General features: G+C 43.4%; 1 protein-coding gene and 1 long non-coding RNA gene across 3 annotated transcripts; one reads left to right on the plus strand and one right to left on the minus strand.

Annotated features, from left to right (window-relative positions):
- The first annotated feature begins 14281 nt into the window (after window positions 1-14281).
- TMEM278 (transmembrane protein 278) lies at window positions 14282-110959 on the plus strand. The gene is made up of 2 exons (XM_075604795.1): window positions 14282-15386; window positions 107459-110959. Exons 1-2 carry the CDS (start codon window positions 15117-15119, stop codon window positions 107726-107728), a joined length of 540 nt encoding a protein of 179 aa, XP_075460910.1. The 5' UTR covers window positions 14282-15116; the 3' UTR covers window positions 107729-110959.
- On the minus strand, window positions 103698-120903 carry LOC142497261 (uncharacterized). Of its 2 annotated transcripts, none has more exons than XR_012802216.1 (5): window positions 118157-120903; window positions 107362-107637; window positions 106199-106320; window positions 105674-105774; window positions 103698-104091 (listed from the first exon to the last, which is right to left on the minus strand). It is a non-coding gene; the product is annotated as an uncharacterized LOC142497261 (long non-coding RNA). The 2 variants fall into 2 exon arrangements; XR_012802215.1 differs by having other exon boundaries at window positions 118099-120903.
- Between the last annotated feature and the right edge of the window lie 5615 nt (window positions 120904-126518).

The following is a 126518-nucleotide window of genomic DNA, read 5'->3' on the forward strand; positions in this document are numbered from 1 at the left end:
CAAAAACCCTCCACAGCAAAGCAAATAGCAAATGGAAATATTACTGTATGCTCATTTGCATGTCTTAGCAGGTCTGCAACCCCGCCTTTCACCATTATCACCCAGCACACCGCACTTCCACTGCAGCAAGGGATTCTGGGAAATGACATGCAAATGAGCACAGGTGGCACTGTGTGCTCATTTGCATGTCATTTCCCAGAATCCCTTGCTGCAGTGGAAGTGCTGTGTGCTGGGTGATAATGGTGAAAGGCGGGGTTGCAGACCTGCTATGACATGCAAGTGAGCATACAGTAATATTTCCATTATATATATATATATATATATATATATATATATGTGTAGCCAAGTCTCCCCGGAGTATCAGCATCCCCCTCATCTCCCTACTGATCGTGGGTGCCGCCGAGTCCAATGGCGGCCCCGTCGGGCGATACGGGAGGTGAGGGCGGCCAGGTCCCGGCTCGGGGGTTGCTGGGGACTTCACGGGAAGCCCGGCACTCTCGGAGCCGGGCGGTTAGAGCGCCGCCATTGAGCGTTAGCTCGCGCATGCGCAGTGGTCGCGCGAGTGTAGGGCCGGAGCGGGGAGTAGCGCGTTGCCCCCTAGTGCAGGCCGGTTGCCGGGGACGCGATCAGGCCATCGCTAAGGCCGCGATCGCGTTGCTACGGGCCCGGCGGCTAGCAAAGAGTGCGCCGTCAGTCCTTAGTGATCGCGCATGCGCAGAAGTTACCCCAGAGCCAGGGAGAAGTAGCGCGAGGGGGAGGATAGCAGTGAGAGAGTCAAGGCAGCCCCCTATTGCTCGCGCATGCGCAGGAAAGAGTCAGAAAAGCCCGCGAAGCCCTAGCCAGATAGGGAAGGCTCTAGGCAGGGACTACAGATCCCAGGAGCCTCTGCGCGCCCCACGTGATGCCAGGGAGCCAATAGGGCTTAGGATCCACAAGCAGGCAAGTGGATACATTTGGCGGGCTTGGAGCACACTAGGCAGTCAGAGACCGGAGCAGCCCAGGGAAGGAGGTAGGATACAGGAGTCAGGGACTCCCTGTATTAGGCCAGCACCCCCAGGGCCCGAGGTAGTTAAGTACTCCCATTACAGGAGTGTTGCCAGGGACTGCCCTAGGTTAAGCGACCCTGTCACTCAGGGTTACAAGTTGGAGTCAGGGAGCTGTGAGGGAAGGAAGGGTGCGGGGAGCGAGTGCAGCTCCTACCCCATAGGTACTCACGCTCCAGGTAGGCCCCAACTCCCCACTAGGTTAGTGGGTAAGCGCGCAGGGAGGCCCAAGATAGGGACGCTGCCCTTAGTGCGTAGTGTGCTGTCGTGTCAGGGTCACGGCTGGCATTGCTGTGAGGCCTGACAAGATCGCAGGGTGTTAGTGTGCAGCGAGTTGCTGTACACATCCAGTAGGTTGCAGCGCGTTACATAAAGTGCTGGAATGACTCGAAGCAGTTAGTCAGGACTACGAAGGTTAGTGCAGGGTAAGAGTAGAACAGGGAACCGTTAGGGGAGCGAGGCAGGCTATTAACTCCTTAGGTCCCAGATAGGTTCTCACCCCCAGTTGTGGTACTACAGGGACAGGCCCTAGGTTAGGTGTCCTGTCACGTTAGTGCCAAGTGTTAGTTAGGGACACAGCGGCTGCTGCTGTTCCTGTGAAGCGGGTGGACCCACGTTGGGGTCCACAGAGACGATTCCAGAGTGGGACCGCCCTGGCGGTCCACGTGCCCGGAGTTCGGTTGGAGGATCAGAAGGAGGCATAGCCCGACTGATCCTTTGTGAAGTGTCGCTTACCCGAGCACCGGAGTGCTCGGCAGGTATCTGATACATAAGTGCACCACCGGGCCCTTAGCTTAAATAGTGACTGCGCAGTCACCCATTGACTCTCTGCAGGAGTGCGGGACATTGGGTGGGGTTCTTTGGACACTGGGTGCGATCAACTGGTGTTGGGGAATCATTCTGCGAGACGTCACGGTTAGTGTCTCCTCTATAGAGGGACACAGGTTATATTATGCATGTGGTGTGTTATTCTTGCATGTAGTAAATTCATTAGTTATTATAACTCACTGTCTATGTGATTATTGTGTTTGTCCTGCGAGGAACCACTCCCCCTCTGGTGGGAGCCATCGCAGGTGGAGGCGCTGCACCGAATGTAAGTGGTTGTCCATAGTATAATTGCCCCAGGTTCCCCGTGGCGGAAGCTCAGCCCTCCTGTGAGCCAACAGGTTATGCACCACACTGAGTAACAGTATATGTTCCTGCACCCACACAGTATAATCTGCGATTGGGGGGGGGGAAACCCGTTACATATATATATATATATATATATATATATATATATATATATATATATATATATACATACACATACACACGTATGTAAACATGCATATACACATACATTTAAATTGCGAATGTTCCTCACGATCAAGGACTCCTGTGGTTTTTCATGCTCTCATAAAGCAACACTTTCAGTAAAACTGGAACCTTAGCAGTGCAGATGGAATTGCATATTTGGTTACGGACGGTTAATTTTATCATTATCTGGATGCATTAGCAAGGTTATAAGTATGCTGCAGAGTCTATGTTTGAAAAGGCATCATTAATCTATTGAAAACACGCGTAATAAACAGTTGCTTGAAATTAATTCTTGTGCTCTGATGCTGCTGCTACTACCATATTGGCCCGAATACAGCACGGCCTCGCACATAATACGACCGTTTTGACGTTTTTGAAGGTGTTCTACATGAAAAATAAAAGTGTTAAGCTGCACATATAATACGAGTACAGTTTTCGGAAGGACATTTTTAGGAAAAAGTAGCACTACGGCCAATACGGTACTTTCTTCATGAGCTGTGTTGTTTCTAAAGACATAGTGAATTAATTTATTAATGTCTCCTAGGTGCGACAATACTGGCACAGAAACAGCACCGCGTTAGACAAATACATTACATTGTTTTTAATGTGATACCTTTTCTTTGACAATTCCAGTGCTGACTGTGCACCAATATTGAAGCCAGAAGATCAATAGTAGGTGCATTCTATAACAAGGGAACTGGGATAATGAGGACAGTTTACAAAACAACCAGCAGCCCGAGTTAATCACATTATTACTGTCAGTTGGCACGGTGCCTATGCCTGGCACTGGGAGGCAAAGTCTTTTCACTGTACTGCTAGTCCCATTGCCACTATGCCACACAATAAAAATTAAAAAAAACAGTATGTGCAGTGACTTCTGTCTATTGGTGACCAAGAGATCCCGAACAACACTTTCTCCAGAAGAGCAACTGGAAAAAGCAAAGATCTAGCATGGGCAATAACTGTTTAATAATAGGGATTTCGACTGACTGTGATGAATCTCATAGCATGGAGAAACTCAATAACATGTTGGATCGTCTAGACCCAGGATGCGCAAATTGGGGGCGCAAGATTTTTCTCAGGTGGCGCGGCGGTCACAGAGGCCCCGCACTCTTCCCCAAGGCATTTAAATGAAATGCCGGGGAGCGTGCGAGGCCTTTGCAACTCCACTTACCGAGCTTCAGAGGCTTGGTGTGACACATCGCCATGACAACGCGGCATAATTTGATGCCCATCGCCAGGGCCATGTGGTGTCAAATGACGCTGCGGGGTCATGTGACATCATTTGACGCTGGCAAAAAAGGTAAAGTGGGTTTGAGCACTGGGGGGAGCAGGCTTGAGGGCACAGCTCCAACAGTTTGCGCACCCCTGGTCTAGAGATACCATTACTAAATTATCCATCCAGAGGGAGGGGTAAATTCTAAATACTCCAAGGCCAATTATTTGGGCTGGTTATGGACAAAAATCCTAATTGGTCAATTGAGTTTTTCATCGGAAATTTCAAACGGCCGCCTTGGAGTATATAGAATTTATTCCAAAACTGTTGAACAAGGAAACAGGCACTAACACTGTGGCCTCACCGTCATTTTCCAAAATGTTATGAATAATACACTTGTATATCACAGATAGAGTTTGAAACATTTTAAATAATTTGTCAATGAAAACCTCCATTTACAATAACATTTTGAATTGATAAGTCAGCTATTGTTTTGTTTCTTTTTCCTACCAATTCTATAAATATGGCTGCAAAATCACTGTTCATGTGGCTGCAAATTTAAAGTGGGGTTTTTGATGGTAACCTGGCTCCTGTTGTGCCTTAGTGCATTTAACCTCCAATAAACATTAACAGCTGATAGATGAGAAGCTCTTCTAACCAAAAGCCTTCCTACCTCTATCAGATTCATACTCCCTACAGTGCTTCACTGCTTTGCTATAAATGCAATGCAGTGTATTGTTAGCACTTCTCTAGTGATAGTTAAAAGCTCCTTAAAATTCCTGTGCGTGCATTGAATTGCACCTGCAACCACCTACATCACACTCTCTTCTGTAAAAGCACTGCCTTCCTTCTTTGTGAGTGCTACTAACATTTTAATGTCTGAATAGGGTTTTAATGTCACCCTTTGAAAAATGTTGCAGGTTCTAGATCTATTAAAACCAACTCACATATAAAGCGAAAGCCAGCAACAAAAAAAACCCAGAAGACCATATATAGCTCTCCTGGTGATAAGAGCTTGCTTCGCATATACAATTTATTGTTTGCAATATTTTCGTTTCATGTGTATAAAGGTTACTGAAACCCTATAGCTGTACTTAATCTATTTACAAATCAATTTTCTTCACTACCATTACCAGAAAGTGATAACATTTTCTTCCAACTGTGATATTTCTACTGTACATACAATTATGTTCTCACTCGGGCAACTGAACACATTTAAAAATGTTGGGCTGTGGAATGAAGCAGAGGTTAATAAAGACGCTCTGTGGGTGTAAAAAAAAAAAAGAAGGGTAATTAATGAATCAATTCACTGGCAGTTGAATCTGCAAGGCATGGCTGTATATGTTTTTAGAAAAAGTACATATTAAATTATAGGAGTTATAAACTACTTCCCGGCACAGCAGGCTTCATGGTATCAGTAAGAGATGTGTGCAGAGGTTCATTTAATGGAGACTGATTAGGGTGAAATTATATCTTGGCTTTATTGAGCCTGTTCCTTTATCCAGGCAAAAGGTGCAAAAACAACAAAATAACAAACCCTATCTCTTTGTAAGGGCTAACTTACTTCCCCAGACCCTCTCTGCAGGACTGGAGGAATAATCCCATTACCAGCATATCACCCCAAAGTCTCAGGGGGTACCTTAAGCAGGTGGCCCTCCATGTCAGTATCTGGCAGGTTCCTGGGTCCTCTGTGTCCAAGAAATATAGTTGTCTTGGTGTCTTGATCTCAGCTCAAGACAGTATCTGTGTGCAGGCTTCTCTGCTTTCCTGTGTCAGCCCAATTGTGAACTCAGGAATCTCTCTCCTGTTTCTCACATCAGGCTTTTCTCAAGGGTCCTAATCAGCCAGGTGGAGTCTGGTTGATTGCCTGTTTGCAATTAACCAGCATGCTGCTGGATTTAGAGGCAGTTTCTCTCAAACGGTGATAAGTCCCTGTTACAGTATCAAATAGGTTAAAGTGACAATATGCCCTCTACGCTGTTTTAATGAGAGACTCTTATAACACATCTTCCCCCCCTGCAGCAGTGAAGAGAGGTTACATAGTTACAGTACATAGTAGATGAGGTTGAAAAAAGACATACAGATGCAGCGGCCATTATTCGAATAAATCACGGTGCAGTTTTCATGTGCGCTGCTGTACTCCACGTGGCGTTAATGCCGCCAATCGCCCCAGGTACACGCGTTTATTGCGGTTGCTTTGTTTGAATTTCATGGACTGTGTGCAATTAAATGCAATGAAATGAATGAATTGTAATGTGTACAGTACTGTGCTACTGTGTCAATTTCAGGTGTTTAAAAGCCAGAACACTAAAATGCCATTTTCTGCACTCGCGTCTAAAGGCAGTACGGTTAGAAGAAATGGTGCGCCATCACATGGGTATTCCGAGGTATACACCATGTGAAGTGTTTCAATAACGGCCGCTGCATCTGTATGTCCATCAAGGTCAACGTACAACATGCTAAATTTAGAGGATAGATACTTTATCTTATATTGATGCAGCAGAGCCCCCTTCTTACCTCCAATGCGGAGGGTGGGGGAGGGACGAAGCTGCTGAAGCTCTGCGACGGACTGCATACTATATACTTAATCTCGGAAGCTGCACATCCATCCAGCCACACCAGGAGTCGTGAGTAATCATTGGTTTTTGTAACAGGGGTATCCTCCAATGAGATTGATGGTGGGGGCTTTTCTTGCTTCCTACTACCCGTCTTCAGGGGGTCTGTACCCATAATTGCTGGCTATATTACCAATACGTCTTATTAATCTTGATATTATTCTCATTGGATGGTGGTTTTGGTGTTATTGGATATTCTACCTGGCATTGAGCGCTCCTCACACTCCAATCTATCTATACTTAATATGAAATAGAGAGCATAGAACACAGTTCCATATAGCGGTGCTACTAATGACTTGGGTAACCAATAAGTGAAAGAAATAAGTTAAATAAACTTGCTTGAAGAATCACAATAATACCAAACTACAGGGGATGAATGAATGCTGGTATGGCCAGGGTAAAAACTCATTGAAGGGAGGTATACATCAGTGTCCTGGTAGGTGGTACAGATGGGTACTTACTAGTATTCCCTCCTACTGTCTCTGTACGTTCTCCCTACCTACCAATTAGATTGTAAGCTCCTCGGAGCAGGGACTCCTTCCTTAATGTTACTTTTACAGTATGTCTGAAGCACTTATTCCCATGATCTGTTATTTATATTTGTTATTTATATGACATGTATTACTACTGTGAAGCGCTATGTACATTTTATGGCGCTATACAAATAAAGACATACATACATACATACATGGGGAATGTATCACCACTCCTCTGTATATACTCCTGTGTGGACAGCCTCCCTAGAGTATATTGATCCCTGTGTGTACAGTCCCAGCAAAGTCCCACATACATATGAGCCACAACGAAATGGGATTACTCACATGTGGTCGTTGGTGTATTTCCCCTTTTGGCGTGCATCACGTGGTGTAGTAGATTGATGATCCCAGGAGGAGAAGGATGAATGAGCACAGCCGTGCAATGAACAAGGCAGAATCGGGGCTACAGCAAGGTACTTAATGAAAAAATCCTTTAGTGATCGACAGACATTATACTTAATATGAAGTTTGGATTTTGAGCCTGTGAACCTGCCCATCCTTATCAATTATATTTTCATTTGGTCAAAATTGTATTCTCTTCAATACTCTCTGCCGTGGCAGTTTATTAATTGTATACAAATGATCTGAGGCATGTGTTTTATGGAGATGATCTTTCATTCCCAGTGCAACAATGAAGAGCAATTTATACTTGTTAATGCTTTTTCGAGCGAAGTAGGAGCCGGTGTTCAATGTGCAACCCAGCGTAGATAGCAAAGCAACAACTTTCTGTGAACAATTGAACAATGTAATCGGATTTCTTAAACTAACCATGCTAAAAGCAAAAATTGCCATCTTTTATTTATTAGGGGCCTCTTAATGGGAGAGTGATTGTTAATCAAGTGGTTTTTTTTTACACTTAGCCCATCCTATCTTTATCAGAGAACCGCTAAAGATAAGGGGAGGGGGAGAGAGGGAGCTCTGGCTGTTCAAACTCTTGTTGAACGCACAGTGACAGCAGACATAAGCCAGAGAAAATCAAACCCCTTTCAAGTCTCAGCTCATGTTTGCCAATTAAATTGAACACATTATTTAAAATGGCTTAGATTAACACCCTAAACATATCACTGCCATAAGGACACTTTGGCTCTTGGAGGGATTGCCTCTCGATCTTAGAGCCCGCGATGTCACTTCCCCTACCCCCTAAAGATATACTTAAATAAAACACACAATAACAGTCTGGAGGTATAAACAGCCACGGCTTTCACTAAATACAACATCAAAAGAACGTCAACTCCCAAAACCCTGCCAGAGCGCTCTACCAACCAGTAAGGCCAATGGCACAAAAGTTGTGGCCACCACCCGCGAAGCCAGGCACCGAACAGCCCTGGCCTATCCACTGAATCATAATCAGGTGTGAGAATTAGCCTCAGGTACCCACCTCCCAGTGAGCCCTGCCCACTCAACAGTAAGTACCACCGCAAGGCAATCCTGTACTACCGGAGCCCCGTCTGACAAGCTTAATACACATTTAACAGATACAATCGCCACCACCCGGGCTATTTAACTGCTTTTAAATTAGCCCTGGAGCCTCCAGACCCGCAAGGCAATCGGACGGCTGGTATCTTAGCAAGGCAGTGGTGTAGCAAAACCTCCTCCTTTCTACACTCACCAGCATCATCATCCTCCGTCAACACCTGCTGAACTGATTACCCACCCCTGAGATTGCCCTTCTGTAAGCATCTGGCAACTGAGTGGACACCACTAGACAATGAACACTCCTGCTGAAATCTGCACGCACTGAAAATGCACAGGCCTTCGTTAAAGTCCCAGCAATAACCTTATTTTACTGCTGACTGCCGGTCCGGAGGCCGATGTGAGCCGGACTGGTTGGGAGCTAAAACTAAAGGATGCTTTAGATGTGGTAAATATATAATATGTGAGTATATAGATAAAGATAATAAAAGCTTTACTTCCAGAGTCACAGGGAAACAATATGGAATGACGTATTTCTCCAATTGTCTAACCACCTACTGTATGTAGTCTATACTGTATGTTGCAGTGCCCATGCGGCACCCAAAATATAGGCCGGACCAAAAAAGCCTTTAAAATGAGAATACAAGAACAGATTAGGAACATTAAAATAGGATTTCCTCTACATAGTGTGTCACAACATTTTCCCACTCATCATAATTGTAATCCCGGCAGGTCTAAAAGTAAAAGTGATTGAACATGCAATATTGGGAATAAGAGGCGGAGATAGATTAAGCCAACTAGCTAGGAGAATTTTTTTCTAGATCTATCAAATGAAAAGCATGTACCCCTCAGTTTTATATGATGATATTGACTTCATTCCTTTCATTAGAGACTAACACTATTCCTTTAGATATGTGTTGCCATGTTTTCATTTTGGCTACTAATCTGCCCTGCCAAACACATAAGCCCTGGTACTAGTGCAGGCAGTGTTAGGATCAATCCCCTGCAGTAAACAGCTCCTTTGAGTGACAAGGAGAGGTGGGACTAGGGTCTGTGTTCTGCTCAATCGGGTTCAGACCTGGGACCCTCCCCCGTGGTACTTAAGGGGCTGCACAGCCAAATTTAGTGGGCTAGTTCTCTCCCATGAGAGAGCGTGATTGCTGGGAGTGTGAAGTCAGGGCTCTGACTACATTCCACCCCGTCCCTCAGGGGAGAGGGACAGCTACCCTGAGGGAAGAGCAGAGGATACTCTGGAGGCCTCAAGCCTCTGGGTTGATTCCAGGGACCATCCGGTGGAAGTAATATAATCAAATCAGTTTTATGCTGTATTCTGTGTTTGAAGAATAAAGTTCCAGTTCTTTTATATACCCTTCCTGAGACTGCAATTAATCAGGGGGTAGCAGAAGTTAGTTCTCCTGCAGGGATTGCCTCCAGCACTCCTGGAGCCTGCAAGAGATGTAGGCGCCACACCAGTGACAGAGAACCAACCATCACCCCAAAAGCCTGTCCTGTCTTCCCCACTAACAACGGCGGAACCTCAGAGCTTCTATGAACCAGCAGGTAACCAGCACATGACACCCTGTAATAGTGTAATCTCCCAGAGGGTGGGGGAAGACCTCTTACATATGTTATGCACACTTAGATGAGTATTTAAGGTTCTGCATTTAATGATTGTCTAGTCCATCAGAGACATTGATATTTATAGAATCTCCATGTGTTACTCATTTCGACTGCCTAACTTATTCCTTCCTCCCCTTTCTAAATGAGCATCCTCTCTCACAGAATTGGGGTATATTTTCCTCGCCCCCCCCTCCCTTTTTCTTTGTCAGTTTCTTTCTCTCAAAATGATCTGTGCCATATAGGGAAGTAGTTATTATACACATCTCTATATTAAGATATTTTAAGTTTTCACTTTTTCATTAGTTATTAAATTGTGGTTGCTGCTTATTATATTATATTGTATTGATTGTATATATTTTTGCTTATATTAATGTTTATTGTAGGGATGCGATACCTTATTAATTTGGAGTCTATACACAAGCACACGTGTAAATCACCTATAAAGTGAGGGAAGACCCTTGTTTGACCCTTTATATTAGAGTACAGTGACTATATTCAAGTTTTTTCTATATAGAGTTAAAAGACCTTGGCTTGTTGGTGTGACTCCAATTATATGGAATCTGTAGCTATATTTTATGTAGTTTTATTTTATTTTGTCTGCTTTGGGTGATTTATTATTCAGTATGAATATCTCTTGTAAAAAGTTTTACATACCACAGTAACACAAGATTGGCGTAAAGCAGATGTGGTGCCTATTTTTAAAAAGTGAGCTAGATCAGAACCAGGGAATTACAGACCTGTAAGCCTAACATCAATAGTGGGGAAACACTTGAAGATTTAGTATGGGATAATATTCATGAATACCTAATGGATAACAAAATTATTAGTAAAAGTCAGCATGGATTTATGAAGGCTAGGTCGTGCCAAACTAACCTTTTTCGTTCATTTGAGGAGGTAAGTAGGAATTTAGACTAGGGTAATGCAGTTGATGTGGTTTACTTAGATTTTGCAAGGGCTTTTGAAATGGTTCCACACAAGAGGTTAGTGTACAAAATAAAAGAAATTGGATTCGGTAAAAATATTTGCACCTGGATTGAAAACTAGTTGAAAGATAGAGAGTTGTCATAAATGGTATCTTTTCAGGTTGGGCTAAAGTAAGGATCGGTACTGGGACCCTGCTTTTTAACTTGTTTATTAATGACCTTGAGGTTGGTATAGACAGCAAAGTCTCCATCTTTGTTGATGACACTAAATTGTGTAAGACAGTAGAACCAGAGCAGGATGTTATTTTGTAATCTTCCATCAACAGCAAGCATACAAGGATCAAATATTTTGATCCTTGCACGCTTGCTGTTGATGGAAGATACTCTTCCTGGTATCCACACGGAACTGCACAACGTCTGCAGAGTTCGACATTGACATTTGCATCCCAGCTGAGGGTGCCTCAGGTCAGTAGACGCCTGTGTTTGTGAGGCACGGGGATATAGCGACCTTCTATACCAGCAACCATATTCCCACATGGAGGTATTTTGAAAACTCCCCTCGCTGTGTGAAGCTCTGGAGATGGACGCGCCTGACAGAGCCCACACTTGAGGATATTGGTAGACACTGGAGCATCATGATTGCGGTGATATATGACTGAAATAACGTTATTACTGTAACGGTACTACTGACTCACTGTATATATTGCGATTCTAGTAAAAGGTTTAATGAATTATTGTGCGTTCCTGCGCTTTTCTCTTTTTTTCTTGTATGTAGGCGTTGAGCTACCTGAGATCGGCTGCGAACCTTGTCACTCACTTGACACTTGAGGTTTGGGACCCCATATCCTTATATTGACACTTTGGTATTTACACTATTTGTTTTGGACTTGCTACTGATTTTCATATTGTTTCTATGTGCTGCATACTGTATATCAGTGTTTTTCAACCAGGGTTCCTTGGAACCCCAGGGTTCCCCGGACGTCCATAAAGGGTTCCTTGCAATTTTCTGGTTATTTGAAAATTGTATCAAATACAGAAGAATTTACCATGCATCTGAGTTCCCAATAGGATGGTTGGGGGTTCCTCAGAATTTCACTTAGGGTTCTTTAACCAAAAAAGGTTGGAAACCACTGCTGTATATGTTTGTTAATTAGTTAGCCCCTTGTAACATTTTTGTGACACTTTTTAATGCACTGAGTTTTTTCACATAATAGAGTGTTTGATAGTGGTTTCGATTATAACACATTTTCTTTAATGTAACACCTTGGATGGCATATTTATACACATCCTTATACATTTTTATTCATACTCACTTAGCGCACAGATAATTTATTTGTCTACTTAATAAATATAGGCACACTTCTGAGTATGTAGAACTCACATTTTTTCAACCCTGTTAACTTGTGGTCAGATCTGCAATGAGGCAATCTACACCAAGCAGCGAAAGGGTTTAATAACTGCATGGTCTGGTAAAACCTTGGGGAGCAGAGCAGAACACAAATACAATTGTATGAGATTGCATTGATTGTAATCTGCTCCTTAGAGAATCTCAGTTATTGTTTAGAAATATTCCCTATCTGATTCCACCTTCCAACCTTCATTGTCAAACAGTCGTGTCTTTAGCGCATGGGAATGAAAGAAAAAAGAAAGCTTGCTAAAGGAAGAAAGTGATAGTATATTGAAAAAAAGATGTCGGTATTCCCAAGCCAGTGTCTTCAAATGGTATTCGTTTAAGTCGTATTGAAATCAGTCTTCATGAATAATCAGTCCTCTGATAGAACCATGGAAATAGAAAAAAAAATAGAGAAGGAAAAAAATCTCTGGACATAGCGGAATATTGCCTTTATATTGCCTTTATATTGCCTTTATATTGCCTTTATATTGCCTTTATATTTATGGAAATTGAAGAGTTAACTAATTCCACGCACTCACAGTTAAAACATTGTTTTAAATATGAGTGTGATGGAATTAGGTTAACTTTTGAATAGTACTTATGGTGGAGGACATACTGTACTGTCCCTTAGGCTAGGTCTTTAGTGGGTGCGACGGAGTGCGTTGCACACTGTATGTACGGCCCTCTATAGGGCCGGCCCCAGTAGCTGCCTGCGCACCCCGGCACAGTGCACAATGTTCGACCACATTTGGCGTGGGAGTGCTGGCCACATCACGGCGGCGGTTCAGCCAACGAGGGTGAATAAGCCGCATGATGTCATTGGCGCGCCCCCGCCATGCCCCCCCATCGTGTGCTGCCTGGAGTCCACCAGGTCGCACTGCTGCCAGGAACGAGCGCCACCACGCACCCCGCCGTGCGTGGGGAAAGTGAGAATATTTTGTTTGATTGTTTGCCACTTTTATATTAAATCACATTGTATTTTATAGTGCTATATTTTTGCATTAGAAATTTGCACTTCGTTATTGTGATAATATCACAAGATATTTCACTACACGGATTCACGCACATATCAAATTTGACTGATTATTTATATATTACATAGAGCAGCAGTGCGCAAAGTGGGGGCACTGGGTTTACAGAGGCCCCGCGCACTTTCCGAAGTCATTTAAATTAATGCCGGGAGAGCTGCAAGGCCTCTGTAAACTTCTCTTTACCTTGATTCAGACGGCTGCTGGTGACGCAGCTGGGTCATGTGACGTCACTTTGCCACATCATGACGCTAGGACGTCTGAGTCAAGGTAAGCAGGGGGGGGGGGGGGCGCGAGGAGAGGGGGACAGCCGGCAGGGGGGCGCAGGGGAAAAAGATTGTGCTCCCCTGACATAGAGCACTGTTTTGATACATAATATCTTTTTGTTAGTGCTGGTCTTTCATAATCACTTTCCAATCTTCAGTGAAAGCAATCTATAAAAGCACTGTGCAGCTTTCTATTGTACAGCACACTAAATAATTGCAGTATTTTGAGTTATAAAGATGCGTAATCTTCAGATAATTGCTGTGCACAATAGCTCCAGCATTGTATTTAGGTCATAGTTGGTAACCCTTTTAGGTCTTGCAAGACATTATTCTAGAATGATGTGTACTTTACACAATCATTACTGATACAACTGTCCATCAGAAAGGAAACCCCATTTCTGCATTAATTGTTCCTTCAATAATTGGTACAGAAGGCAAGTATACAGAAGCTATACCTGCAATATTGCTGCAAGAACGGGGCCCCCAGAATTGAAATCTAAGAGCCAATGTTGATACCTGTCATACAGTTTTGCAATAGACAAAGGAAGAATCAAAATACAATCATTACCCTAATAACCTTTTTGTGTGAACTGGAGGATGGGAAGGAAATGTGAATCGGTCAAAATTAAATTGGGGCCAATCATTCTGTATCTGTGCTCCAAATCCTGGATCAAATGTTACCCCCAAGAATTTAAAGCTTCCATCACAAACTATGGGCAACCACAGGTGATAAACAACTATTACGTGGTTAAAATGTACAGTCCTGTATAATCTCTCTGACAATTAAATTGTTACAATCCCAGATGTGCAGCTAATAGGGGATTAAAGCCCATCGACCGACATGGCTTCTCCTATAACATTTGTGTGTAGATATTTGCCTGGCTAGTGTCATCTTTGATTTCTTTCCTCTGCTCCATTTGTGGCACAACCAATCAAACTTCCACACCTCTCACACACATCTAAGCTCTCTTGATGGGAAACGCTCTGCTTCAATACGTCCTGACTGGGATGTGTGACAAAAGTCAAATTTGGTGTGAGAGTAATGACATTATGTTTCCTAACCTGGAATAACGTGTTGATGGAGTGAGACCCAGGTGTAGCTCTGCTTACTGCATGCTAAGTGGAGAAGCAGATGCAGTGCCAGTAGCAGCAGCAGATTGGCGAGAGGGGGAAGAGAGTTGCTTGAAGCAGGCTCACAAAGCCAAGGCTGTGAACAGCGAAGCATCGTCATTGTGAGACTGAAGCAGCGTGTTGCTAACAGGGGTGCCTTGCACTCTTTGTGTGAGGGCTCCCTTTAGATAAAGGCTGCTCTGACAAATCAAACCACATTCCTCCACCTTTCCTTTGGAAAGACAGCTGTGAGAACCTCACATGGACAGCTTGCATGCAAGGAAGTTGCACTAAGAAACTCATAGTTGTGAAAGTAAATGCGAAAAGCCTCTTAGAAATAGGAGCGAAACCTTTAGCCTGGTGAAATCCAACTCAAAAATGTGTAAGTGAGAAACTGCATCCTTGTGCGCACCCAGATTCTGCAAGGGCATTTCAATCTCATCCTCAATCCAAGTTTCTGAAACCTGATCCTTGGTCAAGAAAGAGGGGGAAAGAAGATTGCCAGAACCCGGACTGTAGGACAAACTCAGTATCTGCACTTTGTGTTAGTGGTGTACATTGACGTGCAAAGAGCTTAAAGAAGACAACGCAAAAAGACCAGAAGAGCATATATATCTTTCAAGAAGGCTTTAGGAGCAAAGGCTACTGCTAAATATGTCTGACCAAGAGATTGAGGACTTTGATGTGGACAGTATGTCGGACACCTCTCTGATGATTCCAGGCCTCCCTCCATATAACATGGAGGATCAGCTCCTACCCATGGAGTCTCGAAGCAGATGGGGGTGCTGGATTTGGACCCTGTTTGTTTCTGGCTCTAACTTTGTGGCTTTTCTAGTTAACCTCATTATCCTGGCTGTCATTTTCTCCATTGTTCTGACACCGACCATCGTGGTGGTCTATTTCGGGTTTAAATGCCACTCTAGGGTAAGTACCTTTTAAACAGCTCCTCAATGCCCAATCCAGACAGGCATCATTCACCATACACCAAACAGAATCACAAAAGCACTTTATAGAGAAACTTGCATGAGTGCAACCATATCTCCCTTGCAACTCCTGGCAGCACATTTCTTGAACCCTGGTCTAAGCAGAAGACTAAATGATGTGAATACATTTAGCACATAACGATAAAATAACTTGAACCAAGGGCTTTGAGGGGTCACCTGCATATTAACCAAGTCAGTGCCAGAAGTAGGGCAAACTTGGCATAGAGATCGACAGATTATTGTCATTGAAAGTTTGCAGGATGCTTTACAGTACATATCCATATCTGAAAAGCTGCAGTTTATGGGAAATATGCTTCCACTAATATCTCACATACTCCCCACCACAAAAAAGATGTAGTCTGCATTGCATAATGAATTGCATTGTGTAAAAAAAAACATATTTTTCTTATTGCATTCATTTAAAACACTTGAAGGGACCTGTGAGGTTTTGGAAATTCTATATACTCTTTTACATCAATGAAGGATTTTGTGGTTGGTTCAAAAAAAGATATCACAACCTGCAAGGAATCTTGCATCAGTTTAAAATAACATATCATTTTGTGATTCAAGGTTGGTGAAGAACAACATGTCCATTGTTCAGATACAACATCGGGTTTTAACTGTAGCTAGAAGGTCCATCGGAAACCAAAGAGGTTAATTGATGTAACAAAAAGGATCTATCTCTTGCCGAATGCGAAGCTATGAGATAATCCAGGATGATTTCAAACATCAGACCAGAGTATCTCCTTATTAAGGGGTTTGTTATTTGAATAGAGAATAACTCTTATGCAGACTGGAGAAATCTGCTATTTTATGAGTTTTCATTGTATAATAGTACCGAACATCTCTATTAATACTGAGCCTTCAAACAGCGATTTATGTAAACAGAACACACAGATCCCTGCACATCTGCCTTTAAAAAAAATGTTTACTTCAGTCGTTTAGCCCAAGGTAGCAAAATACAAGTGAGTCCTGGAAATGGTTAATTATGGGTAACTTGTTATTTGCCATTGCCTGCAATGTTTTTTAACTATCCCATTTTTCAAATAGAAGAAATGTTGACAGTGGTGTCGAAACGATGTGTATTCACATTATGAACAAAGTATTGCTTTCTTTTTGCACTGTTTACTTATCAAAGCATTCATGCATATTAAGGCAATAAGAACACTGCATTCCATCACGTAATATTGGCCTCTCTCTATTAGGTAATAGCCAATGAACTCCTGAAAATCTTGGTCACTTTCCATCCTAGTATCTCCTGACATTCCAGGCAGGTGATAAACCAATACATTGGCATATACATCCTCCATAAGCATAGGGGTTAAATCTGGCTGAAATGGGAAAGGATTTCACAATGTTCACTACAGCTATTGAAAGGCTGCTGGATTTTAAACTAATCTTTTTTGTATGTAAGATCTCCAAATATACATATATCTTGTTTAAAGCAATTGCCGTATTCTTGTGCTATATTGTTTACACATTGATTACCTCAAACTGTACAGTACATTATCAGTAGACTCCTAAAAATACTGTTCTGGACCTCTTATTATTTATCTATCTTGAGACGCTCCATGATCTTTAATATGCCAGTAAATCAATGTAATGGGGCACAGAGTGACAACTATTAGATTTAATACAGGAATCTATTACATGAGAAACATTAAAAAGATGTTGATGGCAAAGGTGCTATGACTTCCAATGGGCTCCAAGTCATCATGTCAAGTTAAACCTTTCCAGGTTTTTCAACTCCTTGAGTTTGGATTCATAACCATTCCTATAATCCACAGGAATGGAAATTACACACAGGATACAGATCAAGCTGTACACCTGATGACCTGAAGTCAAGTGGTAGTCTCAAGTAAAGCATTACTGTAGAGTGTGGGGAGGTATTTTTTTATATAGTTACCTCCATTGCTATTTTAACATTGTGGAATGGCTAAAAAAAAACAACAGCAGGTATTTGCTTGATGTGGCAAATATTTCACTATGTAAACAGGTGCAACTATAGTGCTTTGCCTTGTGTTTCCCTTCCACGTTCAGATTCAAAGCTCTTTTGAAAAGGGGCCACTTTATCTATTGACTCGAAATATGGTAACTTCATCCCTGTCATTCTTGCAACTCCTAAACCAATATCACATGGCTAACTATACAGTGACCGTGATCCTCACGACGTAGCTCACATGTGTAGCTTGTGATATTTTGTAATAAAAATACTGGAATAAAATGACATTTGATGTGATCACACAAAAGCTGTGCGAAATTTCCGCCCAAGGTCGTGAGCCAGGCAAATGGAGCCTTTTTTTCATTGGTGATAAAACCATGACCTAGTCGGAGTACGCAAGTGAACGCCAATGATTCAGCAAATCTGCATTCTAATTCCGCCTAATATGCTAATTGGTTTAAGCTAATTTGGGAAGTTCTCCAAAATCACTAGATTAGCTGAATGCTGCTACTATAAATAGGGCCCATCCACATGTTTCACTCACTGTCTGGTGATATCTCGCTAAAAGCTTGTGAAAATAGCAACATCTAAGACTCATTTTGTAACATTAGCCCTTTGAGGCTTGGCAAAATGTTTAGCAAAGAAGCGAAATTGGAGGTGGAAAAAAAAACGTAGAAAATGTTGCGACTCCATTTTGGAAAATTTTGCACATCTCTAGTCATAAATAGCCATTAGAAACATGATATATGGCCATTTAATCCAAATACAAGAACAGGCGAGAGCAGGAAAAGAGGAAGGTGCATTTCCCAGATACATACTGATGCTTACTCAAATTTAAAGCAGCAGTTTAAGCTGCCATTTAAAAAAAAAAATTCCATTCAATATGTGCATCAATATAATCTGCACACTGACAAGTAATAAGCTAAATTGTCGATTGATCTGTTCACCTGTGATCAGTTGGCAAAGATTCGGCTTGGGTGTTCACTAAATCACTGTTAGTGCTGCACAAGAGGACCGAAGATGCAAAGTTCAGTGTGGAAGATCATGGGACCAGACAGGCACTAGATACAATTGGTGCACTGCTAGAGAGAGGGCAAAAGGGGTGTGCCAGAGCATGTCTCAGAAGAGGAAGGGGATGTGACTTTGTAAATGGTTGCTATAGAAACAAATATACTTGCTACATTAGAATACATTAAAAATGTCTTCAATTTTTTTTTTTGCAAATGCTACAAGTATTTTCTTATAGTACAGAACTGATTTATTAAAAAAACACACACATGTAGGATATTGCTTAAACTGCAGCTTTAAATCCTTTGCATCATAGTGGGCAATAGGAAGCCAAACCGGATGGCATTGCAGCTTCCTATTGGCCCACGCAATGCTGCAGATTTAAACTGCCATTTTTTTTGCCGGAGGATACGGGGGGACTTCTCCTTTAACAAGTGTTTTATTCTACTATTTTTTTGCAAAATATCCCAAGAGCTCTAAATACCTTTTAACAGTCCTTGCACAAGTCAGAAACCATTGACATATTCTCTGTGACACTGAATTCTGAAATAGAGCTTTATGTATGGAATGAGGATTACACACAGATAATTTACCTGCAAGTGTGATGGGAGAATTAAGTGAATTGTACCTTAGATTCAAGGGATGTAATTTTCATGAAAGTTCACTTGCTGCATAACTGGTGCAGTACAGTACAATAAATATTGCCAGGTTTAAAACAAACAAACAAACAAACAAACAAACAGACAGACAGACAAACAAACAAAAATCTCTTTGCTTCCAGTGAGTTGTTTTTTGTAGGAAACTCTCTATAATTGTATTTTTTTATTTTTATTTATTCATAAAATGTTTTACCAGGAAGTAATACATTGAGAGTTACCTCTCGTTTTCAAATATGTCCTGGGCAACTGATAACACTGGATATGCAGTACAGATGTTTTGATAAATGACCTGCAATATTCCTAAATCCATCAATCAATAATCCTGTACAACAACCAAGTATCTGTATCTAGTAATTTTATAGCCTTTAGCAGTGGAAGGGACAGGGTCACAACTCAAACGTGAATTTACCACTAAAAAAGCCAGCCATTAAATCAAACAAGGGGTTAATAAATATCAATTGACAAATGACCCCATTCTGCTCATGGTTCACTTTTTCCAAAAACTCTCCTTTAGCCAGTCAACGCCTGCTTGTTAAATGGATAATAAACCTCTTCGTTTTATGTAATTCCGTAAAACGTGAAAGAGTTAGAGCATGATAAATCCTTGCACTGAAGATCTTACATCGTAATTAGGCATCTGAAGGGGAAGTGACATGCCCATGCATAGCTGCCAAAGTGCCCAGAGCTTTCCCAGGGCCTTTTCCAGTGTTGCTCTCATTGACAGCACTTTGTAATCAAGGAATATACTGTATACTCGCAAACTAATTCCCTCTGCTATTTCTTTTTCTGCCAGAGGACTGAAAGCAGAATACTAGAGCTCACCTCTCCTTTCATTCACTGTCCACATTCGTCATTACTTTTTCTTCATGTGCAGTGAACTGAATACAAGGGCTTCTCTCACCCTAAACTACTTCTTTCCAATGACATCTCCTTGACCTTCAATTAACTGAATAAAATAAGCTCTTCCCACCTTCCATTCATTCCCTTTCAGTCATGACCTGCCTTTAACCTATCATTCCTTTCAACTATTGCATCGGAAGTTTGGGGAGCGCAGGCATCACATATGTGAAATGAAGCAGATAAATACTACATAGTGTAATATGCTTCAAAAGGTATTAAATTCTAGGAGTGCAGCAAAATGGGGACTCACAATATCAAAGATAAGAAACAGCATGTCTCACAATAAATGTGGCTCTGATTAACCAATCTTGGTTTCTCTGGTAGTACCAGATGGTGGTGGTCTGGGTGTGATGTCTCCTCAATAAAAAAGAAATGATGCCTTAGTGCAACAATGTATGCAATTTCAAGTGTGTATTAAACAAATGGTACCACACTTACATATATCATACACAGCATAGACACATAAAACTAAAGATGGGTGGCTTCCGACAACCTCACCGCTCCAGCTGTTAGTCTCTCTATCCGCCAAGCTCCCGCTGTGCGTCCCGTCACTCCCGGTGGTGGATATGAAGACAGATGTTGTCTTGACAGCCTACTCCACAGACTCTACACGTTTCACTTGGCACAGCTTCTTCAGGAGTCATATTTGCTGTGTCCCGAAAGTACATATATAACGCCCTAACTGGACCCTGATTGGTTCTTGAATGGCTCTGAGCTATCTGATTGGGTGAATCCTAATAGGCTTAAAACAGACTGGGGGATGTACTAACATGAGATGTAAACATGGTATACAATGACTAACAACTATCTAGAATCAATACTAAATCTTAAAACCCTTTAATACATATATAAACAATCTAATATATAAAAAAATACATGTTATACAATGATATAAAATGGCAGAGATAGAATTTTATAAAAAAATTATATCATAAAATGTGTAAGGGAAGAAAGGGGAGATAAAAGAGATAAAAGATAAGATATCAGTAATATAATAATACATAACCACAATTCTAAATATATACTATTAATTGACAAGATTAGGCACAAATATAGGATTTAAATACACACACGTTAAAAATGAGGAAAAAACATATAATATAATAATATATATATTAACATTAATTAAAATCTAAATAAAAGTACCAATATCTATATCCACATTTAACCCTCCTGGATTCAAGGTTTTGAGACAATGAATCCAAAATGTTTATCTGGCCAAATCAAGGGAACGATTACCCCCTCTCCAATATGGAGGATAATATGTTATATTCCATTATTTGTAAGGTATTTTGGATTAGATTGGTGTGATCCTAAACATTTTAATACACACCACCAATCTAACCCAAAAGACCTTACATATAAGGGAATAGAACATATTATCCCTCATTGGAGAGGGGGTAATCGTTCCCTTGATTTGGCTAAAAGAGAAACATTTTGGATTCACCGTCTCACAACCATGAATCCAGGAGGGCTAAATGTGGATATAGATATTGGTGCATTTATTTAGATTTTTTATTAATGTTATTATATATATTATATGTTTTTTCATCATTTTTAACATGTGTATTTATATCCTATATTAGTGCCTTATCTTGTCAATTAATAGTATATTTTTAGAATTGTGGTTATTTATTATTGTATTACTGATATCTTCTCTTTTATCTCCCTTTCTTCCCTTATACCTTTTATGACGAGTTTATTATTAAGCCTTAGTTATTTTAGAGATCGCCCACTATTTTCTATTGTATATCTTATATTGATATCTCCTTATTAATTTTTAGATTTGTTGCCTTTCATGTATTGGGTCTCTTTTTCATATTTTTTTATAAAATTCTATCTCCGCGATTTTATATCATTATTGTATAACTTGTATTTTTTTATATATTAGATTGTTTATATATGTATTAAAGGTTTTTAAGATTTATTATTGATTCTAGATACAGTAGTTGTTAGTCATTGTATACCATGTTTAATCTCATGTTAGTACATCCCCCAGTCTGTTTTAAGCCTATTAGGATTCACCCAATTAGATATCTCAGAACCATCCAAGAACAATCAGAGTCCATTTAGGTCTATATAAATGTATTTTCAAGACGCAGGAAATATGACTCCTGAAGAAGCTGTGCCAAGTGAAGTGTAGAGTCTGTGGAGTAGGCTGTCAAGACAACCTCAGTCTTTATATCAGATTACTGCCCGTTCCTCTCCCTGATATTGTAATACCGAATATACTGGAAGTGACGGGACCCGCCACCGGAAGTGACGGGATGCACAGTGGGAGCTCGGCGGATAGAGAGACTAACAGCTTGAGCTGTGAGATTGTCAGAAGCCACCCATCTTTAGTTTTATGTGTCTATGCTGTGTATGATATATGTAAGTGTGGTACCATTTGTTTAATACACACTTGAAATTGCATATATTGTTGCAATATGTCATCATTTCTGTTTTATTGAGGAAACCTCACACCCAGACCACCACCATCTGGTACTACCAGAGAAGCCAAGATTGGTTAATCAGAGCCACATTTATTGTGGGACATGCTGTTTCTTATCTGAGATATTGTGAGTCCCCATTTTGCTGCACTCCTAGAATTTAATACCTTTGGAAGCATATTACACTATGTGGTATGTCTCTGCTTCATTTCACATATGGTGATACCTGCGCTCCCCAAAGCTTCCGATACATCTGTACAGAAGTAAAACCTGGACCTCTCTTCATTGGGTTGAGCTGTGATTTTTTCACTTTGTGATCCTTTGCACATGCACTTTATATATTACATTTATTAGTGCACATTATAAACACTGTTTAGTGATTTAATATTTTTACTTATTTATCACGTTACTTACACTCTGTATAGGAGTGCCTAAGCACTTTTTTGTCATTGTCACTTTCACTATTGCAGCAGAAAACGGCAATCGAATGTATTCATATATTATAAAAACGATATAGGCTTTATTGTTCATTCTTAAAACATATTTTCAGAATTCAAAAACAAGGTTTAGGAACATAATTCTCTTTAATTTCCCAATATAAAAAATATAATTTTATATTATGCTATTGTATCTGATGTTCTAAATATACTACATCTATTTGTGCCTTATAAAGAAATCACGATGATACTATAAATATCATATAACTTTATAGGTAGGGTTGCCAGGAGGCTTCTCCAAAAATTCTGAACACAATGGTGAAAGGTGCGACGTGCTCGAGACATACACATCCACACACACACACACCCCCCTCTCCTCCATCTGCTCTATGCTGTTTCCTCCTCTCCTTGGCCCCACCCCTATAGATCCTGACACCTCCTGATTGGTGCCATTAACCAGCAACTAGTCAGAATGAAGGAAAGTACCCGGCTCTCTTCCTCTCCGGTGAAAGCCTGTGGCCCTCTGTCAGGAATCCACTCCAGGGTTTGGCTGGAGCCCATCCATCCAGAGCTTTGCAGGTTCCAGACAAACTATTCCCTGCTTCTGCAATCACCTGCCTCCTGCTGCCTCCTGTGCAGCTCTGGCCTGATTGGCCGCCTGTGCTATTTAGTGCCTGATCCGCCCTCAGGAAGTTGCTGGACATAGTCTTTGCAATCCAAGTTGCAAGTAACTGTGCATGTCACAGACTCTGTGTTTGACCTGCTGGGCTCCTTGTGCCTTGTATCCTGCTTCCAGTCCCCGGCATCCCAAGGCCTTCTTGCATAGCAGCCCTGGCGCTGCTTTCCCTGTTCCTGGCAGACTTCGCCTTCGCTGCAGCGGCTACGGTGGTTTCCCCAGCGTTTCCTGTGGCGTGTCTGCACCTCTGGTTCCTGCTTCCTCCAAGTGGAGTGTACTCCTGGCCTTTTCCTGATGCACTGCAGCACCTTCGCTGAAGCATCTCCGCTGCAGTGACTTCTCTCAAGGTTCTAGCCTCCTGTGCTGATGTACCTTCACCCAAGATTTCCTGTTGATGACCTCGGCTTGTTTCCTCGACCACCGCTCCTGTGCCGCCTGCCTTGACCCCTGCCTGGATAACGTTAACCCTACTTTCTCCAATCCTGACCTGGCTTTGTCTGATTATGGAATCCGCACTCCGGATCTGACTCCGTGGCTTAAGATCGGTGTTTATACATCCCCACCTCAGCCCCACGGTCCGGTACCAGTTTGTGGCAAGCACGTGCGTTACACCCTCAAAGCCGGTCAGGTCACTATGTCCAGAGAGGTAATACCGGACACATACATATCCGGTATTCCCTCTTTTTTTACTGGACAGAGTATCCAAATAAGGATAGTCTAGTTCAATACTGTACACCTGGCCACCCTATGGGTTATGTCATTATTTTTGTTTAAAGCTATAGATACTACATTTTCTAGAGTTAGATTACAATTGGTTAGTTTTGTCCAATGGATCCAATTTTCAGTATCTATTGGTAACCACAACCTTGCTGCTATTTTAGTATCTGGGTTTTCTGATACAATAGCTTTCTGAAATTTATTTTAATCTTTTTTATTATTATTATAATTATTATTTACCATGTCCCCCTCCACCTCCTGAAGGTAAAACTAGATTACCCACTCGCTGATCTCTGTCTAGTTTTGTTGTTGACAACACTAGAACGGACACGCTGAAATTAGTCTTCTTACAAATTATCGTCACTTCTTCATCTAATTAGTAGTTTGGAGTACTTCTGGTCAGACTAGTGTCACTAATTATTCTCTCCACTGCTGTAGGAGCTTGGAAAATAGTGTTGCAAATCCAATGAAGGAAACAATCAATGAGTGTGTACATGAGTAGCAAGCAGCACGTAGCACTTGTACAGTAGGTGGTTACGAAGGGTAGAAATCCTGATGAATTACCTTGGCTACATCTCCCTTCATTGTAATAATTCATTCTCTGACTCCACTCTGACCAACACAATTTTGCAGTTAGTCCAGTATATTTCCCTTGATTATATATAAAGCTACCAAATGTCAGTTTTCAAATGTATGTGCAGAAGCACAGATACTGTAGGTCAAATACAGACCACGTCAAAAGCTTCTCTTTTAAATAAAGTATCACAGATTACATTTTTAGATCCGATCCGTATTTACTCAGCAATATTTTGCTGCCATGTACAAATCTGTCTTGGCTGAGCCTTCAATCTAGAAAGTATCTACAGTATTCTGTGGTATCTATTCTGTAGTTATAGTGTCTATGAGCTCTGTGTCCATTCCTTTACCTCTGTACAATAACAAACACTATGCAATTAGAGACATGGGTATGATTTGGGGGCAAATTGAAATCAAGTATATATTGTGCATTTTGTGACTCATGATTTAATCAGGAATTCTGAAAAATTGCGAGAGAAAAAAATGTTTGTCTCTGTTTCGCACCAGATCTCAGACTCAATGTACTGGGTTTTTTTTGTAGATAAAAAGGAGCAATTCAAGCTGTTTTTTTCTTCTGCATTTTTTAAAATACAGGATTGAAGCAGGGTGTCTCCGGAACTGAACCCCATTCATTTCAGCTCAGGGGACCCCCTGCTTCCAGAGATAGAAACCTCCAAAGGGGGTGCCATATCTCCTGCAGTTTTCTGCAGTTTAAAGCTCCTGCATCACATGAGCCAATAGGAAGCAGCACCGGGTGACGTCACGGCTTCCTATTGGCCTGCAGGGTGTGGCAGCTTTGAAAATCAGCCATTATGTGAACCCTGGAGTGGCTACCAGCACTTACTATGAAGGTAAGTACCTCTGGAAGCAGGGGGTCCCCGGAACTAAAAGGAATGGGGTTCAGCTCTGGAGCCCCCCTGCTTCAATGCTGTATAAATAAAATGGAAAACAAAAAAATGGCTTGTATTGCCTCTTTAAGTAGGATGACCAGATTTACAAAAGTAAAAACAGGGACACATTAAAAAAAATATTTAGAAAAAAAATGACATCATCAACTACGCTTTGTTTCTTTATGTCTCTCTGCCCCTCTCACACACAGCCTATTCTCTCCCCCCCCCATCCCTCCATTCATGTTCCCCTCCCATCCCGGTCCCGTTCCCCTCCCCATCCCTCCACTCTCGTTCCACCCTTCCCATTGTGTCTCTCTCCCCATTCTCTGTCTCTCTCTCCCCCCCATTCTCTGTGTCTCTCTCTCTCCCATTCTCTGTATATCAATCTCCCCCATTCTATGTGTGTATCTCTCCCATTCTCTGTGTCTCTCCCCCATTCTCTGTGTGTCTCTCCCCCATTCTCTGTGTTTCTCTCTCTCCCCCATTCTCTGTGTCTCTCTCTCCCCAATTCTCTGTGTCTCTCTCTCCCCCATTCTCTGTGTCTCTCTCTCCCCCATTCTCTGTGTCTCTCTCCCCCATTCTCTGTGTGTGTCTCTCTCCCCCATTCACTGTGTCTCTCTCTCCCCCATTCTCTGTGTCTCTCTCTCTCCCCATGCTGTCTCTCTCCCCCCATGCTGTGAGTGTCTCTGACTCTCTCTCCCCATGTTGTGTCTCTCTCTCTCACCCTCCATGCTCTGTCTCTCTCTCCCCATGCTGTGTGTGTGCATCTCTCTCTCCCCATGATGCGTGTGTCTCTCTTTCCCCATGCTGTATGTCTCTCCATGCTGTGTGTGTGTCTCTCCCCAAGCTGTCTGTGTTTCTCTCTCTCCCCATGCTGTGTGTGTTTCTCTCTCTCCCCATGCTGTTTGTGTGTCTTTCCCCATGCTGTGCGTCTCTCTTTCCCCATGCGGTGTGTGTGTGTCTCTCTCCCTATTCTGTGTTTCTGTCTATATATATATATATATATATATATATATATATATATATATTCTCCTAAGCACTATGGTGCCGTGGTTTACGCAGCGCGTTGTCAAGGCAACACAGGATGCGACCTAATGGCACTCCAAGTGGCCACCAGCAGCAAGAGCATGTGCACTGCTTGTTGCTTCCTTCCACACAGCTGATCAAATGACGGCTGTTATGCGACTCCTGACATGATGGGATTGATCATGGGACTAATTAGCTATCCTGATTGCTGTCACTGGGTGGGGGTTTAGGTATATAAATATCAGAGGAGAACAGTTTGTGGTGTCCATGAATAATAATCCTGTAATCCAGAGAATCCAAAGTTACAGATGGGGCAAATTCCCGAAGGTAGGGAGTGGGATGCAGTATGACCCCCCCCCACACCCTTTTCCTCATTGGGATAGCCCCTCCATTAATACAGTAGGTAAATGCAAAGGGTTACTCACATAACTTCACCATGAAAATCTTCCGGGTGCAGCCACATCAAAGTCCAGAAAATTTCCGAAAGAAGAAGGAGATCAGCGCACAGCACTAGAGAGACAGCTGCATTAAATAGCGGAGGGTGTAACCACTCCTACGCGTTTTGTGTGAGTGCACTTTGTCAAGGAGGTTTAAGTATGGGCCTGAGGGGTTAAGTATAGGCCTGGGGGGGTTATGTATAGGCCTGGGAGTGTTTGAGGGGTAAAGTACAGTATGGGACTTAAATGAATTACAGTACCTCTCTTCAACCGGTCTGCGGTGGTGGCCTTCGATCGGCCCATGCGGTGAGACTTCAACCGGCCGGCGCTTCAACCGGCCAGGGGGAGCCATCAAGCGGCCCACATTGGGGGCCTTCAATCAGCCCGCGGGGCGAGGCTTCAACAGGCCCACGCTTCAACCAGCCGGGTTTGGGAGGGGGGCCTTCAACTGACCAGGGGGTGGAGAGCCTTCAACTGGCAGACGGTGGGGGTTTTGGAGAGGAGATGGAAGGCACATGGGGGGCTTGCAGCCTGCTGTACCAGGCAGCAACAGAAGAGGAACAAGAATGCCAGGGGGGGGGAGGGGGGTTGGACGGTCCACTTCGTTAGGGCCGGGGTGGTTTTGGAGGGGGGAGGGAAGGGGTTTCGGAGAGGAGATGGAAGACACGTGGGGGGCCTGCAGCCTGCTGTACAGGGCAGCAGCAGAGGAGGAACAAGGAAGGTAGGGTTGCCAGGTGTCCAGCTTTGAACCGGACAGCCCGGTATTTTGCCCCTACATCCGGTATAAAATGAAAGGTAATACCGGACATGTATGTGTCCGGTATTACCTCTCTCCGAACGCAGGGTGGCTGCGGTGGGGCCGGCAGATGGTCAGAGCAGTTGTTGCCATGCCCAGCTGAAACCCCCCCATACATACATATATATATATATATATATATATATATATATATACATATATATATATACATATATACCGGTATACACATACATGTCCAGTATTACCTGTAATTTTTTACTGGACAGAGTGTCCAAATACATGACAATCCAGTCCAATACCGGACACCTGGCAACCCCCCCTCCCCCGCCATGTCTCACTTCCCACCCTCTCTGCCCACTCATTCACTCTCCCCCTCCTCTCTCCCTCGCACAACCCCGCTCCTCATTCAATTCCTTAGCGGACACATACTCTCAATCCCCCCCACATACACACTCAATTCCCCTTCACAAAGACACACACACACTCATTCACCCCTCAACACCCACACAATTGCTCCCACACACTCACTCCACCCCCCCACACACACAACCCATGCACACCCTCAATCCCAACACACAGAAACTGAATCACAACACACAACCATACACTCTCAATCACAAAACACACACTCAGGGCCATCTTAACAACATTAGGGGCCCCCGGGCAAAGCAGTGCACAGGGCCCTGCCTACACAATCACTCACATGAATAAAAATGTAAATTAACGATAAAATAAACTTATATTTACAGTGAAACTGTTTAGTTAATATCCCCTGAATATCTAGTTTACAATTTATTCTGACATCTTACTGTTACAGTGTTATTCATAAAACAATCTTTTATATAACTTTTACAATACCTCACAAGAGAAACATCACTTTGCAAGCTATAACTGCAGTACAGTCACTCCCAGCCTCCCACACGCTCACTAGCAGCAGCAGGCACTGGAAGTGCTGCACTGCTAGGCTGCGAGCGGTTGTGACGCGAGTCGGGGTGCCGGGCGGGCGGAGAGCGGGCGGAGAGCGGGCGGAGAGCGGGCGGAGAGCGGGCGGAGAGCGGTTGGAGAGCGGGTGGAGAGCGAGCGGAGCCGGGGTGCCGGGCGGAGAGCGGGTGGAGAGCGGGTGGAGAGCGAGCGGAGCCGGGGTGCCGGGCGGGAGGAGAGTGAGCCGTCCTAGCTAGACAACGGAGAGTTTACATTTTTAGCATTGGTGGGCACGCATGAGCCGGGCGTGTTGGGCCCCCCTATGCTGTGGGGCCCCCGGGCAACTGCCCAGCGTGCCCATACATTAAGACGGCCCTGCACACACTCAATCACAACACACACCCACACACATAAACAACACACAAACTCCATCATAACACACACTCAATCATAACACATACTCAATCACAACACACACACATATATAAAACAGAAACCAGGGGAAAGTGTTAACTTGTATTTACAGGGTTCCCAGGATACTAGGCAGTTTACATCCTATTTAGGCCAGCAGATATATAGCCTGGGGTAAATGTGCTCCATTCCACAGCTGCACAGTTGCTGAAATTGGTGGATGGAAAATCCAGGCCAGAGTTAACTGTTGCTCTCTCTGGTTTCTCTCACCTGCTCTGCTAATTGGGAAAGTAGGTATTTAAGGCTGATTTCCTGCTGTCTCTCTCCAAGAGCCTGGAGTCAGCTGCTGTTACCAGAAAAAAAGGGGGAATCCTCCGTTTAGTTAGTGCTCAGTTGATCAGGACTTTATTTTGTATTTCATTTAAAGTGTTGTTGTCCCACTGACTGGGACTAATAAAGCAAGCAGAAGCCTGAGGAACCCAACATTGTGGTGCGTGTCCTCTATCTAGTTACTCTGAAAGACCATGTTATAGCGAGCCGGGACAGATAGCAGGGCAACCTGAGGGAGCCATTTATCACAATATATATATAAACATTTATAGGAACAAAGTCTGCAGCACTCGCTCAGTAATAGTAAATGGTAACAATTATTCCATCAGCAATACAAAAATGTTAAAAATGGGCGATGTTTGAGACAATCAAGTTGGTTGTCAAGCTCCTCCAAGCTTGAGGACTTGATTGTCTGAAATGTCGCCCGTTTTTCACATTTTTGTATTGCTGATGGTATAAATTGTTACCATTTACTATTACTGAGCGAGTGCTGCAGACTTTGTTCCTATAGATGTGCACCTTTTTGGAAGCTAAGTTTCGCTTGATATACCTTCGCACTAGAAGTTGAAGACTATGTCTACCTTGGATGGGAATCTTTTGTATGAAAATGGAATGTAGCTCATTTAGAAGAAACAAAACAATCTTTTCAAGGGAACCTTCCACTGTGCCTCAGGAGGAAGGTTTTTGACCAGTGTATTCTGCCCGTGCTCACGTATGGATGTGAAACTTGGACTCTAAATGTTAAAATAATTCAGAAGCTTCAGACAACTCAAATAAGTATGGAGAGATGTATGCTGGGTAATACCCAAAAGACAGAAGAAAAAAAAGAATGAATGAGTTCTAAACCAAACATAATCACATGGGTGAAGAAATTAAAATGGCAGTGGGCCTGACAGATCGCATGAAATAATTAGGCAGTTTGTCAGCATTAATATTTAATGGCACTCGTTCACTTCATGTGTGTGCATAATCAGGGCCGCCGAAATGGGGAGAGCCGGAACAACGGTCTCGGGCACAGTGGCTATTGGGGGCCCGGCTGTCGGTCCTCCCATTTATTATTTATTTATTTATAAAATATTTTACCAGGAAGTAATACATTGAGAGTTACCTCTCGTTTTCAAGTATGTCCTGGGCACAGAGTCACCGGCTCTCCCCCAGCTGCCGCCTCCCTCACTGTCCTACACTTCTGATGTCAGCACACACTGGGCCTCCCTCTCATGCCGCTGCGCGCCAGAAGCTGAGCCCAGCTTTCTTCCAGTGTGTGCCGACGTCAGAGAGGCCCAGCGTGCAACAGCATCAGAAGCTCAGTGAGAGAGAGTCAGTGAGGGAGGCCCGCAGCTGGGAGAGAGCTGGGACCGGCGACGACAACGGAAGCACTGGCAGCCGGGCAAAGCAGTTGGGGGAGAGCCGGGGCAGCAGATGCCTGAGACCATGCCCAAGGTAAGTCTGTATTTTATGTGTTTTTAGGGGTTAGGGGTCTATTTTATATGTATTTGGGGGTGTTTTTTTTTTTAACTGAAACTTCTTTAGTGGCATCTAGTAAATTCTCATAGGACTAAATAACCTTTATGGAGAAGAAAATGTGTAATGGATGTGACGTAATTGGATGTTGTTGGCCGTGCATGCGCAGAATGGTCCGTCGCTAAGCTTTCTGCACTGAAGTATGCGTACTGGAAGTGATGTAATTGGATGGTGTTCCCAGCGCATGCGCAGAAACGGCTTTCGCTACATGCGCATGCGCAGAAACGGCTTTCGCCGCATGCGCATAAGTATCAGGTGCTGCTGCGCATGCCTACAAACGTCTGTCAATAATTGCGCATGCGCAGAAACAGCAGACACTGGCCAGCACGGTCTGGGCATGCGCAGAACCATCCAAAAATAGCAGTGCATGCGCAGAAACAACCATAGTCACCTGCTTATGCGTACAAATGTCCATCAGCACTCGCGCATGCGTAGAAGCCCTTTTCCATAGATGTGGCCGGCCCCGCTACGGCACATCACCACCAGAGCCAAAGGAACAGCAACGCTACTCCCCTCTGTAGTGGCCTGTCCTTGCCTCTCCTCAACTGCCTTAATTTGTACAGTACTTCTACTCTATTGGAGGCAGGTGCAGCAGCAAGAATGAAACCAGTGCCACCATGATGAGGCACTTTCATCTGGTGGGTGTACAGTTGCCTCACATTCAGACTCTGACTCTGGTGGTGGCTGCTATTCAGACACTGGCTTAAACAATGATGAGATTGAGAGATAAACCTCCACCAGTGTGTGCAGCTCCTACCCCTCCTCAGCAAACAAACTGAAGGTGCTGAGCTTAGGAAAAAGGTTTCAGGAGTGAGCCTTTTGCCACAGTCCACCTGCCTCTCAATTCTCCCCTCATTCTCTCATCTCCTTACACTTCTCCCCTGCTTCTTCTCAATAACAAAACAATAAAGTACAAGCAATGTAAAAAAAGACTGGGTGTGTGCCGAGCACGTGCGTTCTAGTTGAAACTTCTTTGTGTGTTGTCACTGAAATTTTACTGGTGTCTGTGCTCTCTCCAGAGAAATCAAATTTGCCATCAAAACTAGTAGGTCTGGTATCAATAGGAAACCTCAACGTCACCTGTGCAATCTAACTCATTTAAAAAATCCAGGAAGTAACACTGGTAATAAGTGTCTCACGAACCAGGTAGTAATAAGTATCTCATGAACCACGAAAATAGCATGTTTCAGCCAAGGAGGACATTTTGGTTTCCATGCTATAATAAAAGGGGGAATAGGTAGGCAGCACTGCTGCATTAATGGTTGTTTGTATTGTATTGTATTGTATTGTATGTCTTTATTTATATAGCGCCATTAATGTACATAGCGCTTCGCAGTAGTAATACACGTGGTAATCATATAAATAACAAATAATATAAATAACAGATCATGGGAATAAGTGCTTTAGACATAAAAGTAACATTAAGGAAGAGGAGTCCCTGCCCCGAGGAGCTTACAGTCTAATTGGTAGGTAGGGAGAACGTACAGAGACAGTAGGAGGGAGTTCTGGTAAGTGCATCTGCAGGAGGCCAAGCTTTATGTATCGTGTTCAGAATATCCACAGTGCTACTCATATGCTTCTTTAAGCAAGTGTGTCTTAAGTTGGGTCTTAAAGGTGGATAGAGAGGGTGCTAGTCGGGTACTGAGGGGAAGGGCATTCCAGAGGTGTGGGCAGTCAGTGAAAAAGGTTTAAGGCTTAGATACAAAGGGGGTAGAAAGAAAACATTGTTTTAAATAGGTTCATTGTTCTGGGTTGTTCTGCACCGGGAATAATTGATCCCTTTGGTTAACTGTACATCGGAGTCACCTTAAACAATGTGATGGCTGACCATTCAAATACTAGGTCATTATTTATTCATCCAGAAATGTGCTAATCTGACATAAAATGCTGGACAGACCTTTCTCATCTTATTCATGATATAATATTTATTAGGCTAGGGAAAAAACAGGGTCCTCATCTAATTATAACATGTAGAATCTACTGTAGAATCTGTCTGTAATTCTGATGCTGCCTTATGGTCCCCACCTAAATCTAATTACTGATTTGGTCTTTGGAGCTATTGACGTGTTGTCCTCCAAAACGTCAATATTTAAAGTTGATTACATTACAAGGGCTTTTGTGCGCAAAACATTTTTTTTTTTTTTTTAAACTATGGTTAGGATGTGGGAGGGATTATTATAGATTGCTAGGGGTATATAAAAGAGGGGCTTCAAGATTCATACTCAATTGAGGTATACCTAGACGTTCCCTGGCTACTGGCAGAACTATGACAATCCCTTGTGGGCAGGGCTATTGAATGTATGAGCTGACTGACAGGGCAGTCAATATGCAATGCATAAAAAAATTCCCCATGGATGAGTATGGATGAGGCCATACAGTAAATGTCTAACTTATGCTAAAAGGAAAGATCTTCTTAAACCACTTTTCTTTAGCTGTTTTTATCTTCACTCTGTGACTCCTCATTCTTTCACTTAGCTCCTCAAAGATGAAACTCTTGTGTGCAGCTGAAGATATTGTACAATGCGTAAACAAAGTAAGCAAATGCAAAGGGCTCTTAATACAGAGGGTGTTCTTATTTTTCCAGTGCAAATTGTAATTATTTTAGTATGCATGTGTTATAGATTATATTCTTTATGTTTTATTTAAGTCAACCGGAAATAAAGAACCCCTAAAAATATTTGTATTCCTATGTTTGTGTTAGACATGTGTGTAAAGTATTTCCATGCCACATACTCAATGCTCTAAGCAAAAGTAATGGTAATGGCATGGTGATTTATTCCTGCTGTTGGCCAATAGTGTCTTTGATGTCTTACCTTAGATGAGGAGTACATTAATTATCATGCAGTGCATAAAAGCATCAGCTTCCATTTGAATGCCTGTGCCAGATACTCTGCAATATACAAAAAGCAGTTTAAAGCAAACAATAAAGCATGGGTCTTATGCATGCTTAGATCAAATTTGATATGAGTTCTAAGATCTTTTATATTGAGTGCAATTTGACATAGGAAACTGGGGTCTGGTTGGATTATGAGGCACCGCAAAAGTGTATTGGAGTCACTTGTCAACAGAACGTTACTTTTTTTTCTGTATTGATGTGAGGCTGTCATGAGACTGGTAATTAACTGAGGCCCTTGGGTTGAAGTGACCTTCTCATCAATCTGACGGTCACACAATCATTTAACCAAGTGTACTATTCAGTTCTATACAGATCTGTGCAGTCACTAATTAGCATTCACAGATATGTAATCTTCAATCCGCAAGATCCTAAACTGACTTATATATGTCATTGGCTATGCACCATGTAGCCACTGTAATTCTTCTCTTGATGGTGCTCAGTTCTGGCTTTTTCTCCTCTTGTCACCTAGGCCAAGGTGACAAGATGAGCTCCATTTTTCCATTCAAATACAAATAGCATCTGCAGACAGCGTATGAAGTTTAATGATCCTGTGGGTATAGAGTAACACTACTTTTTATATTTACAGGTCTGGAGAGTACTATTTAATTATTATTATTTTTTTTTACAATTTATTTAAACCAGGCAAAGCACCATTTATGTGTTTCAGTCCCATGTGAGCACTGTCTATAGATTCCAATCTGGTGGGCTGTGTGCAAGAAGGAAGCATTCTCAGCCACTGCCACTATGTTATTGGTTTTCAATCTTTGTTTGGTTAAGGAACCCCAGAATTCGATTTTGAAATTCTGGGGAACACGAACCCTCGACCCCCGTCTCCCGCCCCCACCCCATCGCCTCTGTCTCACTCTCCCCACACACTCTCCCCCTTACGCTCCCTCTCCCTCCTTACACACACACACACACACACACACACACACACACACACACACACACACACACACACACACACACACACACACACACACACACACACACACACACTCCCCCCTCACTTATACACACACACACACACACACACACACACACACACACACACACACACACACACACACACACACACACACACACTCACTTACACACATACACACACTCTCACTTACACACACACCCCCTTACACACACACACACACACACACACACACACACACACACACACACACACACACACACACACACACACACACACACACACACACACACACTCTCTCCTCTCTGACTTACACACACACACACCCTCTCACTTACACACAAACACCCTTTCACTTACACACACCCTTTCACTTACACACACCCTTTCACTTACACACACACACACACACACACACACACACACACACACACACACACACACACACACACACACACACACACACACACACACACACACACACACACACACACACAACACTCCCCTCTCACTTACACACACACACACACACACACACACTCTCCCACTTACACACATACTCTCCGAATTAGTGCCGCCACGCGTGGGACAGCATGGGCGAGTTGTCCCAGCTCTCCCCCCCTTGGTGACCGCGGAACCCCTAAGGGGTGCTTGTGGAACCCTGGGGTTTCTGTGGAAACCCAGTTAAAATCACTGGCCCATGTTATACTTGGAGTACTGTATGATTCAGTAGAGATTATGGCAGAGCAGTGTTAGTATGTGGAGAGTTTGAACCACTGCTGACTGTGCTCTGCCTGTGCTTTATTGTAATGGGTTGATGAGCAGGGAAGTGTGGGCAGGTGGAAGAGTATTGTTTTGGAAATACAAAGAAAAACAAATTATGAGTTGCAATAAAAAAAAGTAAAATCAGCCAAGTATAAGCTTTCAGACTTTCAAAGTAATGGGCCAAATTATTTAAACCAGGCAAAGCACCATTTATGTGTTTCAGTCCCATGTGAGCACTGTCTATAGATTCCAATCTGGTGGGCTGTGTGCAAGAAGGAAGCATTCTCAGCCACTGCCACTATGTTATTGGTTTTCAATCTTTGTTTGGTTAAGGAACCCCAGAATTCGATTTTGAAATTCTGGGGAACACGAACCCTCGACCCCCGTCTCCCGCCCCCACCCCATCGCCTCTGTCTCACTCTCCCCACACACTCTCCCCCTTACGCTCCCTCTCCCTCCTTACACACACACACACACACACACACACACACACACACACACACACACACACACACACACACACACACACACACACACACACACACACACACACACACACTCCCCCCTCACTTATACACACACACACACACACACACACACACACACACACACACACACACACACACACACACACACACACACACACACACACACACACACACACACACACACTCACTTACACACATACACACACTCTCACTTACACACACACCCCCTTACACACACACACACACACACACACACACACACACACACACACACACACACACACACACACACACACACACACACACACACACACACACACACACACACACACACACACTCTCTCCTCTCTGACTTACACACACACACACCCTCTCACTTACACACAAACACCCTTTCACTTACACACACCCTTTCACTTACACACACCCTTTCACTTACACACACACACACACACACACACACACACACACACACACACACACACACACACACACACACACACACACACACACACACACACACACACACACACACACACACACAAACACACACTCCCCTCTCACTTACACACACACACACACACACTCTCCCACTTACACACATACTCTCCGAATTAGTGCCGCCACGCGTGGGACAGCATGGGCGAGTTGTCCCAGCTCTCCCCCCTTGGTGACCGCGGAACCCCTAAGGGGTGCTTGTGGAACCCTGGGGTTTCTGTGGAAACCCAGTTAAAATCACTGGCCCATGTTATACTTGGAGTACTGTATGATTCAGTAGAGATTATGGCAGAGCAGTGTTAGTATGTGGAGAGTTTGAACCACTGCTGACTGTGCTCTGCCTGTGCTTTATTGTAATGGGTTGATGAGCAGGGAAGTGTGGGCAGGTGGAAGAGTATTGTTTTGGAAATACAAAGAAAAACAAATTATGAGTTGCAATAAAAAAAAGTAAAATCAGCCAAGTATAAGCTTTCAGACTTTCAAAGTAATGGGCCAAATTGTACATGATCCAATGTTCTATTATTTGTGCAGGTGTAACAGTTTGCAAAACCTTAATATTAAGTAACTATGTCCTTTGTGTTTTTGCAGTTCCTGTGCCCAGTCCCCAACCTTTACTTCGTGCAGTTTCCTACCTATATTTCTTCTGCCCAATATTTATCTCTAATATGCAGTTGTCCCATTAACAATATGTCCCATCCTCCTTGTATTGGTTCTTTCTCTCTACTCTTCAGTTGAGCATGTCTGAATAATTGTTAACCCCCATAAGATGATGGTCTTTATAGAGGTTGGATATGTGCAGTCTCGCACTAGATGACCAGATATATTTCTCCTATTTTGCTATACCTTTCAATATTGGTTCTTCTTCACAATTATTACTGTTATTGACAATTGTTACACACAGGGCCAACAGAATTTTTGGGGCCCAGGATAAACTTGAAGAATGGGGCCCCTGCAAATATTACGACATAATCACATTCGGATAACTTTGCCCCTGCATGTCTCTCCTTTTCCCCCTAGTGTCTCTCTCACACCCATTATGTCATTCCATCTTTTCCCCTCCTCTCGTATTCCTCTTCTTTCCCTCCTCTCCTCCCCCCCAGCATGTCTCTCTCCTCACCGCCGCATGCCTTTTGCTCTCCTCTTTCCCCCCCACCCCAAAATGTCTTTCTCCCCCGACCCCCCAGCATGTTTGCCTCCCTATTCCCCATCATGTCTCTCTCTCTTCCCTCCCAGCATGTGTTTCTCTCCCCTAGCATGTCTCCCTCCTCTACCTCCCAACTTGTATCTCTCCTCTCCCCCATCAGCTCTCTATCGCCCCTCATCTCTCTATCGAAGCCTCCCCAGAATGTCTCTCTTCACAGCCTGTCGTTCTCTCTCCCCCCCAGCCTGTCTCTCTCTTCTCTATCCTCCCTCCCCAGCCTGTCTCACACTCCTCTCCCCAGTACCTTACATTTATAAGAGAACAAGAATAAACAAAAGAACACTGTATTTTGGAGTGCTCCCTTTGTTCCCTTTCTGCTTACATTTATTGGGCTTGATAGATAGTTTTTGTTTTGTACATGAAACACTAAAGAAACATGAAAGAGTGTCTAGAGGGAGAGATGTGTGAACAGCGATGTTTTTCTAAACCTGTGCACTGAGCCTTATTAGATAACCTTTTTTTGTGATGATTGGTTGTATTGTTCTTGCTGAAATAAAGCTGCTCTTTCCTGAGCTATTTGCTGAGAATTCAGACCTAAACCACTTACTTATAGAGAAGCATCAGTAAACGGTTGTATGCAGCAGTTTTGGGGGGTTTATAAATCAACGTCTCTGGGGCAAATAGATAGCACCAAATTTATCAAAGAGAAGGAACACCATTGAAATCAATGGGATGTTTTTCCTTAAAAAAAACATCTGGTGCACTGGGGCTACCAGGCAGGTCCAATTCAATTCAAAACAAAGGATTGCCTGCTGCCCTGAAGAGGTGGGAGGAGTGGTTCAAAGTGCTATTGCTGGAGCCAGTTCCAATTGCGAGGTTTACTGGATTAACCGAGCACTATCATTGGGCTGGCAAGCTTGTGCAGGATCCTGGAGCTTCTTGTGTTGCTTCACCAGCAGACCCTAGACTGGCGGGCTTTAGAGAAGGTGCTATCTGGGCCTTGGGATGTATGAGTGAGACTCACTGAGGCTGATGGCCAATGAGTACGTGTGTGTGCTGGCTGTAATCATCAGGGAACCTGGCCACACTGTTTTGTTGTGGACACGAACGTTTGAACATGGTCCTATGTGTTGGGCAGACCCTTCCCTACTAACCCTCCATGGCTGTCACCCTGTGCTCCTCCCTCCCCCATATTGCGGTCACCCTGAGATTTTTTACAAATGAAAATATAGGAGTATCAAGCAACAAGAAGCTCACGTGAATGAGTGAAGCTGACAAGTTTACAACTCTTTCCCTTCTAGTCTTTTGTATGATTTATATTGCCATAAAATAGATGAGCAGCAGCTCAGGAATGGTATGTGCAGGCAGTGAGTTAAAAACAAAATCTTAAAAGCATAAAATAAAATAGATGTACGTGCTACTCTGGAACAGGCTAAAAACACCATGAGGCATAAAATAAAGCTTCTGGAAGAAGGAGAGGGATAACATTAGAGAAAAATAAGGGTAAAGGAACCATTGGATTGATAAACACCCGTTATTTAGAGTACACATTAACAAAAATAAACCAGAATAGTCAAATCTTTACCTTAGGCATTAATATATTTGGTTCAAACAGCCAATTATACAATTATATTGCTAAGTAACTTGATATTTCAAATATCTGTGATACACTCCAAGCCCCTATGAGCTATGATATACCGTTATATATCCTGTTAAATAGAAACAATGTGCCTAAGAAATATACCGTTATATATCCTGTTAAATAGAAACAATGTGCTTAAGAGATATACAGTATAAGCCACAATATGAACCACTGGGGGAACTCCCCATCTGATTGGGTCTTAGGTGGACACCTGTTCCTATTGGTGAACAGATGAATGCACCTACCTTCACATACTATATTTAAGTAACGCAACGGATCAGTACCTTAGACTCCTCCCACCTGAAGAAGCGTGGTTACACGTGAAACGCGAGTCATTGGACGTTGAGTCTGACGTCACAGGAGTTCGACATCTCAGCCTTACTGTGAAAAAGAAAAAATGTGCACAAGCGCTAAAGACTAAAACACCAGTGTGACAATTGCAAAATATATATATATAAAGGCTGCCTAGTAATACTGTCAGTACTGACAGAGAAAGTGAAAGTGAAAACAAAGAAAAACCTGGCGCCAAAAGTTAATTGGATAATCCTGTACTCCTCAGGGGATCAGCACACTTTCTTGACAGGCCATATAGGGGAAAAAACACAAACAGACACAGATCATAGTGCAACACTGTAGGGTTAAAACAGGTCTACACTAATACACACACTGCACATATAACATAGAGACTCCTAGTGACTATAAAAACTATTTATTAAATAAAAAGAACTATGCCATAAATGGTTTGGACAAATGAGAACACCGCTGGTCATCCAGATATGAAAAATCAGAGCCCTACTTACAAGCAGCAAGGCAAATACAGGCAATGCAACAAAGAGTCTTCCGGCTGCTGCTGATGTCTTTGCAGAGATGTGATTCCTGCTGCACCGTGACTCTCGTGCTGACTCTCCCTCCAGGGGTTAACAGGAACAGTGGCAGTGTTGGAGGCCTGCTTGTGGGGCCCACAAGCAGGCCTCCAACACTGCCACTGTTCCTGTTAACCCCTGGAGGGAGAGTCAGCACGAGAGTCACGGTGCAGCAGGAATCACATCTCTGCAAAGACATCAGCAGCAGCCGGAAGACTCTTTGTTGCATTGCCTGTATTTGCCTTGCTGCTTGTAAGTAGGGCTCTGATTTTTCATATCTGGATGACCAGCGGTGTTCTCATTTGTCCAAACCATTTATGGCATAGTTCTTTTTATTTAATAAATAGTTTTTATAGTCACTAGGAGTCTCTATGTTATATGTGCAGTGTGTGTATTAGTGTAGACCTGTTTTAACCCTACAGTGTTGCACTATGATCTGTGTCTGTTTGTGTTTTTTCCCCTATATGGCCGATCTCAGCCTTACTACCACGGCTCGTATATAGGTGATATTTATCACTTTCTGATGGGTCCGCCGTGACCATAGAATTGTATATTCTGCCCGAGTGTACGGGTCCGAATATGACCACAGGGTGATATATTCTGTCCTTGCACATGGGTCCGCCGTGACCATTAATGACTATTCAGCAGGAAACTATGCTAATGTAGATTCTATTGCACGTATGTAACATAGGGATATACATTGTTCTTGCATATGGTTGCTGTGACTACAGGGTGATACACTCTGCCCTTGCTGATGGATCCGCAGAGATCACTAAAGAATATATAGCAGGAAAACACGCTATTTTAGATTTTAATGCATTTATGTAACACAGCCCGCAACCATTGCATTGGTAACATCTGAATAGGTTACATCTGTTGCTACTATCATAGCCTACACTCTACTCTAGAGATGTAAAATAGATCACAATGTTACTTAATGTCTATGTGATACATTTCATAAACATTACCAAATGATACTTAGTTAAAAACATCCTGGGCTAAACGACAGAGGTACGCAGATGTCAATATACTATACATAGTGAGAACTAATAGACCTTCCTTATCTGTAACGATATATTACCCCACAGCATTGGAGGGAGATATTGCCATAATATAATTTGATATGTTACAGGGTCTAGGGAGTATACATTAGTATACACCACATATCACTATATAGTATGCTCTGTGCATTAACTATACTGCCCATCTATAGCAGTGAACCTGTGTTACAGCGGCAATAAAATATGATAAAAGATGCTTCAATAGAGAGCACCTAAAGGCGCACATGTGGAACTAATTTCACATATTTGCAACAATATACCACCCCATCGTGACTTTGGGTATCTTGTATAAAAGGATATACCTCGGTTTATCAATCCACATATTGGGATTTAGCATTTGTACACCCACTTAACCCAAAGATGTCAGAGTAGACATACAGTATCATATACAATTAATACCAGACACACATATTAATGTGGACACTACATGTCTAGTAATTTACATCAATAGAGTCTCCTGTCTACTACTAACTCCTTTATGAGGTTCTTTTAAAACAATTACACTGTAAATAATTTCACTGAGTCACATTATATAGTTGATGTAATACAATGTTATTGTTTTATTTTTAGCAAGTATACTGATCCTACTGTATGTCAATAGACAGCCATTGCAGCACATTACGTCTGCCGGACCACAGTTGTCCTCTGTATATATTTAGGTACTAAACAGTGAGTGCAAATGAATGAAGGATCTTCTGTATCCCCTTGGATCAATTCTGCGTGTAAGTAACTTGATAGCAAAATGGTTTTCTGAGCCCCTTTTACCACCACTAGGCGATAGATATAGTGAAGGATATCCAACAGAAATGTTAGAATATCCACAAGAAATCCATAAGAGCAGAGATGAGATAATATCTAAGGTGTTATATGTAACTCCTCTTTATTACCCTTAGATATGCAACAACTAGGGTGGGGGCCTGAGTCCATCATATGTATATTTAGATAGGAACACAATAAAACAGTTCAGTGGCCCTCTGATTGGAGGACCTCAGACAACACTGGTGAATTATAAGTAACCCCCTTAGTGCTCTCATTTGCATTTACTGTACACAGTATGTTTTAGAATCTGGATCAGGCAATGGAATCATATGTCAGACGTGTAGATTCACTCTACAGTGCTGTATGTCTTTAAAAGCTGGAAGCTAGCCTTTCTTCCACCAATAGGGCAACTAGTAGAATTGGAGATGGTGCATTAGCATACAGTAGTACAGTATAAAGGCCCATATTTACATATTTACTTACTTCATAAGTCACCTTCTGGGACTGAACGACTGAAAGGTGTCCTGTGGCATAGCACCGCTTAGTAAGTATGGGCCATAGCAAATTGCAAGGGGAGATTAGTAAATTTGCGAAAATTTGCTAAATTTTCTTCAAATTTTGGAAATAATTAGAAAACAATTGTGAATCTGGTGCATGTTTTTAAAATGTTTTTTTTTTAAATTTGAGAATTTGCATGAACATAGGTATCAATTCATTCAATATGCTATGAAACCACCTCCCAGTGCAAAGAAGCTCTATTTAAAAAGAAATGGGACTAGCATCCTCTCCAGCACAGACAAGCAACTTCACAGCATAATGAATAAAGGCCAAAGGAAAAAAGAGGAAGAATTAAGAACAGTCATTTATCAAAGGGGCTTTTGTTGACATTTCTGCCACATTTACGCAGAAAGATATAAAGCTTTGTTTCAAAGGTTCAGCTTGGCTTGATTCTAAAGCCTCCTGACAGAGGTGCAGATTTAATCCTAGAATGCTTTAGAATATTGAAAGATAAATAACATTCCAGCCAGTGTCTATTTCTAGGTAAGCTTTTATTTGATCTTTTCAGTGTTTAATTTATATTAGTGGACTCTGTCCAATGCGATTATACCATATTCTTTAGTTACAGTAAAAAAAACATCTAAAAAATTAGTATAGAGGTGCAGGGCTGAGGGGTAATGTGTTATATTTTAGATCTAGGGTGCTAATTGATTAGTAAAATATGAATGTTTTGTTTATTACTTGCTAGACATCATGGTTAGTTTTAGTGGATTTTGTACTATATATTTTATTTTAAAAAAAAGGAATAAAACATTAAGAACATCAATCCTGGTTATGGAAATTATGTTCATGGCCACTCCTATAATAATATTTTTTTTTACATAAATCCTTCTTAATATTTTCAGTGGGTCTGAAAAGAGATTGTAATTTAGCAGAGACAGTGCTAGGCTTAGGCGAATTAGCGGTCATCTAGGGCGGTGCATTTTGGGGGGTGGAGGGTGATGCCGGGAACAGAGTGTGATGATAGCTTATCACAGGGTGTAATTTACACAAATCACTGGGTTTGAACTGAACGAGGCTTAGATATAATAAAGTATATTTATTCCTTTGGATAGGTGAACACACGAAATAATACAGTAACAGACAAGAAGTACACTTACTTTGGGGTTGGGGGATGAGAAGTATGAAGCATAGCAATTCTCTCGCAATCAGGTAACAATCCAGATGATATCAGAAGACAAAGGATAAAGGGTGGACAACAGTTTATAAACCTTTTGTGCCCTATCCTTAACATTAAGTACAGTGGATTGGTCTTCAATTAACTCTAGCCACTCATTAACGTGGGAACACATTTTGATACATGCCCCCCTGCTAGCTGGTACATGCGCAGTAGAGCTCTGGGGTCTCATTTCTGTAGCCCCTCATCTGCATCAGGAATGCCAGCTAGTCTACCAGATTGGATTCCTGGCAGGATATTCTTTGTTGTGAGGTGTGAAATGGAACACTTGAAGACTGCTCTGGTTTGAGTAATCTCCGCCCTCATGTAAACAGTAGAGGTGACAAAATCCTTTGAAAAATACTTAAGTCCTAGACATTGGGTCGCCTTTCTGGCCATATGCTACCCTGGTATGCAAAGGAATTTCCTCTGGGTTTTATCCATACCTTGGAACACAGTATGAAAGATAAAACATAAACATATTAAAATATCCGGTTCCGTTGGGTCCAGCAGGTCCAAACTTCCCAGTTCTCAATGCTGAAACTGGGACACCCTATGGTCCAATTTGCGACTTGCTACGACCTTCGGAACCGGAGATACACAAATACACTTAAAACCGTTTCACATTTTAATACAAAAATCTCCGCTGTAAATTAAATCACGGTTTTTCACTAAATCCCCATTGAAAACAACGGGCTCCGCCGCCATAGACTTTCAATGGCAAACCGCCACCATTGGCGGCTATGGGAATCCGCCGCCATAGACTTTCAATGGGGCGACGCCGCCGTTGAAGTCAATAGGGGTTTTCCGCTGTAGCCGGTCAATGGAGATTGGCCACCATTGGAGTCTATGGGAAAAGTCCCGAACTTTCAAGGGGGTCCATACTCCGTCGGGTTGGTCCAAGAGGGTCAAGGTTGGTTCTGCAGCGATGCCGGAGCAGTGACTACAGATACCCCAAACCCTGATCCTCTGAACCCTCCGGAACCGGAGCTATGGATTCCCAAATTTCAGCTTTTGACACTTAGCCGTTTTCCTGAGCCGTTTCTGCCGCCGCCATTGGAACCTATAGCGTGACCCGCTCTTCTCGGTTTGACCCTTCTCGGGGGTCCAGGATACACGGACCCGGTTGTGGTCGAGTGGGGGGAGGTCTAGGAACTAGGGGCAGAAAGAATTTTATTCCTAGGTGCTCTAGGACTGTTTATTCCCACGCCACTTGTCGTTGAACTTGACTTGTTAAGTGATCAAAGCTCTCCTATTGAAAATGTATCCGCTTTGCGGTTTTGCGGTTTGGACGGCAGCCAACTCGTTCCTGGAAAGCTCCTTCGAGGGATTTCCATTGAAGTCAATGGGCCCATTGACTTTCAATGGGAAACTGCCGCTCCTCCTCTCGGACGCCATCTGCTGGTCTTCACAGGAAACAGGACCCAGCAGAAAGATTCACCATTGAAAACCATGGCGCTCCAATGGCGGCTTATGGGACCCTGCAAAATGGTGCCTGAAAAGGCGGGAAAATTACACAAAGGGCTATAATCACTAAACAACTATTAACCCTTGTGCTCCCGGATGGATCCTAGTGTTTGGGTGATGCAGACACTGATTAAACCAGATGTTACAATAAAACAGGGGAACAGGGGAATACACATTTACATGTCATAACAAGGGATAAATCACATTTCTGGACCTCAGCCCAGTTAACCCCTTGTCTCCCTGGTGAGGTCAGGGGATGGCCAAATGGCGTGCAACCCCTTTAATACCGGGCCACCCCCTCTCTCCCTGTACACAGAGCAGAAGGAAGCGGGCGTCGGAGAGTGAGGGTGATGGCGAACAAAGGTAGGTGCAGCAGGAAGCCCGAGAGCAGAGCAGAGGGAGGGTGCGGCTGAAGACAATGGAGGCAGAGGTCACCCCAGTGGTCCGACCCGGAAATAAGTGTCAACGTCCGATGTGTGCCGCCAGGGAGGACCTCCACTGCTCCGCTCCATAGTCAGGTAAACAACTAGAATGGGAGAGGGGGGTAGGTGGGGTAGGGGGAGAGGGGTTTAGGTGGGGTAGGGGGAGGGGATGGGTTTGATGGAGATAATGAGGAGGGTTGAGGATGAGGAGGGAGATGAGAGAGAGAATGAGGAGGGAAGGTAAGAGAGAGATGATTGGGGAGGGGTGAGAGAAAAAGTGGGGAGAGGGTGGTAGAGAGAATGGGGAGAGGGAGAGAGAATGGGGGTTCATTGTGGAGGGGGAGGCGAAAAACTGAAGGTTCGCCAAGGACGCCAAATACCTTCATGTGTCCCTGAAGTTCAGTAATGAGAGGGATACAAATATGTTTTCTTGTGAAAATAGCACAAGATGTTTTTTCCTTTGACCTTGAAGCACTATAAGTGACGTGAATGCCTTGAAGTGGAAAGCTGCTATGTAATGAGGATTTAACCCAAGTGATAACTTAGGAGCTAGCATGCGAATGAGGAGATTAGCTATTGGCTGTGTGGGAATTGAAGTGATTGACTGCTATTGATAGTGAACTGTTGAGGATATGAATTTAACCAGGATATCTGTGACAGGACCTTTCCCTTGTCTAAAAAGCTTAAAAAAATAAAGCCTGCCTTTAGCTGATGAGTTCAGCAGGGAACTGGTTAATTTCAGCAGGAGTTGATTGGCCAGTCTCCATCTGGCTCATCAAGCATGCTTAAAAGCCTGCTGCACAGACTGCAGGGGATCTCTAGCACAGAGAGAATCAGTGCTGCTCGAGAGAGTCCAGGGGAAGAGAGACTCTCTGTTCAAGGCAGCATTGGTCCCTGGAACCCACCGGAGGGATCACCCCACAGACACCACCACAGACCCTGGACTGATGTGGAGAGCACCCTGCCTACAAGTACCTGTCTTTTGACTTGTGTCAAAGGTTGGTAAGAGGCCTACCCTTCCAGCCCTCAGATAGGGACCGCTGAAGTGTTAGTCAGTCCCCTCCATGGGGTTAGGCCTGGTTGTTATTTTCTGGTCTAAATTTGTTTGCTGATATGAAGCAGTTTTCTGTTTAAGGCTAAGGACCCGCTGCGGTCGGTGGCGCGTGCGGCCGCGGGCCACCAGCCCCATTCCTCCAATCTGGAGGTCCCCGCTGGCTCCTTCTGACGTGGCTGACTGCGTGTTATAATGCGTCAGCCGGCCGAGACTGCAAGCTTCTGGTGATCAGAAGCGCTGATGCGTCACGTGGTGCACGAGTCAGCCAATGACGGGAGGAGGGGAGGAGGAAGGAGCTACGGGAGGTAGGCGGCTTGGGAGGGCCTCTGTGAGGCAGCCGTGCATGGCTCTCCCTCTTCCCCTCCCCCCTCCCGTGCATAGCTCTCCCTCTCCCCCCTCCTCCCTCCAAAAGGAAGGGGGGGGGAAGTGTGTGTATTGTGTGTTTCGCACAGCCCGGAGGGGGGCTGGGGCGGGGGACGTAATAATTGTGCATAGATGCATACATGTATTGTGACATGGGGTCATGTTCTCGCTCTGTACACACCTGGCCGCGCCCCCCCTCGTCATTGCCCCGCCTACCTGACCCATTTGGCAACGCCCCCTCAGCGCGCATCACAGTTCACTGCAGACCGCAAAGCGCGGTGCAGTGAGTTGGACGCGCCGCCGGCAAGCAAGGCAGCCATGCGTACGCGCGCAGCGGGGCTTAAGCCTTAAGCTGTTGGCTAATAAAGCCTACATTTATTTTCTCCTAAAAACATTTCAGGTCTTTTACCCTCTGCGCACATCTCCTACAACAGCTAACAGAGAGCTGTAGCTTTCTACTCCCTGAGGATAAAAAGGAACATTTATCTAAATTTACTGAAGTTAATGCAAGCTAGCATCTTGTTTTCACAGACAATCATTAGTTACAAATACTGAATCTGTTTTACTGCCGGAACAGCATTGAGTTGAGCATTAGTCTCAAATATTAGAGTTGTATGTGAGGTGCCTTGTTATGTATAAGTATTTCACTGGATTCCATGACCCTGAAACTCTTGTGTTTCAAACGGAATCACCGCAACTCACCCACTCCAGCGTACATCTGCGTTGCCCCAAAGGCGCACAGCCTGATGGGCCCCCCCAAGAACTGCTCCCCTCTGCACAATACCGGCGTGCTAAGGGTTACCATGTGCTTGTTCTTTGTTGAATCGGCAACCCCACCCACTGGAATGTTAATGAGCCATGGGAACACAAAGAAAATATCTTTTTTGTTCACAGATGCATCAGATTCAACCTCACCCACTCCAGTGTACATCTGCGTTGGCCCAAAGGCGCACAGCCTTTGGCGCAGCCAAAGGGCATGAGCCGTTTGCTGCCGTTTGATGATGTTAGTTGATGTTAAAGCTGCTCTATTTCTATCTGAAACTCACAATCCCCTGTACCCAATTTTCCAACTTTATACGTCCATGAAATGTCTGTGAAGTGACTGTATAACCCTGTTCTTTTATTGTAACCATGTATTTTTTATAACTCTGTGCCCAGGACATACTTGAAAACGAGAGGTATCTCTCAATGTATTACTTCCTGGTAAAACATTTTTATAAATAAATAAACTCAGTAGAATTGAATGTGCTTACTTACAGTACTAGAAAATAATGCTTTCATCCCCTGCACTGACAGCCACACAGACTTCAATGGAAGCTTACTTACTACATTTTGATTTATTTAATCAAATGTCATATTTTAGGACAAAACTCAAATTATGCTCATTTGTGTCCTTGAAAGCTAACAGCTCTTAGTCAGGCACTGGTGAAATGTATATGGCTTTCTACCTTTATAGGGATCAGGGAGAAGTTTGGGGCCTGGATAATATTAGAGGACAATTACACTGTATAATCTTTGTATATTAATACAGAAATCCCCGCTGCTCATTTTTTTTTAACTTATATTTTTATTAAAGTTTTCAAACATAAATATGAGGGGAAAGAATACAAAAAAGAAAAAGGGAGAGGGGGGGAACAACCATTTGGTATCAACATTCTTTACAAGCATCAACAATCACATGACATATTATGTAAAATCTTATAAACAATACATTCCACACACAACACTCCCAAATCAGCTATTCCTCCGGGGGCACCCTCCTATCCGGGATCCCAGTGATCCCAGACCCTTGCATACTTCTCAGTAGTGTGGTTCAGAAACGAGGTAAGTTTCCCCATTATTTGGACATTATTGACCCTACTAATAACCTCTCTTCTGGAGGGCGGGAGTGTTTTTTTCCACGCTGCTGCTACAGCACATATAGCCGCCGTTAGAATGTACAGGATCAATTTAGGTATATGGTGGTTCAACCAAAATGTAGATATATAGTGGTTCACATTATCCATGGATTTAGCCAAAATAATTAAAATTGGATCTAACGGATTCTCAACATCCGTTGCATCTTTTATTAACTTCAGAACTGTTCTCCAGTATACGGTATCTGCTTTACTGGGTAATACCACCAAATATGTGCCAGATCTCCTAGTTGTCCACATCCCCTCCAACATCTATCTGAGGTCCCAGGGAACATCTGTTTTAGTCTTTTGGGGGTGTAATACCAGCGTAACAAAATTTGATAAATATTCTCTTTTGTTACCGAACAGATAGAGGTTTTACCCGCATTTTCCAAGATATCTTCCCAGTCCTCCCTCGTTATTTCAGTCTGAAAATCCAAGGCCCACTGATCCATATATTTGTGGGCCGGGGTATCCTGTTTTGGGGCTAAACCCTGATAAAGAGATGATATCAACCCCCTTTGATATTTTTTTTGTTTTACATAGATCTTCAAATCGGGTATAGTTAGGAAATTGCTCCTCATAGAAACCCTGACATATAAATTGACGAATCTGCATATACTTAGACAGCTACATTTGGGGGAGGCCATACTTTCTCATCAACTCCTTAAACGACATTAGCTTGTTCTTTTCTATCAATTCTCCTGCCTCCAGAATTCCTCTTTGTCTCCAAATTTCAAAACTCTGTCCCCGAAAACCTGCAAGAAACCCTGGATTACCAAACAGGGTTGCGAGCCTAGATAGAGTCGACATAACTCTATATTTCTTTTTGGCCATCTGCCAAAGTTTCAAAGTAAACCCGATTATTGCCGACTCCAATTGTCTCCCAATTCCCGTCCCAGATCCCGACCATAACAAAGAGGGCAGCCCAATCGGGTATTTGAGCGAGTTTCTAAGCCTACCCAGGAATATACCCCTCTCGGGGAGTGCCATACACCATTTGTTTCATATGAGAAGCTATATAATATCTTAAAATATTTGGGACTGCCAGACCACCTCCTTTTTTAGCATCATAATTGATCTGGCTATTCTCGGTTGTTTATGCTTCCAAATTGCAAAATTTGATTTTGAATTTGTAGTTATATATGGGATAGATATTGGTAATGTCTGAAAATAATACAAGAGTCTAGGGAGAATATTCACCTTCACCGCAGTAATACGCCCTATCCAGGAGATACAGTGAGTTCCAAGTTTGCAAATCTTTTTTTATCTTAGAAAAAAGGTCAGGATAATTATATTTATATAATAAATTATAATCTCTAGGAATGCCCTTCCCCTCAGTACCCGACTAGCACCCTCTCTATCCACCTTTAAGACCCACCTTAAGACACACTTGCTTAAAGAAGCATATGAATAGCACTGTGGATATTCTAAACACGATACATAATGCTTGGCCCCCTGCAGACGCACTTACCAGAACTCCCTCCTACTGTCTCTGTACGTTCTCCCTACCTACCAATTAGACTGTAAGCTCCTCGGGGCAGGGACTCCTCTTCCGAAATGTTACTTTTATGTCTAAAGCACTTATTCCCATGATCTGTTATTTATATTATCTGTTATTTATTTGATTACCACATGTATTACTACTGTGAAGCGCTATGTACACTAATGGCGCTATATAAATAAAGACATACAATACAATACAATATATCCCCAGATATTTCAGGTGGGTCTTTTTCCATTTATAATCAAAATGCTGTTTAAGAACCACAACCTCCTTTTCAGTTAGAGTCACATTTAAAATTTCCGACTTTCCATTATTAACTTTATACCCAGACAGTTCACCAAATCTCTGAAGGGAAGATTGTAAATTCGGGAGGGATCTCAATGGATTAGCTATAGTTAAAATAATCTCATCTGTGAATAGTAACATTTTTGTAAGGAATCAGGGAACACGTCCTTTATCAATTCTAGAGTAGGAGTCGTGTGGGATTGAGTAGAAAGAATAATCTCTCTGTCCTTTATGCGAGTGGTGCCAGGTATCGAGGAGACCGAACTCTTTGATTAACAATCTAAATTTCCTTGATACACTATAAGTCATTGGAGAGAGTGACTGCCTTGGATGAGTGGATTTATCTATAGCTGGATTTGTGACCATATTAACATCTCCTCCTAAAATGATTGGCTGTTCTCGAATGGCTCCGACAGACGCCAATGTTTCCTTTAAGAAATCAATGTGTCCCTCATTAGGTGTGTATACATTCGCTAAAGTGATATGTAGGCCTGAAAGTAGACCGTGGACCACAAGGGACCACTATTCTTGGTCTCTCTTAATCTCTAATATCTGGAACGGGATACCATGCTTTATCAAACTCTCTACCCCTCTTCTTTTGCTTGTAAATGACGAATAGAGTGCTATAGGGTACACCCCGCTAAAAGTGTTTGGGGGATCCTGAGTGTCAAAGTGCGTCTCTTGTAGAAAAACAATATCTGCTTTCAGACTCCGAAATTCTTTTAGGACCATTACTGTTCAGGCCCTTAACATTCACGCGACGAAGCCGGAACAGTTCTACTGGGTGAAACGCGTAGAGTGGCTCTTTTTGGACCTGAAGGCGATCCGTAACCAACCATCCCCACAGTGAAGGTGACGTCAGACGCTCCGACGGACGCGGCGGAGCAGAGACGGTCTCCACAAACATCCCACGTGCAGTGGAAGGAAGCAGACGGAAGGGAGGTGGTGAGCGGTGCGGTGACCCATCTATTCACTATTGAGTGATATATGCCTGTATTTTATCTGCATATTGTAAGTGCGCATTTTATATTTTTTACATAAAGACATAGTTTATCATATTGATCTACACTATGTAGTCTTTCCATTTCTCCCAACATCCTATTCCACTAACGCCTGTGCCATCGATGGGAGCCCTTGTCAGTACATACCCATCTCACCCAATGGGGAGCCGCCCTTCTTGCAAGTGCCTTTAATTCATCTGTATCCTGTGAGTAGGCTGCACATACGAGCCAAGAATATATAGAGTGATATATAGAGTGCCTTATCTCAGTTACACTTACATCTGCACTTATATTGTTTGTCTTTTTCCCCCCTTTATGCTCCCCATGGATTGTTTGAGAGATATCCATACACCTTGGAACCCGTGAAGACAGTCCCACCAGAGGGTTTGAGCTGGGACATTAGACTTTCACTTTTATTTTTATACACTTGTCACTATTGGATTATTTTCCTTTGTGTATTATTATATATTTCAGCACATTTACTGTTTTATATGCACTTATAGCCGTTTGCGCCTTTGTTATTCACCTTCATGTAATCACCATACTGAATCCCCCCTTTTGTCACATAGGATGTAGCATTGGGTATCTTTGTCTTTTGTTGAAAATATTAAAATAAACAGATTGCATTGTAATGTTTTTTTTCCGTATGACAATAAGAAGAAAAGAGTTAAGTAAAAGTTGCGAGGGGGGAGGGGCTGCTCCTTTCATTTGTCCTGGCCCCATGATTTGTGTGGGCAGCCCTGCTAACATCAGAGAGGCCTGGCATGCGCCAACATCAGAAGCTCGGCGTGGGACAGTTAGTGACAGAGGCCCACAGCTGGGGAGAGCCGGGCCCGGTGGCAATGAGAGGACCGACAGCCGGGACCCCCGCAGCCACCGTACCGGCTCTCTTCCACCTGTTGGCGGCCCTGTTTTTTACATATAAGTTATTTCTTTAAAAAAAAAGGGTAGATTTGTAAATAAAAAAGGTGGTTGTCCATACCTATTGTGCCATCACACTTTTATCATTATATTAGATCCACACAGTTTATTGTATGGGGTGACTGAAGCTGTGATTGATAACGGAAAGTGGTACTAGTTTAAGTGAAACAGTAACACTGCACTAAAAGAAGTGAGTACCTTTTAAGTAATAAAGAAATTGTGTTATGGTAAAGTCAGCCTACTGTATGTAGGTGGCAAGAGGAAATGTTGTGCATGATGTGGTTAAGATTGCTATGCCACTAACCAATGGGGCATGAAACAGACCAATCAAATCAATACAGTATGTACTTTCTTTTTAAACAATTGTTTTCTTTTCACATGTTCATCTTTTAATTTTTCCAACACTCTTCCCGGGATAATTGCCTATGGGAAAGATAGGGTGGGACAGGGAGGAACACGAATGAAAAGAAGAAAGCACAATAAAAACATTTTCTAGATTCCTAGTTAATTGTTATCTTTAATTACAGTAGCAACTCCCCTGCTTCTCCCTGACAGCCACTTCTACCTAACAATTACACAGTGGCAGCTGTCTCACCGCAACCGCTTACACTGAGAAGAGGTTGATGTACAGTATGCAATCTTGACGGCTCCCTTTTGTGTCATCCTGTTGAGCTTGTCAGTGCTGCTGATATACTAAATACTAACAGCAAGAGCTGTGTTCTCCATCAATAAAAGATCATTGCCACAGGTAGAGCAATATGGATCACGGCTACTGTGTAAAACTAGTAACATCTCCTTCACTGAAGCAGATGAGGATGCATGGAATAGCCGCACAGTAGAAAGAAGGGACACATACAGTAAATGATTGACTTAACATTTGAAGAAGGTATAAGGGAAGCCTGGGTTAGGAAATAAGTAGTAAAGATCCACAATCAGGTAGGTTCAAGAGTCAAGAGGTTTGGATGACAGAATTATGTATTGTATCCACACAAGTACTGTAAACTGCAAATCTGTGAGAACTAGAGTTCAGTTGATTCTTTTGTCTTTACCTGCAGTCAGTTTAAATGTAAGATCTAAAGGTCACATGGATTTACACTTACTATTGACTTGAAAGAACCTATATCACTGAAAATGTGAAAATGTGTTTCTACTTTATTTTGGTTTGTGTTAGTAGAGTATGATTGCTTTTCACCAGAAGTTAATTTTAATAGTTTCCAATGTCTTTTTTTTTATACCATCTCCAAAGACAGCCCTGGTTAACCTATCTCATGCCAACCTAAAAAAACCCTGCATACTGTACATGTGTGGCCCGGTCCCCCTTGGATCCCCCTTCATCCCCTTACCTTCACCTGCGGCCAGCAGAGGAGTATGGGGAGAGTACGGGGAGGGCTGCAGACAGTTGGGGCGAGCGACCAGACCGAGTTGCTGGAGGCTCTCGGCGACTCCATTTGCAGGGTGCCGCCATCTTCAGTGCGGACGCACATGCGCAGAAGAGGCCAGCGGTCATGTTTGTAATCTGGCGCATGTGCAATGGCCCAATAGTTGCGACGGCCATGTTGATTCACCCAGCGCATGTGCAGAGGCTCATCAATAGCGGTGGCCATTACACAAAATGCTCTGCAGGGGAACTACAACCCCCATAGTGCATTGGGGCTTTAAGTCACACAGCATGAACCAGTCAATAGGTGTAACGTACGTGCTTGCCACAAACTGGTACCGGACCGCAGGGCTGAGGTGGGGATGTATAAGCACCGACCTTAAGCCACGGAGTCAGGTCCAGAGTGTGGATTCCGTAATCAGACATAGACAGGTCAGGATTGGAGAAAGTAGGGTTAACGTTATCCAGGCAGGGGTCAAGACAAGCGGCACAGGAGCGGTGGTCGAGGAAACAAGCCGAGGTCATCAACAGGAAATCTTGGGTGAACGTACTTCAGGGATAGGAACAGGAACTGGAAATCCAGTGCTACAGCACAAAACGGCACCCCCTAACCAGGTACAGCCGAGAGTGGTGGAGACCACTGGGAACAGGAACTGCAGAATCCAGTGCTACAGCACAGAACGGCACCCCCTAGCCGGGTACAGCCGAGAGTGGTGGAGACCACTGGGAACAGGAACTGCAGAATTCAGTGCTTCAGCACAAAACGGCACCCCCTAGCCAGGTACAGCCGAGAATGATGGAGACCACTGGGAACTGCAGAATTCAGTGCTTCAGCACAAAACGGCACCCCCTAGCCGGGTATAGCCGAGAGTGGTGGAGACCACTGGGAACAGGAACTGCAGAATTCAGTGCTTCAGCACAGAACGGCACCCCCTAGCCAGGTACAGCCGAGAGTGGTGAGACCACTGGGAACAGGAACTGCAGAATCCAGTGCTTCAGCACAAAACGGCACCCCCTAGCCGGGTATAGCCGAGAGTGGTGGAGACCACTGGGAACAGGAACTGCAGAATCCAGTGCTTCAGCACAAAACGGCACCCCCTAGCCGGGTACAGACGAGAGTGGTGGAGACCACTGGCGACAGGAACTGCCAACAGGAAGGCCACAGGAACCAGGGGTGCAGACACGCCACAGGAAACACTGGGGACACCAGCGTAGCCGCTTCAGCGCGGCGGCGAAGTCTGCCAGGAACAAGGGAAGCAGCACCGGGGCTGCTAAGCAAGAAGGCCTTGTGAAGCAGGGGACTGGAAGCAGGATACCAGGCATAAGGAGGCCTAGCAGGCCAAACAGGGAGTCTGCGACAAGCACAGTCACTTGCAACTTGGATTGCAAAGTCTATGTCCAGCAACTTCCTGAGGGCGGAGCAGGCACTAAATAGCACAGGAGGCCAATCAGGCCAGAGCTGCACAGGAGGCAGCAGGAGGCAGGTGATTGCAGAAGCAGGGAATAGATTGTCTGGAACCTGCAAAGCTCCGGATGGATGGGCTCCAGCCAAAGCCAGGAGTGGATTCCTGACAATAGGGCTGCAGCAATCTCCTGCTCCCTGATATTGTTACTTTTGGCGTGCTTGCAGCCATGCCAGTCAGAGCTGGGACGTGCTGGAGCACCCGGTAGGTACCTCACCAAGTGCACCAACTGTGCACCTGCAGTTCTAGTGGGGCAGCGCTGTCTCACAAATTTGGGTGGGCTAATTCCTGTGGACAACGGGGAGGTTGGGTGCTCAGGAGCACCTCAGTACTGTGGGGACATAGCCATCAGGTGTGGACATTGGTTGGAGGACACTGTGGGGTTACGGCCCTGCAAGGCCTAGTTGATGGGGACGTGGTAGTGTTGCTAATTATATTATGCTCACAATAAACTGTTATTCTTATAGTGTGTGTTTTACTGTATTGTGTCCTGTCACGGGGTTATCTCACATAGTAGGATCCCGTGCAGGTAGGGGTGCTGTCAGCAGACGGATCAAACACACCCCAGGCTCCCAGCAGCGGAGTGTACAAAAGAAAAATCAAGGCGCTAAAATGTGAATTCATTTTCTGCCTAAGGCCTCGTTCAGGGTGCTGGCTTCGGAGGGAGGGCGTGCTGCCGTGCGTGCTGCCGTGAAAAACAAAGTATTCAATTTGAATACTGGTTTTCAGGGTAGCAACCGCCCTGTCTCTGAGGCCAGGAGTTGAAGCTGACTACAGTTTCAATAAACGAAAATTTAGTTTTTTGGAGCTGCAGCAGCGTCACAGGGACCAAGGCAGCCAATGAAATCATTCTTCAGAATGATTTCATGACTGCAACTTGGATACTTACCCTGCCGTGTGTAACCCCGCCCCCTCCCCGACGCTGAAAAGTCTGCTGGGGGATAAACACAGATCGCTCAGCAAACTGCAGCACTGCCTCCCTCACGCCCTCCCTCCGAGTCCTGCAGCTGGCACCCTGAACGAGGCCTAAGTGAAGTGGAGGATCTCACATCTCCACAAAAAGTGCTAAAAAGAAAAAGACACTTTGGCGCATATTAGTGATGAAATTTAGAAGTGTTGTGGTGTACCAAGTATTCAAATTAAACAATATCTTTAAATTGAAACAAATAACCCCTGAGGAAGCCAACCATTGGTGAAACACTTTGGTGGGACACACCTGGAAACTTGAAGCACCTGCAGTTCATCATCTGCACACAGACATCTGATTTGTGTTTTGCCGCCAAGTCGGGGCGCCAAGGAGAAGGCGCTCCGTTTGCTTGTGGTGCCGTTGGGATACGCGAGACGGACGGAGGGAGAGCCCGGTGAGTAACCTGGGTCTCTGAGAAGCATTGACAGAGGCTAGTGAGGTGACGCTGAGCTCAACGAGCCAGCTGGGAGCTGCAGAAAAATGGAGGTACAGACATACTGATATTTAAAAGGTAACCAACACAGACGGACACCGTGACCGCAAGGGACCCGCAGAGATAGGAAGCTGACTCGACTTCAAAGTCGGGCAGCAACCAATAGCGGAGGACCTTGTCACTGTTTCAACAGTCCGTGAGTAAACAATCTGTGCAACAACTGGCACCTCTATTAAGATCCAAAATAACCTCAAACGCAGCACTCAAACTCACCAAAAACTGAATACAGTTAGGAGTAGAAAGTAACTCCATACTGGATCATTACATCTCCCGGGTGATAACACCCCAATATCCCTGGATAAAGTACAACACAAAGAGGTGCAGTACAAATCTGCACTCCCATCCCGGACATATTGCTGTAACAGCTATTTTTTGCCATATAAATGGATTATTATATTCTTTTCTCTTTTTTTCGTATTAGGACATAGTCCAGATGTGGACATATTTGTTATGTAATATTTTATATGATATTATAAGGGTTGATTAAGCTTAATCAAGATTTGCAAGGTATATACTTCCATACATGGAAGTTTCATTCCAATTTGTCTGTCAATTTTAGTATATATTTTAATAAATGTTATTTGTTTCATTTGAATACTTGGTACACCACAACAATTAAAAATGTCATCACTAATAAGTGTCTTTTTCTTCCCAGCAGGGGAGGCTTGGCCCTCCTGTGAGCCGCAGGTAACGTACCACACACGCGGTAGCCGCCATATATTTCCATGGGGGTCGGGGAAAGTGCGCTACACATGTAAAGTAGTCTACTCCACTAAGGTGTTCCAACTCATATCACCCTACTCAAACATAATTGATGCAATTATTTAATCTTAAATATTTATTGGTCTAGGAGGAATTTTGATTTGTTATAATACCTTTAATGGACAAACATGAGTTGATTAATTGACAGTAAATATACTCCTACAGAACTTTTGAAAATCCACAAGGCTTTTAATAAATTGAGACTTGTGAGGCTCTATGAATCTTCATCTGTGAAGAACTATGATTGTCCACTAAAAGCATCACGATCTGAAATGAATGTTTCTGTTAAAATAATATAGCTTCAGTGCCATTTTGCATTCTCTGAGGTTACAGGGCTGTTGACGAGCTGTAGTGGCTTTTATACTTTAGTGGAGGGAAAAGGTATAGCGAACTGTACTAAATATTTGTCCTCAATAAGACTGTAAGCTATTTTACTTGTTGCAGGAGGTTAATCCGATATGACAATGGCCCATGCAGTGCTAACAAAAATCCCATGTGAGTAGTGTTGGCTTTTTTTAAGACTGTGTGCTGAGTTCAGTTGAAGTGTGTCTTTGTTCCTACAAATCATCTGTTTGAGTGAAACATAACAGTGCTACCACTGAAAGGGGGATTTGTACAGACAAATCTTTTTAGTATTTACATAGACACAATTGCAGGAAATACTTAACCCAAACATGGAAATGAAGGAAGTCCAAAGAGACAACCTTGGGGTGTAGGGAACTGCTAATAATATTCAGAAGTTAAAATTAAATATAACGTCTGGGTCATTCTTAGTGCAGCCTAGGCTTCCTGTGATTTTAAGCATCATTACTCTCACTTTGAAAATTAAACAACGTTGCTGTATCTGAGTTGATCTAGGGATCTGTGCACTATAGTCTATTAAAGAGAAAACTATTTTATGAACAGGGGAAGATGAGCTCCTTCTGGCAAACACAGGGTCTGTATGAAAAAGTTGGTATGTGCTGAAACATTTAAAAAATGTAAATTTTATTTGTGTGACTCGAGCCATACAGTATATATAACCCCTTCAATGCCTGAGGATCCTGCGACCTCCATCCTTTGCCTATTCTCCTCTGGCACTAGCGATAAAGTGTTCATTCTTCTGAGTGCACACTCGATCGCTTCCACCTGCCCATGATGTCAACGGAAAGGGAGAATTCTCTCCTTTTGTTTACTGCCCCCTGGAGATTGAGCAAACCTCCGGAGTGCCACCCTACATGATGTATGCTATACATCTACCGGGCACTGAAGGGGTTAAGAGTATTTATACTGTTGTAGAAAGTGGAACATTTCTCTGACAATACATACTGCTCTGCTAGAATTGTGCACTATAATCCTTCAAGAAAAGTAATGCAAGCCATACATTTCTTAATACGTAGACCTGCTCCATCATATAGTTATAACTTTGCCCTAAGATCCTTCAACTTCCTGTATAAATCACACAACTTGTCGCAGTCCAGTGCAGACATACAAGAAACAGACAGAAAGACGTTTAATACATAGACGCTGCCTGTCACCGATACATTTCAATGTGAGTTGTGACAAAACAACCACTTTGCACTTATATTTTGGAGTTGTTACATAGACCCCCTTTGTGTTTTGCTATGTATCACATCTGAAGATCAATGCTCCCTGTCAGTAGGGTTCACTGTAAATCTGTTTACCGAGATCTCTCAATAAGTGAAGAATAGTCTTGAAAGATGTGGTAACACTCAGAAAACAACATTGCAGGTTCATAATCTATATTTGCTTTAACGTTTTGCCTCTCACATTTTTTTTATATGTAACCCTACCTGCCCGGCTTATAGGGAGATTACATTGGTGTGTGCTGTATGGCTACTCCGGATGTATTACCTTGACTCAGGATGCTGGAATTCAGGTGGCTGGGCGATGAGTTAGCAAGGTTGTAGAATAATGGGCATCAGGAACTTTTATTGTACAACTATCATTTATTCGTGTCCCCAGCACAAGGACCGCTCATTCACATTTGACAATGTTGCACTGTATTTTATATCAGACGTACATGAATAAGGTTATTTCGTTAGTGCTCACACTTAACACTTGAACTGAGGTACATTTACTTAGTTGTTCTTCGTAGATGTGGGACCCAGACCCACTTCTCTTTGGTTTGAGACATCTCTCCTCATTATAGTGTAACGGTGTTTCTGGCCCGGCCTGACCCACCCAATCTCACATTGGCCCCTGTGGTCTAACCGGACCCCATTACAGTGTAGATATGCCTGATGGTGCACCTGTTGGCTACAGGACTCCTGAGTCTCCCGCATGATGGTGTGTGGGGAGAACCCGTCCAGACAGGCAGCTGAGGTAGTGTGCTGAGTCTCACCTAGTTCCAGTGCAGCGCCTCCACCTCACCAGGGTCCCTGCGTCCGCATGGGGATGATCCTGACGAGGAACTCCTCGGTGGTGCAACCTCCTGTGTAATCATTGGACTCTCACACACAGGGGTTTCTCTGATCAGCTCCATCTTTATTGTCACGGTGGGCATAGCTGCCCTCCACAATGGGGTATCTTTAGCCGATCATCTCGCCCGTGCTCCCCTTTGATGGGTATGTCACCTAGATGAGGGATTCACTATTCCCGCAGGAATCACTGCCCTGTGCCAGGTCCCTGGACACAGTCTCCCATGGAGTTACTAGAACATAACTAACACTCTGCAGAACTTGAACTCCTTCCTGAACCTTGCAAGAACTTTCCAGCAACTGTACTCGCCTTGAACGCTGACAGAACTAACTCTTTGACACAGTGCTGTGCCTTATGTAACTTCTGAGGCTGACACACCTCTGACATCACTAACCATGGAGTCAGAGCATGTGACCAGTCCCATCCATACACAGGGCACCCCACCAGGGTGTGAGGGAAAACCTCCATGATTACTGCTGGCATGCCCACACTTACCAGGCCTTGCTGCCAGCAGGAGAGATGACTGTAGGCATTTTACATGACCGCTACATTCTCCCCCTGGTGAATCCCATCGTCCTCGCTGGGACCTAAATTTGTATACCTCTTTCCAGGAAGCACTGTAACGGAAAACATAATTAACATCACACAAATTTCCTCATAATGCAGTACACATGAATACAGTCATCCGCCAAGCCCGCCCCGACCAGCAGCCACAGACCCGCGTGATGCACAGTACCACCTAAAAATAGTGATAGGGGTCCAGTTTCTTTACTTCTCTACCCCCCATATCCAGAACTGTTACTGAGAAATGCCTGGGTAATCCCCTCTCTGGTCTATATGTTACTCTGTGTTTATAGATATTTCTCCCAATGGCCTATATGCGGATTAAATGTTCTATCCGTTCCTCGGCCTTCTTTCCTATCACGGAACTCCCTCTCCCCACTAGGTGCATTTCTATGGCCTCCCTAAGCCACCTATCCCGGTTGTCCTCTATCTCATCCATGAGAGGCTCAGGGACATACGGGTACTCCAACCCGTGGGAAGATTTATAACGAGCCATTATGGTTCTCTCGGCCCTACTAATTCTAGTCAGGTCAGCCTTACCTCCCCTTCCAGGCAGCACCCATGATAGGGGTTCGTCAGGGTCCACGGGGTCTGACAAAATACTGGGACCCATAGGCTCTATTTCCCTATTCTCAATCTGCAGCCATCGCTCCTGCAGCTCTCTGTCCCTCTGTTCTGGGGTAAACTCTCCCACAGCCCACCAATAGTCCACTACATCCTCTCGCCGGATGAGGAACCGAGTGCGGTCCATCCAGGCCGAGTACCCTTCAAATAATGGGGCCCACCACCGGTTCTCCCGGAATCTGTTTGACCCTCCTGAGTCCCTATCATCGTCCATGGAAAATACCCCTGATGACCGCTCAGACTGCGGTACAGACCACCTAGACGACCCCGAGGCCTTTACTACGGGTTGGGGTGCTGTAGTTGCCACTCTCAATTCTCCCCCTCCCCTTGAATCGCCCTCCGTAGCGCCACTGCGCTGCCTTTCCCCAGTCCGTCTTCCCTCTCCCCCTTGTGAATTGTCCACGTACTCCAGGCTAGGCGGTGAACCCGGTGACCGTGGGATGGGGGTAGGGGTATTAACTGTGGCGGGGGTTTGGGCATAGGGGCACAGAACGGGACCCCACGGGGTTACGACCCGCTCCTGGCTGTCCGTAGACTGGTCCAAGGATGATGTCTCACCCTCCTCAGTCCTGAGATCGTCTCTCCAATTTCTGGGCCTTGTAAGTGATCGGGGACCTTCCCCCGATCGCCGAAGCGTCGCTGCTTTTTCTTCATGGGTTCCGCCGTCGCCACCGGAAGTGACGTCCTCCCCGGAACCGGAAACGTCACCATCTTGCGTGGGACCCCCATGCGAGATCTCTTCCTCTATGACGACATCCGGTTGCTCCGCCGTCGTTGCCGGAAGTGATGCCGTCCCTCCACGTGCGCTTTGGGCCTGGCGCGGCCCCTCCAGCGCTTCGCCGTCCGCTGTAACCAGGTAAGTAATAGGGCTGCTTGGCTTACCCGTCCGCAGGGGTGTAGACGTCTCTCTCCCGTCTCCGCCAGGTCCTGGGATGGCGGGACTCCGTCGGTCGGGTCGCCGATCTGCGAGGGACGTCCTGCCACTCACCCCACGGGGTGTCGTCCTTCCGGTCTGCCTTTTCAGCTCCGCTTTTACCACCGCCAGCTCACGGAGGTCCTCGTCTGAGTAATCCCCTTTTCCTGACTTAGGGGTCTCCGAGCGGGGTGACAGTCTCTTTTCACCGAACGCGGGGGTTGATTCAGCCGCCTCAATCGCCATTGACCCAGCCGACTTGACCGGCTCCAGTCCCTTGTCTCGGGACTCGTGCGGTTGATCCATAGCGCGCCCGGGGACTCGACGGAGCGCCTTGTCACGTCCACCGGGGGGTCAGCAGGCTGTATAGGAATAAATGTGGGCATAGGCCACAGGTATAAAGTCCCGCAATGAGGGCAACGTGCCGCCGTATTGACCGTTCCTCCGGGCAGCCCGCATTGTAGGCAGAGCCCGACCACCGTCTCGGTGTTGGCCACCCTCACTACTAGCACCTCGCCGGGCACTGAGTAGGGCTGTGTAGAGACCATCGTGCCCACAGTGGAGGAGCAGGCCATTCTTTGTACAGGAGCCACTTCCTGTACAGGTCTCTCCTTCTCAGTGGTTCCTTGCAACTGACTGATGGAAGTTGCTGGATCCGCCACTCCCTGCTTCGGCTCCTCCCTTCTCTGACAGAGCTGGAACCCGCCCCCAGGGGTTGCAATAATGGGCGGGTCCCACAGGGGAATATCATGCCCCTTAATTAAGGCCGCACCTCTCTCAGTCCTGGTGGGCGCGGTTAGCGTTTTCGTGCCAATTTCCCCACAAGGGTGGGGGTCTTTTCCCGCGGCTAGTTCCCGCCTTCTCCTGGCAGCCGCCTTCTGTGCAAGATAACCATCCTTTTTGCACGGCTCTTCCACGGCCGGAACTACTTTTTGTAGTGGCGCCGTCTGGATATCAGTCCCTGGGCCCACTGGGTGCATTCCCACAGGCCATAATTGAAAGTCACTCCCCCTGGTAGAAATCAGGGGAGGGTCCCATAGACTAAGCGGTTGACTCAGCACAGGGGCTGAGTTAGTCACTGTCCATCCCGGCGCAGCCATAGCTTTCGCGCCATGCCCCCCATCAGGGCGGGGCTCTGCTGTTCGCGCCATTCCCGGCCAGCTCCTTGCAAGTCCTGCATCAGCCATCTTTTCTGCGACTGGCCCATGCGGTTTCCCTAGCAAGCGGGAACCGCCATTTTGATTGACTTTTACGCCCAAAAAGTCCATTTGTTTGCTCTCCTCGCGGGGTTCTCCCCCAATTATTACAATTTCCTCACACTCTTCAAGGGTGGCCCCTCGCTGTCCCAAACAGGATAAAAACGGGGCAGCCACGGCCTTCGCTCCGCTCCAGAGCAGATTGGTCAATGATAACTCGGCGACAGTCTGCTCTTCAGTGGGTTGCACGCCACGGGTGCCCTCCCCATCAGCCTCTGTCCGCCATTTCATGTTCTCCGCCCCACGCGGATCCTCCACTCTCTCGTAACAGTTATCGTACATGGGGATCCACTCTGCGGGGCAGCCACCACACCGGTACAATAAAGATTAGCTTCAGATGCACCACCACATGTGTACCTTATCTAGGTGTGACCCAGTGTTGCACTACCTCAGGCTAGGCTCACTCTCTCAGTGTCTGCTGTGACTCCTTCCTCCCAGTCTGTGCTCCCTACGGTGAGTGTCTGGAATGGGCTAGGTACTCTGGCTCTGCCATGCAGTACTTGGGGCGTCTACCTGTCTTGGTCAGCCTAGCGCAGACCCTCTCCAGGACTCCTGACCATGTTAACAGGCTATCCCTTCTGGCATCCTACCAACTAGCACTGCCTCAAGGTGACTCGGTCAGCTATAGCCCGGCTCCAGACCCCTCACTCCCTTCAGGCCCCTAGGTTGTCCCTGCGAACTGACAATATCCCGTCAGCCCCCTGACCACCCCTAGGTCCGTCCCTACACAGCACAGAGTGGCAGCAGACTCTCTCCCTGTTTCCCAGTGTGCCTAGCTAGAGCCTGTCCTGATGACAGATCTGATCTCAGCAGCGCCTCCAAATGTAACGGTGTTTCTGGCCCGGCCTGACTCACCCAATCTCACATTGGCCCCTGTGGTCTAACCGGACCCCATTACAGTGTAGATATGCCTGATGGTGCACCTGTTGGCTACAGGACTCCTGAGTCTCCCGCATGATGGTGTGTGGGGAGAACCCGTCCAGACAGGCAGCTGAGGTAGTGTGCTGAGTCTCACCTAGTTCCAGTGCAGCGCCTCCACCTCACCAGGGTCCCTGCATCCGCATGGGGATGATCCTGACGAGGAACTCCTCGGTGGTGCAACCTCCTGTGTAATCATTGGACTCTCACACACAGGGGTTTCTCTGATCAGCTCCATCTTTATTGTCACGGTGGGCATAGCTGCCCTCCACAATGGGGTATCTTTAGCCGATCATCTCGCCCGTGCTCCCCTTTGATAGGTATGTCACCTAGATGAGGGATTCACTATTCCCGCAGGAATCACTGCCCTGTGCCAGGTCCCTGGACACAGTCTCCCATGGAGTTACTAGAACATAACTAACACTCTGCAGAACTTGAACTCCTTCCTGAACCTTGCAAGAACTTTCCAGCAACTGTACTTGCCTTGAACGCTGACAGAACTAACTCTTTGACACAGTGCTGTGCCTTATGTAACTTCTGAGGCTGACACACCTCTGACATCACTAACCATGGAGTCAGAGCATGTGACCAGTCCCATCCATACACAGGGCACCCCACCAGGGTGTGAGGGAAAACCTCCATGATTACTGCTGGCATGCCCACACTTACCAGGCCTTGCTGCCAGCAGGAGAGATGACTGTAGGCATTTTACATGACCACTACATTAGTATATCTGTAACACTAGACCCTTTTGGGGATCCTAGCGGGTCCTGTATACCTAACCTAATACCTTTTGCCTTTATGGTAACTGCCACTTCCACTTCAGCCTGAGGGGTATGTCCATGCAGATCTGCAGTTAGAGCCGATTCACCAGCTTCCGGGAATCCTCGTTACTGATGCCCTCTGTCGTATGCCATTTCATACTTAGCAACTTATACTGGAGTCCCTCAGTCTTCTCTAGGGAGCCTAACTAACAGGGTTACTGTCCCAGTCTATAACATAAAAAAGTAGGGGGGCCTGGTCTATACTATTACTGAAAGAACATGGGTGTCTCCTCTCCCTGAGACTTCTCTCTTCTTGTCCTCCTGGAACCTTACCTTCTAGAATAGTCCTTTTCCCTTAAATACCCTTGTGTGAAGTCTGGATTCCCATAGCAACACAGGGGGGGGGGCCTAGCATACACTAACCATGCTACTAACCCTTTAGGAGGGAGGTTACATATATAATATTTTATATAGTGCTGTTTCCTGCACATGTGGTCCACGTGCATCTTAATTGCGGTAGAAATTATTGTTCTATGCCTAATGGAATATAATAACTTCTAAAAAAATAAACCTTCCTCTGAGTGTTTTGTACAAAATATCAAGGACTTTTTGTGCTATCAATGTTTTCCATGTGCCTTTTAATTTACGTTTCCAATATTCCATTTAATGGGAATGCTGCTCTTATCTGTTTTACTTCTATAGAACTGTTTACCTGGAGTGAGCAAGTTCAGGAACCTGTTGCAATCTGTGAATAAAATAATGTTTAAATATATGCCTCAACTAAGAATTCTGATTTCAGATCTCATGGACTCAATACCAGACCTTGTCGACCTTAGTCCAAATCTTGGGGATATTGTACTAAATCTAAAAGGACTCATATCAGATCCTGGGAGGCTAAACTAAACCTAGTAAGGTTCTATCAAACTGTGACACCTTATCAAAAGATTCCAAAATTCTAAGTGCACTTTATACCGATTTCTCCTTTTATGGTCCTTATATCAAACCAGTGAAAGGTTAATAAGTTCTGTTATGAAGCTTGCAAGAAAGGAAGATATCTAGGACAACATTTTCCAGGGAGTGGTACTGTGGGAGCCACCAGAACAGTGTCTCATACTGTGTAGCCAAGATAATAATAAGAGGAAAGCGAGACAAGGAGCCAAGCAACATAAACCTGGCACAGGCAAAGAGCGAAAGAAAGGTGCAGAAAATAACCAATAGTACTGATAAAAAATGGTGAATGTTAATTAAGTGTTAGCACCCTAGAGTGTTCTATATTAAAAATCCTCCAGAATTAATGTCCCAAGGAGGTCAGATCCTGATTTTTCACATCTTAACTCTACCTTTTGTTTTAACTCGGCAAGTGGCTTCTACAAATAGTTTGGTATTGATCATTTTTTGTGTGGATTATGTCAGAGTTTGGGAGGCTGCAGTGCCTTTGTTCCCCTACTGCAAAGATGACGTGGTAAAAATAGCATGGCACTAAATGTTATCAGAAAGGCTTGCTACACATACAGTATGAAACATGTGGAGTCACATAGATTCCTCCATTGATGGCTATACCTGCAGTGCATGACACTTGAGGGGCTTAAACAATGTTACAACACAGTCTTACCACCGCTCTCATTATGTTTTATTAATTCATTCATACTGGAGTGGTCTGCTAAAGCTGGAAGGGGAGACTGTGCAAACACAATGGCTAAAATAATGGGCAAATCACCTTCTATTCCTATGCTGTCCAATTTACAGTTTGTTTCTGTACAAATTACTTATTCTTTCAACTTCCCTAAGACATAGCTGAGAAATAATGAAATGGTTTTCTACTGTGGAGAAATATTTATGTAAAATGTTAATAATTATCACCACTGTGACATGATTTACTATTGCTTTTTAAACCAACATTAATCACAATGCAATCTCTGCAGAATTCTTTCCTCGGCTCTGAATGGTATAATGCACACTTTAGTATGGCTCTAATGAAAGCACTGTGTACTGTATGTTCTGTGTAGATTGGCGTAAATTTGAACATTTGTAGATATTTTCCAGTCTATTTATGATTTTTGTTTAATGGACCTTCAACTATATTTCCAAAAGGGGCGTTCCTCCTAAGGGGTATTCTAGCAAATTTACACGACCACTCCAAAGAAGACACAAGACTTGAATTGGGGAATAAAGGCCACAGCTTTTTTTATTAACCACCATTTAAACCATAATATACAATAATAACGTACTTGCCAGGCTAGACCGAACCCGAGCCAGGGGCTAGCCCCCTTTTGTCCAAAGTCTTGTACCAAATGCCTGAAATCTCAGGGGCTTCTGGACTTCAGACCTCCTAAGGGGGATTCTAGAAACTTTACTAGACTACTCTCCTTTACCTGGACCAATTTTCTACCCCCAAACCTAAAAACCCAAAGAATGTATGAGACCTGAATTGAGGGGAAAAAAGACAACAGCTTTTTTATTAACCACCTTTTAAGCCACACAACAGTAAGGGGCTTGTCATGCTAGGCCAAACCTGAGCACACAGATACCTCGGCTGCCACATGATGGCCACCTCCCGACCCAGCGGCACCACCTCGTAACCTGAAACTGACTGAACAGATGGGAAGGGGAGGAGGAACAATTTAGGCTTGCCAACCGATCCAAACCTGGAGCCCCTCCCCAACTCAAATCTTGAATCATTAGACTATGATCCCTCTGAACTTAAGCTAAGGTAAAGCCTCTCAAGAAGGAACCGCAGTAGGACCGCACTGGAGGATGAAGCTGAACAGTGAGTTACCCTTGTGGGCTTATGCTATCACTCATTATGTTTACGGCTTAACTGCATTCATTTCAGATCTGGAGACCCCTTGCTTCCTGATTGTAACGTACGTGCTCACCACAAACCTGGACCAGACCGTGGGGCTGAGGTGGGGATAGATATACACCGACCTTAGACACAAAATGAAAAACAAAAAGTTGCCTGCAGAGCTACATGTAAAAGCAATTGGTAGCCAGGGAAAGTCAAGGGGTCAAGAAGTGCAAGGGGAAACACAAGGCAAAAAATAAGAGGTGACTGAGAAATCTGCAGAGCTACATAGATGCAAGTATTGGTAGGCAGGGAAATACAAAAGAGCAGGGGGCAAGAGATTGGACAGACTATTACTCCGGATCAAAAAAGTTGACAAGCAACAACTAGCAGGCTGGGTGGGGTTTATATACCCTAAGATAAGATGGCCACTGATCTCATGGGAGATACAAGTTCTTTCCGTCCTTGGGCTTGACCTCTACTCTTCTGTGCACCCTGTGACAGAGTGACGGTCTCTGTATGCTGGAGTGTAGTGCAGTATGTGAGCTTTCCAGCGTGCAGGCAGTTAAACTCCCCTGGCGAGGTTAGTTGCAGGTGCAGCTAATTAAGAAACAGAACTCCTGAATAAACTGGGATTTAAAAGGCAGGCAGTAAGCTGCCAGAGAGAGAGACTTTTCCCCAACTAGGAGGATAGTGGTTGGTCCTGTCGCCAGCCCTGTAGGGACCAGAGTCTGGGGAGCATCTGGGAATCACACCCAGGGAACAGAATCGCCACGGTTGTGAACAAACTGCAGGAAGTGGCCATTCTCCAAGGAGCCAGCATTCCAGACCTGATGAGGAAGCAGAGCTTTGATGTGTCCAGAGGGATTGCCTGGAATCACTTGGGACAGAGTTCCCCATCTAAAGGTAAGGACTTCATATCTTATTCCAGACATTGTGTGATTGTTTAAATCTGGAAGTAGGCTAGCTGCCCAGGTGGGAAGCTAGGGTTGTGCTGTGAGTTAGTCTCCCAAGGGGAATAGGTTTTTATTTTATGATTTGGTTTGCCTTAAAGGGACAGTGTGCCTCTGTTTTGTTGTGGAAAATAAACCACTGAAGGTTTAAAGCATTTTGGGGTATCTGACATGAAAACTGCAGATCAACTTGTGGACATGATCCTGAGTGGCGTGTTGTTCTCATGACCTTAACCCACCCAATCCACCAAATAAAATAATTTCCCCCTTTGGTACTTGGAATCTAGGATATTCTGATCCTCATATTCCAGACTAGTGTCTTGAGGAGTGTAGTTAATCTTACTTTGGGAGATAACGACTTGCAAGATTTTGGCTAGATTAGCCAGCAATATTTCGGCGGGATCCATGTACCTAGAAGTGACTGATTGACAAACCCAAGTAATCTATCAGGGATGTGGAACTCTCAGAGGTAACATTGAACCCCAAAAACAATAAGAGACTGGAGTAAGTTAAATTGATAGTGTTTCATTCTTACACCAAGGTAGTAACACAAAAGGCAAAACAAAATGGTGTCTACAAAGTCAGCAGAACTACATGCAAAAGCAATGGTAGCCAGGGAAAGATAAAAGAGCAGGGCACAAGAAGTACAAGGGAAATGCAAGGCAGACAAAAAGGTACCAGTCTGCAGACCTAAATGCAAAATATTGGTAGCCTGGGAAAGACAAAAGAGCCGGGGACAAGAGAATGGCCAGACTGCTGTTTTGGAATAAAAAAATTGACAAGCAAAAACTAGCAGGCTGGTGGGATTGATATACCCTAAGTACACAGATTTCCAACAAGCTCTGAGAAACCCCAACCATTACAACATAATATATATATGCATGTAAGTGTCAAAAGGAGTGCTAGTGGGCGTGGCTAAATGTATACAACAAAAAAACACAAACAAAAATGCCCAAAGCTACTTCCAATGTGACAAAAATACACAGTGCAATACCTATATATCGCTTGTAAAAAGGGTCATTTAGTTTAACCCTTTGGCCAAAGCATCTTAAGCCTGCTGCTACTTACACGGCATGAACGTAGCAGGGCCTAACACTCATCTGGGTTAAAATTCTTATTTACCTGTATAATTACAGGAAGAATGATCACATTGGATCTGTCGTAACCTGGCAAAATGAAACTGACCTGCCAACTTATGAGGAGAGGCTAGCTAAATTAGATTTATTTACATTAGAAAAGAGGCGTCTAAGAGGGGATATGATAACTATATACAAATATATTCAGGGACAATACAAGGAGCTTTCAAAAGAACTATTCATCCCAAGGGCAGTACAAAGGACTCGGGGACATCCCTTAAGGTTGGAGGAAAGGAAATTTCACCAGCAACAAAGGAAAGGGTTCTTTACAGTAAGGGAAGTTAAAATGTGGAATTCATTACCCATGGAGACTGTGATGGCAGATACAATAGATTTGTTCAAAAAAAGGTTGGACATCTTTTTAGATGGGAAAGGTATACAGGGATATACCAAATAAGTACATGGGAAGGATGTTGATCCAGGGATTAATCCGATTGCCAATTCTTGGAGTCAGGAAGGAATTAATTTTTCCCCTTAATGGGGTTTCTGTTTGCCTTCCTCTGGATCAATAAGTAAGTATAGATATAGGATAAAGTATCTGTTGCCTAAATTTAGCATAGGTTAAACTTGATGGACCTACGTCTTTTTTCAACCTCATCTACTATGTAACTATGTAACTTGGAAAGTGGGGTGGGGCAAGCTTAAACCTTTGGCGGGGGAGGGGCCACTACCCTCCCATAAGCAACTGAGACCAGCTGCAAACAGTTAACAAAATACACAGATTCCCAACAAGCTCTGAGAACCCCAACCATTACCACATAATATATATATGCATATAAGTGTCAAAAGGAGTGCATTTTGTATACCTTTAGCCACGCCCACTAGCACTCCTTTTGACACTTATATGCATATATATATATATATATATATATATATATATATATATATATATATATATATATATATATATATTATGTGTTGTTTTTTGTTTTATATACCCTAAGCTAAGATTTCCATTGGCCTCCTGGGAGGTACTGTATTAGTTCTACCCAGCCCTGTGCGCTCCTACAGGTCTATGAGGAATATTGCGGGAGGGAATCTTGACACCAGCTGCAGACAGCCATGTCCTCTTCCCCCCTGGGATAAATCTAAGGCCTGGCACCGCACCCTATACCTGTGGCCCCTCTCCAGCATGGTGCAATCTGTCAGCCCCTTTGCCAGGAGATGGCCCCTCAATGCCGATGGAACCCTTTCACTACCCTACGGGAGATGCCTTTCCTAACTTCTCCTTCTTTTAAGCTTGGGTTACCCCTCCCACTGGGCTATGCAGCTTCTATGGCTGAGAGCGCCTTCGGGGCCTAAGAGCCACTATCACATGACTGCCCACCTGCAGGCACTCCCGCCCAAACTCCCATGCCTCCTCTCCTCGAGCTTCCTCACAGCATAGGGACCTGCACAGCCAATCCCTTTGCAGCACCTTGGTCTGCAGCCGCTCTAATGCGTTTCACGCCGTGCCAACATTTCTGGACTTGTTGCTACAAGAAGCCAGCCGAAAAAGGGGTAAACTCCTGCCCCCAAAGCCCCCTTTTAAATCCTAAGCCCCCACATTACTAAGCTGCCACAACTGACTTGCCTACACTCAGGACGGTTCCCATTAGCCCTTTGATAGCCAGAAGTGAGCACCTTTTTTGCCATGTGCCCCTTGCCTAAAGGCTCAGGGATTTTATATATTGAATAGAGGGGCCTAGGTTTTGGGAACAAAGTGGATATTTGTTACTAAAGACTACTCAAGTCAATAGTACTTAAGGTGTGCTAAGGATTGGCACTGCTTAGCAACTTTGGGCCTGAGTGAGGAACACAGCGATCATTCGCACAGCCATGAATAAGGGAGGCACGGAGAAGGCTGAACAAGTTACTTTGAGAGTACTCAGAGTTTGAGTGACTGAGATAGAGAGAGATTAATCATGTATGGAGCACAGGTTCATAAAAGAACTGGAGAGGGGAGTAGGAGGAGTTGAGAAGGGAGTGTCTCCATAGAAATACCATTGTGTTGCCACTGCAGCATTGTTATGTTGCCTTGGAGAAATCTTTGTGTTCCCATTCATGCACATTCCTGTTCCAGACATTTACTATAATTGTACATCTTTTGAGTGGGTCATTAAGCAGAAATTGACTAATGTTATGAAAAAGGCTCTTCAGATGCACTTTGGCCAGAAAAATGCAGGTGAGTCTGGGACAAAATACTCTCAGCGGGGCTCACAGAGAACATGCAGCAGCAGTAACAGTATTGGTTGTAATTAGGGACACTGTCAAATAATATTGAGAAAAACTGACATTTAAATTCAAACTATTACCATTAAAACCAAGTACGTGATACTGATTTTTTACATGTATAATCAGTTAGCAAAATAGACATATTTTCATGAAATGACTCCTATGGTAATAAACCCTGCAGGCGTAATTCATTTGACTATTCATCTCACTTCAGGGTGCATTCCAAGTTGAATGCATACATCTTTTTTAAAGCATGAGTGGGAAGCATTCATTTAAGCTCTGAAGACCACCTGGTTCCTGAGATACTTAGCAGAGAAGGTGCAGTCGGTAAGGTCCTGGTAATTTAAATCCACCTCATCATGCTGGTCAGTTAGAATCCACAATGGATGATGTTACGGCTTCCTATTGACCCAATTTACACCTCCAATTTTTTTTCCCTGGTGGGGAGGAACTGGCAGCACATTCCTTAGTAAGTATGTCGGGAACCTGCTCCCCACTCATGTAGGGAGAATTTGTTCTCCAGCAAAGGGAAGAAAGCATATCGTATATGGGCCTTTGCTAAGGCACTTCAAGCCAAGTGGAAATCACAAAAAGGAAGAGGGTACCCTCTAAGGTATATTGTTTTCTTTCACATATCCACTGGATTTAATTGTGCACTTATCCGGAGAACCAGAATAAAGGTGGTCCTTTTCTTCCCACGAACTACTGTACAAGCCAAGTACTCATGAAAAATTATTTTAACACAGAATAGGAAATATTCTTATGAACTTAGAAGATAGGTTTGAGCAGGGCCACTGACAGGCGGATGTGGGGGTCCAGCTGGCTCTGGAAGTTGGGCCCGACCAGAAGTTGTACGGCTGCCGGGCCGCTGAATGTTGTTGGGCCCCATCTCTCCCCAGCTGCTGCTATGGTGGACCTACCTCCCCCACTGGGCCTCCAGGCCACATTGTGCCTTCCTCACCTGGAGTGGGGAGTGAGTGGGGTGGAGTGAGAGACAGAAGGGAGAAAGTGAGAGGGGAGGGAGTCAACGGAAGAGTGTAAGACGGGAGAGAGAAATGCATGAGGGGAGAGGGAGTGTGAGAAGGTGGTGGGAAATATAGGTGGTACAGAGAGTCAAGGTGTGGAAGAGAAAGAGGGGGGCCTCGCAAGACCACCAACATGGGGGTGGGCGGATACCCTGGTGAAAACTCTAGTCCTGGGCCCCGGGATGGCTGTCAGCGGCCCTGGGTGGTACCACAAAACAAAAATTGTTTGAAGAGAGAATGGAAGAATCAAAAGAAGTGAGACGATTAGAGAAAGTGAGAGAGAATTAAAGCAGGAGAAATAGTGAGCAAGAGAGAATGAAAGATGAATGGAGAATGAAAAAAAAAGAAGAAAATGAGAGAAAGAGACACAAATAAATATATTAATCTGTATTTCCCTGACTGTCGTGTAATATAAGTACCATCATTATTCAGATTGAGTTATTTACACTTGCCTCTTAATGAGCCTAAACAAACAACGCTCTGCTGCACCTTCATGGAAGGGAGTGTATTGGGAAACATTATTATTCACAATGGGAGCATTTTCAATTATGTTATGGTTCCTTAAATAAAGTTATATTTCTCTGTGATCTTAAAGGTTTATAAAGAGTAAAGACAGCTTTGCACTGTGAGTCGCTAAACACCAATAAGGTCAATGAGATCTTAATCAGTGTTAACTGCCATTGAGTTGAATGGCAGTGGAAGCCGGATCGAGCTCTGGTACTCTTTATCATAGCTTGGTGAATCCCCTTATTTAGGCTAAAATTGTATTAAATGTTTGTGGAATTATCAATTTTAAAGAGAATTTAAATCTAATTAACTATCTGGTATGAGCTGAATAGGCAGACCCCTCCCGAAATTGTTAGTCAAGTGACTGTGTTTTACAGTATTTGGCTGTGAGCTATTTGGCTGTGTAACATCTTAAGTCTCACATTTAAAGTGTATGTAGTGTTTATTTTGGAGTTGAAATTGGAGGTGAAGATTTGAGGAAGATCTGGACTCTGCACAACAACTTTGCAAATGTGAGAACTTTACTTTCTAAACGCTGTGATTATTTGTACTCTTCCTATCCTCAAATAACTGAGAAGTCTGTCCTCCTGTATGTCACTATGCCCTCCCTATTGCTTTTACTGTTTACTGCTTCCTCACTCCTTTGTGAATGTCTCTGTTCTCCCCAACTTCCCCACTCCCCACTGTACCATTATTTATACACCTCTCTCCCAACAACTTCTTTACCCCTCAATAAAAAACCACCCACACAAATACTCTATTCACACCCGCTATCTACTCCTTCTTGCTGCTGATCTCCCCTAAGCCTGAATCCAGACATACACTCCTGATCACACCATGCCTCCCTGCCATCTCTTCCCCTGTAAATGGTGTTAACCTTCTCATTTTTGGCGCTAAATAAATAAAGTCATAAATATACAATCCTGAAAGTAGAATTGTAAAGAGTTGTAACTCTTGTAGAGTTGCATTTTTTTGTCTTTAAAATTAAATTTCTTGCAAATTCTTTTGCCCATCCTCAAAGGGTTAAGAAATTTGCCATATATACTGAGTCAGGGACGGATCCATCCTATTCCTCAGCACAATGTGCAACTGCTGGGACTGGGACTGAGAGGATGGATGCTAAATGCACTCTAGTTCTATTTCCAGACTGAGATAGGCGGCATGGCTAAGATGGAGAAGGTAGATGATGATAACGATCATTGTTTGCTTCAAAAAGAGCATACACTGTTAAGCAACAGCAGCCAATGTCACATAATTTGTCATTAGCATCCTCAAAAGTGCCTGGCCCTGGTAATGGCACTGGCTGTGAGGCAAGATAATCTCATCAGCCTCAGAAACACCAGCACACAATGTTACACAGCAGAAAATGTTTGAGGTGGAGGAGTATGATAATGACATGATATCACTTGATAGATCATTGATAAGATTTCACCTAGAGTAGTGTGATAAGTTCCGGAGACCATATCGTCAAAGGACATAAATAAATTAGAGATTGTTGAAAGCCGGGCTACTAAAATGGTGCATGCGTCACACCATAAAACTTATCAGGAAAGACTGAAGAACCCTATTTTATTTACATTTTCCAACTGCATAAAGTATACCCCATTCCCTTAAAAGATTATCTGATCTCTTGGTGTCTTACTCCTGTCTCTCTTTTGGTCGAGTTCTTGGTGCTCCTCCCATTGCCTGAACACCGAAGGAAGCAGGAATAGGTAAGAGTAGGGGAACAGGAACACCACACTTTCCTATATACCACAACCGCCACCAGAGGGAGGAAATAAATATATATCTGTACAAATAATGTACTGTAATAATGTATACAGGCATACCCCGCTTTAACATACGCAATGGGACCGGAGCATGTATGTAAAGCGAAAATGTACTTACAGTGAAGCACTACCTTTTTTCCACTTTACAATGCATGTACTGTACTGCAAACATCATATACGTGCATAACTGATGTAAATAATGCATTTGAAACCAAAATAACTATAGTAGGCTTTATTGAAATAAAATCTTTAATGTCAGCTGATTTTTCTTATAAGTGCTGACAGATACAACATGGATGAATGGAAAATTATTTTAAAAATATGTAGGAAGGATGAAGGAGAGGGCATATCTTCTACTGTACAGTTTTTCTACTGAAAGGGCATGAAGGTGAGGTGCATTTATTTGACTGACTGATATATTTTTAGGACTTTGATTTGTGACTTTGGTGAAAACGATACAGTACAATACTGTACAGTACAGTGTTTTACAATGCTGTGCTGCCTTAGGCCGCGCGTATAGTGCCCGTGACCAGCGACATCACCCATCCCCGCTAGCGAAAGTTATATTTCGCTTTGCGGCGGCATTGCGGGCTACCGGGCATTTGATTTGTTCAGGGGCTGTACATGAGGTGACAGCCCTTGGAAAATCAAATATGCCCGGCTTACTAAGTCCGCTCCGTCGCATTGCCGCTGTCGCGCTTACTATAAGCGCACGCGGCGGCAATGTGTTTGTTTTTGAGCGGCATCGCCGGCACTATACGCACGGCCTTACTCAGGTCTTTGATCAGCTTGGCTTACACGCACGCACTCCCTCAGTCACACAATCTCTCATGCACTCCCTCAGTCACACAATCTCTCATGCACTCCCTCAGTCACACAATCTCTCATTGCCTCTCACTCAGTCACGCACGCACACACACTCAGTCACGCACACACTCAGTCACACACACACTCAGTCACGCACACACACTCAGTCACGCACACACACTCAGTCACGCACACACACAGACACACACTCAGACACACACACTCAGACACACACACACTCAGACACACACACACACACACACACACACACAGAATGGAGTAGAAGAGCACCTCCTCCTCCCCCGTAGCCCGTAACTCACATGCAAAGTTCCGTTCTACAGCAGCAGCAGCAGGCTAGAGCGAGCTCTGAGGAGGAGGGAGGGGGAGGAGGCAGGAGGGAGGAGGGAGGAGGGGGGAGGAGGAGGAGAGCGGAGGGAGAAGAGCCAGGAGCTGCAGTGCGGGCGGAATCACTGCTATAGCTGCTGATTGATGGCGAGCCCGATCTCCCCGTTCCCCGTTCCCCCTTACCTGCACTCCCGCTCAGTTAGGGACCACAATGAAGGAGGTTGCAGTATTGATGAGAGGTGCGCACGCACGCCGCCCCCTGGTGTCCGTACTCGTGAAGCATGTGTACGTACACAGGGGTATGGTGCAACTAAAAATAAATGTACGTACTTGCGAGTGTACGTAAAGCGGGTGTACATTAAACGGGGTATGCCTGTATATATATATTGTGATGCCTCTGTCACATTGCGGGGTCTTTTGTCCCATATTCAAGGCAGGAAACTCTATATTTCGTTATACAGGGTTTTATTTACAGACAAAAACAACAATAGGCCCACCATCACTTTAATAAAAACAAAAAATAAAATAAAGACCTACTCCTCTTAGGAGACTGTCTACACATCAGCTCCCTCTCTAATTGGCTGGACAACTATTGGCTGGTTCCCAGCCCAAAACCCACAGCCAGTTTACAAATATACCATATGACAATATCAAAAGTCCTTATCTGTTTCTGTTGGGGACTTGGCCCCAAGAAAGTCCAGAAAATCCCTCTCTGGATCCAATCACCTGGACAGGACAGCCCTGCTTCCACAGCAGTCTCACGTCCTTCAGACTTCTGCGGCTTGTTCCTCCTGGATGTTCAACCCAGGCAGTCCCAGCAGGCCCTGCGACCAGCAGGCCTCGGGAACTGTGCCAACCGGCTTCCTCCTGGCTGGGAAAAAAGTCTCTCCCCGTCTCTGGGGAAACAATCTCAATGTGTGTAGGCCACTTCCTGCTTTTTAACTCCCCATTGATACAGGAGTCCAGCCTGCTTAATTAGTTGCAGGTGCAGAAAACTCCTACAGAGGAATTTAACCTCCTGCACGCTGGAACCTACACTACCTGCACTACTCCAGCAGATAGAGATAGTGACTATCACTATATATATATGTATATATATGTGTATATATATGTGTATATATATATATATATATATCAACTGTAAATATTACTGTATGTTCATTTGCATGTCTTAGACAGGTCTGCAACCCTGTCTTTCCCCATTGTCACCCAGCATACAGCGCTTCCACTGCAGCAAGGGATTCTGGGAAATGACATGCAAATGAGCACTCAGTATATATACGTAAGCACAGAAAAAGAAAAAGAAACCTCTCAAAAAGCACTCAGACTAATAATGCAAAGAATAATAATAATAAATTTATTAAATGAAAATATGAAGGAAAACAAAAAAACAGCTGACTGAAACCCTGACTAACTGGACTCAAAAAATTATCATAGGACAGAAAAAATAATAAATAACCCAAAAAGACTAATTTACATAAGAAAAAAATAATATAATGAACAAAACTCAATAAATGAAACCACTATGGGGACCAAGTACCCATAGTGATCCACAACCGGACGGTCATATAGAGGAGATAGTGAACAATAAACCTTTTAGAGACCGAGAACTATAAAGAAAAATATAATTGTGGTTTAAGGCCACCAGGAAAGGTATAAACATAACATGGATAAATATATCAAGAATACTATGCTGGTGTGTGGGGCACTGTGATGAAATGACCTAATGACATGGAACTATAAATATAGCACATAACACAAAACATTAAGGTACATCAGTCACCCAAACACAAAACCACAATAGGAACATATACAGGAGAGAGACTCATATACTACAAACCAGTATGATTACTGCATGATAACAATAGTATATGAAAAAAGTATACTCAACTCCTGTAGGCAAGGATGACATGGATCCAAATGTAGAAAAAGATCCTGGATGGTAATAACCAGTGTTCGACAAACCTATACATTTGCTCGCCCCGGGCGAGTGGATTTAACCCCCGGGCGAGTAAATATTGGCCCAAGCAGCACACGTTTGGTACTAGGTGGCGAGTAGATTTTTTTGTGTGGCGAGTAGATTTTTTGGTGATTTGTCAACCACTGGTAATAACCACAAACACAATACAAGGGCTACATATAAAATACTTAAAGAATGCTGATGAAATTGTTTTTATGGCTGATGTCAGCCATATTCAGGCACCCCAACCAGTGTCAGCCATAGGAAAAGATAACATCAAACTTTTGAATACATTGATGCGTAAGCGTGCAAGAACATGGTGGAATAAGACTGCCCTTGAGAGATATCTTGATCATAAGTTAAAACCCAGGGGCCTTAGAATACAAACTTTTCCTGCATTCCAATTCAGTGACCCAAAACACAATGTTAGATGGGAGGGTGCATTAAATAACTGCTCGTTTGAACTAATGAGTATTCTTATTGAACACGACACTAATATTTTTAAGGAAGTTTCTCTAGAAATAGAGACATTATATAAAAATCTTGATCCCAATGACTTGGAGCATGTTACTCCAATAGAGGAAGACATCGTGAAATATGAGAATGAAATTATTGAAATAAAGAAACTTAAATTTACCCGTGACTCTACCGACTACCAAACAGATAAGGTTTACAAGTGGCAACGTGGCAAAAGATCTGCCAAGAAATCACGATCTCAACAACCAAGCAATACAGCCACTGTATCTGGTGCTATATCTACCGACATGGACTCTTCAGATTATGACTCCAGGCACTCAGCAGAAGGAGATGCGAGTTCATCATCTATTTTAGGACAGACCGATGGACAAAATCACCCGCCAGGAGGACGAGGCGCGGGAAGTCGTCAACTACGAGAGACAGAGAGCGGTACGGCTACAGGGGGAGGAAGGGCAAACATGCCAAGTGGTAAGTAATGAACTAACAATAATTAATCTTTCAGATGTGGTCCTGTCTGATGAGCAGACATCTGTTCTTCAGAAGGGCCTTTCCTTTTCACCAACGCTTTATGTTAACAAATTTGTTTGGATCAAAGACCTGAATTTATTTTGTCGTAAGTTGCTCCTCACCAAACATTTTAACAAAATGTCTTGCAGTGACGAGACTGGAAGGGAGAGTGATCAGGTTTGGAATACACAGGAGCTAGAATTACTCCACGATCTTGGTTCACCAACACTGGTTTCCACTGGGGATGCTAATGAGCTAAGTCTGGTATCACATTTTAGACCGAAATCAACATTTTGCCCTCCAATACAAACTAATTCTTCTATTGAAATTTTTGCGAATCTAGTAACCGAGGACATACTTAAATTACCGAAGCGTACTGGCTTCAATAATTTATCTGGTTCGCAGTGGAGGGCAATTACCGACCTAAGCAAAATATCGACAGTGGAAATCAAACCAGCAGATAAAGGCGGGAACGTGGTGCTTTGGCCTAAAATACAATATGAGAACTCCTGAGAAGTACTGCTGTAACTGTGTATGCTGTACAGTGTGCTGCAGAGGAAATAAAGTGTTCCTGATTATAAAGAAGCGGTTGTGAGACTGGAATCTCTCATCCCTGAGTGGGACGTTCTATTCCAGGGATTCCACCCCATTTCCTGGGCCCTGCAATAGATGGAGGCACTGTCACCGTGAGTACGTACTGGGTATGTCCCCAGAAGCCTGTCCTGACCTTCCCCATAATACCATCAAGCGGGAGACTCAGGAGTCCTGTAAGCCAGCAGGTGCGCCACACTATTATGCCTTGTAACCAGAGTAGCATTTCCCCTAGGAGACCCTATTTGCGATTGGGTGGGGGAAGACCCGTTACACAGTAATCATACTGGTTTGTAGTATATGAGTCTCTCTCCTGTATATGTTCCTATTGTGGTTTTGTGTTTGGGTCACTGAAGTACCTTACTGTATTTTGTTATGTGCTATATTTATAGTTCCATGTCATTAGGTCATTTCATCACAGTGCCCCACACACCAGCATAGTATTCTTGGTATATTTATCCATGTTATGTTTATACCTTTCCTGGTGGCCTTAAACCACAATTATATTTTTCTTTGTAGTTCTCGGTCTCTAAAAGGTTTATTGTTCACTATCTCCTCTATATGACCGGCCGGTTGTGGATCACTATGGGTACTTGGTCCCCATAGTGGTTTCATTTATTGAGGTTTTGTTCATTATATTATTTTTTTCTTATGTAAATTAGTCTTTTTGGGTTATTTATTATTTTTTCTGTCCTATGATAATTTTTTGAGTCCAGTTAGTCAGGGTTTCAGTCAGCTGTTTTTTTGTTTTCCTTCATATTTTGATTTAATAAATGTATTATTATTTGCATTATTAGTCTGAGTGCTTTTTGAGAGGTTTCTTTTCTGTTTACACATATTAATTTCATTCCTCTAGCACCGCCTAGCAGTTATCATTTCTGTTATTTTCAGTTATTTTCTGTTTGTTCAGACAGTGCATTTATTTTTTTTGGTTGTTTGATGCGGTATTCATTTATGTGTATGTTATATATATATATATATATATATATATATATATATATATATACACAGACTAAGAGTTAAATATTTGTATCTAACACTTAAATATATATAATAAATATATAACACATATATAAATATCTAACACATTATTAATGTAATTCACTAATTTTAAATATTTGTTGTATTGATTTGAAAATAAATATATATATATATATATATATATATATATATATATATATATATATATATATATATATATATATATTTATGATTTACTTACCGGCGTGCTGTCCCCTGATGTTGTGTTGCAACCGGTATCGTATGGTCTGTTATTGCTTTATTGGATAAGCACCAAAACTTATTTACTTGCAAATGGTGTGCCGGCTGTGGATTGGATTATATATATATATATATATATATATATATATATATATATATATATATATATATATAAAACAAGATTAGCTCAGCCGGCCCCTTCCTCCTTCCCCCCTAGCTAGATTTATCCCCACCCTTTCCTCCCCAGTGCCCAATGGGCACCCTAAGCAAGGAAATACCACAAGAACAAGTGTTTTCATGTCATTTCTCTCCAGTATCAGCTAGATGTGGAACCGAGGCATGGACTTAGCTGCTGAAAAACGGTTAGGTAGGGCACAGATGTTACCCCCTCAAATGTGCCTATCTCTACTTTAGATACAAAGTACTACAAACATTATCATCATGAAAGAGCTTTGGTGAAGGAAATAGAATCATTCAAAGTATTAAATATAATTTTAAATACTTTTATTTACCTGATCTTTGTTTATTAAGGTACCAATCATATACATATTATTTCATTAACCACGTTACATTTATTAACCATAGTATTTTGGTCCGAAATGGGACTGATCCCTTAGCAAAACCTTACATTTTAACATAATAAAACGTGAAGAGTAGCAGTGGATGTTACCTTGTTATTCACCCAACAATCAAGGTCAAGGACAGGCCCATTGGACATAACTGTTTCTTGTTAAGGCTGGCTTATTTTGCCATACAGTATATGTCAAATGTTTAGACCATTGATAAAAGTTAAAGGTTTTCCAAAACCTATTTAAAATATTAAAGGAGTATCCTAAAAAGAAATAATCCCCCCTACTCGTCTCCTCCCCCAATCCCCCCCACCCCCTGTAACTAGCTCTGGAACCGTAGGGTCCAAGGAGCTGAAAGTCGTGCAGTTCAGCTCTGGAGGATCCCCTGGTTTCAATCCTATAAAATAAAAGGGGAGGGTGGGGGATAGTTAGGGGACATTTCTGCTTTACATACCCCCTAATGGCAGATCAGGATTTCAAGGAGTAGTTAAGTGCAACAAGGCCTTTGAAGAAAATGAACATAGTTCAACTTCCAGTGTCTGCTCTCTTTAGGCAAATCACTTTATCGTCCTAATTTTTTTTTGCTCTTCAGAGTAGGGATTTCATGTGCCTGTAAACATTCTATGTACTGTACAGCGCTGTATATATTGTCAGCAATATGAAAACATATTATGGAATATTTGAGAACCCGTCCAAGAGAGTAAGTGCCAGATATGGAAGAGTAGAGGGTGGTGGCTGCAAACTGTCATGTAGGAAGAACAGATTGGAGAAAGAATAGAGTACTGTATACTGTATCTTGAGAGAGTAATGCTCACACCATACAATTGCATACTTTAGCTTCATAATGTATTTCTAATCCCTTAAAAAGCAAGATAAATCATGATCTAAACATGTCATATTTAATGCTCTTCAATACATGTTAACACCCGCTCCATGGAATTTCCACATGAGATCAGTTTGCCTCATAAGTATACAATGCTAATCTGCAAATGTGAAAATAGCTAATGTAATTAGTTTTTAACTAAACCGCATCATATTTTTTTTAAAGAACATTTTACACTGCAGGCCTCACAGACTTGGATCTGACTCTTGTTACATCAGAAATGTGAGTTTACTTCATATGGAACCAAGAGCTAAACACTGTCACTATGACAAATAGTGTAATATTTTATCTACTGTATATAGTAACTACAGTGCCGTAGTGCTAACCTCAACCTTTCATCTATTGGCCCAACTACATTAACAACAAGTAATGAAACTTGTAAAAGGTGCAATTCCATGTAGGTGGGCAAAAATCTACCTTTTTGTAAAGAAGTGAAAGCAGCAATCCCACTATCCCTACAGGCAGTACTTCCTGGTGAAGCTACAGGGTTTAAAGTTCCCTCCTACGGAAACAATATGGCCACCAAATCTTGAGGGATCCGTGGGCCAATGGGAAACTGCAACATCATCGGCCGTGGCTTCCTATTGAACCCGTAATTATATCAGGAACTGTTGGGTCTCTGTATCTAAAAATAGCACTGTTCACCTCTAGAGAACATCCTGGTTCCAATTTTGTAAAAAAATGAACATATATTTTTGCTGGGATTGTTGCTTTAACCATCTATTGTCTTCCCCAGACTAATATAATTGTGTGAAAATCAGCAATGTGGCATCTTTTGTCTCCTTGAAATGAATTCCAAAATGTATTTCTTTAGCATGAGGAGTGTTAGGCAATGAAATGTTTTCTTTCCCCTTAGAGGGGGAGAAATTTTTTTTTTATTTTTTTGCCTGTTGAAACTATTGTTAAACACAGAGACAAAAGGGAATAATTAGAAGTAATGAAATCCTTCCCAAGTCTCAGATCATTACATTTATAAACTAACGTGTTAACGATGAGTTTAATTTCTTGTAGGTGTCTGATTCCTGTTCTACCTGCAGTAAAGCCTGTAGAACTATAGATCTCAGGGAGCAGGGGGTCACCAGACTGAAGATGGATGCGGTTTACTGTACAGTAGCTCTGAAGATCCCCTGCTTCCCACATAGGATAAATGAAAGAGGAAATGCTCCTTTAAACATGTCCCTGGTATTGGTGCACTTTAATCCTAGGACGGATTTCCCCTTTAAGTAGCTGAACACAATTCTGTTACACCAGGGGGAAAGTTAGTTTGATCCAGTTTTCCTAAGTTTTCTCTTCTTTATGCAGGATGAGATACCCTTTTTAAATGAAGTCCCTTCTTTCTTTAACAATAAAAATGGAGTTTGCAATTACAAAAGATATTACTCTTCACGCAGAACTAGCAGTTACAATTATACTTTAGACACAGTTTTCCTGTGATAACAGGCTGAGATCTCACTGATTTTAATCCTTCTATCTTCCACTTTATTTCTATCAGTTCTGGTCCAGCAGGCACTTGCCTTTCACCTTATCTTTTCACTGCTATTAATGCACTTTGACATGAGTAAAAGGATCTGCTGTCCAATGCATATTATATTGCTAAAAAAAACAACAACATGCACCAGTGCATCAGGATTGTAGTATAAAGACTTCTATCCAACCTATGGTTACATTTTTCCAGCTGTTAGTGCTAATGACATGCAAAAAGACGTTCCCCCTAACAACGCTTATCCACTAAAAGCCATTCAAGTTAGCACAGGAGGAGGGAGCTGTGATATTTAACATTGCACCTTGAAAATGTATCACAACCTGCAACAAACTTTTACATCTGGAACTCTGCACCAGGCAGGAGAATAAAAGAGCGTTAGAGGGAAGAGAGGAACACTTTCTATTATACCCTCTGGGTGTAAATAAATTGACAAGTCTTGGGATTAGTCCAGACACTTTCACATATCATTTGAAAAGGAACTTCTGCTTTCTCTGAGTTCTTTAACACTGAGTAACCACACAGTAGGGGTGGGGTGCTAGCAAAAGGACTATTTTTAATCTGTAAATGACTTTCCACTAAGCAGATGAATGGGAGCATACAGCCTCAACATAACACACTGCAGAAGTACAGCACAAGTTACAACATTAATGTTGAAAGTAAGGGTGGCCATTTTTGGTGGTGCTTGGATTTGGTTTTACTCAAACTTGATTTGTTTGGTGTTAGATTTGTTTTGTTTTTTATAAATCAAATTATGGGGGAAAATTAACTAAGTATGAAAAACCATATAACGCATGGATAAATGCTTAAACAAATTATATAATCTGAAAAAAATTATAATACTTAAATATAGCTCAATAATTGAAAATAATTCAAAAAGATATGGCAAGAAACACCAACTTTTCAACTCCATTGTTGCCAGTCAGCAATGAGGATTGCCCTTCTCTTTAAGTACTCTAATATGTTAACTTGAAAAATGGAACAAATCCCCCAGGGTCACCTTCCTCCAGGACCCCCCTTAACCTTCTTGCCCTTGCAGCTCAGCACCGTGGGTAGTTTCAGCCATGGCGTGCCATCACCCTTGATGCTCAACCCAACTCAAACGACCATTGCCTCTGGGTCTTGGTCAACCCAAGGTAAACGTGTGGATGTTCAATGTTAAATTGTCCCAACAAAATGGTTCTCTCTCTTATTTTGCTGCCTATCCACACGTTAAATGTCTTTTGTGTGTAACTCCCCCCCGCCCCCCTTTGGATTACCAGATGGTATAAGGAGTTCAAAGGTTTGAAGGAGTTAGATATTGAATACCTGCCTCCTTAGATAGTATGTTGCAAAGTGACCAGTCAGGGGTCTGGCCACCCAGCTTCTGGAATATGGTGGGTGGGTCACCTGGTGAATCAGCTGAGGCCTAGCTCTGACTCTTTTCTGCCTTGATACAGGGAGAGGGAGAGAGGTGATAAATAGGAAGGTAGATGAACTCCACACTCTGATTCCAGAAGAGCCGGAGGAGGGGGTCTCACCTGTAAATATGTAAGTACAGAGTTATGTAATAAGGTAGTTTAGGGTATTAGCCCCTTTGTTGTTAGATAGATAGGGAAGTGTCCTTGCAGATAGGCTCCCTAGAAATGTAGGAGTCCCATAGGAGTTGCCCAATGTGTAACGCTGGTACTATTCTGATAGAGAAGCAGGCAGATGCCTGAAGGCCTGTCTCTGTGGTGAGCACCCCCAAGGGAATGAAAGGAATCAGTCTATCCCTGTGATGAGCATCCCCAAGGGAATGAGATGAGCAAGTACAAGTGGGCAATAGTCTCTGTTACCCCATTAAAGAAACATTATAGGAAGAGTATAGGAATACAGAGACCAATAGTCAGATATCTCCAGACAAGATATACAGGGTAGCCCTGAAAAAAATGGCTATACAGTACTACAAGAAGAGCTATCATAAATGTATGTCCATGTAATCTGTACCTCTCCAGAAATGCAGTAATGCACCTGGAGACGAAGCTGTAGCTATTCACTTATCAATAAAGCTAGTCCTGTTTATAACAACAAAAAAACTCCTTGCACCCATCTTTTCTATTGCCCATCAGACCACTGACAACCCCTGAAAAAGGTAAATCAATTCAGATGCCTAATCCAACACTACACCGATGTAACCTCCCTAGGGAGCCTGACAGGGAGGATTACATGTGTTTGAAGATTTTTCCAACACATGGAAAGACATAATCCCCCCCAACCAGGAGAAAGGAGGAATATAGTAATACAAAAGACAGTAAGAGTGAAAGAACAAATGTCAGCGAAAAAAATCAATGAAGTTTAGGAGAGTGAAGATCTCAGATGGAGATCCACCACTCAAAAAACAGCCTTTAGGCTCTCTCTCTCTCTAATTTTGTACACCCATACCACCTCTAAACCCCCTTTAAAGGCCCAGGACATCGCTTACTCTAAATCCAAAAGATCTGTATTTAAACACAGCAATTTTTCAACTCCTGTGGTACCAGTCAGCAATGAAAATTGCCTTATTTTGTATGTACTGTACACGTTTAAGTTGGAAAAATGGCCACAACCCCACAGGGCTGCCTTCTTCCAGGACATGCCTGGTCCTGCCTCACCCCGGCAGTCCAGCTTCTTTACTGTGCCATGGATGGCCGGTCACACCAAATATTCAACCCAACTGAAAAGTTGCCTCTTTGTCACCCAATGTCACGGATGGAGTGTGTAATGTTTATAGACACTACTTGAAGTCCCAGTATGTAACATGATGTCTACACCTATGTACTGTACAATGAAGAAACTACATTTGAATGCAGCCAATAAGTTGAGCAAAGATAAACCAATAAAGAAAAGTAACTCTGAACTTTGTGCCTTTTACATTGTACACTACTCAACTCAATGTGAAGTCTTCTTGCTCTTGGGAAATTAGAGGCTTATTTAAATAAATGCTCAAGTCTTCCTGATGGAGTTTCATAGCATACTGAACAGAAACCATTGTATCTGTTTTAATATTTAGTAGTAAAATAAAATGCAAAAAACCCCAACTAATTGTGGTCTTATTTTAAAAGGGTTTTTTTTTTATAGAATAACAAAACCATGTTGTGAATAAAAATGAAAATAATTATATTTGGACATCTGCCGGTCTTCACCTCCATCTTCATAACTGCATCTGGTCCCTCATTAGACATGAAAGTAAAAAGGAGCTGGTCAAGAAAGGTAATTGTAGGGACAGATTTTATCAGGTAATAGAATTATTAAAGCTTTATGTGTAGCAGAAAGGATAATTCCCACTAAATTGGCCAGTCTCCAAAGGCATGGTCTCTTTAAAATGACAGAACTTTAAATGTAATTGTGATGGGGATGTAAAATTGTGAACTCCTGTGTCTTCCTCAAATTAGCACAAATAGATGCTTGCATGTCTACAGTATATTACATCCTGTGATCATTTCACCCACTGACAGAGGGATACACTACTATTTTAAACATTTAGATTAGATCCAATAGCTTTTGAAATATGAGCCTGAAGGCCTAATATCAAACTGCACCACAGATATTACAGATGTTAGAATAGTGCACGCCTGATTTTCGTGTGTGTTGTGTTATAGAATTTTTCTTGCAGATCATACAAAGGAAATACAGTATATGATTAGCAATCTTTCGGTAACTAGCTGGGCTATCCCACACTTAAGCATTTTTCTAAATTCCCTCTATGGGATTAACATGTCCCAGGATTACATCCTAGTCCCAGATTAGAGAAACAGCCTTGGACAATGATGATTTATTTCCTTCTTTTTTTGTTTTTTTATAATTCTGGAGGAAAGATTTAAAAACCTATTATGGCTCAAAATATCTCGACCCACTAGGTATATTCAAAGGGAATTTAATATGAGGTATTTGAATCTCCCCTTCCAAATTTCAAACCGGTGCTCGATGAAGCTGGTAATCCTGTCACTGTCACAGGGGCCAAATTGACTGCTATCCATTACATTAGTGGACCATCTGGCAGGGAAGATTGTGGTAATCGTCATAAATCCTACAGTGACAGTGCTGTGTATGAAGAGCATGGAAAGAGTTTGATGCACAACAGCATCATGCTTTCTGCTGCTTATTTTATTTGTTGATCATATGTCTTATGCATGATACAGACTGTTAGTCAGAGGAGTTCCTACTAGCTCAGACTTGGCAGAGTTATCTTGACCCAATAAAAAAAGCAATCTAATGACATGTTCTCATTCAGAATTTGATACAACCTATTGTAAAGGGTCTTTGGGTAATTATTGTTACTAGACGTGTTCACTTGGCCTGTTGTTTTGGATTTGTATATAGAATTGTTTGGGCTTTGATATTGCCTAAACTCTGTTGTTTTTGGATTATATATATATATATATATATATATATATATATATATATATATATATATATATATATATATATATATATATATATATATATGTAACCCATGTTCCCCCCCCCCAGACACAGATGGCTATCTAGGGTGTAGTGAGGGCTGGCTATGTGTACTTGGGTGGTGCGTACCTTCTTGGAACAGGAGGGCCTGAGTCTCCCGCGTTGGTATTGGGGACAACAGGACCAGGCTTCTGGGGTAATCGCCTTCATTCTTTAGTGGTGCAGCGCCTCCATTCTCTATAAACCCCAGGGATGTGGGGTAGGACCCTTACAGAGAAAGAACCCTGGTCCCAGGGTGAATGCTCCAGATCACACACACACACAGTCTCTTGGTAAAATAGAAGCAGTGTCTCTTTATTATCCTTGTACACTTTTCCTTGGCAGCACACAGCAGCAGCACACAGCAGTTCGTAAATGCCCCACACTTTAGATGTGTACAGGCCTCTTTCCTCCTCTCCTCTCCTCCAGGCTGTTCTCCAGCAGGATGGTCTGGTGGGGCTGCAGTATCCCTGCCTTCACCCCAGAGTAGGCCCTATGGGTGAGGCTAAATCTCTCCCCTCACCAGGGTGAGGGGGCATTGGTCCACTCTAGCTCTGCTCACACTCCAAACTCTCCTCTGCTCCTAGGACAGCATGGCTCTCACTCCTCCAACTCCCAGGACAGACAAGAACTAACTGTCACTGACAGGAACTGGCCACTAAATAGAGTCAGCCCTGCCCCTAATGATGTCAGCAGGACCTCCCCTCTGTCTAGGCCTGCACAGAGTCAGGGGGCCCGCCTTCATCACTCCAGACAGGGCTTGAAGGGGGAAAACCCATGGTTACTACTGGCGTCTGCCCTTACCAGGGCTTACTCCAGTAGGAGAAGGATAAGTAGCCCGCTCTTACTTACAGGGGCTACATATATATATAAACTATAAAATAATAAGTGCGCAAATTAAAACATTCAAACAATAAAATAGTAACAATTGCTGCCTAGGTGTTAAACTACACACAATAGCAAATATATAGCGAAAAGGGGAAAACACAGGCGCAAACTGTTAACTAAACAATAAAATATGAGCATGAATAGACTGGGGATATATTAGAGTCCTTGATTTCTCTGAAACAAAATAGAAAAGAGACAAAATATGGTGAAGTACGTTTTGTAATGGTCAATGCGCAAAGGTAGATCGCTACTTACAAAATCCTCTCCGTCCTGCTGCCTGGAGTGATGTTCTGCTTCCTCTCCACGTGGAACGCCAAGTTTCTCTGTGGTAGGCTTCCTCCGCCTGCAGCTGCCCTCCTGAGCTCCCGGTTCCTCCTCTGATGTCGCGAGATTGTACTGCTGACGTCACTCGGCCGAGATTACAGCCGTAACTCGGGGATAAAGTCCAAGGGATGCACGGATATTAAGGGAATTATGCTGAATGTAAATTCTAGATAGGGGATGCTAAGGAATATTCAAAAGCCTCCACCCTGGAAAAAAGTGCATGCTCCATAGCGCAAAAAGATAAAGTGACAAGTGCCCACTCACAAGATATCAGGTGGCAATGCGTAGTGTCAGCACACAAAGTGCTAGTAGCAAGAGCCAGACCAGGAATGCAGGATTTTCCAAACAGCCGATGACATCAGGAAATACCACTTGAGCTGCTGCTCTGTCCTACTGTAGCGGTTGCAGTGAAGTCCACAGTTGATGCAGAGGATTCGGGTGAGATGATCGAATAGGTTCCGCTCACACACCTCTCAGCATGATATTCCACTTCTCCTGGCTAAGGTAATCTTGACCTACTTGTGTACGCTGCTGTGTGACAATGAGTCCTCATATAGAGTCACATCTCCAGTTTTATTTGCAGATATAAATTAGAGTTGACACGCTTACGAAAATGTAATACCTATCCGTGGCTGTGAGGAGTCCTTCTCACTGCTCCATCCCATCAGCTGGTAGTTTGCCACTCAGCTCAAGCCTTTGGTGTGCCACGAGGAACTTCCAGTTTGGCGCTGGGAATTATTATGGACCAGTGAGATAAGCAGCTTAGTGCAGGGAAATTATATATATTGTAACATTGCATTGCATATACATATAGTATGTATGTAACACCCTTTCCCTATCCCTATGGGAAACAGCGGTAATTACGGTACTGGTGCCACCTGTTGACCGTACAGAAGACCTGGGCCTCCGCTCATAGGGAGCCTGGGGTGACTGTTCTCTATTTCTCTATGATGCAGCACCTCCACCTATGAAGATCCTGCATAGCAGGATGGCTCCTCATAGGAATTCGTATAACTTAGGGCATACACCAACAACACACTCACAACTGGGTATAAAATAACTCCTTTACTGTGGTCCCACGGTAGGCCCAAATAATACTCACATAACAAAATATGCAATAAAAACAGTGATAACAGTAGGGTTGGCCCTGGGGTAGCTAGCCCCAATAATACTAGGGTGCTTGGGCACCTGTAACCCAGTGTCCAGCAAACAACCCCTCCCAATGTGTGTATGAGGGCAGCGCTACCCTCCCTCTTGCGTTGTTGCACAGATACCTTCCTGGTTTAAGGTCTAACCAGGTAATACTTGAAAGCGAAGAAAAGGGAAACAGCAGGATCCCATGCAGTGGGGTCTCTGACAACAGCCCCTCATGCCTCACATCAGGATGCTGGATGGTAACACAGGCCGCTGTGGAGACTTCTCTCTGCACTCCGATCTGGCTCCGCTGTGCTCACTAGCTACCGGTAGTTACTTAATCATATGGCAGCCCTGCACACTTATCTAATGTGAGAGGAACTATCCGAGACCTAGAGGCAGGCTTCGGCCTAGTCCAGGAGCTTGACAGGCTCCCCGGACACCACCTTACTCCTCCCTGGCTCCGGATGCTCTGACAACGTCACCTCTGTCTGCTTCTCAGGATATCCTCTCTCTGTCTCTCTATCCGGTTTGGGTGTATCAACAAGGCCGCTGCGCTTTGTGCATAGGAGTCCCATAGCCCTATTTTGGTGTACCGAGATGGCCTACGCAACTGCACTGTTTCTCCTGAGCAACAGAGCAAGGGACCTCCCCCCAGAAGGAAGGAGGATCCCGGTTACATATATCACATATGATGGTATATATGTAGAAAGACACTGGGGGGAGGTGAGAGAGAGACAATGGCTGGAGGGAGAGACACAATGGCTGGAGAGAGAGATAGAGACAGAGAGACACGGGGGAGGGAGAGGGAGAGAGACACTGGGGGGAGGGAGAGGGAGCGAGAGAGATACTGGGGGGAGGGAGAGAGTGCGGGAGGGAGGGAGACACTGAGGGGAGGGATAGAGAGAGACTGGAGGGGGAGTGAGAATTACTGGGAGAGGGAGAGACTGGGGGAGAGGAGAGTGTGACTGGAAGAGGGAAGAGAGGTCCTGATGTGGCGGGGGAGAGAGAGAGAGATTAATAATACAGCATAAATGGAGACTCTATTAGACAAATATCATAATATTTATTTTTAAGTGATGTAATTTGTGTTGACTTTTTAAAGTCTGGTCACCCTAGCTGGCGGCCAACATCATGGTGCGCACGGGGGCTGAGGAGGTACGGCGGCTGAAGAGAAATGGCTCCAAAGAGGCCAGGGGAGGAGCACGCCCCAGCGCAGTGACATCAAACACGCTGCAGGTCTGGCCGGCACCGTGGAGTGATAGATGTTCCAGCTGCACGCTTTGCTGTGTCTGCTGCTGCTGGGGGAGAGGGGAGGGGAGGGAAATTCCGGTGGAGGAGGAAGTGGTTCCCCTGTCAGACTAATGAGCTGCACACCCACTAGTAGCAGGGCCTTCCAGCACCTGGAGGAGCCGGAGCATGCCCCCGTGTCATGATCACCTATCCCCAGGGAGCTCCATCAGGACCAGGAAGAGATCAAAGGAGCGCCCTGCTCACCCCCCAGCTAAGCTAAAATCAATTTACAATGGATGACTGTTGTGGCCACTCTTTTTATCTAGTTTTTAAACACCTGCAAATTTACTACACACAACTCACTGGTTGCCTTGTGTAAAGGAATTCACTTTTGCCATCTGGCGGAAACACGCAGAACTGCACACAAAAAAATCACAATGACATTAATCACGGAAAATCAACAACGGTAAACATGCGTGTGATTGACAGCCTTCACGAAAGATTAATGAGTGAATGTCGTGTGGAATACAGCAGACTTTACGAAAACAGCACAGAGAAAGATTGAATAATGGCCGCTGCATCTGTATGTGATTCCTTTTCTTTTTCGGTGCAGTGTGAGGTCATCTTTAAAGGGAAGGAATCACATAGTACATCAACCAATCAGGTTGTTTGATGTACCATGTGATTGCGCCATTTTGTCTGAGATATTATTTCAAGCAAAAATTAGGGGACCCATGTGACTGATAAAATATGACATCACAGGCTTTTTTTAAGGCCTATTACATCGCATTTGATTGGAAGAAGATGATGAGTAAATGTCTGGAAAAAGAAAAGCAAGAACACATCTTTAAAGCAACAAAGAAAAACTACTCACCTGATACTGCTCTTCAATCAACTGAAGGATCCATTAATTCCGTATTGGATTTATTGTTACTGTTTGATATTGTTTTTGTTTATTTTTATGCCACCGGGCATGGATTTTTTTCATGTTTTTGTTTTATTTTGATTTTTATTGGCCATCGGCTAGGATTGTAATTTGGTGTTTTTAATGGTTGGGCATTGGCCCTTTATTGGATTTATCTGCTGGTTCCCATGAGGATGAGGAGGACGGCCCTCATCCCAGCAGGGGTAAGTAATACTGTACCTTTATTTTTTAATTACAGTAGGGTGTTCATTGATTGATAATGTGACTATTTAGGTCACCATTGAGGGCTTATGTAGCTACAGTGACCAACAATTAATTAAAAGGTTTAAGTTTGATTATGATCTGATTTTGTTATATGTATTTTGTTATGCTTTGCTACAAGCAATATCACTATTAGTGACATTTGGCTAATAGGGCTGTTGTCAATTAATGTTGGTGGGGGAGTATTTGTTCGGGGTAGAGGGGGTGGGATATGAGGGTAGTTGCCCCAGGGAGGATGGTTATGCCTCCCAGGGGGCGAAGGGGCTAAGGTTAATGTCCTGGTTACCTTAGCGGTTAGTTGCATGGCAATTCTTTACTGCCCACTAAGATTGCCAAGGGGTGTGGGCAGTATAATTTTGTTTATATTAACCCCTTTGTAGCCCTTTTTGGTCAACTAGTCATGGAAACCCATGACAAGTTGACCAGTGGGCTACGGAAGGGTTAATGTGTTCTGGAATGTATTGTAATTACTATTTTATTATATCTTGCCTATGTATATAATGGCCAATATATTGGGCATTATATACATAGAAAAGACAGGGCTAACACCAGCCTGGACTAGGTGATACGTTTTTGCTGTTGTTTTTTTCAATAAGATTGAAGCAGGGGGCCTCCGGAGCTGAGCCCCATTAATCTCATTTCCGTAGGTGCTGCCGGTATCTCTCGGCAATTGAAATGTTCCGGTCATGGCTTCCTATTGGCCCACATGACATTTAAAGTGAAGAGAGATACTGGCACACCCTCCAGAGGTAGGTTTCTCAGGACGCAGGGAGCACACAGAGCTGAAATTAATGAGGCTCAGCTCCGGAGACCCCGGCTTAAAACTTTTTGTTTCTCAAACTATTTTTGATCAGTCCGTATTTTTTAATACCAAATCCATAGGCGTTTTTTGGTGGGGGAGGGGGATGGGTTTCGCCTGAATTATCCAGTAATTTCCAGGGAACGGATTTGGACTGTTCCGCCCGTCTCTACTAGCAGCATTTTACAAGGAGGCATTTTCTGTCGTTAATAACCCCTTTGCTGTCAGTTGGGAATGACATGCTGGGATATTTGAATCCTAAAGCATGGTGCATACTGAAGAAGAACAGCACATCTAGCGGAGTCTCTCACTCTCCTTCTTAGCCGCGGAGGATCTAGTAGTTGTACCCTCAGCCTCTTCTCACACACATTGGGAGTTGTGTACCAAATATCACAACTGCACTTTAGTCATTGTGAACACGTGTCTCTTAATGACCATGCATTTTCCACCACCCAGAAGAGCGTCAGTGTAGACAGAGGAAGGAGGACAATTTAAAGACACTCTCTGATGGAGGCACCATGATCACACATGGGATATCCTCTTTCCCTTACCCTGCATATGTACTGAGGTAATTTAGCTCCAAAAGGTACTCTTGATATTGTTGTTATTGGGCCTTGGTATATACTCTACCAGACTTATACAGTAGCTGGATTGATCCACTACAATATCTCCATGTCTCTCTTTCTCTCCCCCTCCCCCAATATGTCTCCCACCTCTCATGTCTCTCTTTCTCCCACCTCTCCATGTCTCTTTGTCACACACTCACACCCTCACACTCACACACTCACTTCATCACGCGGCATTCAGCAAGGCAAAGCCTGCGCTGCATGAACTATGCAGCACAGCACCACCTAAAGGCTGCAGGAGAAATTGCAGCTACAGACTGCTTTTCTCTCTGCTCCTGGCAAAATCGCCTCCGCCGCCTGCGCCCCCCTAAACAATTTTGCGACTCCTTGGGGGGGCGCGCCCCCAAGTTTGCGCACCGCTGCTGTAGCACATAAACTGTGTTTTTACTATATACAGTACAGTACTGTACTGTAGATATACAAAGAGCAGTACTACTGTACAACAGATACAATTGACAATTTGACATGCACGCATGCGCAGAAATGTGATGACACGCATATGCGTTTCAACAAGTTCCAATTTGACATACACGCATGTGGAGAAATGTGATGACATGCATACAGTATGCGTTTCAACATGTTCCAATTTAACATAAACGTGGATTATATATTTTACATTCGGAAGTAGAGCAAAGTTGTATTTTTGTATTATTTGTTTTAACTTTATTATCTTGTACAAATAAAACATTTAATTCGTTAAAAATACTTTTGTTGTGTGTTCATATTTAAAATCTTCTACAGTTCTAGAATTTTTGTATGGCTAAAAGCAAAGGAGCCTCAGAAAGAACTTCTTTCCCATGTTCTGTACTATATACAGTATGAACTCATATTTTCTCATCTTCAAATTACAATTACACACACTTGAAGTACTGTATGGGAATAAAAGACAGGTTGAATTGCAATTAGATTTTTTAAGATAACAACTCGCGATCGCCCACTTGAGTTTCTCAACGGTATTGCAGAAAACGCTATAATGCAATTTTCTGCATTCAATCAAAACACTAGTAAAGTCGCGTTTTAACGCGGGAAATTTTCAAGAAATCTCGAATCAATACAGGGTGTGCAAAGGAATACAACTCGTGAAATGATTGGATAACGGCCGCTGCATCTGTAGTACATCAACAAATCAAGTTGATAAAAAAGTGGAGTACCTCCTCTATCCATGTCTCTTTTAGAATGCTTAAGTGCAGAAGATTTATCCATGGACAATTTTTCACTCATCCACATTAGGGCAATAAAATAAACATTAAACAACACATAATCTGTACCTAGACATACAGTATATAGTTTATTTGATTAAATGCCGTTGTGGGCTCATGTATTTAGGCAAAACCACTAGAGAATAGGGAATTAAGAATTCGCTTTATAGAACACAAAAGTACAATTCAAAATGGCACAAACTCAACAGTACTTATTCACCACTGTGAAACACACGCGCACAGTGTCTCAATTAAGAGTAATGGGAATAGAACAAATTGCTAAATCCACAGGAAGAACAGATAGTCACTTTATTACTTAGATGTGAGGCAAAATGGATTTTCAAAACTGTTTCACCACATGGTTTAAATTATTTTTACATTTAAATTGCTTTCTAGATTCACAAGAAAATAGACATATTTCTGTTTTTATTCTTTTTCCTCTCTAACAGCGAGTCCCTTCACCCCAAAACAATAAAATTACTTGGAAGATTATTTTAGGTTAAAAATATTTTCAGTGCCCTGCTGACGTTCTCAGAACGTGGTGCCTTTTTTGTGTGGTTACTACAGGAGGTCACGTTCACCACACTTTGGAAGCAATGAACATGATCTGAATGGAAGAGGGAGTCCCTGATCTTCCTTTCATGTCATCAAGCGATGTGCCGTGACCAGCGATCACTTGGCATTGGTCCCAGAAGTCCAGTTGCAACTCTTCTAGCATTGGAAAAGGTTTAAGGTCGTAGGATCACACAGAATGAGTGTCCGTACCTGTGATAAAGGGAGCTGTCATTATATATGTTGTAATATGATTGCCAATGCAGACATGCATTTAGGGTTTTGGAGGTTCCAATAGCCAACAGAGGAGCAGTTTTCTGGCAATCCGCTGAACTGTAACATACTGTGGTGCATATTCAAGGATGTTTCTTAGGCAGTTGCAGAGTACCCCCAATTATACAAAACCTCCAGCAGAAAACCAGGGCGTTTTACTGAAGAATGTTTTGTGTTGTATTGTTCTGGGAAACCCACTAGTTCTGGGGTTGCCAACTCCAGTCCTCAAGGGCCACCAACAGGTCAGTTTTTCCAAATATCCCTGCTTCAGCGCAGGTGGCACAATCAGTGGACCAGTCATTATGACTGAGCCACTGATTGAGCTACCTGTGCTGAAGCAGGGATATCCCGAAAACCTGACAGGTCGGTGGCCCTTGATGACTGAAGTTGGTTATCCCTGCACTAGTTTATAATATGAAAAAACGTGTTTAGTTTAGATAGCTGCTTTAGATAATGGGTGTTTAACATAAATAAAAGAAAAACAACTTGTTCACTGAATACATGTATTGCTGAATGGGTTAATAACCCAGAATACAATGGCAATCAAGTGCACAATATCCCTCCTGTACCTAATGGCCCTTCTAATGGAGGAAATAGGATATGAACTCTGTTGCTATGGAAGCCATATCCAGAGGCATTGAAATGGATTAACTCTTTCAGCTCGCTATAGACCTGCCAAACTCTACTTTTCAAAAAGGGTAATCTCATCTTTGGTAGAGCAGCTGGTTGGGCATCTCCAAGCAATCAGTGGGTAATTTTTAATGATTAAAACCTCAAATCAGCATTTTCCTGCCAGTACCTCAATGAAATATCCCAGGGCACAATACAGCTGCTAAGCAGCCATAGCCTGTTTTTCTCTTATCAGAGGGGAGCTTTTCAATAATGTGAGTGATAATACTGTACTTTCAGAAGTTAATTTGTATTTCCAACCCCAATCTCTGTCTCTCTCCACACACTTTAGCATGTATTAAATGCATGAGCACGAGTGATGTGCGGAGGGTATTAAGAAGTAATTATTAGAAGAAATGGTTGGTTATGTTTTTATTATTTCCCAGAAGTCACGGAGACCTTAAAATACCGCCACCTTTTTCAGTTTTTCTTTTGCAGCTATTTATGTAACTCATTCATTTTAGTTTGGATGCAATACATTCCCATTGCTTTGTGGTGCGTTACAAGTCTCTCTAGCTGCAACCAGGGCCGTTTTAAGACCTTCGTAGGCTCTAGGCACTTTTATTTCTAGAGGCCTGTGTGTCCGATATTTTTACTCATTTTTATGCTAATTTCATTGTTTGCTTGTTTCTTTCGATACTAGCGATATTTGGCATCGATACTTTTGTTTCAATATTTAAAGGTATCAATACTTCGAAGGCATTTTAAATTAAAATTTGCTGTTTTCTCTTATTTTGTGATTTTTTTTTGTTTAGGTATTTTTCAAAGTGAAATATTGTAGGCCCTAAAAGGTTCGTAGGCCCTAGGCACTGTGCCTAGTTGGCCTAATGTATAAAGCGGCCCTGGCTGCAACAGTACAGTATCAATGTCTTCTGTTAACCCTTTCTTTCAGGGGTGAGGAGGGGGTTCTCCTGATATGGGACTGGAACTGTTCTACCCAAGGTTATTCTATCGTTCTGTAGTAAAGTGGTATTTTGCCATTTGCCAAGATGGCTGCTTTCAGCTTCCTGCTGGCTTTCCAATCTAACGTGTAACTGCTTAAGTACTTGTTATTAATTGGCTGGCAGCTTCCTGAAAGTGACCATTTTAAACTCACAAAAATGCTAGCGCACATAGGAAGTATTACTGAAGTTAAGAGAGTACCACCCCTGCTGAAGGTAGTCTGATCCATACAAGGTAACATTTTTCAGTGGCATAATGACATACCTAGAACATCATGGGGGGAATATTCCCGAGGCTGATCAGGCAGAGCGCTTCTATGGAGCGGCCTGCTCTTTCGAAATGGGAGTGAAGCCCTCTCTACTTTCATTTGCGTCAGTCGGGAATGATGACAGTCGTGATCGCTCGGCTAAAATGGAAACAGTTTAAATTAGTGGCTTATGGGCGTTGTGTTACTTTAGGGAGGCAAAAAAGTGACAAACTATACTTGCATTAAGAGAAGAGGTTAAGAGAACAGCTTTAGCTTTTGCTGGCCTGTGCATTGGAATGGGATTTAGTCCATATTTACTAAACTCTGGTTTTCCATAAACACGTTCTGGCACTGGATAGCACCTCGCTTGAATGGCCTGTAAGGTTTGTTCCGGCATTGGAAGGTGTCATGGAATAGAACTGCGTTGTAAATGTAATCCCTTTTATCGTAGTCTATGAGGTGGAGCCTGAGTCCATACAATGTTAGTTACCCCCATACGTGCGTGGGGCAGTAACAAGGGGACAACACAGCAGGATATATGTAACAGTTTTATGAATAGAAGGAATAGGTAGAAGACACAGGTTATCAGTAACCCTGTGGTCCTTATGACTAGGATCACTGTATACAATATACAACAGAACTACTAAAATCCCAGTATAACACAACGCTGCGCATGTGTGTGTGTTAGAATCACTGTATCAGGCCTCACTGTAGGGCCACAGACAGATTTACTGGGGCCCAGGACTAAACTTACGTCGCCCCCCCCCCCCCCACACACTCCATTTCGCGCCCCTCCTCCCCATGTTGGTGGTCTTGCGAGCCATCCTCCCATTTCACACCTCATGAGCCCCCTCTATTCCCCCCCTCTTCCCATGTATTTCTCTCCATCTCACTCCCTCTTCCTCACTCACCCCCTCTCATTCTCCCCCTCCATCAATTACCCAACTCTCACTCAATCCCCCTCGCCTTGCATATATTTCTCTCCCGTGTCTCACTCTTACACCCTCTTTTCCTCACTCACTCCATCCCTCAACCCGACTCTCCTCTCACTCACCCCCACCTTTCATCAATTACCCCACTCTCACTCAATCCCCCCATCAAAATACATAAAAAAATACATCCACCCCTCTGCAATGTATAATAAAAAATACACCCACCCCCTCCCCAATACATGATAAAAATACAACCCCCCCTCCACAATACATGATAAAAATTACACCCCCCGCAATATATGATAAAAATACACCCCCGCAATACATGATAAAAATACACCCCCCCTCCACAATACATAATAAAAAATACACCCCCCCTGCAATACATGATAAAAATACACCCCCCCCTCCACAATACATAATAAAAAATACACCCCCCCTGCAATACATGATAAAAATACACCCCCCCCACAATACATAATAAAAAATACACCCCCCTGCAATACATGATAAAAAATACACACACCTCCCCAATACATAATAAAAACACAGCCCCCCTCTCAATACATAATAAAATGCACCCACCCCCCAATACATAATACAAAATACACCCCCTCCCCAAATACATATTTTAAAAAACAGACTTACCTTGGGGATGGTCTCAGGCCGAGCGAGGGTTGCGGGGGGCCAGGCTGGCGTTGCCGCTGGACCTGGTTCTCCCCCAACTGCAAACTTCTCCCTCACTCTGTCCCACACCGAGCTTCTGACGTCAGTGCACACCATGACTCCTCTCATGCCAGCGCGTGCCGGAAGATGGGCCAAGCATACTTCCAGTGCACTGATGTCAGAGAGGCCTGTTACGCTCCAGAATCAGAAGCTTGGCGTGGGACAGAGTGTGAGAAGCCTGCAGCTGGGGAGAGCCAGGGCCTGGTGACTACACCATCTGGCCGGTCCCCCAGCAACCACCAGGCCTGGGACACTTGTCCTGGCTGTTCCCCGTCGGTGGCCCTGCCTCCCAGTCCTGGGTGATCAGGCCGTGCTGTGTGATACCAGTATCACGTTGGAGCTCATAGATTGAAATGTCAGTTGCAGACCTGTACTTCCCAATGATTTATAATGTGGTACCACTTTCCTCTAACTCTGCGGGGGATCCCCTCCCTCAACCGTCGGTCTCCAGCTCTGCTTCTCTGCAGCTGGGCTCATTCACTGATCAGCTCTCCTACTCCCACGTGGGACACATGCAGGAGGCTCTGGACACAGCCTCACATCCTCAGCTCCATGCAGCTCTGATCTGTCATGGAAGCCCCCAGCCCCTAAAGCTCACTCCCCCTCATAGTTCCTCCTCCTTCACCAGCCTCCTTATTGGCTTAGCATAGTCATATGTCCATGGAGAGGAACCTGCTAGGGGGTAGTGTTCTGGTTTGGAGGGGGGACATAGAGGTTACATAAATATTGGCCTTAATCTTCTTAATCTGCTGTTTGCCTCTCACACATTGGATAGATTTATTAAAGATAATGGCAGTTAACGAGTGATACTTGTGTGATCACGGTTATCAAAAGTTAATAAATCTCCCACACTGTGTTACAAAGTTTTGTAAGCTTCTCTGTTGGAGAAGAGATTTACATTTTGGATCCATCCTCCATACTACAAAGGGAAGCCCCATTCTTCTAAAACTCCAAATCCCATGTTAAAATTAATACTATCTGACAGATTATCTTCCGGTGAATGTGATTATGATCCAAAGTGAGATAATTTAGCTTCATAGCAACACTGTAGGGAAGTTACAGTGGCACTTAGGTGTCTAAGTGACACAAACATTTCAGCACTGCGACTATTTGACCAATTGTAACGTGATCACATGATTATGACCAACTCACTAACATCAAGTATGAGAGGAAGTATTCCTTCTCTAGCCTCTTCTTGACCAGCGTGACAGCCTCTGTGACACTCAACAGGATCATCATTTGTGCACACTTAAGGTTACATATTTACTCTGAGAGAGGTTAGTGATGCGTTGTAAAGAACAATTTAAAATAGCTATTAAAGTTCTGAAAACAAGATACTGTACATTATTAGAAAGTTATGTTATAGTTAAGTTAAAGTTAAGTTAAGGCTAATTGTGATATAACAAATTATCTTTAGAATAATTTTTCAAAAGTTAGTCGGATTACAAGCCATATTTGAAAAAGAACTGTGTATCCTTGTTAAAGCATTTTACCATTTCTTTGTTCCAACGTTAATTGAACTACACATTAGTAAATAAAACGGGAGTACCTTTGAGTATAATCACACCTTGACCACTGTAGGAGATAAAGCTATATAAGGACTTATAATGCATTATAAAACAGAAAGGACCCCATGACCCTGCAGTCTGAGCTGATCAGATGTAGCACTGTGGGCACACGTTTCAGGCACAAAACTGATTTTTCCTCTTGCAACACTTTCATCTTCCGTGCTTTTAGACGTAATGACTAAACCACAGCGCGGCAAAATCTGACTCCGCCACCTTCCCAAAAACACAGTCATCTGTAGCAATTACATTAAATTTGTGCTGGAGTCTCTTTTACCGAATGGGAGAAAAGGACCATAACTTCTCGGAAACGCCCAAAATCTTTCCTGTCGTGGCCTGAAGAAACGATTAATGTTACTGAAGTGCCTTCCACCTTTACATATTTCTAATTCCACAATTCCCGTCCCCTAGCATTTCATACCTATGGATTAAGCTCTTAATTTAATGTTTGTACATAATGATAAAAACATTAACATCGCCCCCAGATCTATGAAAAACGCTTGGAAAAAATATAACTTAACCTTGCAATCGCTTTACAAATGTTTCTGAAACACAAGAAAGCAAAGTAAGACTGCGCACTCTCGCTTAGCTTTTTTATTACTCCACTGGGCACAGTTATAGGAGATGTATTAGTCCTGAAGAAGTGTACGTTTGTTGCAGGGTGTGATTCTGTCTAATGGACACAGTGCATCTGAAAAAGATGCTGGCGGGGTATCACAACCTTGCGTATAACTGCGTCTTAAAGAACTCTCAATGGCTTTTATTTTTAATTGAATAAAATGGATTGTACTTAATAGAAGTGGAAAGATGACAGGAGAGAGCATCCAAGGTGGATCTTGGAAAAATAGATGCCTTAATGATGAGATAATATTGTTTATTTTCATCTGCAAGTATTCACTTCATCAAGGCCAGTGACTGTTTTTAACCCCTTCGGACTATAATGCATTGCAAATTAGCTGTGGGCATTTCTGGCACTGAATGTGTTAAAGTCTTATAGTTTGTAGAAGATCTGACCGATTATGCCAGGGTCGATGTAGGCAACACCTGTTACAAGGTCTTGGTCCACATTCACTATAGGATACTACTATTAAGCACACCCTAGCTCCCATTCAAATAAATGGTAGTTAGGATGTGCTCAGTACCCTTTTGAGCAGTGCTTTTTATACTTTTTTCTCGTAACTCAGTACAAGAATCACATTTTTGAACGTGACCCAAGAAAACATTATGCCCCCCACCTCTGTCTCCCTCACCCCACACCTCTCCTCCCCCCACTCAATAACCCTCCCCAATACACAACCCCATGCCCCATACACACAGTCGCTTCCCCTCCCCAATACACATAGCCCCCAGACACATAATAACCCCTCCACACACATAATATCACCAATACACATAATACACATAATCCCCTTACCTCCCCCAATACACATACCCCCCCTCCCATGAACATCACACACACACACACACACACACACACACACACACACACACACACACACACACACACACACCTTACCTTGGTGGAGGCCCAGTTCCGCAGACAGATGCGGAAGTTGGCTTGTGGGGGCCTACGCAGCATGGGAGAGAGGACTGGGTGGCAACAGGCCCAGCAGCCAGGCGCGGCTGTTGTGCCCGACCTCTGGCCAGGCCCAACTTATACGGTGGGCCACAGTCGCCAGTATCCGCCCCCCCCCCCCCCCTGTCGGCGTCTCTGCTCACACTGCTAACATAGTATTACAATAAACCCATGCAGTACTTTAGCCCTAAATGTGCTTCATTGCTGCTGATTACATAATGTTAGTGGGGGTGTCATTTTCTGTGTCGCTGCATCCAGGCTCAGATCTGTCATTACCTATTAATGACAAAGATACGTGACATTCACAGATTAGAGGAGTAACTGACCATCATATCCATGTTCCCAGCAACAAATTTTCCCTGACTGAAGGTTATAAAAGTGAATATTTATGCACAGAAGGACACTTTAAACATTTATACCAGGATGGAGGGATGTGACTACATTTAAGTAGTGGCTGCCTTTCAGTGTTGTGAGTATATTGACATAATAAAAAGTGACTGACTTTCCTCTACATGACAGTAAGATGTATTTTGTTTAAATTTGCTCAGGGCCATGATTTGATATAATGATTAATACAAAATAAAATTTATGTGGGAAGGTTTCAGCACGTATCAAAATTCAGTTTCTTCAAGTTATAATAATTAGTAACTAGTACAGTACATTCGGACAAGCTAGCAGAATAATACTTAAACCAGTTGAACCAAGCGTAAAGCCAAATACACCTCCCAAACTTTAATCCATTTGCTGCCAGAGGGGGAGGCAGCGCAGTGCGCTGGCAGCAACCTGGTTAACTAGAGGGAAGAAGACGTGTACATTTTGTATCTGCGAGATTCACAACTTTAACCAATCAGGGGCATAGTCACAATGGGGAGGCTTACTGAATGTCAAGTGGATTGAAATGACTGAGAGGATGTAAGGGTAACTTAAAGATTATGTGGTATTGGCCACAGCTCACAGCTGAAAAAGTATTGCAGTTGAAAAGCTACGGTAGCACAGTTCCAACCTTGTTTCTCAGTTGAGAGGTACTGGTCACTGCCACTGCCAACAATCTAATACTGCCTCCAAAAGTCTATATGCTTGGGCAATATGATATGACCCTTCAGCCATTTTGGTTGTGTGTGTAATCAGTGTTTCTGATTGTGTCATTTCTGTAGACTTGCTACATGATGCACACCACTGGTTGGGAAATCCAACCGCAATGGTCAGTTAATATGTTCTTTGTTATGGGGATGAACATGTAACAAAGAGTCTCTATGAATTATCATTACAATGTGTTACAATATTACTGCCAATGCAGAAATACAGTTGGGAGTTGGTTGGCCTCAGGCATTGCAAGGTTTCCAGGGGAATAATAACACCCACATAAATAATAAAGCATAAGCTTACAATTTCAGTAGTATGTAACAGTATGTGAACATGTGTGGATCTGTGTGTAAATTGTACATGTTAGTGTGCATGTGCAAATCTGTATATATGAATACAGGGAATGTGTTAAGTGTCTGTTGTATTTTGAGTAGAGACAAAGATTACTCCGGTTTTGCACCTGCATTTTCTTTCTGAAGGTAACAGAATATTTTCTGTGAGAGAACTAGTGTTCTTTTTCCCCAGTGTAAAAGGATAATAACTTTGATAAATTCCTGCTATTAGGTCTCTTTGATGTGGCTGTCGGTAACAGAAGGAAAGAGGTGGTACAAGCAGTGAATGGATACACTGGAGACTGAACAGCTGCTTCTCCTTCCTTTCACATTGTTTGGAAACAAAAAATTCCCTAGCAATTAATCTGACAATAAATTGTCACTCTGGGAAAGGGCAGGAAAAGCAGAGAAAAACGTGTTTGTTATAGTTCAAAACAGCTGACCTTTAGTAGCGGTAACAGAGACTTTGGATATTGAAGCTTTGCTGGATTCGTAATTTCTCGCATGACTGCATGCAACACTTGCTTAGCTGCCTCGCTCTCAGCTATGAGAGAGAAGGAGAGAGGCTTTCATTTGTATCTTGTAGCTACTGACCTTGGAAAATATCCTGCATCAGGGTCACAGCCATTCACAGATCCGTCCCCTGCATCAACATATATAGAATACATTACATGATAGTGTGATAACAAAGGCAGTTTGTGGGTTGGGATTGAGCAGCAAAACATAGCCTCTCAGAAATGTCATTCTGTTTTTTTAATAGCAGGTTAAATCCAGTAATTATAAAGGAAAAAGTAAAGAGAATTCTTTCTGTTTGTAAAATTCAGTCCTCAAGGTCAGTGTTGCAGAAGACAAGGCAACGACACGTGGATTAACTGAGAAGGCTGGTTGATTCGCTTTTGAATAAACCAGGAACATAAAGGAGCTTAATTCAGCGTAAAAATGTCACAACACAGTACATTAGAACAGACCTGTTCAACAGTTCAAAGTGCGAGGTTCCCGTTCCTCAGGGAGGGCCATCCAGGGTCTTGGTGCTTTAGCTCAGCCACAAGGGTCTCACTGGTTCGGCATTCTCCCTATGACTTTGACAGCCCTGAAACAGTGACAAATCTGGTGTTTTAAACCCCTTAGGCTTCGATTATAGTGCAGGCGCGCATGCGTGACTGAGTGCATGGAGTCACGCGCGCCTGTCACCCGAGCGATCCCTGCACTCTGATGGGGAGGCGACGGGGTGGCGTGGACGTGACATCACCAGGCTGGTTTACCCTCATTGGCTGAACCGCTCATGTGACGCGGCCATCACACGAAAAAACAAAATAGTTTGTTTCTTCAAAATTCTGCCGCACCATCACACCTCCTCACGCGCACTATGACCCGGCCCGATAGAGCTGCTGTATTTTGTTTGCGCTGCACACGTCATCGTATGCGCCATCACGCGCTCTATTATTACGACCTTACTAAGGCAGCTGGGGCCTGGTTACTTTTCCATCATCTCTCAAGCTGGGATTTAACCATGTCCCTGCTGGACGGCAGACGTAAACATAAGACTGCCATGCATAACATTAATTTGGAGGCTTCCCCCTGTAACAGTCAGCTGCAGTGTTTTCAGTAAAGATCATATAGAGAGATTTATGCTTACACCACACTTTATACATCATACACTGAAAGATCATGATCTTTGCAGTACACTGCAACTCTGCATACACTATTTTATTTAGAACTGTGCTCCCTTATTCTACACTCAAACAGAACTAAACTACAGGGTTTCAAGTATATTGTAAAAATTTGCTGTGGATTGTAGGAGGGTGCATTTTAATCATAATGAGTGAGGACATTGGAGTATACAAGAATGGTGTGAAGACATGTTATTAAGCATTTAGCAACCGCAAAACGCAAATGACATTTCCTCTCAGCCCAGTATTTCAACATAAATATTTAGATAACCATCAAAGCCTGTAAAGAAAGTAGCACATTATAGAATGTTGGTACCCCATTTCCTCAATCAGGACCTGCTTAGCACTTTTACTTTGCAGTGATTTTTTGATGGCCCATAAAGACACAATGAAGGTTGGTCATTAAACTGCAATAGTGTCGATAGGGGCACTATTGAACGGAAAATTCAGTGAGAACTTACTTTTGCTTATGAATCCACTGTATCTGTGTCTATGTGGCACTAGCTTTGCATGAACACTGGTGGGATCCTGATTTCTTTCTATCTGTTTGTGGCACAGGTTCTTCACTCTGATGCCTCTTACTGCAGGACCCTCCTGGACGACAACAGCTCCTCTGCTCTCATCATCCTGGGCTTCGTTATGATGTCTCCGCTTATTGTGCTGGCCATGGCTGTGTATTGTGGCCTTGCTCGGCGACTGCGACTCTTCATGTGCTTTCAGCCATACACCCGGGCACTCTATAAGGGGGTGAGATGGAGGTGGTATGAGGAGGGTGGTGTATGTGGCTGTGCCAGGGAATGGAACAGTCATGTCAAAGCCTGGGTATAAATCAGACTGAAAACCATACATCGTTCCCATTTGGTCTACACACGATGCCCCATTGGAAGAGCTCCACCCTTGGTAATAAGCGCATATGAATAAAATCAGGACTCCTGCTACCACGGTTGGTATAACCCAGAAACAGAACTGTTACTTGTTGGTAAACCTGCCTCACCTTCTTAATAATCTACAGATTCTGTGTTTATATATATATGTTGTATATTCGTTGGAATAAAAAAACCTATTCATTGACACATTGACACAGAGACCACTGATAGGGACCACTTCATGAGATAAATTCAAACAGGAATCGCTGAAGTGTGACTGCATATAAATAACATACAGTTGTAGCTAGACTTACTGTCTCCAGTGCTGAGGCCGCAAAAATGAAAGTCTGTGGTGCCAAAGACAGTGTCTGCCACGGTGGTCCTGCCGGGTGCATTCTTCTAAATGGGACCCCTGCAGCATTAATTTTCTGGTGCCGTGACTACTGCAGACGTGGCACTGAAGACAGTTAGGTTAGCTACATCTGTACACACTGAATTAACATTGCATTATCCAGATGTCTACATTGCACAAACACTTCATGTTATCATAACACAATACATAATCACAGCAGCATTTGATCCTCACATTCCACAGCATGCAGTGTGTACTATAGTTTATCTTACTACATACTGCATCAGAAATGCTTACCATTTAATACACATTGCATTAGTATTGTTAATCATTCATAATGTACATAGTACAACTCAACCCCCTTATAACGCTATGCTTGGGGTCCAAAAATCACATCGTGGTATAAGCGGATCGCGGTAGAAATAATGTACAATTGGATGTATTGTACAATAAAATACGTAAGATACCAGTAATCGTGTTGTAAAATATTCATAAATACGAAAATTGGGAGCCACCCTTGCATCGTGTTCTAAGCGGATTCGTGTTGTAACGGATCGCGTTATAACGGGGTTGAGCTGTAGTTCCACATTTGTATGCATTTGTCCAGTCTTCTAGGCTTTGCATTAAATAGTAATGTACGCATCATTAGTACTGGAATATGCCACAGTGCACACTGAATGGACTGGATTAAAAATTACACTACACAGCTACATTTTATCTACAGTATAGCATTATAAATGTATTCAGTAAGCAACATTACACCAGCACTTGTCTGTCCCATACATCAGCACTGTAATAGTGAAAGTGAAGACACAATAAGTTGTGTGAGTTGACATGGTACGATTCTCTATCAACAATACAGGAATGTGATTACATTACTATTCCCATTCTCACAGCGCTGAACAGAACAGCAATACTTTTCAAGCTAGGCCTCTTTTAAATGTAGCATTGTGCTTGTAATTCAAGGTCTACAATGCATTGTACTAGTAACTCTTTGTATCAGTCAACCTTGTATTTCAATCAAACACATACAGTACACCTGCACAAAAAAATGTTCTTGGTAACACCATCTCCTGAACCAGAAAGTTGTCATCCTCTGTTATTTACTGCTTCATACCTCAAACACTCCCCAGTAGGAATTATTTTTAATGCGTTGTATAAAAATGGAAGGAGCAGTGATAAGCACTGCATTTATCAAATAATTGGAGTAATTAAAATTAAAATAATCTCAGCAAAAAACAAACAAAAAACAATTATGAATGTATTTATTGCCAATTCCAGTTTTGCTGTCAGTTTTCACACTGCAGTGGTGTGAAAAAGAAAGTACACCCTCTTTGAATTCTATGGTTTTACATATCAGGACATAATAACAATCATCTGTTCCTTAGCAGGTCTAAAAATTAGGTAAATACAACCTCAGATGAACAACAACACATGACATATTACACCGTGTCATGATTTATTTAACAAAATTAAAGCCAAAATGGAGAAGCCATGTGTGAAAAACCAAGTACACCCTTACTGCTTCCATAGGAATTAAGATGCCAAGTAGCAGACAGGTGCTGCTAATCAAATGCCCTTGATTAATTGATCATCAGCAAGTGTGACCACCTCTATAAAAGCCAAAGTTTTAGCTGTTTGCTGGTCTGGATCATTCAGGTGTGTGTTAAAACAATGTCAAGGAGGAAAGACATCAGCAATGATCTTAGAGAAACAATTGTTGCTGCCCATCAATCTGGGAAGGGTTCTAAAGGCCATTTCCATTTCCAAACAAGTCCATCATTCTACAGTGAGAAAGATTATTCAAAAGTGGAAAACATTCAAGACAGTTGCCAATCTTCCCAGGAGTGGACATCCCAGCAAATTCACCCCAGGGTCAGACCGTGCAATGCTCAGAGAAATTGCAAAATACCCAAGAGTTACATCTCAGACTCTACAGGTCTCAGTTAGCATGTTAAATGTTAAAGTTCATGACAGTACAATTAGAAAAAGACTGAAAATGTATGGTTTGTTTGGAAGGTTGCCAGGAGAAAGCATCTTCTATCTAAAAAGAACATGGCAGCACGGTTTGCAAAGTTGCATCTGAACAAACCACAAGACTTCTGGAACAATGTCCTTTGGACAGACGAGACCAAAGTGGAGATGTTTGGCTATAAAGCACAGCGCAACATTTGGCAAAAACCAAACACAGCATATCAGCACAAACACCTCATACCAACTGTCAAGCACGGTGGTGGTGGGGTGATGATTTGGGCTTGCTTTTGCAGCCACGGTACCTGGGAACCTTGCAGTCATTGAGTCGACCATGAACTCCTCTGTATACCAAAGTATTCTAGAGTCAAATGTGAGGCCATCTGTCCGACAGCTAAAGCTTGGCCGAAATTGGGTCATGCAACAGGACAATGATCCTAAGCACACCAGCAAATCTACAACAGAATGGCTGAAAAAGAAAAGAATCAAGGTATTGCAATGGCCCAGTCAAAGTCCAGACTTCAACCCGATTGAAATGCTGTGGCGGGACCTTAAGAGAGCTGTGCAAAAACAAATGCCCACAAACCTCAATGAACTGAAGCAACGTTGTAAAGAAGAGTAGGCCAAAATTCATCCACAACAATGTGAGAGACTGATAAAGTCATACAGAAAATGATTACTTCAAGTTATTGCTGCTAAAGGTGGTTCTACAAGCTATTGAATCATAAGGTGTACTTAGTTTTTCACACCTGCTAAGGAACAGATGATTGTTATTATGTCCTGATATGTAAAACCATGGGAGGGAGAGAGGGAGAGAGGGAGAGAGGGAGAGAGGGAGAGAGGGAGAGAGGGAGAGAGGGAGAGAGGGAGAGAGGGAGAGAGGGAGAGAGGGAGAGAGGGAGAGAGGGAGAGAGGGAGAGAGGGAGAGAGGGAGAGAGGGAGAGAGAGAGAACACGTTACCATCCAGCAGGGTAGCAGAACAGCAAATACAAGCAGCACTCAGAGGTCAGTGTACAAAGAATTGTATTGTAACAGACACAAAAATCCGACGTTTCGATCCCAAAGACCAGATCCAGCAAATATATACTGTCAAAATATTGTCTGCGATACTTTATGTAAAAGAAGACTATTTCATTAACAAACGTTGAACTTCGTTTGCATTTATTCCTGACCTGTTTATGCCTTTCTACAGACCTGTGCAAAAGGGGACTGCCATCGCTTAAACCAAGATGTTTAATAGCTTTAAAGGAGCAATTCATGCATTTCTTTAATTATATATATATATATTAACATAGGTTTGAAGCAGGGGGTCTTTGGAGCTCAAGCCCATTTATTTCAGCTTCAGGGACCCCCTGCTTCCCGAGATACTTACCTTCAAAGGGGGTGCAGGTATCTCAGCAAAGTCTAAAGTTCTCGCATCCCACGGGCCAACAGGAAGCTGACCCTGATGACATCAAGTCTTCCTATTGGCCCGCAGGACGCGGGAGATTTGAAACTCCACCGTCACATGAATCCTGCTAGCCGAGTGGAGCTGCTACTGGCACCCCCTATTGAGCTAAGTATCTCGGGAAGCTGGGTGTCCCCGGAGATTAAATTAATGGCGTTCATCTCCGGAGACCCCCAGCTTCAATTTTATGTAATAATAAAAAAAGAATTGCAAAAAAAAAAAACCTGTTAGTTTGGTTTCCCTCTTTACACTCCTCTAGCATTCCTAACACCTTTTATTGCTCTGCTGGAATTGTTTGTCTGTGGGGAATTTTGTGGAGCTCAGAAAAGTGGATAAGCAGCTAAAACAGTTATCAGTGGAGTTTTATTCAGCATTTAGCAGTGCCATGGAAACAACGATAGTCAGGCTAAAGAACCAGCTTCTAAACCGCAAATCCCATCAATCTAAAAAATGTAATAGTTATAGGACAATACTGTACTGACTTCAGATTTTCATGTCTACATACTACATGACAACATTATTGTGAAAACAATTAATACAAAATGTGGAATTGAAAAACGTGCACCTTACTTCTTTTAATCTCTGCAGCTTTGCAATTAGTGCTGCATGTTTCTGCTTTTAAATGTAATATAAAGCTGTTCCCTAAAAATAGCTATATTCCTTAAGAGTAATTGCATCTTTAAGAAAATAGTCAGTACTTCTGACAATGAAATATTGCACCCAATTCTTTCTTTCTTTGTTGTTGCTTGCTTCTCAATGCGGTACACAGAATTTTATAGGTTCAGTGAATCACTTCCCTGAACATCTTACAATTTGATTAAAGGGACTTACACTAGTAAGGTGACCACACAGTCATGAGTAGCAAGACGCAGGCACCAAACAGGCCAACATGTGAAAACTCTTCTCTTGAAATTTGAGGTTGAGGGAGACAAAGGAGATCTTCAGTTAGATTAATAATATTATTATTGGGTTTATTGTTCTCCTTTTGTGAGGAAAGCAGAAATATAATAAAGTTAAAGTGTTTATCAAGGAGTCTTACTGTTAAGTAGGCAGAGTTTGATAGTAACGCAGATTCTGGTTCCAGAGGTGGGTTTTTGTGCAAACACTGTTTTAATACTGCTGGACCAATCCTTCACCCTGTAGCTGATCCTGAATAAACAAGCAGTTAATCCATTTGTGGTGTGACTGAAACACCAGCAACACTTTGGTTTAGCCTGCTGGACATTAAGGCAGTCAAGGGGTTAGGTTTTTTTAAGGTGTCACATGATGTGTGCAATGTCAATAAAAGTTGACGACATTGATGGATATTTCATTAGGGGCAAACTGTGGTGCATTATTGTCTCAAAACTGAGAGAGGAGAGCGTTAACATTGTGAGCTCTGTGTGTAAATATAACCAATGTATCGTCTCCTCTCTTTATGAACATTGTGAATTTAATGTGCTGTAATAAAATGAGTGTAATCATAAAAGCTGCCATTAACTGATAACGGTTTTACAGTATGTATTTTTTCGCACAATGTTCCACCCTATGCACATCTTACCTCTCCTTTGTTTATATTCACTGACTTGACATTTTAAACTTCATGAACATCGTAAAGTTGACCAGAATTGGATCAAAGATGCTGCTTTTTCCCCCTTATATAGGGGCACTGGCTGCGCATACAAAGTAAAAACCATAGCCAACACCAACTAGGATAGTAGCGTGCCACCACCCACCTATGGCATTGCCTAAGAGCACACAAACATTTCGGGGAACTAAACTCTCACAAATGAGCTATGATCACTAGCAAGACTAACCAGGGCAGAAAATCCCCTAAAATGTAAAAACAGGATTATGCATGGTGTATAGCCTCCCCACAAATCAGAACTATAAAACCAGCCCAGCAAAAGAGCTGATGAACAAAAGGTTTAACAGTGGGAGGTACGCTACTAAAAACATAACATATAGCCAATACAGAGAAACAAAAGCCTAAATCTAAGACTAAGCCAGGGAAACATATATTTTGTATTTTATTTATAAAATGTTTTAGCAGGAAGTAATACATTGAGAGTTACCTCTCAATATAATAGCCTAAAACTTACAGAAAAGTCTGGCTCAATGAAGCTTGGTGCCTCCTGCCAGTGGTTATAGGTCAGTGGGGTTGCAGAAAGGGAAGTCCTTGGAGCAGGGAGAACGTGTCCATCGTTGCAGGGAGAACGTGTCCATCGTTGCAGGGAGAACGTGTCCATCGTTGCAGGGAGGGAATCCAGTTTCCAAGTATTCGAGGTTCAGTGATTAACAGCTCAAAGGATAGGATTGTAGCAGCGCTAGACTACTACAACAGGCAAATCTGAAGATAGTGAACCTAGCTATTCACTATGGCCAGCTTCTGGTCAATTTACCCACTTGTGGAAATATCTGTTATCTCACCGACTATCAGTCCACTTACCTTTTTCCACAGAGAGTGCTACATATAGGATCTTTTCAGGTTCCTGTTGGAACCTACCTTGTTAAACAAACCCAGTAGAAAGAATCCAGCATTATTGTGGGTTTAGTGATAAAAAGTGCATATTTACATAGGTCACTATGGTTACACTAAGCACACGAGAGTGCTTGCCTTTTTCTACTAGCTACACATCTGGATCTCTTGAGCTTTCCTAAGCACCTGTGGCAGTATACCAAAGTATTGCATGAGTACTCCTTCTCCAGTACACTAGTTATACCCAGTACAGTCCTTTGACATGCAAATGGATAGAGCTAATAATCTAGCCCATTGGGTGGTGGATTGTAAATTCTCCAGCCAGTGAGTCTGGGGTTTGACCGGGCAGTCAACCAGTGAGCGTTCCTGCAGACTAATCAGAAGCACTGGGAACAGACCAATCAAAAGCATATGCGGTGATACAGTGCAAGACAAAGTGGCATCAGCCTCTTGACAGCTGAGGGTCTGATACAGGAAAGGAACTGACAGGGATAAACTGTCAAAAAGATCCCTTGAGGGTATGAATGGTATTTTACAAATTACGGTAAGCTAAGACAATGCAGCGTGGAAGACAGTAATACAAGGCCATTCGGGATAACACAGTACAGAATGCACAAAAAGAGCTAAACACTTGTGCATACAGGAATACAAATGACCAAAGTGGGCTGGTACATTGTAGGAAAAGTAAAATAGGGAAAGGGAACATTCAGTACACTGGACACAGAATACTATATTCACCTCACAATATAATCCAATAAGTGGCAAAGTCAGGCCAAAATGGGATACCTGAGATATTACCAGGGGAAAAGGGATTCCATAATGTATATTACAAGGAAAATAGGGGGTTGACCTGATGGTGAGGGAGCAGAAGGCTGGGCTCCTCCTTTATTCATGGAGTCCCACTGTCTCCCTGTGTTACAGTCTCCTTAAAGTTGGGCAAGTTGTAGAGGAAAGTGGTAAAGGTAAGTGGTCTGGAATGGACAGGTGATTGCCCCCCAGTGTGTTTTCCTTTGTGTATGTGTAACTTGCCCCTCAGACAAAGATGTTTCCTCTTTATAGTGATTAAAAGAGAAGATTAAAATGAATCAGAACATATCAGAGTTTGGCTAAAAGCCTCATTAAAGTCATACATTTCAGGGTCACCGAGGAGAGCTGAGCTTCTGTATCTAAGTTACTTTAAGGAATAAGGAATCAAAAAAGTGAGAAACAGGAGAGGTGGAGACTGTGCTCAGAATTCTTTTTAGGACCCAGGTTCTAAGTAAACCGTATGATCTCACTACAAGCACAAGGCACTGAAAGGACCTCCCAGGACCCAGGAGGGAAGTTCATCAGTACTGTACCTAACTGAACTCCCACGTGTACATAAAGAGTTGCAATATGTATTTGTAAAGATGATGACTAGAGCTGTAATAGCTGAAATAAATTCATGATTTAGTCCCACAACTAGAAGGGACATTGGATTTGATTTGCTTATTATCCCCAATGCCCTTTAAATGAATTACATACTTTTACGCCTTCCCCGAAATTCAGAACCAGGGCATCTAGACCAAATCCACTACCTGAATTTTCACAGAGGTGCAGCATAAATCTACAATATAGGGTCATTTCAGCCATGCACATATTGGATACCTCTTGGTATGTTCTGATCTGTGGAGTAGCGAGAGTAAGAAAAGGAAGAATTTTCTCCCAGAGCTTCTTTCTGTGTTCTGACACATTGTACTTGAGTTCTGCATTTAGACTCAAACATACCATGTGTTCAGCCCTGTTCTATACAAATTAGTAGAAATGGCCATTGCCATGAGAAATCGTTGGACGAACTGAACCAAAGCAGCCGAACCATTGGACACTCCACATGGCATAATAAAAACCTTTTTGGGTGAAAGTGCTCCACTCATCATTTCTTTTTTTTCCATCTGATCTTCTGGATTATAGCAGGGGGTCCCCAGAGATGTGAGCACTGGTCAGATAAGTTGCAGCATTAGTACTTCCATATCTATTCTAGTGCACAGGTTTGCTCAACTTTTGCATATAGCTAGACTTACCAATCAGAAGCCATTTACTTAAAGAGTTAAAGAAGAAACTAAAGTGAATGAGATTTAGAGGAAAGACAGAAAACGGTGGCGGAAACTTGAAAGATGTTCTCATCTTCTGTGTCATGGGAACAGCTAAAATAGCCTTAGTGTCTGTTTTTTTTTTTTTTTAAACATAAAATACATAAATATGCAGTGATGTCAAAATAAAAATAAACATTTATTGGGAGAGTACAACACTAATGTATTTTGTTTGTCTTATGGTACATCTGATCTGTCTGTACGTTTACCTAATGAAGCTTTGCCATCTGTGTTATGCTGTTTTATGCTGTTATGCTGTTTTATGCATTTACTCTAATTTACCCATTTGTGTCATTGGCCATGAAATATGTTAAACCCACCTAGTTCTCACTTAGCAAAATAGTAACAATACACAATTTAACATTGTAATGGTAGCACACTGCCCATAATGTTACTGTTGTGTCATAAGAACATATCAAAGACCTAGATGCTCTGATATATTTAGTTATATGGTAAACCATACCCTGATGTGCCAGCGTAAGGAGGGAAAAATGAGAGCAGTGTATCTTGATCCTTAAAAAAAATAATAATAATAATAATAATAATTCAAAATGCTTCACTTCTAGTATGAATTTAACTGCAAAAATGGAATTTCCTAAACATAATAGATAACGGTGATGGCAAAGGGTTAAGAGACCGCTAAAATAAATGTTAAACCCGGTCTCTGGTCCCTACCGTCCTTCCCTGGTTCATCTGGCCACCAGACCCCTGGGTAGCCCCTTGCATTCTATGTAAAAGTATATGCTTTATTCCTGTGTGTCAAAATGTATGCAAAGTATAAAAATGTGCTTAGTGTAACAGAAAGTCAAAGTCTCTGGACATACACATACAGGGCTGAGAAACTCTGTGTGCTGCCTGCATGTCCAGAGAAGATGACTGCTGCTCGGTTTGGAGGGGGAGGGGCAGGGGACAAAGGAGATGATGGTCAAGGGAGAAGATTGGGCTGGGGGGGCATCCATCTGAAGAATGGAGCCATTTGCTGCCTTCCCAGCCAGAGCGGTTCCAGCCCAGCAGGAGATATCCTGTCGACCAGGGGAAGCCATTGCCGAGTCCCTCCAGTAAGTGTTGTGCTCATTGGCCCATTTGAACTTCCCTCCACAAAGCCATTAAACTCTGGAAATCCGGCTCTAGCCCTGATTGGTCCAGGCAGGTGAGCCCTCGCTACTGATTGGTCAGTGAGCTTATCAGGGGTTCGCCAGCCTCTCTACCATGCTTTCCTATGGGGGAAGATAGAAAAAGGGAACCCAATCAGCGCTCCACAACTCACTTGAATCATCTCATGCAGGTGATCTAAGTGGTCTGCTCCGAGGCTGTGCCGGAGACACCCGAAGGGGGATTGGAGAGCCCTAGAAAGCGGGAAATTGGAGCTTGCTTTGTGTTATGGGACTGTAGGGAGATTTAAAAGTGCTTTGCTGCGACTTGCACCAGAGAGGTTTGGACGGTCCTTACCTCATCAGAGTGTAGAATCAGGCCCTGGGAAAGCTTTTAATGTGGCGCTCAGCACCTAGCCAGCTAGGAATTCCCCCTTATTCCCCATTTTTTGTGAGTATAACTCTGATTGTGTGTTTTGTGCTGTGCTTGCTGGCTCCGGCTAGAATAAAACTTATGTATTCAATTGCTTTGCCCTGTCTGGTGCTGTGCTAGCTGGGCTAAATTCTGGTCTACCTTGACAATAACCTCCCCGATAAAATGATTGAGATCACTGTGTAATCCTCAAAAGCATGTATTTATATATCTTAAAAGAGTAATAAGTGCACAACCATATAAAGTGCTAAAATTGGTGTGAAAGTGCACTAAAATTTATATAGGTGATAACAAATAAACAAATTATACGTGAACTGGTATTGGAGCGTCTGCAGCTGAATAAGGGGTGGCTCGGCACCACCAGGAGCTAGAACAGGTAAAACGAAAAGAAAACAGCGCACAACGCTCATAGTGAAGTATATCAAAGGTAAAAATGTGTTAAATATCCAAGGATAAGTAATGTGCATACATCAGGGAAATATTAAAACAGCATTTCATGGGACAAATTACCCATACGCCACACCGACATGAAGATCTGGACAGTCACGGATCATCAGCCATCTGGCTCCACAGGTAAGGACAATTCGCCGGTCACCACAGTGACAAGGCTAGTCCACAAGTGGGGTACGGTGAGGGCAGCAAATCAAGTCCCAAGTTTCAACGTCCCCCAGATACAAGCTCGATCAGTCTCAGTGCATCTCCACTGCAGCTACTTACTCCACGTGTGTCTCTGTGGCTTCCGTCGGTGCTCGAGTGACGTCACTGGAGGGCGTTGCACCAAAATGACTGATCTGCAAGTGGGAGCGGGTTGAAGTAGCAAGGCCTCAGGGGACTAAGCAAACACTCAGTATACGGGAGAAAATGTAAATTTCAATGTGTTTCAAGGCTTTAAGTGCCTCTTCATCAGGGAAAAAATACAATAATGAACATAGCTGGTATATACCCCATCCTGCCCCGATTGGTCACACAATTTGGGTAACTCTCCAATCGGAGCTGGTGTGGGCGGGGATACACAGGCTGTATTTACAAAGATCATTTAAATTGCAAAACTTTAATAATAAAAAAAAATCATCTGTATAAACATGAACTAAAATAATTATGGATAATATATAAGCAATATAGTAGCTGGGAAAACAAAAATATTGTATTAGTGAAAACACATAATATTATTCCACAAATTATATATGTGGACAAATAAGAGCACACATATAGATGTTGTGTAACCCAGCTTAAAAGAAACAAATCTAAAAATAAGATAAGGTAAAAATCAAGCACAAGAAATAACAACGGATATCTCATAGGAATTACATGGGGACAATCTAAATGAACAGAGACAAATCGAAGAATTAATATAAAGACCAAATATCAATGTCTTCGTTCAGGCCTTTTGTGGTTAATGTGTCCAACCTGTGTATCCAAAATGTCTCTTGGACGGAGAGGCTTTTAACCCTGTCTCCACCTCTCCTACTTCGTGGAACAGACTGGATTCCTTTAAAAGTTAAAGAGGAAGGGTCATTGTTGTGATATAGAGCATAGTGTCGTGATAGACTATGTTTAAGATATCCATTTTTAATATTTCGAACATGTTCTTGAATGCGCACTTTTAAATTGCGTTTTGTGCGGCCCACATATTGTGAGCCGCAAGGGCATTCAATCAAATAAACGACGTGATCTGAATTACAATAGATAAAATCTTTCATATCGAATTTTTCATTTGTGTAGTTAAATTTAAAAGATTTCTTTACTGGGTGGAAAAACTTACAAACAGAACATTTTCCGCAACTGTAGTTGCCTACAGGTTTATTTTGCAACCAAATATTATTATTTTTATTTATATTTCTATCTGTGGAATTTATAATGTTACCTACAGTATGTCACTTGGGGCCAAAATATCTTTTAGATTCCTAGACTTCCGATAGATAAATCTACATACATACAGCATTATGTCATTAAAATGTAATGAATTCATTCCAATGAATAATTTTTCATACTTTCTGCTGTGTTGTGTGTTGTGTGTTTTATTCACAGTAACACTGTAATGGAGACAGTAAGTTAGGTGCTGCTGTTGTTTATAGTATATGAGCCAGATCTTGTCACCATGGATGGTAATAGAATTATTTGCCTGTTGAGTCACATTTATTCTGAATGTCACCAACATACCGTCACCATCAGTTAATTAACAGTACATTTCCTTATAATGCATTGTCAGGGGATTTCAGTGTTACGAAATATAACGCACACAGCATTCTAAGGCAACTCAATGTTCTCAAGCTTTTAATTGCACACTAACTGCTTGAGTACATTTGTACTGATTTTGACGTCCCTTTGTAGATTAAAGAACATTAAAGCTTATCAAGTGTCATAAATTTACATTGCGTAATGAGATACGCTTTAATAAACAGTAAATAGCCTGAGGTGGGTAAAACAAACTAGGTATCTTTGGTCTGAGTTATTGTTATGTTACTATGTACAGTACAATATACTGCCAACTTACATCAGAACTTGTTTTTTTATGTTCATTAGGATTTCTCACTTACCTATTGTGAAGACATTGATCATGAGAGCGAGGCATAGCAGCAATTAAGATATATAAATCAAAAAGAAAACAGCGCACAACGCTCATAGTGAAGTATATCAAAGGTAAAAATGTGTTAAATATCCAAGGATAAGTAATGTGCGTACATCAGGAAAATATTAAAACAGCATTTCATGGGACAAATTACCCATACGCCACACTGACATGAAGATCTGGACAGTCACGGATCATCAGCCATCTGGCTCCACAGGTAAGGACAATTCGTCGGTCACCACAGTGACAAGGCTAGTCCACAAGTGGGGTGCGGTGAGGGCAGCAATCAAGTCCCAAGTTTCAGAATCCCCCAGAGACAAGCTCGATCAGTCTCAGTGCATCTCCACCGCAGCTACTGACTCCACGTGTGTCTCTGTGGCTTCCGTCGGTGCTCGAGTGACGTCACTGGAGGGTGTCGCACCAAAATGACGGATCCGCAAGGGGGAGCGGGGTGAGGTAGCAAGGGCTCAGGGGACTAAGCAAACACTCAGTATACAGGAGAAAATGTAAATTCCAACACGTTTTAATGCTCTAAGTGCTTTCACCAGGGAATAAAAACAATAATGAACATAGCTGGTATATACCCCCACCCTGTCCCGATTGATCACACAATTTGGGTAACTCTCCAATCGGAGCTGGTGTGGGCAGGGATACACGGACTGTATTTACAACGATCATTTGAATTAAAAAACTTTAATAATAAAAAAAAATCATCTGTATAAACATGAACTAAAATAATTATGCATAATATATAAGCAATATAGTAGCTGGGAAAACAAAAAAATTGTACATAACTCCTTCTTTTCGTATCTTTTGGTCTGTTTTTGTCCTTCAGCCACAGTATGGACCGTGCTGTACAATACATCCAAAAAACTAATACTGAACGTACTCCTCCTAAGCGCTCTCCTTCACTAGTTATATAAAACTAGCTGAGAGACCCGGCGTTGCCCGGGATGTAAATGCGTAATAGGTCGTATTATTTATAAATGGTGGAACAATAGGTGACTATTTGTTGGAAAGGTTGGATAATAATGTTGAAAAGAAAGATGGAAGAAAATGTAATACGATGTTGTATAAAAATGGTTTATTGTAAACACACCACAGTACAATGTATATTTTGGTGACATAAGTGATGTGAAAATGTGAGGCGTGTGTCCTGCTAGGGTGTGAGCGTGTGTGAGGCGGCGGGTGGGTAGTGAGTGCTGGCTGTGAGTCGGGGTCCTGCTAGGGTGTGAGGCGGCGGGTGTGTGGCGAGTGCGGGTGACAGCTGGTCAGTGATATTGTTGCGTAGGGGCAGGATGCGCCAGGTGTGTGTCGAGTGTGTGGGGTGGGTGGGAGGCGGCGGGTGTGTGTCGAGTGTGGCAGGTCTGTTGAGTGTGTGCGGCGGCTGTGTGGCGCAGGGGTGTGAGCGGTGGGTGGGCGAAAGGCGTTGAAGGAGGGGAGGTGAGGTCGGAGGGGTGGTGAGGGGAGGTGAAGGGGGGCGGAGGGGAGGTGAGGGGAGGTGAAGGGGGGGCGGAGGGGAGGTGAAGGGGGGGTGAGGGGAGGTGAAGGGGGAGAGGTGAAGGGGGGGTGACGGGAGGAGGAGGGGGTTGCCGGGAGGTGAAGGGAGGGGGGGGGGGGTGACAGGAGGTGAAGGGAGGGGGGGGTGACAGGAGGTGAAGGGGGGGGGTGGTGACAGGAGGTGAAGGGGGGGTGAAGGGAGGAAGGGGGAGGTGGAGGAGAGGAAGGGGGAAGAGGGAGGTGGGGGAGGAGGGGAAGGGGGGAGGGGGGGGAGGGGGGGGAAAGGGTGAAGGGGGGGAGGTAAGGGTGAAGGGGTGAAGGGGGTAAAGGTGGGGGAGGGGGAAAGGTGGGGGAGGAGGGAAAGGGGGGAAAGAGGGGTGGAGGGGGGGAAGAGGGGAGGTGGAGGAGGGGAAGTGAGGAGGGTAAAGGGGGAAGTGAGGAGGGTAAGGGGGGAGGTGAGGAGGGTAAGGGGGGAGGTGGAGGAGGGGAAGGGGGGAGGTGGAGGAGGGGAAGGGGGGAGGTGTAGGAAGGGAAGGGGGGAGGTGGAGGAGGGGGGAGGTGGAGGAGGGGAAGGGGGAGATGGAGGAGGGGAAGGGGGAGATGGAGGAGGGGAAGGGGGGAGGTGGTGGGAAGGGGGGAAGTGGTGGGAAGGGGGGAGGAGGGGGGAGGTGGGAAGGGGGGGAGGTGGTGGGAAGGGGGGGGAGGTGGTGGGAAGGGGGTGGGAAGGGGGGGAGGTGGTGGGAAGGTGGTGGGAAGGTGGGAAAGGGGGGGGAGGTGGTGGGAAGAGGGGGGAGGTGGTGGGAAGGTGGGAAGGGGGGGAGGTGGTTGTAAGGGGGAGTGAAGGGAAGGTGAAGGGAAGGTGAAGGTGGGGGTGAAGGGAAGGTGAAGGGGGGTGAAGGTGGGGGTGAAGGTGGGGTGGAGGGGAGGTGAAGGGGGGGGGTGGAGGGGAGGTGAAGGGGGGGGAAGTGTAGTGAGGGGTGGGTGAGGGGAGGTGGAGGGGATGTGGAAGGGAGGGGAAGTGTAGTGAGGGGTGGGTGAGGGGAGGTGATGGCCGCTCACTCACCCGTCCGGCAGCTCCCACGTGGATCTGAGGCGGGAGGCAGCGTGTTGTGGCCGCTCCCCCGCTGACTGTAACGGCGCCGGGGGGGGTGGAGGGGAAGTGAGTGAGGGGAGGTGATCACTCCGCTCCCCCGCTGAGTGTAGCGGCGCCGGGGGGGGGGTGGAGGGGAAGTGAGTGAGGGGAGGTGATCACTCCGCTCCCCCGCTGAGTGTAGCGGCGCCGGGGGGGTGGAGGGGAAGTGAGTGAGGGGAGGTGATCACTCCGCTCCCCCGCTGAGTGTAGCGGCGCCGGGGGGGGGGTGGAGGGGAAGTGAGTGAGGGGAGGTGATCACTCCGCTCCCCCGCTGAGTGTAGCGGCGCCGGGGGGGTGGAGGGGAAGTGAGTGAGGGGAGGTGATCACTCCGCTCCCCCGCTGACTGTAGCGCGCGCCGGGGGGGTGGAGGGGAAGTGAGTGAGGAGAGGTGAAGGGGGGTGAGGGGACGTGAAGACCGCTCACTCACCCGTCCGGCCGCTCCCAAGTGGAGGGGGGGGGGGGTGAAAGCGCGGGAAACAGGGAGAGGCGGAGGAAGAGGCGGAGCCTCCGGGACCGGTGGGGAAGAGAGCGGGAGATGTGCTGCTAACACTGTGAGCCCCGCTAATGTATGTAACACCGCATGTGTGTGTGTGTGTGTGTGTGTGTGTGTGTGTGTGTGTGTGTGTGTGTGTGTGTGTGTGAGACACTGTGTGTGTGTGTGTGTGTGTGTGTGTGAGACACTGTGTGTGTGTGTGTGTGTGTGTGTGTGTGTGTGTGTGTGTGTGTGTGTGTGTGTGTGTGTGTGTGTGTGTGTGTGTGTGTGTGTGTGTGTGTGACACTGTGTGTGGTTTTTTTTTTTTTTTGTGGACCTTTGGCCCGTCACTCCGCCTCAGGCCAATGAGAGGTGTGGGGGGCGGGCCAAGGGGGGTGGTGTGAGTGTGTGAGGCCAATGAGAGGTGTGCGGGGGCGGGCGGCCCAAGGGACCAATGAGATTGCCGCTAGGGACACCGGACATCCAGGCAGGCAGGCAAACATACAGTGCTTTCACTAATATAGTATAAGATACATTAAGTCCAAGAAAAGCTTTGGTGCTATAATGTATTGATAAATCTGCTGGGAGTCTTGATGCTAATTTCCATTTGTTTTATCACTGTCTAATGTCTATCTTCTGATGTAAGAAGCTGAACTGGGAAAATATGCCATGAACCGTGGGAACGGTCTCAACTCTCTGGAGGGAAGAAGAGGTTCCGAAGTCTTCATGTAGAAAAAGGGGTTGGAACCATCGAGAAGCTGAGTGCCATGAACAAGAGTGTGGCACAGCTGCTTTTTTGATGTTGAAGTGTTTTATTAAGACTACGTGGGTAGATCAGGCACTTAAACCATTTTAATCCCACAGTCACAACAAGGATTAACATAATGTATTAAAGGCTTGCTGCTTTTACCCATTTGCTGCAGGGATGGCTAATACATCCCAATGCAATGTATTGCAGGCCAATCAAGCAGAGAAGAGTTTAAACAACTAGACGATTACTGCTTTTAGAGGCACTCAAAGTGACCTGTGAAAGCAATGCTGTATTGATTCCATTGATAGCTCACTCTGGCACTGTACTTTTCTAAATAGTGATATATTCACACGAAGAGGCAAGAAAACAGTGATGGCGAGGTCCTGACGTGAGTCTCCCCTGGCGTGTTTTCAAGACCTAATATCACTTAATCAGGGGGAGAGTAACAAGAGAGCCAGTATCCATTCCGTTACTCTAGAGCAGCCAGTAGTAATTTAGCTTCAGACAAACTCTCATTAAACATCATATTCCATCATGATATTAACATGTAGGTGAGTAGATCATTCTCATTCGTATGCATACATACTATTTACATTTCTATAGAAACCTATTTATATAATGTTTAACTTTTTTTTAAAATATGATTTGCATTGATACAGTATGTGTTGTTTCTATATTTATCCCAATGTAGATACTGTATGTTTACTAGGAATTGGTACATAATGGTGCCTACTTCAACTTATATTATCTATACGCAATTCTGCGTAGGAATTGGGTTCATCCAGAATGCACCTGACCCCACGTTAAGAGAACAGCTTTCCCCTGTGCTGTTTTTATAAATTGCTCAAATGTACAAGTGGTCAGGTGTCTCTTTTTTTATTTAATGGGAAAATTAATTGGTTCAGGATTTTGAAACTGAGCCCTAAGAAAGGCCCATACCTTTTGAAGTGTCGGATTTATAAACCTCCCATCCCAATGTACAAAGCAGGATTGAACAAGGCTGTTCTTTCAATCTGCAGCCAAGTAGCAACCATGTTCTTGGGGTGTAACTACAAACTAGCACAATTATAATACAAGGGTGGCCAACTGTGATCTTTAAGCATGAATTTGTGTGTCTCTAACAATGGAGATGATACATCTGTAAGAAAAATCAGTCTGGAATGTGTTTTTTTCATGATGCTAATGTTTTGAGTACAAGTGAAGAAAATTAAGGAAGAATTCATTAAAAAAATACATATGTCTGACTGGCATATATCTGATGTCTACACAGTGACCACCAGGTGTCATAGTTGATTGCTGAGAAAGATTTGTATGACTTACCAAGACCTTGAATTCAGGGGTGAGGGTTTGGTCCCTTAAACCAACATAAATAACACACGTACGACGACTTGGAAGAAATTGGTCGCAGCTTTATTTATAAATATAAAAAGTACCCAAAACTAGGGTGCCTACCAATAAGTTGCTGCCCCCGTCAAACCTGAAGCCCACAACAACTAGAAGATCACCAGCATACCAGCCTACCAAGCCATGTCCGACACTGCCTTCCCCAAACACAACTATTTGGAGGTACCTTACACCTCCCCAGAAGGAGAATTTTTATAACTATAAATAGTTATGTGTTGTTTAACAAAGTACAAGACAAATCTGGATTTGTCAGTTTACTGGCAAACTGACTGATAGCAAATGGATAACCTTGAGTGGCAAATTGACTAGTGACTAATGACTTGTGAGCGATCCAATCCATAGAGAAGGGCGTGCATTGCTACATAGGTTTCGACAAACTAGATCAATTAAAGGACTCTGCACAAGGGGTTTGGGGTCACTTCCGAGCAACCCATAGTCCCACATAGCATCAGACAGACAAAATGATAATTTTTCAATTTATCATGTCTTCTCTTTATTTATAATACTTACAGTATGCATAAGGGTTGATTCATGGAATGGAAAACTCCTCAAGAAGAAAAGATTGTATTTGTTGGAACACAACACTACTATCACTAAATAAAAGACACATTCCATGGTAGACTGAAAGCAAAAGCAATGTGGTTTTAAGACTCAATTTACCTTTAAATGCCTTAGGTCGTATATGACATCATTGTTCAATTAGGCGCAACATTGTCTCAAGGGGCTGCAAGATGTAATAATCCTATCAGTAGCATTTCTACTCTCTATTGCTTATTCTGCCGGGAGATGCATATAACCCTGTTAATTCTAAGAGCTTTTATCTCTTGCTCAGTCTGACAGTGGAAAAACACTTCCATATATTTCTCCTGATGAATTATGACACTAACAGTTTCAATCCAGAGAAGGTATATCGTCAAATTAATACACTCCATCCCTGCAGGGCTGATGTGATTGACTATAAAAATGCAGATTCATGTTCTAACTTGAACTTGTAGAGACGATACTACAACGGTAACGCTGCGATTGTGCTGTTAACACTTTCTTCACTAGACACCTGCTAT

The sequence above is a fragment of the Ascaphus truei genome, chromosome 6 (genome assembly GCF_040206685.1).
Source record: "Ascaphus truei isolate aAscTru1 chromosome 6, aAscTru1.hap1, whole genome shotgun sequence".
Classification (NCBI taxonomy): Eukaryota; Metazoa; Chordata; class Amphibia; order Anura; family Ascaphidae; genus Ascaphus; species Ascaphus truei.

Bases quoted from the DNA above. Each gene is read 5' to 3' on its own strand.
- TMEM278 (XM_075604795.1), top strand. From the start codon at position 15,117: ATGTCTGACCAAGAGATTGAGGACTTTGATGTGGACAGTATGTCGGAC. The intron at 15,387-107,458 runs GTAAGTACCTTT...TTTGTGGCACAG, and splicing joins GGTTTAAATGCCACTCTAGG to GTTCTTCACTCTGATGCCTC.